This window comes from Durio zibethinus, chromosome 15, assembly GCF_047325235.1.
Source record: "Durio zibethinus cultivar Kanyao isolate XHJ-2024 chromosome 15, ASM4732523v1, whole genome shotgun sequence".
Classification (NCBI taxonomy): Eukaryota; Viridiplantae; Streptophyta; class Magnoliopsida; order Malvales; family Malvaceae; genus Durio; species Durio zibethinus.
In genome coordinates, this window is record NC_143176.1 from 3509598 (window position 1) to 3627541 (window position 117944).

The 117944-nt window shown below is 30.5% G+C and overlaps 10 protein-coding genes, 3 long non-coding RNA genes, 1 other non-coding gene and 4 pseudogenes across 38 annotated transcripts; 11 read left to right on the plus strand and 7 right to left on the minus strand.

Moving 5' to 3' along the window:
- The first annotated feature begins 4101 nt into the window (after positions 1–4101).
- On the plus strand, positions 4102–7257 carry LOC149514530 (uncharacterized). 2 transcript variants are annotated; one of them, XM_089744386.1, is made up of 3 exons: positions 4102–4458; positions 4593–5390; positions 5745–7257. In XM_089744386.1, the coding sequence occupies exons 2-3, from the start codon at positions 4635–4637 to the stop codon at positions 7131–7133; spliced, it is 2145 nt and encodes a 714-aa protein (XP_089600512.1). In that variant the 5' UTR covers positions 4102–4458; positions 4593–4634; the 3' UTR covers positions 7134–7257. The 2 variants fall into 2 exon arrangements, with proteins under 2 accessions (XP_089600512.1, XP_022753105.2); XM_022897370.2 differs by lacking the exon at positions 4102–4458 and having other exon boundaries at positions 4637–5390.
- Positions 7258–14139: 6882 nt separating this feature from the next.
- LOC111302255 (WRKY transcription factor 6-like) lies at positions 14140–17309 on the plus strand. The gene is made up of 6 exons (XM_022898185.2): positions 14140–14735; positions 14822–14920; positions 15025–15189; positions 15302–15718; positions 16287–16400; positions 16511–17309. The coding sequence occupies exons 1-6, from the start codon at positions 14199–14201 to the stop codon at positions 17114–17116; spliced, it is 1938 nt and encodes a 645-aa protein (XP_022753920.2). The 5' UTR covers positions 14140–14198; the 3' UTR covers positions 17117–17309.
- Positions 17310–20517: 3208 nt separating this feature from the next.
- Positions 20518–25604, plus strand: LOC111301588 (aspartic proteinase-like). The gene is made up of 14 exons (XM_022897373.2): positions 20518–20561; positions 21514–21901; positions 21997–22057; positions 22399–22493; positions 22605–22717; positions 22852–23020; positions 23108–23147; positions 23297–23361; positions 23997–24110; positions 24240–24304; positions 24469–24625; positions 24713–24832; positions 25072–25160; positions 25299–25604. The coding sequence occupies exons 2-14, from the start codon at positions 21530–21532 to the stop codon at positions 25381–25383; spliced, it is 1545 nt and encodes a 514-aa protein (XP_022753108.2). The 5' UTR covers positions 20518–20561; positions 21514–21529; the 3' UTR covers positions 25384–25604.
- A 3105-nt stretch (positions 25605–28709) lies between these two features.
- Positions 28710–30333, plus strand: LOC111301591 (mitogen-activated protein kinase kinase kinase 18 pseudogene; annotated as a pseudogene).
- Positions 30334–30886: 553 nt separating this feature from the next.
- Positions 30887–31417, minus strand: LOC149514531 (uncharacterized). Its single transcript, XR_016328043.1, has 2 exons — positions 31277–31417; positions 30887–31105 (listed from the first exon to the last, which is right to left on the minus strand). It is a non-coding gene; the product is annotated as an uncharacterized LOC149514531 (long non-coding RNA).
- On the minus strand, positions 31413–37053 carry LOC111301590 (dihydrolipoyllysine-residue succinyltransferase component of 2-oxoglutarate dehydrogenase complex 1, mitochondrial-like). Of its 2 annotated transcripts, XM_022897378.2 has the most exons (18): positions 36872–37053; positions 36638–36707; positions 36464–36538; positions 36007–36070; positions 35888–35915; positions 35536–35606; positions 34838–34912; positions 34681–34736; positions 34558–34602; positions 34158–34407; positions 34001–34056; positions 33877–33921; positions 33447–33722; positions 33250–33344; positions 32952–33042; positions 32732–32842; positions 31989–32183; positions 31413–31802 (listed from the first exon to the last, which is right to left on the minus strand). In XM_022897378.2, exons 2-18 carry the CDS (start codon positions 36686–36688, stop codon positions 31611–31613), a joined length of 1776 nt encoding a protein of 591 aa, XP_022753113.2. In that variant the 5' UTR covers positions 36689–36707; positions 36872–37053; the 3' UTR covers positions 31413–31610. The 2 variants fall into 2 exon arrangements, with proteins under 2 accessions (XP_022753113.2, XP_022753114.2); XM_022897379.2 differs by lacking the exons at positions 35888–35915; positions 36007–36070 and having other exon boundaries at positions 36872–36980.
- Positions 37054–39873: 2820 nt separating this feature from the next.
- Positions 39874–40717, minus strand: LOC111302256 (uncharacterized). The gene has a single exon (XM_022898186.2). The coding sequence runs from the start codon at positions 40579–40581 to the stop codon at positions 40018–40020; it is 564 nt and encodes a 187-aa protein (XP_022753921.1). The 5' UTR covers positions 40582–40717; the 3' UTR covers positions 39874–40017.
- Positions 40718–45182: 4465 nt separating this feature from the next.
- On the minus strand, positions 45183–49682 carry LOC111302257 (GDSL esterase/lipase At5g55050-like). Its single transcript, XM_022898187.2, has 5 exons — positions 49345–49682; positions 47036–47166; positions 46680–46913; positions 45658–45907; positions 45183–45570 (listed from the first exon to the last, which is right to left on the minus strand). The coding sequence occupies exons 1-5, from the start codon at positions 49610–49612 to the stop codon at positions 45350–45352; spliced, it is 1104 nt and encodes a 367-aa protein (XP_022753922.2). The 5' UTR covers positions 49613–49682; the 3' UTR covers positions 45183–45349.
- On the plus strand, positions 46928–47000 carry TRNAF-GAA (transfer RNA phenylalanine (anticodon GAA)). Its single transcript has one exon. It is a non-coding gene; the product is annotated as a tRNA-Phe (tRNA).
- A 5374-nt stretch (positions 49683–55056) lies between the features above and the next one.
- LOC111302260 (uncharacterized) lies at positions 55057–59377 on the minus strand. 8 transcript variants are annotated; one of them, XR_016328050.1, is made up of 4 exons: positions 58784–59377; positions 57648–58318; positions 56504–57452; positions 55057–55785 (listed from the first exon to the last, which is right to left on the minus strand). It is a non-coding gene; the product is annotated as an uncharacterized LOC111302260 (long non-coding RNA). The 8 variants fall into 8 exon arrangements; XR_016328049.1 differs by having other exon boundaries at positions 55059–55785; positions 56504–58318; positions 58784–58913; positions 59116–59377; XR_016328048.1 differs by having other exon boundaries at positions 55059–55785; positions 56504–58318; positions 58784–58930; positions 59116–59377.
- A 4430-nt stretch (positions 59378–63807) lies between these two features.
- LOC111302262 (heterodimeric geranylgeranyl pyrophosphate synthase small subunit 2, chloroplastic pseudogene) lies at positions 63808–65092 on the plus strand (annotated as a pseudogene). The gene has a single exon (XR_016328052.1). The product of XR_016328052.1 is annotated as a heterodimeric geranylgeranyl pyrophosphate synthase small subunit 2, chloroplastic pseudogene (transcript).
- Positions 65093–68850: 3758 nt separating this feature from the next.
- Positions 68851–70500, minus strand: LOC149514532 (uncharacterized). Of its 2 annotated transcripts, XM_089744388.1 has the most exons (3): positions 69962–70500; positions 69810–69852; positions 68851–69692 (listed from the first exon to the last, which is right to left on the minus strand). In XM_089744388.1, the coding sequence occupies exon 3, from the start codon at positions 69680–69682 to the stop codon at positions 69062–69064; it is 621 nt and encodes a 206-aa protein (XP_089600514.1). In that variant the 5' UTR covers positions 69683–69692; positions 69810–69852; positions 69962–70500; the 3' UTR covers positions 68851–69061. The 2 variants fall into 2 exon arrangements, with proteins under 2 accessions (XP_089600514.1, XP_089600513.1); XM_089744387.1 differs by lacking the exon at positions 69962–70500 and having other exon boundaries at positions 69810–69950.
- Positions 70501–81131: 10631 nt separating this feature from the next.
- LOC111301593 (uncharacterized) lies at positions 81132–85404 on the plus strand. 10 transcript variants are annotated; one of them, XR_016328053.1, is made up of 10 exons: positions 81132–81394; positions 82131–82187; positions 82339–82391; positions 82651–82702; positions 82789–82851; positions 82947–82994; positions 83104–83134; positions 83542–83625; positions 83770–84457; positions 84904–85404. XR_016328053.1 is itself a non-coding variant. In XM_089744389.1 (9 exons), exons 1-9 carry the CDS (start codon positions 81148–81150, stop codon positions 83786–83788), a joined length of 654 nt encoding a protein of 217 aa, XP_089600515.1. In that variant the 5' UTR covers positions 81132–81147; the 3' UTR covers positions 83789–85404. The 10 variants fall into 10 exon arrangements, 9 of the variants coding, with proteins under 9 accessions (XP_089600515.1, XP_022753117.2, XP_022753119.2 ...); XM_089744389.1 differs by having other exon boundaries at positions 83770–85404; XM_022897382.2 differs by having other exon boundaries at positions 83584–83625; positions 83753–85404.
- A 2403-nt stretch (positions 85405–87807) lies between these two features.
- LOC111301594 (AUGMIN subunit 4-like) lies at positions 87808–92368 on the plus strand (annotated as a pseudogene). Its single transcript, XR_016328054.1, has 13 exons — positions 87808–88013; positions 88095–88140; positions 88260–88387; positions 89313–89649; positions 89829–89925; positions 90229–90274; positions 90365–90458; positions 90638–90709; positions 90855–90913; positions 91118–91186; positions 91270–91321; positions 91562–91639; positions 91712–92368. The product of XR_016328054.1 is annotated as an AUGMIN subunit 4-like (transcript).
- A 770-nt stretch (positions 92369–93138) lies between these two features.
- LOC111301596 (protein translation factor SUI1 homolog pseudogene) lies at positions 93139–94171 on the plus strand (annotated as a pseudogene). The gene is made up of 2 exons (XR_016328055.1): positions 93139–93179; positions 93613–94171. The product of XR_016328055.1 is annotated as a protein translation factor SUI1 homolog pseudogene (transcript).
- A 456-nt stretch (positions 94172–94627) lies between these two features.
- CPK33 (calcium-dependent protein kinase 33) lies at positions 94628–98713 on the minus strand. The gene is made up of 8 exons (XM_089744397.1): positions 97693–98713; positions 96873–97016; positions 96588–96740; positions 96212–96327; positions 95829–95996; positions 95611–95738; positions 95131–95230; positions 94628–95052 (listed from the first exon to the last, which is right to left on the minus strand). The coding sequence occupies exons 1-8, from the start codon at positions 98420–98422 to the stop codon at positions 94981–94983; spliced, it is 1611 nt and encodes a 536-aa protein (XP_089600523.1). The 5' UTR covers positions 98423–98713; the 3' UTR covers positions 94628–94980.
- A 10858-nt stretch (positions 98714–109571) lies between these two features.
- LOC111301598 (NEP1-interacting protein-like 1) lies at positions 109572–111922 on the plus strand. 3 transcript variants are annotated; one of them, XM_089744399.1, is made up of 6 exons: positions 109572–109799; positions 109910–110028; positions 110708–110859; positions 111051–111098; positions 111245–111409; positions 111519–111922. In XM_089744399.1, exons 1-6 carry the CDS (start codon positions 109729–109731, stop codon positions 111669–111671), a joined length of 708 nt encoding a protein of 235 aa, XP_089600525.1. In that variant the 5' UTR covers positions 109572–109728; the 3' UTR covers positions 111672–111922. The 3 variants fall into 3 exon arrangements, with proteins under 3 accessions (XP_089600525.1, XP_089600524.1, XP_022753128.2); XM_089744398.1 differs by having other exon boundaries at positions 109584–109799; positions 111051–111134; XM_022897393.2 differs by having other exon boundaries at positions 109594–110028; positions 111051–111134.
- A 639-nt stretch (positions 111923–112561) lies between these two features.
- On the plus strand, positions 112562–113816 carry LOC149514533 (uncharacterized). The gene is made up of 2 exons (XR_016328058.1): positions 112562–113001; positions 113387–113816. It is a non-coding gene; the product is annotated as an uncharacterized LOC149514533 (long non-coding RNA).
- Positions 113817–117944: the final 4128 nt, after the last annotated feature.

The window sequence follows — 117944 nt, forward strand, 5'->3', positions numbered from 1 at the left end:
CCTTAGACACTGGACAAGATTTTTTACTTAGATGAAAATGGTTGACAAGTGAACTACTAACTGATTTAGCATATTGCATGTTGAATCTACCAAGCACTCGTTCAACATACTTTTCCTGTGACAACCACAACTTTTCAGCTCTCCTTAGACATTGGACAAGATTTCTTACTTAGATAAAAATGGTTGGCAAGTGAACTGCTAACTGATTTAGCATGTTGCATGTTGAATCTACCAAGCACTCATTCAACATACTTTTTCTGTGACAACCACAGCTTTTCAGCTCTCCTATCTCGGATAATGTCCATACCAAGAATCTGCTTTGCTGGACCTAAATCTTTCATATCAAAGGACTTAGACAATTGTTTTTTCAACCTACAAATCATACTAACATCTTGTCCTACAATCAACATATCATCAACATATAATAATAGGATAATGAAATTACCATTAGAAAATTGTTTAACATACACACAAGAATCCGCTGTTATTTTTTTATAGCTATGACTCACCATAAAAGAATCAAACTTCTTGTACCACTGTCGCGGAGCTTGTTTCAAGCCATACAAGCTTTTTTTCAATTTGTAAACTAAGTGCTCTTTCCCTTTCACTTCAAAACCCTCAGGCTGATTCATATAAATGTCCTCTTGCAAATCACCATGCAAAAATGTAGTTTTAACATCAAGTTGCTCAAGTTTAAGATTCAAACTAGCTGCCAATCCCAGTACCACTCGAATAGAACTCACTTTTACAACTGGAGCAAAAATCTCATCAAAGTCGATGCCTGGTTTCTGAGAAAAACCTTTTACTACCAATCGAGCTTTGTACCTCACTAGTTTGTCATCATCTTTTTTCAACTTGAACACCCATTTATTCTTTAATGGCCTCTTCTCTGTTGAAAGTTTAACAAGATCATAAGTACCATTTTTTCGTAATGACTCCATCTCTTCTTTCATTACTTTTAATCAGTGCTCTCTATCCGGAGTAGCCTGTACATCTTGAAAGCTTTCTGGCTCCCCTTCACTGGTAACTAAAATAAAATCTAAACTTGGATACCTGGTAGATGGCTTGCGCTCTCTAGTAGATCTCTTGAGTTGAGACTCTACATCACTTGATGTCGAAGGTAGCTCCCCCTGCTCAACACTCTCAGGTAGAGAGAATTGCTCCCCCTGTTCAAAACTAATAGCATCTGGCTCATCACCAACTGTAGCTGGCTCATTTATATCCCTAAGTTCTGTTTCTTGCTCATTTTCACCATCTGTGACTTTTTCCTATGAAATCTCTGTCGGTGTTGAAACATCACACTCGATAGTAACCTGTGTAGTCTTCTCATTTTTCTCAATGTCTGCTATGATTTTTTTTTCATGAAAGACCACATCCCTGTTTCTGACTGTCTTTTTCTTTATTGGATCTCATACCCTGTAGCCAAATTCATCATCATAATATCCTATAAACACACACTGTGTAGCTTTACTGTCAAGCTTTGATCTCTGCTCTTTCGACACATGTATGAATGCTTTACACTCAAAAACTTTCAAGTAAGAGTATGAAGTATCTTTCCCTGTCCACACTCTTTCTGAAATGTCAAAGCCCAAATGAACTGATGGTGACCTGTTAAGTAAATAACAAGCTGTGTTGACTGCTTCACCCCAGAATGGCTTTGATAATTTTGCCATCCTCAACATACATCTAACTTTTTTCACAATGGTGCGATTTATTCTTTCAGCTATACCATTATGCTGCGGTGTTCCAGGTTCTGTCCTCTCATGCTTGATCCCATGCTTTCAGCAATACTCTTCAAAATTTATAGATGTGTATTCCCCACCATTATCAGTTCGAATACACTTCAAGGGTAACCTTGTCATCCTTTCAACCATGGCATGAAATTTTTGAAAATACTGTAGTACCTGACTTTTGTATTTCAACATATACACCCAAGTCTTACGTGAAGCATCATCAATAAAAGTAACAAAATATCTGCTACCACCTAATGACTCAACCTCAATGGGACCACATACGTCAGAATAAATTAATTCCAATCTATTTTCTTTTCTCTGAGAACTTTTACGAAAAGAAACTCTATGATGCTTACCAAATAAATAATAATCACATGAATCGAGAGATATACCTTTGGTCAAGGGAATGAGAGACTGCCTTGCCAAAACTTGTAACCCTTTTTCACTCATGTGTGTCAGCCTCCTGTGCCACAAGTTTACTGAAGCATCATTTTCAACGGTATTTACCTGATTACCGTTCAATTGCATCCATGTCTTATACATTGTGCAGTATAGTTTTCCCCTTGCAACTACCATAGATCCTTTGAGAAGCTTTCATTGTCCTTTCTTTTGTCGACTTTCATATCCCTCCTTATCAAGGACATTAATAGCAAGCAAGTTTATTCTCATATCTGGAATGTGTCTGACATCCCTTAAAGTTAACATGCAGCTTGTACTAGTTTGTACAACAATATCACCAATCCCAACAATCTGCGACACACTCTTGTTTCCCATCTTGATACAACCAAAGTCTCCTGCTTTGTAAGTTGTAAACAACTCTCTCTTAGGAACACAATGATATGCCACTCCTGTGTCAACTATCCACTCAATACCGGGATCACTAACATGATTACAATCACCATGTGTACAAATCAAAGTAACTGAATCACTATCTGAATTCACTGCTGTAGCATTACTATCATCTGAACTCTTACCTTTCTCATATTTTCGCTCTTGCTTCAAGATTTTACAGTTTCATTTTATATGACCCGCCTTACCACAATGAAAACACTTCACTTTACCTCTAGACTTGGATCTATGTTTAGACTTACAAGTTACAATCTTTTTAACAAGCATAACTTTATTCATACCTATTTTTCTCTCATACAATGCTGCCATTTTTTCTCAAATAATGTGAGCATTTGACTCCTGCGCTACATGATGGAACACGCTGATATCAACCATTTTCTGATTGTAGCCAGCATCTTTCTACCTAGCTTCTTTCAGCTTTCATCTTTCATATCTGCTGGTTTAGCCGAATCACCTAATACTGGCTCATACAAATCTTTGCAGTATAGATGATCCTCCATCATAGGCTTTCAAATTGAATAATTCGATGCTGTCAATTTTATCATGAAACCTGTATCACCCTCCATGATCTCAAACAAAATTTATTTCTATCCTGGGTTGCTTCTGTATCGATGTCTCAAAATAACCCTCGCTCTGATATCACTTGTTGCGCCTGAAGCAATAATCACAACAATACAGAAGCAATAGACAACAATCAATAATCAAATACGTAGGAAAAATAAAGCACACCAAGATTTACGTGAAAAACCTTCCAGTGTAGAGGAAAAAAATCACAGGCCACCAGAACAATCTTTACTATCAAATAATAGTTATACAAAGTTTTTCTCTAGCTAAAACTAGAGCTAATCAACAACTAGAGAAACAATTGGAGAAATCTCACCAAATAAGTGACTCAACAAATACACCCTGGATTTGTTCCTAGAGAGCTTCAAACCCGATCTTCACCGTCCAGAATGTAGAACTTTGAATCATAAACCTCCTGACAAGGTTCTAACTCAATCGGATCACAGATCGACTTCCGTTCAACCAACTCTCCCTTCTCCTTTTTCTCTCTCTGCTTTTCCTGGCTTTTCTTCTTTCTTTACTTGGTTTTCGACACACACCTAAAACAACCCTACCTTTTTTTATTAAGTAGCTAGGGCTCTATGTAAAATAAAAGATCAAAGCCCATGGCCTTTACTTAGTCCAAAACCACTTACATGAGACTGGACCCCATTTTTCTAACAATATGATCATGGTGAAGTACTCAAAGTCATATAAGATCCTCATAATGATTTATAATATATAATAATAATTTTGAAGTAGTTGTCCTATCACATTTATCATGAATTAATTAATATATTTCTTAATTTTATATTTCCCAAACAAAGCAGAAGTAATTACCATACTCTACTTGGACTTTTGCTTCCCTTTAGTTTTTCAACTTATCATTATTTGCTACAAATTATTAACTTTCGTGTATCAATGGCCTATGACTTCATTTTCCTTTTTCTATACTTTAAGGAGAGCATTCAGCATTAATGAAAACTCCAAAAAATCCTACAAACAATGACGCCCTAAGGCTTGCATGTTTCCATGGCATCCATGATTAGTCCTAATACCTAAAATATGTTTATATGATACTTATCCAACGTGGCTGTCTGATAGTTGAGTAAGGTGCATGTGTTTTTCTAAGGCTTACAATGTCTAAGTTTCAGATGCTCGGAGCACAGATGCAGTTCTTGTTCTATGTCATGACAATGGGGCATCCAGGTGGGATTAGGATGATAGAAATTCGTTACTTTTCAGGAATCTTATTCACTTGAGAGCAAATGGGATGTGATACATATCTTCCTAGGAGTTCTGTTTCTTGATCTTTGTGCTTATCTGAATATATGTGAGATTCTGTGGTTTTCTTTTTTTCATTTTTAATTCTTTGGGAATGTTAGTAAGTTTTTAATCACTTTTGGGACTTTGCAGTTGTTAAATTCTCATCATTGACTGGAAAACCTTTTTCTTTTTCTTCTTCAGCCTCCTACAGAGAAAGTACATCAGATCATTGCAAGAACAGCTATGTTTGCAAGCAGACATGGCGGACAATCAGAGATTGTTTTGCGGGTCAAACAAGGAGACAACCCTACGTTTGGCTTCTTGATGCCCGATCATCCACTTCACCCATACTTTAGATTTCTTGTTGATCACCAAGAACCTTTGAGCAGCAACTCCGTAGATGAAGAGAGCAAAACTGACAGTACACTTGATCAGGCAGGTAGTGTTAAAGGAGGAGGTGCATTATCTTTGCTTGGTACTGTATACGGTTCTGGAGAAGATGAGGAAGGTGCAATGGGGAATGCTACTGAGCTTAAGGGAAAGGAATCTGTTGGAGCTGATGTTGCTATTAATAAAACATCAACAGATGGATCGGAGCAGAAAGCATCTTCTTTAGGTGTCAATGGGAAAGATGAGACAGTTGCAAAGCATTCAGCTTCTTTAAAGGAAAAGGCTTCTCTGATAAAAAGAAATCTTTCGATAACAACAGTTAAGACTGGAACAACAACAGGGGTGAAGAAAGAAAGTGATACCTCTGCTACTGAGAAGTCACGAGCCTCTTCTTCGTCGACCACATCAAAGGTTGACTTGCCTGTTGTGGAGCCTTCATCTGATTTAAAGAGAGTGGTTGATAAGATTGTTGAGTTCATTCTGAAAAATGGTAGACAGTTTGAAGCAATTCTGGTTGAACAAGATGTTAAGCATGGGAGGTTTCCATTCCTGTTGCCATCCAATCTTTATCATCCTTATTATTTAAAAGTTCTTCAAAAAGCTGAAAAGGTATGATCCCCACGTTCCAATTTTCTGTATAACGTCTTTGTTTCTTATTAGACTCTTTTCAGTAAGACACATTTATTTAATTCTGGCTTGGCATTGGATAAAACAGGTAGAATGTGATATGGAACACTTTATTTTTTCATATGTTTCCTTTTGTGCCAAAATGTTGCTTCATATATCTATGTATTGAGTTTTCCCTTTGATTTTATATCTTTTTTTTTTCATTTTTTGTGGGTGGTTTGATATTTTGCATATTCATTCACTTTAGATGTTATAATTGACTGCTGATTAAATCATAAAAGCAAATTTTTTGGCTCTTATCTCTTCTGATGATGTTAGATTTCCTTTTCTCTGCAGTCAAAGTTACATGGTAAAGGATTCATTTCTGAGAAGCATGGTTCATCTGGCCTTGGGGTGGAAAAGAAAGCTTCTCCATCTCAAGAAAGTGATAGTGTGTCTGTTGGATCTGACATACCGTATGAATCTGAGAGGAAAGAGAAGTTTAAAATGGTAATCAGCAAATCAAAGAAGGATGGACAAGATCCACCTTCCAAAGCTACCCAGCCGCAAATTGGAGTTAGTGTGGATGCAGCTGCTGCTGCTGCTATTCTTCAGGCTGCCACAAGAGGCATTAAGAATCCAAATTTAGAAATTCTTTCAAAGACATCATTAAATGTTAGCAGCCAGGCCTCTAGTGGTGAGGGTGGGCATGTCCCAAGTTTCGGTAGAAATTCTGGTCCTGTTGCCAATGTTATTGCAAAGACGGCAGCTATTGCAGCTGCAAGTGAGGCTGATTCGTCTGAGGCATGCTTGACAAAAGAAGAGAAGTTGAAAGCTGAGAGATTGAAACGGGCAAAGATGTTTGCAGCCATGATAAAAAGTGGTGCTGCACCACTTAAAACTGAAACATTGCGAGGCTTATCTGCTGAACCACCAGAGTCAGGGGTTTCTGGTTCAGGTATGGAGGGTGGAAATGTTTCCAGAAAAGAAAGGGAAGGCAGCTCAGTTGCATTGGATGTTAATACTTATGATAAAAATGAAAAGCATGAAAAGATATATTCTGGTATTGAACATAATGAACGGCGATCAAAGAAGAAGTACCGTTCCAGATCAAAAAGACATGAAGAGGATAGCAGACAGGAGGAGGAGGAAGAAGAAGAAGAAAAGAAAGGAATGGACGAGCACTCGGGTAAAAAGCAGCGACCACATCACTCTTCACACCGTAGCAGGGATAGGCATAAGCATAGAAAAAGGCATTCCTCTTCAAAGGATAGAGATTCTCGACGTAGGCATAAGCATGATAGTAGCTCAGATGATGAACGAGGTCATAATTCAGATTACTCTGAGAGTGATCATCATCATTCTCGACACAGACGGAAGCAAGATATCTCTTCAGATAATGAACATCGGAGGTCAAGATTTGGAAATGAGCATGGTGGCTCCTCTGATGATGAGGATCAACGCACTCGGCATCAGCATAAGCACCATAGCTCCTCTGATGACGAGTGCCGTCAGCAAAGGAAGAGGTCTTACTCAAGAAGAGAGGTGGAATTGGAGGAAGGAGAGATTTATGCAAAATCAGATCAATCTAAAGTTAGTGAGGGCAATGGTGCAAGTAGGGAAGCATCTCTGGATATATCAAAACCAGATACTGAGAGAAGGGCTCCATCTCTGCCTTCTGAAACCACCACGGTTTCCGATGATTTAAGAGCCAAAATTCGAGCCATGCTGATGGCCACCTTGTAATTATCAACTTGACCCTGTTTTTCAGTTTGTACTTTATAGTTGCCATGTTTGTTTTCCTGACTGCAACCATCTAACTTATTATTTCTCCCAGTTTTAATTGATGAATTCCTTTTCTAACCATAAATTTCTTCACTTTCCGGTTCATTAATCAAATTTCGAATTTATGGATGTCAATGGAAAGAGGCTGGTTAGGGAAGAGTATTTTCCATCTTTATATTCGAATTTTTATATTATATTTATCTTTGTATATGTATCGGATAAATATTTTATATTTATTTTTATCTCCATTCTCATGGTTATTCAATGGGTATGAAAATTTTTCATACTCACAGCATTTAAAAAAAAGAAAAAGAAAAATTTATATTTATATTTTATATATTTAAATAATTTTTTTATAAATATGTATTAATATATATATTTTAATAAAAATATATTAATTTTAATTAATTTAAAATAATAATTTATATTATTTAATAAAAAAATTATTTATTAAATACATATATATAAATATATATGGAGTACGGGACATATTATATTATCTGTCTTCATTTTTGTACTCAATAAAAATTTAAAATTATATTAATTTTTATCTTGAGATTAATAATATAATACTTATCTTCATTTTTATTTAGATAAAAAATTAATTTTTTATTAGATATAAATAAAATTGATATCTCTATTCCAATTACTTGCAAATTTCATGTTATTATATCAATGAGCATTTTTTTATTTGAAATATTTAACATAAATAAATTATTTAATTTTTAAATCAGAATAAAATATATTATATAAAATAGTTTATCATAATTATTGCTCGTAAATTTGAAATAATCTCAACAAAAAATCATTAACTGAATTCGAAGTCAAGATTTTTACGTTAAAAAAAAATAATTCTTGCTAATTGAGTTAATCTCTCTTGATTATGAGTTTTTATTTATTTATTTATTTATTTTAATTTTTTTATAATAAAATAGAGCTGCCCCCGTGCCGACTCAACTTAAAATATTAAAAATTAGTAGCGAGGAAAATGAGAAACTAACTTCTCAAGTAAGATCATGAAGATAGAAGAAAAGAGTGATTTCGGCTAAAATTTTCTATTAACTTGTGATAACCAATAATTGTTGTCATGTTTTAGCACAAGGAAAGCTTAAAAAAAAAAAACAACTTTTGCTTTGAATTTGAGCTTGGAATTTTTTTTTTCAAACCGCAGGTGTCATGGGAAGACAGAAAGTAGTACATCACATCCAGCATATCTAGTTTGACTGTTACAATTTTCTTAGATATATAAATATTTATAAAATTTTTTTTTAAATATAAATTTCTGATAAATGTTTTTTTTAATTAAAATATTATATTTTAAATGATTAGATTTAAATAAGTACATAAAACAGTAGTGATATTTAGATCAAGCGGCTGAGAATAACCAATTATTAAATGGATTTTGACGTGTCAAATGATTAAAAGCCAGTACTTAGTCGCGTGGCAGTCTAAGGCAGCTAAGTATTGCTCAAATTTCAAATCAAAGCCGCCACTTACAACTACTTTACACTAAAAGAATAAACGTGTGCAGACTACGTTCTTGGTCTATTTTTTTATATAAAAATATAATTTTTATGATTATTATATTTATATATAAAAATTTAGTTAAAGGTATAAAAATATTATTTTATAATATATATCAATTATCAAATTTTTACATAAAAAATATTATTAATATGAAAATATTTATTTTATTATTGTTTTAATAAATTTATGGCATTTTATATATAAAAAAAGATAATATATTTCTAAAATAAAAAATAAAAATTAAATTTATTCACTAAATTTGTTTTATTAAAAAAATTATTGTTATTATAAGTAATATTTTACAATCATATTCAGTGCGAAGTATCTAATTTTATTTTATGATTAAGATTATATTTTTATCAAATCAAATGGTTAAGAATGTCAATTATTTTTGTCAAAATAAATATGTAATTAAATTGATTTTTAAAGATAAAATAAATTAAAAAAATTAATATCTATGATTCAAATACGAAAATCATATTTCAAAAATTAAAATCTCAAGAGAATATTTAAATTTGATCGAATTTAATACCCTCTAAAAAGTTATTAAAACTTTAAGAGACCCATTTAATATTTGGGGTCAAAGGCAAATATCCAATTTGACCATCAAAGATGGATAGTCGAATCCATCTTCCCAATCAAACCGATTGGTTTTTGGCTTTTCCTTCTTTCCCCATTTCTTTCTCTTGCCAATATTGGAATTTACCCAAAATTTCAACCTGGCCATTTCCTCCCCTCCCCCCCCCCCCCCCCCCTTCCTTTTGTTTTTCAAAATCTGCTACATTTCTTCTTTAAACCCAAAGTTTTCCACGTCGAAAGATTGCCACGTTGAAAAAAAATACTTTCATTTATATCATCAAATTTGTAATTTTTTTTAAAATTTCGAAATAGATAAATTATTCAATTTTTCAAGTTACGACACATTAATATGAGATAGATAAATTGTTTAATTTTTTAAGTCAAGATACAATATGTTATATCTGACAATTTAAAACATGTGGCTATAATACTTCTTCAAGATAAATAAATTGTTTAATCTTCTAAGTTACAGCACATCAATTCAGAGCAAATAGATTACTTAATCTTTTAAGTCAATATAAGATATATTATATACGACAATTTAAAATATGTGGCTACAGTTTTTTCATTTGATATGATTTTAACAAATAATTATTGATGACACTCAAATCCAAAAATTTTTTGATTGAAAAATATGGATTTTAATTAATTAAATCAACCACTTATTAGTAACAAATTTACAATATTGTTTATCGAATTACAACTATATATTTATTTTAAAAAATTAAAACAAAAATATGCTAAACTTGATTGATTATGTATGAAAACAACATATATATATGATCATGGTGAAGTAGTCAAAGTCATATAAGATCCCCAGAATGATTTATAATATATAATAATAATAATTTTGAAGTAGTTGTTCTATCGCATTTATCATGAATTAATTAATATTTTTTTTAATTTTATATTTCCCAAACAAAGTAGAAGTAATTACCATACTCTACTTGGACTTTTGCTTCCCTTTAGTTTTTCAACTTATCATTATTTGCTACAAATTATTAACTTTCGTGTATCAATGGCCTATGACTTCATTTTCCTTTTTCTATACTTTAAGGAGAGCATACAACATTAATGAAAACTCCAAAAAATCCTACAAACAATGACGCCCTAAGGCTTGCATGTTTCCATGGCATCCATGATTAGTCCTAATATCTAAAATCTGTTTATAGGATTTAAAAGTTTAGTAATAATTATATATAAATTTAATAAAATAAATTTTTTTTATATTTTCATATTAACACGAATTATAACATTTAATTTTTATATAATATAAATATATGAATCGTCAAATTTACTAATGATCCATCTTATTTTTATAAACACATGTACCATAAAAATCTAGTATTAAAAAAAAGTTTATGCCTACATTGAAACCGATTAAAGCTAAAAATTCTATTTTGATGACATATTTGAAACCACCCACACGCTTGACACTTTTGAATTTTTTTTTTTTTTTTTTTTGGTTTTTAAGACTTGAAGCAAATGAAAGATGAATAATTTTTTGGTTAAGGAAAGTGGTGAATGCTTTTGTCATCATAAATAGTAAAATGAAGTCCAAATTCAAGCTCACATGTTGTGTTAACTTCTCATACACAAAATGAAGGAAAAAATTTCTCTGTTTGTCACTTACTTTTACGTGATATTTGAACATTAGTTAATTCGGACAAAGCAAAAGATTATGAATCATTATGATAAAAAATAATAATAAAAAACATATCAAATAATGTGAGTAAAAATAACCCCGTCAAAATCCATTTTCATTGAGTTCGTATTTTAATTTAATTAATTTATATAATTATTTTTAAAAAAAGGACATTTCTTAAATTTGACGTTTAAACTTTAATACTTATAAACTTTTTTTTATTGCCAAATTGTGATCTTTTTTTTTTTAATTATTTAGTTTTACTTTAATCGACGTTTATGCAACTATTTATATAAAAAAAAAATGTATGCAACTACTCTAAATCACTAATTAAGAAAAAATAATATTTTTTTTCATTTTATTTTCTTTGTTCATCTTTTTTTTAGATATTCCAAAATTATATATTTTTGTTCTTTTTTAAATATCTAAAATTTTTTCTATCTTATATTTTAAAATTATTTTTGATTTTTTGATATTAAAAATCATGAAACTTTAATTTTATAAAAGAATTTTAAATTTTAATATTAAATACATTAAAATCAAAATATTTTTCTTAAACTTCATAAAAGTTAATAACAATAAAATAACTTCGAGATGAAGGACGTGACAAACAAGACTATATATGAGAATAGATCCAATAATTTTTTTAATACAAGTTGTACAAGATGTGTTTGATGTATACAATTATAATAAGATAGAAAAAAATGATATTGCGATTAGTAGTAAATTAAATAATTTCATATTATTTATGTTTGATGCATATAAGGATTATGATATGATAATTTATTTATTAGTTAAAATTATCTTTTTTTAAATTTATACAATTTAAATAATTTATATAATTTTAAAAGGTATAATTGAACATGTAAATTTAATTTTATGAATAAAAAATAATTTTTTTCACTTTGTAAAGATTGAATCATCGTATGTCAAGAGATTAATTAATTATTCTTATAATTTTATCATTTTTTTTTAGATACAAATCAAATATAAAATAAAATAATTATTATTTAATCTTATTTATTATCTTATGCATCAAACATAACCGTATCCTAATGAGAAGGTTAAACCATCTAATTATCTGTCGTCAATTTTTTTTATATGAAAAAAAAGTGTTTGTAATTTTTTTTGTACAAAAAAATCATAGTTCGAGAATAAAGAAAAAAAATTATAGGTTTTAAGATTTGAGTATCAAACTTACTGAATTTCACTTTTTAGTAACAATTTTATCAATTAACTAAATTAAGTTTTAATTCAAAATTGTTCTTAATTTCTAACATAAACAGGAAAAAAAAAACCAAATTCACCGTTTTATTATAAAAAATTAAGTTTGCCCCATTTTAAGTTTTGGTAATATTATATAGTGTAGAAAAAATTCTTTTGGAATTTTTAATTTTTATGAGTTACGTTTTGGACTTAACTTGTAGAAAAAAAAGACATAAGAAGGAATAATATTTAGTTTCGTGTGGGACTAATATTTCTGTTCGTGGAAAATTTTTAACCTTTCATTTTCACAAGAAAAAAAAAATTAATTAATTACGCAAGCAAAATTCATAAAAATTAATTATAAATATGAATCTGGTGTCATCAAATCGTACACACTTGTAACTTAGTTATTTTCTATTCAGTGAATTTCAAAGAAATGGTGTTAAAAAATTTTAATTCAATTAATTTATATAATTATTTTTAAAAATAATATTTAATAAAATTTAAAATTTAAAATTTTTTTTATATTTTGGTAATTATTAATTTCCTTTTCCTATAGGAAAAATCTTTAATTTTAATCTGAATTTTTTAAATAAAACATTTACCATTTTTTTTTGGTAAATAAAGAATAAGTTTTATTGATATGGAATAATATCCAAAATTTTTAATACGTATAAATACGTACAAAAATATATGTATTTTGAAAATTTAGATATTTTTGCCAATATTATTAATATTACAATTTTTTCTTATAAATAAAAATATTTTCATTAAGGATAAAAAATATTATAATATTTTAATAGAGTGGAAATTTATAAAAAATATGTATAAAAAAAGAAATTAGCCGTCTTGGAAACTGATGTTCACACGATCTAAATTGTGACTGGTCAAACAAAATGTGGGGTCCACTTTATTATTAAAGAATATTGTCCGTCGATATCGTTGACTCTGTTGCTTGTACTCACACGTGGAATCAAAATGCGGCCAATCAAGAGAGAACCAGTCAAAGCGAAACCACTGTTTTTTTCTTTTATATTTCATTTTATAATAACTTTCCTATTTGATTGGACTTTTGCAACTGTTTTATTTTTTAAAATAAAAAATATTTAGGGTTGTCATAAATAAATAATTATTTCATAGTTTTTTAAAAAATATATCACAAGTGAGTGTATTTATATGTCAAACTTCTAATTTAATACATAATAATTTTTTTATTCATTCGTAAAGTTTAAAAATTTTATTGACATATATAAAATAATAATATTTAAACAAATTTAAAATTAGAATCACATAAAGATGTATAACTTTTTTAGTTTGTAACTAAAATGTAATTCTCAAAGAAAAAAAATAAAAGTTAATAGAATTATTAGTAAAATATTAAATTTTTAATTTTAATGATTTGGGTTCAATTTTTTATTGTCTCAAATATAAATATTAAAAGAATCCCTGAAATTTATTATTTTATTTAAATAAAATCTTATATTTTTATTTAAATAATACTAAATACTTTATGTACGCAACTAAGATAATACCAAAATAGTTCTCATATTTTATTACTTTATTTAGGAATTATTCTTTGATTTATATTTGAATATGTCTTTATTTTAAATAAAAAATTGATTTGAGTACAAATTAAAAGATAAAAATTTATTTAGTTATAAATTAAAATTAAAGAATTTATTTGATTAAAAATAAAAGTTAAAAACTTATTTAAGCATGATAAAAATATAAAAATTTATATAAATAAAATGGTAAAATTTATAATTTTTTATTATTTTAACTAAAATGAAATAATATATAAATCATTTAATCTTAAAAGGTAGTTATGTGGCGTTGTGGGCAAATGTTGCATGATTCTTAAACAAGGGAAAAGGGCTATCTGCCCAAGACCTTTTATGCAAGACTTGGCCCCAATTTCACTTTCTCTCTCTCTCTCTCTCTCTCTCTCTCTCTCTCTCTCTCTCTCTCTCTCTCTCTATTATTTACAACTTCATGAAGACTCTTTCTCTTAAGTTTCTCTCTCAAATTAAGAAGAGAGGATAGCTAGCCAATGGCCATCAAGTTGAGCCATGTGTCCACTTGACGCACCATCTTACCTCACACTTCTCTCTCGCGCCCTTGATGATCATTTTTTTTTTTACACATTGGATTTCATGCTTTCAGAAAGATCACTTTCACATTCTGGTCTTAGTCCAAATCCCTTTTTAAATGCCGAGTCCATTGCCAATTGCCACACTTCAAAACTTAATTCTACTACTGCCCCCATTTCTTTCTCTCATTTTATGGACAAAGGAGCAAGACTCTCCTTTGATGCTGCTGATGCAACTGCTACTGCTTGCTTCCATCTCAAGCAATCCCTTTTCGGTATCGAACCTTTTGGAAAATCCTATAAAACCTTTGCCTGGAAACGAGCTTTCATGGACCCTGTTGATAATCAACATGTTTCTGATCTGGTTCAAGATGGGAAACGAGTAGTCAATGAGATGGACTTCTTCGCCAGGGATCATCGATCTTCAAAAGAACAAGTTGAGGCTGATGATGTGAAGATAGAAAGTGAACATCATGGATTGGTGCAAGGGAATAATGAACCAGCAGCTGATGTAAATGTAAGAGATAAATTATGTAATATATATCATACCAAACTCATTTACTTCTTTGGTTATTTGCCTAAAACTTTTATTTGGTTTTTTAGACTGGTTTAAATCTTTTGACAACTAGTACTGCAAGTGAGAAACCAGTTTCTGATGATAGAACATCACAGAATCTGAAAGAGAAACAAAGAGCAAATCAGGTGGGTGACTTTAACATCATATTTTACGAGGGTTCTAAATCATATATATAGCTTAAATTGTGAAGTTTTGGGATGTTCATATTAGAAAACTTTTCATGGTGCAGTTAGCAGATATTCGAGCTGAATTGGAACGAATAAACGCAGAAAATCAACGTCTGAGAGTTACTCTTAATCAGGTGAATAGTAACTACTGTGCTTTACAGATGCATCTTGTTTCACTGATGCAACGACAACAAAATCAAAGTGCTGAAAGTTCAGAAGCTACTAAGGTAAAACTGCAAGAGAATTACACAATAAACAACTTGAGTTTCTATCTAGTTTCTGTAGTAATCATTAGTAACTAATATATTGTATGTATTCTAATTCGATCTGTTTTATTAGTTGAATAGACCAATGGAAGAGAAAAGGCATGGAGAAACTATTGTTGCAAGGCAATTTATGGATCTGGGTCAAGCTGCAAAGGCTAAAAAAGATGAGCTTTCAGAATCTTCTTCAGAGGGTAGATTCCAGGAGTTGTCAGGATCGCCGGGGAACACCATTGTTGAGTCTATGGAAAGAAGACAAAAGAACAGTACTAGTAGAAATGAAACAGTCCCAAGTGATTCAAGCAGGAAAGATTTAATGGACCCAGGAAGAAATCAGAGAGAAGATACCCCTGAAGGCCGACCTCATCCAGGATGGTTCTCTAACAAAGTTCCCAAGTTCAATAGCTCAAGGGATGTTGAACAAGCACAAGAGACAATGGCCATGATTAGAAAAGCTCGTGTCTCGGTTCGAGCTCGATCTGAGGCGTCAATGGTAATTAAGCTTTTAGATTAATCAAGAATTTTGTTTGAATCAAGCAAATCATTACAAACTAACAGTATCGTGTTTGGTAATTACTTCTAACAAGTAAAATAGCCAAAGAAAGAAAAAAATCAGGCTGCTTTATTAAACTCCCCACGTGCAAGAAAACATGCCGGCGAGCACACAATTTTAGGATGGCACCCCCCGCCTACTATTGTTGAAGTAGATTTTAGGAAAGTCCATAGGAAAAGTTGTAAATTTGTACTACTTCAAGAACTTTATTTCAGGCTGAATCACGAACTCTACTGACCTTTAATGAGTCATAAAGAACAGCCTTTTCAGTTAATAATCTGAATTGGTTTGTATCTATATGTTGGTTTAGGTTGCCAGCTAGGTCTTTTTTATTGTAGAAAGTCACTAAATGAAATCAGGTTTCTAGGGATTATCAATTCTGGTTTTCAACTAACCTATAATAACTCCCTTCATTTATAATTATATTGTAAAGTGATCATCAGGCTTTTTGGTTAATAAAACCAGACTGATTCAAAGATATATATGCATACTTATTCAATGGCTGCAGATTTCTGATGGTTGTCAATGGAGAAAATATGGGCAGAAGATAGCAAAAGGAAACCCTTGCCCTCGAGCCTACTACCGTTGCACCATGGCTACTGGCTGTCCAGTTCGCAAACAAGTATAAATATACTAATCCCTCTTTATAATTCAGATTTTTATTCCATGAATTAGAATGATCTTGAGATTGTTTTTGACCAGAGGAACCTTTTGTATTAATGAATTCAACAGGTGCAAAGGTGTGCAGATGATCGAACTATCCTTATCACAACTTATGAAGGAAACCATAACCATCCACTCCCACCAGCTGCCATGGCAATGGCATCAACAACTTCAGCAGCAGCATCGATGCTACTTTCTGGATCAATGAATAGCGCAGATGGGATAATGAACTCGAATATCCTCCCAAAAGGAATGTTCCCAGCTTGCTCACCAAATTTGGTCACCCTTTCAGCTTCAGCTCCATTTCCAACTGTTACATTGGACCTCACTTACACCCCCAATCAAAGGCCATTGAACCAGGTTCATCCAAATTGGCCTCATAACATTTCAAGTTTGCCTCATCTGCTTGGCCACCCCATTTACAACCAACCAAAACTTTTAGGCCTTCTTAGCTCTCAGGGAATTGAACATAACCATTTAGCTCAAAACCAAACGCGGGCACATTCCATGGCTGATACTGCCGCCACAGCTGCCGCCATCACAGCTGATCCCAACTTCACTGCAGCTCTAATGGCAGCCATTACTTCCATCATCAGCAATTCACATCGAGACAACAGTGGTAATAATAATAACGACAGCACAACTTCAAGGGACACTGAAGACAACAATACTTAAGAAAAAAAAACATTGTGTAAGAAAACTAATGCCTTAAATTTGCAGTTTGTAACTTTTTTTTCCTTAGAAAATTAAGTGGTCGGGTTTTTTCATATCTTCTAGGGTTTTATGTTACTACATGTATCTTGGTTCATGCTAAGGCTGTCAAGATTTAATATCTTCTGCATGAAATATATATATGTTTCATAAGTGATATTGCCTTTTCTTTTTCTATTTGTTTTTTTCCTTTCTTTTTTTCTTTCTTTGTGTTGTGTAGGATTTGAGTATTTCCATGCTAATAATTTTGTTGGCTAAGAAAGGATAACAATAGTTTTCAGGTATTAATGACTCAAAATTTATGTTCAATGAACTAACAAATAGATTTCTTAATTATTATATGGTTAAAACTCATTATCCTTAATGTGAAAAATCATATATATAAAATATCATATATATATATATATATATAAAAGAGAAGTGATCAAATATACTGACAATAAAATATTTCGACACCACAAGTGGTATTAAGATGTTGACACATATTCCTTAATGTATATAAAAAAATAAAAAAAAAACTTATTTAAAAAAATGGAATATGTATTACCATCTTAACCTTATTTATAAAATTAAAAAAATTCAATTGTCAATGTATCAAATAATTTCTCTATATATAATATCCAAAATCTTCTATGAATATATGTGATATAAATTTTTTTGATTCTTGAGGTTGTCCATGATTAATCCCTAAAATTAAAAATTAATCACTCTATCGAGAAACTAAACGATTGTTGAAATATGTGATATAAATTGTTGTTCATAATTAAAATTTCTTTTGGTAAATACCTAACATTCTAAATTGTGTGAAATGGAGCAGTGCTTAATTTCTTCCCCACTGATTTAGAATTCAGGCGTTAGAGTTCTTGTATAATTAAATTAATTTAATTACCAATTAATATCTAATGCAAGCTAGCTAGGTCTATATATGTGATTGTGATATATGGACGTAGGTTAGAAATTAAAACCCAATTTGTTAATGCTCTCCAAAGACTTATATTTGAAATATGGACCAATTTTTGTTGTCAAATTTGTATCAAAATTTCCCTTTTATTTTGCTTTTTTCTCTACAATTCAACCTGAAACTTGACTTCTATTCTGATAATAATTGAATTGTCATGAATTTGCCTGCCCAATCCAATCTTTTCTTGAACTTACAATTAATATATAGTTTAACCCTTTGTGTTAGGGTTTGTTTTTAGGTATCCACCATCCAGTAATGACCTTTATTTATTTATTTTTTCTCTTCTTTCAAAGTGAAGTTAAACATTTAGATAAGACCAAAAGAAAGTTGAAAACCAAAACCTAAAAATGACCTTTCTTTTGAAATTGATGAATTATTGCTCGTTTTCCTAGTTCTTTGAAACATGTTTGTTAACCATCAATCCTTGTTGAGTTGGAATATTTGAGTAATGTTAACACATAGAATTTGTTGAAGCTGAGAGAAGAGTAAATGCAAGGTGCACAATCAACTTCCCAGACATTGGATTATCACAGAATGGCATGCCCTAAGGAAGAGTACACACACTCATCTTTAGGTCAGATAATTAATAAGTAGTAGAGGCCAAGCCTTGCTGGTATCTAGCTGTATCTAGCTCATATGTTGGTTTCTAAAAGGGGGACCAAAGAAATTGAGGTATCAAGTCACACTCTTCATCAGGTATATTAGGACTTGAGATTGAGAGATACAATCAGCTAAATAAATAAATATATATATATATATATATATTGATGTACATGTCCTATTTCCTAGCTAAGTTAGAGTTTGGGTAGATATTTCATAATATATATTATGACAATGGTTCTTATATATCTATGATTCAAATGATTCGATATTTCTTTTAAGGTTTATTTGGAGTCTAATCATAAAATACAGTTTTGATGCAACAAAAGTCTTGAGATTGAGAGATATAATCAGCTATATATATATATATATATTGATGTACATGTCTTATCTCCTAGCTAAGTTAAGAGTTTGGGTAGATATTTCATACTGTATATTATGATAATGGTTATATATATATTTTAAGAACACTATGATTCAAAAGTTTTGGTATTTCTTTTAAGGTTTATTTGGAGTCTAATCATAAAATGCGGTTTCGATGTGGTAAAAATCTCTCATATCATGCTGTCATATGAATTGATAATTTAAAGTTAATATTAAAAGTCATCTCTTAAGACAATATGTATCCCAAATATTGGCCACTCATTAGTTAGATAGGTTGACTATTGTTCATAAATGTTAAGCAAAATAGTGCATATGTTTTCAACATTATCTGTTGAAAACTTTAGACTAATAGTAGTACATATGTTTGTTGGAAACTTTAGAACTAATGAAATGCATACATAACCAAAGTTGTTGTACATAAATAAGCTTTCATATCATACAAAATTTATTGTACATATGTTTGTTCAATGACTTCATTTTAGATCCTTGTTTTGATGGCAAGTAGCTTTTTTCCACGCTAAAAGCTATGGGTGAGAAAAAAAATTAAGAAAATTAAAAATTAATTTAAAATTGTAGTATTTAGTTTGATTTTGATTTTTTTTATTCGGTTTGCACATTAAATATATATATATATTAAGTTCAGATTGAATTTTAAATTAAAAAATAAAAAATCAAATCAAATTATATATTTTTATTAATTTTTATATATATCTCAATTTTTGTAAAAGAAAAATAATTATTTTATACCTAAATCTATTTAAATTTATAGATACTATATTAAAATAATATATAAAAATAAAAAAAAATTAAATTTAAAAAATTGATAAACTGAATCAAACCGAACTGATAAAATTTGATTCATTTCAAATTATATGAAAATTCAATTTAAATTCGAATTAAATTTTAAAAATTTATAATTTTATATATTTATTTAAAAAAATCAAACTGATCCGACTTATTATCATCTACACAATTTTGAGTTCGGCCACATAGCAAGCATCTTGGATTTGGCCCATTTATCATGTACGGCCCCAAGTTTACAACCAGTAGTCATTATTAAGAAACAACCAACCCAAAAGCAATTAAATACAGTGTTACTCGATCTATCATCTTAAACTACCCTCCAAACCTTTCTTACTTCATCTAAACCACTCAACGGAACATGAACGGTGTGTTATCGCTCCCCATACCAATATCCTCACACATTCACCCGCATTCAATTACACTCTCAATTTCTTACTCGATAAGCAAAATGCAAACAGCTTATCACGTCTCGCGTACACGTGTACGGATACGATTATCCTAGAAGCGCGCTAATTCAACACTCCCACACTTTAAAAAAAGAGTCTCGCGTGCTGTGAAGACTGGAGAGTGGGGACCACAAAAGGACTATAAACATATCTTCTTCATTCTTTTTCGCAGTTCATTTTGTCTTTGCTTTTCCTTGAAATCATCGCCAAAATTGTAAGAAATTTTACTGACAAATTTATTTTGCTTTTCTCTAATCTTTGTTATTATATCTGCTTTTGATTACTTCTTTTTGTGATTTTTATTTTTTTTTGGTAATTTTGCTTTTGGTTTTTGGTAGATATATTGTGTTATGTTTAGTGTTTGGGATCTTAGAAACTGAAATTTCCTGGAAAAATTAATTAATTGAAGATTCTATTGTTTGACTTTGATTACTACTGGTTTTGAGTTGACCGTGTGAATCTTGAAGTTCAGGTTATGTATTTAAGTGTGTAGTAATTTTTGTAGTGTTTTCTGTTTGGTTGATGAGAAACTAGGATTTTTATTGTTTGGAACCTGAGAAAAGTGAAGGTTATCTAGTTGACTTTAGTTGAGATCTCTTTTGTCTTCAATGTTCAGTTTAATAAAGATGACGATGTCGTTTTGAAGTTTTGATTAGATAGATATTTATTTCCACCCTTTTCTCAGCAACCAAACATGAATTTGTGGGATCTTTTCAGTGTTTGGCAACTGGTAAAGAATTGTTACTACTAATTTTCAATTAATTTAAGCGTAGAATAACTATTTGACCTCAAATAAGATTCCTTAATCGAATTATTTTGACCTTAATAATAATAACGACTATTTAAGTTTTAGACTGTTTATGTATACGTGTGCTGTGTTTTCTCAACGACTGAACATGTGACGAAACACTCAAATCATAAAAAGCACGGAATGGACGTGACTTTTTCACAGAAATTGAGTGTATCTATTTACACTTTGGGAATAGAACTTTACATGGCAGCTTTATTTCAATAGATGTTTTAGGCATAGGTGAACTAGAGATGGTTTTGATACCTGTGTAGGCAAAAAGTGGTTGGTGTGCTTGCTTTTATGTGAAAGTAGCTTGCCATTTGAAGTTCTAATCATGTCTGACTAAAACCTTTGTTGTTTTGGCTTTCAATTGCAGACTTGCAGTTATCAGAATGGACATAATGGTCAAAACTACTACTGTCACTCTTTTTCTTTGTCTTCTTCTGTTTCCTATTGTCTTTTCCACACCCAATGACAGATTGGTCAGAATTGGACTCAAAAAGAGAAAGTTTGACCGAAACAATCGGTTGGCTGCCCACCATGATTCCAAGGAGGGAGAGGCATTGAGAGCTTCTCTTAGAGAGTATCATCTTCATGGGAACTTACGGGAATCAGAGGACATTGATATAGTGTCACTAAAGAACTACATGGATGCTCAGTACTTTGGTGAGATTGGTATTGGCACTCCTCCACAGAACTTCACTGTGATTTTTGACACTGGTAGTTCTAATTTGTGGGTGCCTTCATCTAAGTGTTATTTCTCGGTGAGTTTTATTCCTTAAATTGATATTGAAGTGTTTAAGAATTGGACATATGTGATTTGGAATATTTCTTACATGTTACTGGTGTCTGGCTGCAGATAGCTTGCTATCTCCATTCAAGATATAAATCGAGCCATTCAAGTACTTACAAGGCTAATGGTTTGTTTCTGCTTCTTGGTTCATTGTAGCTTTCCTGAAATCTACTTATAAAATGGTTATTATCTTTTGATCAATCTGTAAATTCCACCGAGAACAAATGCAATAGTTGGATTTAGGTGTTATTTACTCTTCCTTTTGCAATTTTTTAGCTGCTATTTTTGTTAAATATTAAAGTCACGTGTGTTCATTGTTATGCATAATTAGTTCTATTGTGCTTTTGACTGGAGAAACTTGGAAAGGATGACGGGAAGGATATTACATTTAATCCTTGTTTATTTCAGTTAAATTGAGGATAATGAAGTAGATGCCTATATACTTTCATTTAATGAGTCTTCTTGCAGGTAAACCAGCAGATATCCAATATGGCACTGGAGCTATTTCTGGATTCTTTAGTGAGGACCATGTAACAGTTGGTGATCTTGTAGTTAAAAGTCAGGTAATTCAGTAGATTGTTTATTATATATTTTTGAGCTGTAATTCGTTGGCATAGCTGTTGTTGGTGGTCTGTGTTTATGTAAAAGTTATTTTTTCTTCTTTATGTGTTTAGGAATTTATTGAGGCAACAAGGGAGCCTAGCCTAACATTTTTGGTTGCCAAGTTTGATGGTATACTTGGACTTGGATTTCAAGAGATTTCAGTTGGAAATGCTGTGCCTCTGTGGTATGCAATAGCACCTTCTGTCTTTATGTCTTGTGGTTTATTGGTGTCAGTTTGTTGGCATAAGATGTTTATAGTGTAAGAATTAAACTATGCAACTGCCATTGCATAGGGTATTGATTCTGTAAGTGCTCCAGGTACAATATGGTCAATCAAGGTCTTGTTAAGGAACCGGTTTTTTCATTTTGGTTTAACCGCAATCCTGAGGATGATATAGGTGGAGAAGTGGTTTTTGGTGGGATGGATCCAAAACATTACAAGGGGGATCACACTTATGTTCCTGTAACACGGAAAGGATACTGGCAGGTTAGGATTATAAACTTTCCTTGTGATTTATATACCGTTTGACAATTTATTCATTTTAGTAATGCTACCGTTTCTTTGGGTGTACAGTTTGATATGGGTGATGTCCTGATTGGTGACCAAACAACTGGTGAGAAATTGTCCTCAAAGTTGTCTTATAAAGATATTTGTACACCTGTTTCGGATGTTATGATTAACAGGATAAAGATAATTGATAAGGGACATGTACATATTTTATAGTCTTTTATTGGTTTCCTTACTTTCTTATCCCCGTTTCAGGACTTTGTGCCGGTGGCTGCAGTGCTATCGCTGATTCCGGGACTTCCTTGTTGACTGGTCCCACGGTTTGTATAAATTGTGTCTGTTTATGTGTGCAGGCATGCTTGTGTAGCTGTGCTTGTGTAGAATGATTGTTGTAAACTATGTTTTGTCCTTTCTATGATAGTTTCTCATGGAAACATTGAATTTATAATTACGCACATGATAGAATCTCTCCTTTAACTAACACTTCTAAGCATGTAGTTGCACTCCTTTCCGTTCTCCAAACAATTCTATGGATGTACTTGTACTATTCTTAATGACCAATGACAATATTTGTTGTCTTCCTTATAAGGATGTTCTATTTTTCATTAGATGCTTAAACTTCACTCTAGAATCCCCAAGATTGTTTTCTGTCTTATGACATGCCAATTCCAGCTTATATCTCTCATGATATGGACATAGTAAGAGCAAATTTTCAGGGCCAGAGGTATCTTACCTTGATATTTGGTAGGATAATCTGATTATGGATGTTTATGTTTATGACCATTTGACTGAGAATCTGATTATGGATGTCTATGTTTATAACCATTTGACTGAGTGCTAATGGTATTCATTGCATTGAAACTGTGCATGCATAGACTATTTGCTGCCAAAAATAGTTTGTTAGTCCTAGCCTTTTGTAGGTGATTTTGTTTCTTATACTATGTTATGTTTTCAGGCTATTATTGCTCAAGTCAATCATGCTATTGGAGCAACAGGGGTTGTAAGTCAAGAATGTAAGGCTGTAGTTTCAGAATATGGAGAAACGATAATTGATATGCTATTAGCAAAGGTATACGATTGGTTTTAACATGCGTATATTGTGATGCAGCTACATGATATCTTAAGATGGTTAGAATAAGATACTGAGAGTTTCTTGCTGGACTCCGTAATTAAAATATTTATTATTTTTCATTGACAGGACCAACCACTGAAAATTTGCTCACAAATAGGTTTGTGCACATTTGATGGAACTCGAGGTGTAAGGTTGGACACATATATCTCTGTTTTCTTTTCTCTCTGTTTCTTATCTTGATTGAAATTGTCACTTTGACTCAAATCTGTTTATTAGCTTAGAAGTATTTGTATATATGTGTTTGAATGAATGTGTTCTGTTGCTTTATTAATTTTGCAAATTGTATCATGTTCAGTATGGGGATTGAAAGCGTTGTGAATGAGAATGCTGGAAAAGCGTCTGGCAATTTTCGTGATGCAATGTGTTCCACCTGTGAGATGGCTGTTATTTGGATGCAAAACCAGATTAAGCAGAACCAGACACAGGAGCGTATACTTGAATATGTCAATCAGGTGAATAAGCATCCCCTTTTTCAACCGTTTAGTATATTTCGGTAAGTTTGACTAGGGGCTTACCTTTTCCCAAATTGATAATTGCAGCTCTGTGATCGGTTGCCTAGTCCGATGGGAGAATCAGCTGTGGATTGTAACAGTCTATCTTCTTTGCCTAATGTCTCCTTCACAATTGGTGGAAAGATATTTGAGCTTACCCCTGAGCAGGTATGATGTATTATGCTGGCCTTTTCCCTTGATATGAATCATGATCATTTTGTTTTTCATATCATTTTAGCTCCAGTAACATGTACTATAATGGATATCAATAATTATCTATCTATTGGTTTGGATAGGTCTAAGTAATGAGTTTTAAATCTGTTGATTTGGCTGCAATGGCATGTTAGTGTTCACCGATTCTCTCTTTGTTCCTGACCTCTCCATTTTTTTTGGTGGCTGGAAATCAGTATGTCCTGAAAGTGGGCGAGGGAGATGTAGCCCAATGCATTAGTGGATTCACTGCTCTGGATGTACCACCTCCTCGCGGACCTCTCTGGTATTTCCTTGTACTTGACCACATATATATATATCCAAGGATAACAATATTGTCTACGATTAACTCATAATTTGTATTAGATGTTTACTTCTAGGCTGTCAAATATTTGAAATCATTCTGATATTCGTTGATATACAGGATCCTGGGCGACGTGTTCATGGGCCAGTTCCATACAGTTTTTGACTATGGGAACATGCGAGTTGGATTTGCCGAGGCTGCATAAGTGAAACTTTTCTACGTTTAAACACCTTAGTTTAATGCAGTTGTTAATATTACTCTTAAAAAGTGTGGGATTAAGTATCAAATGATAATTGCATGTAAATACCTATGCAACATGATCTCTGATTTTCACCAGATTGTTGCTTGTGGTGGCTACTTGAACGAGGAATGTTGAACTTTGTGTTTCTTCTTGTTAAATATCAAGTTTGTTCGATCGTTCATGTACTTTAAAATCAAGATGAAAACTCAATGTTGAATGATTTGAGGCATGCAAGTTGATCACGTAGTAGTTCTTTCATGTATAGAAGAAATGATTAATCATTGAAGTTATTGCAGCGAGGGATTTTGTCTGATATATTTGCCAGCTAAGTGTATTAAAACGGGTGGCTGGCATGATAATAGCATGAATCCATGTGCGATTTTGATGTTCACTTAATGAATGCATATGATTTCTGGGCAGTTATGTTGGGTTCTGTAGTGGGAAAATGTGAGATGTAGAGCTTGCATTTCTAGTAAGTGGGGGTATGGATTCTGTCTGGTGTAAATTGAGTCGGAGCGTATCATTAGTTAAATTTGAATGTTAATTTAAGTAAAGTTTATTCAATATAAATTTTTTTATGAAATTTTTATTTAATTGTTGTTATAGTAATTTGTTTTAATCATAGTTACAATAATTTTTATTATTATTTTTTTAATTTTATTGGAGTTATTTGATCATTTATTCAAATGGATCTTAATTTGATTTGAGATAAAGATTTAGGTTTAAATCATTTCGGGTGTGTGTTCGGTTTAGATAGGGTTATTTTTCTGTCCGGTTATTTCCATATTTTTTGTTTTTGTATGTCAAATTGTTTGGATATGTTTCTTAAGTCCAGAGAAATTGAGTTAAAACTGAGATTGTGGGGAAGGCATAGATTTTTTATTTCAATAATGTAGCATAAAGGAATAAGATTTGCTCAAATAATTGAGTAGAAGAGAATTATGATCAATCAAAAACAAAGATTACTTCGATTGGAACAATCATTGGATAAAGTTTGGATGTCAAGCTGTCATCTTGATTTGTAAGCCTAGTCCCGAGAGTCAAAAAACAACTGTAATGGAAGCGGAATTAATATAGCCAGCGAGTCCAAAACAGAAGAATAACTGGAAAAGTGGGTCACTATTAAACACAAATTATTTGTATAAAAATTGTGGATAACGTATTGATTATTGATAGTAGTTTTGATTGTCAATGGATGGCGCCATTGTTAGTAGCCTTTTTTTGGGGTTTTTGCTTCAAATTGGGTTAATACAACTATATTTAATAACTACTATTTGATTCGGTGATTGGTAAAAGATAAATTGTAGGCGAAGTTAGGTATAAGGAGAAGGGGATCAGATAATAAATTCAATGAGAAAAGAGAAATTCAATAAGAAAAGAGGGTCAAGTACTAAGTTTCATAAGAAAGAATCTTATACACGTAAGGGTATTAAAATTTTTTGGGGGCCATAGCCTCTGCCTGCCTTCAGTTATGCCCCTTGGTAAGTATATTTTAACATTTGATTCAATATCAAAATTACTCTTAGTTGAGGTTAACTTTTCGCAAGTTCATTTTATTATGAATAATTTAATATCGATTTTTAAAATCACATATTCGTGAGTTTTTTTTTTTTTTTTGCTCTAATCCCGCAGGATCTTACCACATTTTCAAACTCGTGGAGAGAAACTCAACTTTCATCGAATCAATCAGCCCATAAGTCTCAAGGTGGCCAGAGCATCCATCCATTCCCGTATGTACCAAGCTCTTGAGTACCTACACTCCTTGAATTCACATAGGAGCGTGTAGCTCTAGTTCTCTTGATGGTATCTTCATCTAGTATGATAAGAATCCAACGCTATGTCCGAACGGATCATTCGCAAGCTCTCGTGTTTGGAACCTAAAGGCACAATACAAATACTAGTCAACTGCCAGCTTGAAGCCACTTTAGGCTCATCTTGTTCCCACAAAATTCATGTATTAGAGCATCGCCTTTTAACCTTACTTTAAGTCGCTCACACGTACGATAAACACTCAACATTATGCCTGTGTAACATATCAAATTATTCGGGTGTACTGCCCTAACAGCATCATACCTCTACTGAATGACCATAAAGATCTAGCAGCGTATAAAAAATAAATCTAACATAAAAACATAATTGATAATTGTTAATATGTTAAAAGATCTTTTCAAATAAAAAAATTGAGGTTAAGAGATAAAAAAGTGACAAAAAAAAAAAGAGAGATTGGAATGGAGGTGGGATTGTTGGCCTCAGCCAAATTCAGATCAAAGTAGATGGATCTTAAATTCATGTTTCACCTAGTGGATGTAGCTGTAAAGGGTAAGCTTTAAAGGTCTAGCAACATTGAGTAAAAGAAAATGAGCGCTGACAAGCTGAAAGAGCCTAAAACAAGATGCCAATAAATGATCCTCCCCACTATTTCAATCAAAAGGAGGCAAATATTAGAACTTTTAAGGGAATTTGGGTTAAATCAGAAAGGGATTTGAAGAAAAAGTTGGCTTTCACAGTTTGGAATTGCTTGAACTTCACTCAAATGTTTCATCCAAATCCTAAATATTCCAACACCTCATTTACAGTCATCAAGCTCTGACTCAAGCCAGCTTTCCTGACTATGAACAAACAGTTTGTGAACTTTTCAACTTTAATTTTTTGATGTTGGTTGCAACGTCTTTTGCTGCCTTATTTACTTTTGCTTTGATTCCTTCAATCAATAGGCCAACTCTACATTTTCATGCCCATTGGAACAACAATATATAATTTTTTTACTTATGTTCATAAATGATTGAACTTTATTCATTGAAACAATAAAAGTTTTTGTTGATTTCGTATTTAAAGAGATTATAAATATTAAAATTTGAATTCAAAATATATTATACATCTTTTCTTAAAAATGATCGTAGAAACAAATTATGGATTCATAAAAAATTATCTTTTACATCATTTGAACAATTTTCTTCAATTCAAAACAATTAAAAGTTACTTAACAAACAAAAATAAAGCAGACATTTATGATTCATACATGCATTCACATTCAGGCCTGTCCAACTAAGCCAAAAGCATAGTAAAATCCCTTTATCCTTTGGCATCAAACTTAGGCAAATCCCATATACTTACAGCTTTCAAACTAAGCTAAACAAAAATCCTAAACAAATTCAAACTCAGTTCACGCTGTCAACTTTTGATTAATCCCGGCTTGTGTTCCTGTGTCGTCACATGAATGGCTTTATTACAAGCTTAAAGCAAACGTGGCATTCACATCATGCCACGTGCTCCATTCTTGCTTTATGAACAAAAAGAAAAAAAAAAAAAACCCTAAGTCTAACTATGTAAGAAAGAGATTTTTGTCATTAAGAATCTTTCAAAGTTGTTGGATATGCTTTGGATTAAGTCACCAAAAGCAAAGGTACCCCTCAAAGTTTCTATATATACACATTTTCTTACATGTACCATAACATTAATATTAGCCCCTACAAACTTTTTTTTCTTGGTGCCTCCTCTAATGGAGTGGATTAGAGGACCTGTCATAGGCCATGGCGCCACAGCCACCGTATCGATAGCCACCGCCATCCCTTCCGGCGAGCTTTTCGCCGTTAAGTCCACCGAGTTATGCCACTCAATGTTCTTACAAAGAGAGAATTATTTCTTGTCCAAATTAAGCTGTCCTCATATTGTTAAGTACATAGGCTATGATGTTACAAATGAAACAAATAACAAGCGTATGTACAGTCTTTGCATGGAGTATGTCCCCGGCGGCACGCTTTTCGAGGAAATTCAGAGGGTTGGAGGAAGATTGGATGAAGAGAGAGTTAGAATGTATAGTCAACAGATTTTACAAGGTTTGAATTATCTTCATGTTAATGGAATGGTACATTGTGACATCAAGAGCCAAAATATTTTGATAGGTGAAGAAGGTGCAAAGATTGCTGATCTTGGTTATGCTAAATTGATGGGAAAAGATGGTCTTAATGAAGGTTATGGCACGTCGGCATTTTCCGGTACACCGGTTTTCATGGCACCGGAGGTGGCACGTGGGGAGGAGCAGGGTTTTGAAGCTGATATATGGGCTCTTGGATGTACAATTATAGAGATGAGTACTGGGAATTCTCCATGGCCAGAGCTGAATGATCCAGTGTCAGCTCTTTATAAGATTGGATTTTCAGGTGATGTACCTGAGATTCCAAAGTGGTTATCGGAGAAAGGTAAGGATTTTCTGGGAAAGTGTTTAAGGAGGGATGCAAAAGAGCGATGGGCAGCTAAAGAATTGCTTCAACATCCATTTTTGGAAGAATTAAACACCCATTTGAAGGAAGTAAAGGAGTCTGCCATGAATTCTCCAAGTTGTGTGTTGGATCAAGGTTTATGGGATTCATTCGATGCGGTGGAAAGTCCTAAGATATTGATTCCTGAAGGGATTCCCTTGAAATCTCCGACTGACAGGATCAAGAAATTGCTCCACGGTTCTCTGTCACCAACTTCCAATGCTTCCTATTGGACTTGGAGTGAAGATTGGATCACAGTTAGAAGCAGTGGCATTGAAGAAAACAAGGACTGTTCTGATGAAAGCAATGTCACACTAGCAGATGATTTTTCATTTCCGACTATATCTTTCTTTGATTCTTTTGAAGAAGAACTTGAAATTGAAAGCTCAATCTTAGACGAGGATTTCTTCTCAGAAAATTCTATAGAAAATATTACTGATTTTAGCAGTATTTCAGCATTTGACAGTGTAACAGATGATATTTCTGCATTAGACAATCTCAATTTTGAGACAGTTAATGAAAATTCTTGTTCTATTCCAATCCCATCTTTCATAATTGAATCATATTCCTAATTTACGTGTTAATTTCTCCAAAATTTTCTTACTTCCAAGGGTGAGGCAGAGATGACCGGCCTCTACTGAATCATCAGCCTCTATTCTTTGTGTGAAAAGAGGAGACTTGAAGGCTTTGGTTAGATAGATATAAGAAGGCTTTAGGTACCTACCGAATCATCAGTTGAATGAAGTTTGTCTTGTTTTAATAGTTCAAAACATTGGACCGAGTTTTCCCTGATATTGATTAGTTACATCAGTTTCTTCTAGAAAAGCTGATGATAGTGAAGCATTGGGTGCTTGAGGAAGACTGGAAGAAGGGGTTGACTCCAATTTTTTTAATCTATATCGGGCAATGACTTTTAACAAAGCCAAGTAATGTCTGGACTTTTAACAAAGTCAACTACTCAGTCTTGTGTTGTGAAACTTCCCATGTGGAAAAAACAAAGGAAGTGGCTTTTAGGTGCAACAAGTCGGAGAAACCGACAACGTTTCTGTTTGCCAACTCTTGTTTGAGTCAACTGAAGGAGAAATGAAAACTCAGCATTAGCCTTTTACAGTGTCATCTTTTATAGCTTTGGTAGGTGAACTGCTTATAACTAAGACCAAGTATTTACCCTTTCATTTTAAGAAAACATTTGACAATTATACGAGTAATGGAACAATGAAAAAGCCTGGTTATTCATAATCCAGGCTATGAAATTCAAAATTCTCATCTTTGAAAACCTCAGCTGCAGGTTAATCACTCTTCCATATTTTTTCATGACTTGATTCACTGTATATCCCAGGCTTGAGTCCATTGCATGCCAGTTTTCCGGTCTCAGGTTAAAATTCATCCAAATTCTGAGAAAGATTTGGTGTTATTCTCTCATGAATCTGAAAAGAAAAAGAAATTTTGATTCATGATATGTTAGGCAGACCGAAGTTAGCAGGAACATTGGAAAAACATTTAAAACTGTTTACAGCCATATGATTTGAGCAGTTTGGTGTTATCCATCCAAGAGTGAAAAAAGCTAACAGGAAACATGAATCTAAGAAGAAACCAACCTGTCCATGTCTGATTTTCACGTTTAAAGTGTCACCAATGTTGATTTATGGATGATACATTCAACCCGCATTGGTAATGTGGGTACCTTCACACCAGAATTTAAAGAACTTGGAGAAAAATAGAAAGAAAAACATATTTGCACAACAGAAACTAGAAATATGTATTTCGATGCTTGATATAGTTCAACAATAGCCAGCCGCAATTTTGGAACTCGATAAAGGGTGAATCAACAAATGAAACCCTACAAAACTTCAGGCATTTATTCTTGTTCATTTAAACAAGAGGTATGCATCTAATGCTAATGAAATATAACAGCAGTTGCTATTAGGGCCTTCATACATCAAGTAGCAGCCTGCGAGGGTCTTCCACAACATCCTTGATACGACGCAAGAAGAAGACCGCTTCTCTTCCATCAATCAGCCTATGGTCATAAGTAAGGGCAATATACATCATAGGTCTTGGGACTACGTTACCTCCAACAACCATTGGTCGGGACACTATTGAATGCATACCCAAGATAGCCGACTGCCAAAAAATTGTTTAATTATGTAAGATTCTCTTATCAGTCACAAGCAAAAGCTAAAAATGAGTAACTCAGAAGAGTGACCAAACACCTCTATGAATACGGATAAGTCACAAGTGTATGGAACCATCGTTCATACACATACAAGCATGTGTAGGTGCATACATATTCAGTTTGTAACCACTAACCTGAGGAGGGTTGATAATGGGGGTACTCAACAGACTTCCATAAACACCACCGTTGGATATTGTAAACGAGCCTCCAGCCATTTCATCAATTGATATGGTCCCATCAGTTGCCTTCTTTGCAAGGCTGTTAATTGTCTTCTCTATCTCAGCAAAATTCATCTTATCCGCATCACGGACAACTGGAACGACAAGCCCCTGCAGGAAAGAAGGAACAAAAAGCTTAACATAGAACATGAGTCACATTCTTCCTTTTCTTTATTCTAACTTTCAATGGTTGCACAGGGATGAGGTCCATGCACATATTTATCAATACTTGCCTACACAATTGGCAGAGCAACAAAATAAAATGAGAAAAGACTTATATAATCTTCAAGATACCGCATTTTCTCATTTGTCATAAAATAAAAAAAGCAACTTCAGTAATAAAGAAAACAAGCAAAAAAAAAAAAAAAGCCTTCAACAAAAAATATATAATGTTCTATAATTGTTAAAGGACAAAGTTTTGAACCTATTAATTACTCATTTCAACTTCACAAACTACCCTAACTTCACAGGAAATTTTTAATTTCAATACATTTTTACATGCATAAAACCCAGAGATTGAAATTTTTCTTTGAAAACTAGCCAAGAAAGAATGCTGAGAGAAACACTAACAATCCAAATTTCAGCAAGTCATTAAATGGCTAAATTGTAATTTGGCAAATCAAAGAATGTTAAAGGAAGACAATCGCAAAAAAGATTACCTTCGGAGTACCAACAGCAATGCTGATATCTATATAATCTCTATAAATAATATCATCCCCGTCAATTACAGCATTTACAATAGGCTGATGCTGAAGTGCACTAACAGCAGCCTGAAACAATAAAATAGAAGCAATGGTAAGGGAAAAAAGAGAAAGCAAAACTAGTGACGGCAGACCATGAATGCATATGCGAGCATTTCAATAACAAATCATTGCATACTTTAACAAATCCGGACATAAATCCCAACTTGACACCATGTTTCTCAACAAAAGCATCCTTATAATCAGAGCGGAGCTTCATCAAATTAGTCCTGCAATGAGAAGCAAATCAATAAGAAAAGAAAACAAATCAACAGAATCAGCTTTATCATGAATACACCATAGCCTTTAAAAAGTAAACTGATCTGATCAACTTCACAAAAAAATTTTATCAGGAAAGGGAAGCAAATAACAGGCAGTCAGCAGGATGCCTAACACCTGATACAAAGAACTAAAATATGAGGGAAAATTGAACTCACATGTCGACTTCATTGAATGTTGTCAACATTGCAAAAGTATTCTGGGAATCTTTCAATCGTGTAGCAACCCGTTTCCTAAGCCTTGTCATAGGAACCTGTAATCATGAATACATATGCTCAGGATTATTTTCTAAGAATGCTAACATCATTCTTCACTAAAGGTACCATTGGATGTAAACAAAAATGAAAAGACTTACTCTTCTTTCCCTTTCCTTGGGTGGAAGTATAGGTTCAGTAGCAGTTCGTTTTGGAGGTGGTGGAGATAGGGCTCTAGGCTTCTCGACAGAAGGAGAAGTTTCAACTTTAGCTTTTGGCTTATCCTCCTTTACAGTTTCAGTTGGGGGAGATGGCTTGGAAGCAGCTTTTTCTGATTTCTTTTCAGCAGAAGCAGCAGGTGCTACACCCTCAGCAGACTTTGAAATGACAGCAATCCTGTTACCTGGTTCCACGGTATCTCCTTCCTTGGCTACATACTGCCAAGAATTATAACACTAAAGTTCAGGATCCAATCCACTTCCCTTGTTCCCAGAAATGAGAAGGTAGAAGTCTAGGAATGACCAACAAGCTAGACATGTGCGTGCGTGAGTGCATGTGAGACCCAAAGATCCAGAATTGTTGATATATTACCTCTTGTAGCACACCATCTTGGGGACTAGTAACATCAATTGTTACCTGATGAAAATAAACACTGAAGGTATTAGGGGTATAAACAAATATCACTTCTCAATAAAGAAAAGGTCAAGAATGGTACCTTATCAGTTTCTATTTGAGCAATGGGTTCGTCAGCTGCTACTCTATCACCAGGTTCTGCTCCCAAAAATTCAGATACATCCACAATAAAGCACTTACAACCATGAAAATGAATATGTCCAGAGAATTGATAGAAATCACATCAGTGGAAAACATACTTTTCAAGAATGTAGCCAAAGTGCCATCAGATATTGATTCTCCCATGAAAGGGACAACAGCATCAACCAGATCCCCTTCATCATATGATGGGGCTTTAGGCTTCTCCACAGTTTCAGCTGGAGATGGCTCGGAAGCAGCTTTTTCTGATTTCTTTTCAGCAGGGGCAGCAGGTGCTACACCCTCAGCAGACTTTGAAATGACAGCAATCCTGTCACCTGGTTCCACTGTATCTCCTTCCTTGGCCACATACTGGCAAGAATTATAACACTAAAGTTCAGGATCCAATCCACTTCTCTTGTTCCCAGAAATGGAAAGGTAGGAGTCTAGGAATGACCAACAAGCTAGACATGTGCATGCATGCATGTGTGACCCAAAGATTCAGATTTGTTGACATATTACCTCTTGTAGCACACCATCTTGGGGACTGCTAACATCAATTGTTACCTGATGAAAATAAATGCTGAGGGTATTAGGAGTATAACAAATATCAATTCTCAATGAAGAAAAGGTCAGGAATAGTACCTTATCAGTTTCTATTTGAGCAATTGGTTCGTCAGCTGCTACTCTATCACCAGGTTCTGCTCTCAAAAATTCAGATATATCCACAATCAAGCACTTACAACCATGAAAACGAATATGTCTAGAGAATGGATGAAAATCACATTAGTGGAAAACATACTTTTCAAGAATGTTGCCAAAGTGCCATCAGATATTGATTCTCCCATGAAAGGGACAACAGCATCAACCAGATCTCCTTCATCACAATTAAATTGGGAAAGTCAAAAAATTTTAAATTTAACATAATAATGACATAAAAAGGAATGCATGGTTGTTTTCAAGCAGACACCTGTTCCTTATCAATATTTACTTTTTGCAAGTTAAAAAAGCACTAAAAATGCCAAAAAAGTGGAGGTGCAAGTCTAGTACCACCTCATCAATATGTACTTTTTGCAAGTTAAAAATGCCAAAAAGCTGGAGGTGCAAATCTAGTACCACGGAAATTCTACTCCAAATCATTATACAACTAACTTACAGGTAAAATTTTCATACTATTGCCCTTACACTTTTCCAGAGAAAGATTTTAAAAGAAATTCTGAACTAAAACCATTTTTCTTATTTTGACATATTGCATGACCTAGTAACTCTTGGACAGTCAACTGCTAACTGCAAAACGGGATTGGCAACAGTTAGATGTTAATGGTCTATACCAGATAAAGTGGTGATCAAATGAACAATTATGATGCACAGGAATTTAATTCTTGCAAATCCAACAAGGCACACCCATGTATTAATAACCATTTAAAAGAAAACAACAAGACAAGAAATGCATGCCTTTGGCAAACTAAATTTCATTAAGGAAATTAGTCAATGTCATACCATCTCCAGAAGAGAAAGCTCTGCATGACTTTTGCATGATAGTCTCTGACTGAATGCTAGAAATGACATTCCTGCACATAAGAAAAGCTGTCGGGAAAGAAGTGCTAAGAAGCAGCAAACTGATTTAAAGAATTAAAAAAAGTCATGAGCATTGAATTTCCCTAACAGAAATGAGATGCAATACTTTGCACTGAAATGGACCTTCTATTAAAGATAGATATGGTAATCACACATGCAAACATCAGATTAATCCAGTAGTCAACCGATACCCTCACTGTGTCAAGTAATGACAAATAGGTGACAGTATAATTCCTAACATTGACGTACATTAGAAAGTTCAGAACCAACTAACCTTGTCTTTGTTAAACCAACAGAACAGCCTGTAATAATCATGAAATAATTTTCATTCAATAACATAAACAATCAACAAAATTATGCCAACATGAGAAGAAAACCACCCAAAAGATTTACCCGGCAGAACAAGAGGAGAGAAGTTCCGGACATGGGTAATTCCTCTTGGCTGAAGTAATAGTATCTGTTCAAACACTTAAAATTTAAATCTCACGACAATATTTACCAATGGATGATAAAAATCCAAAATGATTAATAAAACAAAAGCTTCCATTTGGTTATTGCTTTTACTACTTAACAATACTTTTTAATAAATTATTGACAAAATGCATATTTTTTACTTTAAATCGCAGGACTAAATTTGAATTGGCATTTCAATTTCACCACTTGTTCTTTCAAAAACAAAACAAAACAAAAAATGATCTTGCAACATTTTACAATAGCAAAGCCTAAATAAATGAAGCATCTTCGACATCATTAATAAATTTAAAAGCATCAAAAATCAATCAAAATTCAAAGAAACTGAACTACAAGCATGATTAACAAATCAAATTAATTTTCAACTGAATTACTTTACCTCTTTTCCAGCATCCGATGAAACTCCGGACGCTGAAACACCCGGCCGAATCGCATGCAATGACTTCCTTAACGCCTGAAAAATTAAAAAAAAATGGAAAATTTTTTTTTTAATAAATCCAAGTGTTTTAGCTAAACAAAATAAAATTTTTAAAAAAAATTAAAAAGTTCTAACCGAAGCTGATGAGCCTCTGCTCGCAACGTTTCTCCTTAATGCGCCCAACATCACCGTTATTCAATCCCTTCTGTTTTCAATATCAGAACCAAAAAAAAAATCAATATTTTCTTAAATTTTTTTTCCAAAAATCAAAATAGTCATCAGATTTCTGTTTATAATCACATTTAGCTCAATAAAAAAAAATTAAATGAGAAATGAAGCAATTAGCTAGAACAGAGAGAGAGGCTTGACCTGATTGTAGGCTTAGCAGACGAATCTGAGAGTCGGCGAATACAGTATAATTTACAAAAAAAAAAGGTTTTGAAGATTGATTTCGCTGTTCTTTCCTATTTTGTTCTTTGAGAGAGAGAGTGCTAGAGAGACCGCGAAGATGCGCGTTTTGCAGGGGCTGCTGTTTCCAATATGGCAAGCACAGTTGAGCTTGCCTACGTGGCATCGTTTTATTGGTAGGTGGAAGAAAAGTTGGGATTCTTTTCTTCCCTTGACCGAGAATGGAAAGAAAAGTAACGGCGGAGATTTTGGGCTTTGTTTGGGTCAGAAATTAAAGTTTCGGCTTATTTTAATTTTCAAAATTCTAGAAAAATATTTTCTCCATAACCTTGGGCTTAAGAAAACAGCCCAGAAATAGAGGAGATGAGACCATAGAAATGCTTTAGACTCCGCAATTGGGCCTCAAGATGCAAAAGCAAGAGATAAAACAGTTTACGGCGGGTTTACAATTAATTGGGTTAAATTGGCCGAAATTTGGATATAAAATTTTTAGACCTACAGAATTTCAGTTCGGATTAAATTAGATTCGATTTGATTTTTATGAATAATGTATAAAATTATAAAATTATAAAATTTTAAAATTTGAATCAAACTTTCATAGAATTTGATCCATTTCTCAAATTCTATTGGTTCGGTTTGATTTATTAATTTTTAAATTTATTTTGATTTGTTTTTTTATATATTATTTTAATATGATTTTTAATTATTTAAATAGATTTAGGTATACAATAATTATTTTTATTTTATAAAAATTTAAAAAATATATAAAAATTAATAAAATTATATAATTTAGTTCGATTCTATTTTTTTTTTTTTAGTTTTTAACTTCTCAATTTGAAATTCAATTCTTACTCAATATATACATTTAATATCCGAAATTATTTCAAATCAAATAAAAAAATCGATTAAAATCAAATCAAAAACTATGATTTCAAATCAATTTTTTTATTTTTTCCAATTTTTTTTCATCTCTAATATTAGGTTGTCTTAGGTTCCCACTTCTTATGTCATGTACGTGAGTTTTTAATAAATTATTATAAATTTATATTTAATACATTATTAGTATATAAATATAAATTTTATATATTATCAATAAATCAGATGATATCATTTTATTAATAAGTAAATATTAATTCTTAAAATAAATATACAAAAAATTAATAGTTTTAAAAAACTTAATTATTTATTAATAAAATAATATCATCTGATTTATTTCATTAATAAGATAATATTAATCAATTATTAATAATATATAAAATTTATATACCGATAATGCATAAAACATAAACCCAATAATTATATAAAAATTTTAGTATGATTAAAAATCAATTAACTTTTAATTGTTGATGTGTTCAATTGGCTACAAAAACAAACTGAATGATGAATTTCGCCAGTCATATAATGGATCTTCTTCCTTTTAATCTCATATCGATTACGTGCGTGAGTTTTTAGTTGATTTTCTCCTTCTTTTTTTTTTTCGTAAGCATCCTATGAAAAAGAAAAAAAAAGAAAAAAAAAACTAAAGAGAAGGATGTCGGTGGGTGTAGCTTGGTGTGAAGAATTAATAATATTGTACCATGCTGCCATGCATGTAGCTGCTGGCAAAAGTAGATAATCACGTATACGGTATTTTGTATATTTATATAATATAAAATATTAAAATTTATATATTTATATCGTATTTTATATAAAAATTATATATTATAATTCGTATCGATATAAAAATATAAAAATATATTTTATATTTGATTAAATATATAAATAATAATTATTAAAATTTTAAATTATATTATTTTTATATTTTATTTTTATTATATTATTATATTATATTATATTTTAAATTATTAAATTTAACGTACAGTTAGCTAGAGTAAGTGGTCGAGTAGAATCAAGGACGAAGGCGAAATTAATAAATAGAAAATGAAAGAAAGATTGCATTGGCTAAGGATTCATTTGACAGCACTCGTACGTTGTTGGCAAATGAACCTTAAAATTGCCAATTCAAATCTAAACCCGCGAGGGATGAAAGATGGAAAAATTATTTGTAATTAATTTTCCTATGAGCTAAAAGGAAAAGAATGTCATTTGATCTAATAGCCTACCTTTCATAGATGATTTTATACGTAAAAGTAATCATCTGTCATTTTGCCTTTTTCATTCTTATCGACTCAAACGATAAAATTTTATTCTTTTTAATAAAAAAATTTTAGGATCGAGTTTAATCGATATTTATTTATTAAAATTATCTTAAATATATAATTTTTAATAAATGTGATAAAAATTTAATTTAAATTAAATTAAATTTAATTTTTTTAGATATTATATAATATTATAAAAATTTAAAATCAAACTTTTATTTGATTTAAATCAAATTTTATCAATCCAAATTGGTTTGATTTATCGATTTTTAATTTTTAATATTTATATATTATTTTAATATAAAATTTTAATATATTTAAATAAATTTTGATATAAATTTATTATTTATTTTATAAAATTTTAAAATATATATAAAAATAAAAAATATATAATTTAGTTCAATTCAATTTTTTTATTTTTTACCTCTCGATTCAAAATCTAATCCATACTTAATATATACATTTAATATATAAACTTAATCCGAATAGAATAAAAAAAAATAAATCCAAACCAAATCAAATGCTATGATTTTAAATCGATTTTTAAATTTTTTAATTTTTTTTCACTCTTAACCTCTAATCTCCTTACTTAAACCATCGAATGCAATACATTTTATTTTGATTTGAAAATTTACGCAACTTATTTATCCTGAATTTATTTGTCTTTTTGAATTAAAGCAGCAAAAACCAGCTGCTTTAATTAAGCTCGGAATACAACTCTTTTCATGCATGGTTTACTTTGATTTGATGATGTTGCAGGTTCATCAAGCAACTATGCACCATATCAAAACCAAGGTACGTAAATCATTATATCAAAGAGCTTGCATATAGACGACGTTTATTTTCTTCATTAATGTACATTTGGAACGAACAAAAACATAAAACATGACTTCCTGATGATCATGAAGCGCATTGGAAAAAAAATAAATGCTACAATATAAATGTTTAGAAATGTGACATTCTATGTCTTCAAGGGAAACCTCCAAGCCCACCACCTGCACCAGCTCCACCGCCGAACCCACCACCAGCGCCAGCTCCACCACCGAGTCCACCTCCAGCTCCTCCGCCACCACCGAACCCTCCTCCACCTCCAGCTCCACCTCCAAAGCCAGCACCTCCTCCAAAACCAGAACCACCCCCTAGTCCACCACCACCTCCGAATCCTCCACCGCCTCCTCCACCAAGTCCACCACCTCCACCAAGCCCAGCACCAGCACCAGCACCTCCACCAAATCCAGCTCCACCACCTGCACCACCTCCTAACCCACCTCCACCACCAAACCCTCCACCACCACCTCCTCCTCCTCCTAAGCCACCACCAAATCTCGGTCGACGATGAAAGAGGTTTTTCTCATCTTCAATCCCACCGGTAAGCTTCCTAGCACTAGTGGCCCAAACAATAGCACCAAGAAAGAAAACAAGAAGAAGCTTAGAAGAAGACATATTTGCCAAGTCTATAACACTTGTAAAAATGACTTTGATGAGAAGTGGAAGCTCGAAGGAGTGGTTATATAGGAAAAAAAATGAAGCCATGAAGGCTTCGAGAGAGAGTACGGTTGAGGTCTTAATTAAATTTTGCTCATCTTCCTATCTAAAAGCCGTGTCGGAAGAGTTAATGCACCCAACTGTCACTTGCCCCATCCCTGATTGCAATGACTGGATCTTAACCTTGCTTTCTAACAATGAAAGCCATTGTTTGTATGATTCAGAATCCAAAAACCATGGATTTTTCACTCATGTTTTGCAATTTGCATGGATTATTTGTGTTCTGTCTTTAGGGTTTTAAAAAGTCTTCATCCATATCCACGCCTTTCTTAAGTTGACTTTTTAAACGTACCATCAATGCCACAGCTGGTTTGCTTTTGTATTTCTTAGATCCATTTCTTTCAATTAATTCTAAACAACAAGATCTTCTGCTCTGTCAATGATTCAACTACTCAGTTGACATGCAATTTTGCATTTTTTTTTTGTTTTTTTTTTATGATTTATATTTGAATCTCTATCAAGTGTATAAATGCTATATACTATTAATATATCACAAGTTGTCACCTTATTAATTTATTAATTTTAATATATTTAAATATTATATTTATATTTGATATACTATCAATATATAATATTATATACTATCATAACAATAGTAAATTTAAATATATTTTTAGGATTAAGTATATTTATTTTTAGGATTTTAAAAATGTTAAAATTAATTTTTTAATAAATTATTATTATATAATTTATTGATAGTGTATAATATTTATAAACTAAAATTATATCGAATATAAATTCTTAAATATTTAAAATTTAAAAATATTTATTTTTAAAAATTTAAAAATTTTAAATTTGATGATCAATGATATAACAATTTGTAATGCTTATTTGTATTTACTCCTGATTTATCCAATTATCTTTGAATGACTTTGACCTTAGCAAGATATATCTATATAGATGACGAAGACCTCCAAGCATAGTCATTAGTCTTCAAGTCAAAATCAGCTGCTTCCCTCATTAAATTTGTACTGCATGTTTTAATATACAACAAGATTAGGCCATATGCCTTTGAATTGGGGTAAGATTTTGACTTGATAACATTAAATATCAACCTGACCCGAACCAAACAAGTGTTTATTTTCAATCTATTTTAGTCCAAACATTATCCATTGCCCCTAAGGAATCCAATTAGCCAGTCTGCTGATTGCTGAAAGTGTTGTATTTGAACTGTGAATGTCCCGATGACGTGCCTCCATTGTCATTCTTCAGTTCTTCCAATACATTCTCAGCTCAAACACAAACAGAAACTTAAAGCTTTTGCTCTTCAGCATTGAAGCTACAAAGGCTGGTTGTTATCGAATTTTATGGCACCTTATTTCATCTCCTAGTATTTTGAATTCGAAGACCAGATGACCAAATGAAAAATGACATTGTTGAAAATAGACTTGATAATTTGTATATTTATGCTTTATAAAGTATTAAAATTTGTCTATTTATTTTATATTTTATATAAAAATTACATATCACAATTTGTATTAATACAAAAACATAAAATATATATTTTTAATTTTGTTAAACTTATGTATAGTTATTATTAAAATTTTAAGTTAAATTATTTTTGTGTCTTATTTTCGTATTGTATATCATATTTATATCTTATCACCATATCGTATTTTAAATTATTAGATCTATAAGAATAAGAATACGAGGGTGCAGATAACAAAATCAAGCTCAATAATGGAAGACAGCTTTCCTGAAGACAAGACAAACCATTGCCAAATCCGACCCAACAAAACTCTTGCTATAGTATATGCTTCCTTGTTATTTTGTAGTCATTCATTTTCTCCAATTTATGAAACATGATCGGGCAGGCGATTGCTATCAAAAATAAATTCATTCTTTTTTGAATCAATCTTCAAATTACTTCTGGTGAGGCATCAGCTTATTTCACAATAATTTACAATTATCTGCAAAACTATGCCGCTTAACCTAACTGAAAAACAGGGGACAAAAAAAATGGTATGATCAAACCAATGTCCAATCACTTTCATCGAAGGACGGAGGTTTATCAATCAGTGAGAGAGGCTTCTTCGAAAATAAAGATGAATTACTATAAGAAAAAAAAAAAAAGCTCGCAAATGGACGAGAGAGGTTCTCATCTGAATTCCTCTGGTCTTTTGTAGGTGGTTTTCTGTGCTGTTTATCCTTGCCACCACAGTTGAGACCAAGCTTCTTAAACGGACGTTTTAGCTCACCAGCAGGGCTTCCATTTTCCATTGTCAGTGACTCTTCTGCCTGCTTTGTTCTCTTTATGACTTCTTCATCAGGAGGCAGTAACATTGTTTCCACTGTTCATACACCTACAAATAGAATTCGTATTGAACATCATCAGATGTGAAAGATTCAGACAACCACAAGGTATCATAGGACATGGCAAATCCCGCTAAACAGACACTTGCATGCATGAGAAGAAACCAAACACCATTTTCTTGCATGCGAAGAAACCAATGTGCCAGAAACATGCACTCCATCATCGTTTTAATTAGTTAGTAGCATTTGATGAAACCATCTAGTTTATCATAAGCATATGGCATCAGTCCGATAAGTTTAAAAATACTTGCTTTTTCGATTGGTAGAAACATCCAGGCAGCTGTATACAATAGAACCTATCTGGCAAAGATCGTCTATTCTATCATTCCACAAACTTCTTGGCAAGTTGCAACAACGTAGTCTTTGCACTCATAAAACAGCTTCGACAAGTTATCATTAGCAGAGAGCTCGTCGTCAGCAAATAAAAATCCCAAACCAAGCTGAAGAATACAAAACTGAGATATTAGCATTATGAGGAATAAATGGTTGACTTAAAAATAAGAACATAATAGCCAATTATTGATATTCATGTGATCATGTCATACCATGTTTTAGAAACCAAGTAGAAAAATAGAAGACCCCTTTTTCCATTTAATTTTCTTGGATAGCTGGTGAGAGGAGATTGTTAGTATACATGCAACAGCTTTCTTTCCTTAGATAAAACCTTAAAATTTCCCTAATTAAATACAAAGAAAAAATTGAATTGAAATAAGAATTTAGTAACGAAGTAAAAAGCAATTTGAGATTCTGAAGTTTGATTTAAGAGAAATTGTCAACAAATTGGAAACATTTTTTTCCATCTTTTATCTTTTTTTTTTTTAATCACCATGGGAATCGGTGAACTTCTTTGATTTCTAATTGTTTTCCATTTCCTTCTTATTCTTAATTAAATAAATTAAGGAGAAAATAAAAAAAGGAAAATTTGAACAAGAAAAAAGGCAAAGAAGTAGTAAGTCAAACCACAAACGTTAGTATGAAAGTGGCTAGTGTAAATGTCGTTAAAAGATTCTGCTTATGGTGTATGATTTAATATTAAATATTACTGTCCATATTAATTTATAAAATATTATTCGGTTAATTGAATCTCTTAATTTTATTTTATAAAATATATCTCATAAATTTAAAATGATACGAACATTTATATTTTTAAACAGATTTTAGTTCACATGAAATTTATGATACCTCGTGACCATTAGGAGTGTAAATGATACATTAGTATTCGCAAGCTATTCGGGTTTGATTCGAAAAAAACTCGAATTTAGTTTATTATCGAGTCGAGCTCGAGCTCGAGTAGCTTGATTTATCGATCGAATAGAATTTGAGTACTCTTATATCCAGTTCGAGTAGCTCGCGAGCCTAATCAAACTTTTATATTTAAATATATTTTTATTATTTTAATTAATAAAATATTTCAAGTCCGAATTCGAGTTCGAACATAAATAATCGAACTCTTGTCGAGTATACGAATCGAACGTATTTTTATATATTAATCGAACTTAATCGAGCGAGCTTGAGTAGCTTGAATTCGATCACGAATCAAGCTCGAACTTGAAAAATAAAATCCGATCGAGTTCGAACCGAGTATCAAGCTTTAAGTTGTGAGTCAAATTCAAACTCAAACTTCTCATTATATCAACTCAATTCGATTTGATTACACCTCTAGTGATCATGTCGCCAAGCCTGTGATCATATACACAAGTACTAAAACTGAAAATTTGTGTCTGTCAGCTTTACAACAAATTGGTAAGCTATCTTTGTTTGGTTGTTATATAAAATTATTAGCTTGTGGACCATTTTTACTTCTAAAGTGATGCAGATGGATAAAAGTTCTATATTCACTGACGAGCAAGCATGCAGGCACAGCTATCAAAACGATAGTAAATTATATTTTGACACCATTTTGTTCATTTCTCCATGATTAATATACATATAAATGAACTGATGATAAGTTGACTATAAATTTGTAAATACAAGCATTTAATTTACTGTTAAATTTGTTCAGGTGTTGAACTATTCATTTAAACTCAAACATAAATTTTAAGTCTGTTTAAATTTTAAATCGGATTTTAGATAAAAAAATTAAAGCCCGTGCTTTGTTCGATCCAGTTTGAATAAACTATATATTATTAAAATATTAAAATTATATAAATATATATGTGAATTTTTATTTTATATATATATTTTAAAAAAAACTTTTTTAATTTTTTATTGCATAAATTAAGTTTAATAAATTGATTTGAGATTTATTTTTTCAATTTAAATTTGATTTGAGAAAATTTTGAGACCCAAAATATTAATATTAGATCAAGCTAGGCCTGAATAAATACATAAAATATTAATACTAAGTATGACTTCGACTCGAACCCAATTTGGACCGGCCATGCACAACTCTTTTTACTATATATGGCTTCTTTCCAATGTAACTCTTTGCTTTATTCATTGCTTAAACAGAAACTAGCTGCCTAACATTCATTGGAACACTGTATTGTGAAGTACCATCAAAAAGAGTATCCGCAAAAATTCGAGCTGTTGCCTCTGTTGGATGATACAGATCCCAGAAAACATGATCGTTCCTGTTGGAGCAATATGTTGAAATGGGCACACAAGGGACTTTGGCTTTCAGATCACCCAGGCCGCAACAGGCAGCTTTTATCTCATTGAACCCTGCAACATAATTGAAAATGTCACCTGTTTTTATCAAAATTTGAGACAATAAGGAGAAAAAATGCATAAAAACGACATGTTATATACCGTATGCCGATGGTTTTTGGATCAAATTTTGCATGATACTGTAAGTATCAAAATAGGAGTAGTTTACGCCTTGAAGCTCTGATTTCAAGCTGTTCAACATTGCCTTCAACAATTCATTGTACTTAACAGACCAAAAGTTGCGTTCTTCATTGCATTCTTGCGTTTTGTTTTTAGCTCTTTCCGCTGGAATACAACCTATCGCCCCAATCCCAGCAAGAAAAAATTTACGTGCACCGAATGCGTATAGTCTCTGCCAAAATGGTAAAACTTAGGGTTAAATATAAAAAAAACCTCTACTATATATTTTTTGTGCGTTTGATGCCTAAAAAATAAAATTTTTAATTTGATACTCAAATTTTATTCTGTCATCTACTTAGATATTTTGGATTAATATTATTAATCAATTTGATGACATGGCATAAATAACCAATAAAATACTGACATATGGTAAAAAAAATTCAATCAACACCATGCCATTAATTGTTATATCAGCATTAATAAGAAATTTCAAAAAAAAATTTTTAAAGATTTGAAAAAAAAACTCTAAAAATTTATAAAAAAAAAATCTGAAATATTTTTAAAAATTATAAAAATATGAAATGCTTTAGAAATTATAAAAATTAAAAAAAAAAAACTTAAAACTTAAAATTTCAAATTTCAAATTTTCAAAATTTAAAAAACTCCCAAAATTTTAATAAAAAATCCAAAAAATTCAAAAAAAAATGAAAATTTTAATAAAAATAAAATTTTCTTAAAATTCAAAGAAAGATTCACAAAAATTTTAAAAATTGAAAATGAAAGTAGGTTTTGGTCAGAAAAAGCTTTGAGGTGGAAAGATTTCACTATCTGGCTTGGCATGTCCCATGTACAATTCTAAACAAAAGTTGCAGATAGAGGCAAAGGGTTCATGAGTTTTACATAATACATTCTTTTTTGTATCAATTTAAACAGATTTATCTATGTTCGGACTAACGAATTCATGAAAAATTTGCTCTGAGAAAATACTGATGTTACTTGGTTACCTTGAGTTGTCCCTTTAGGGTGTTAGTCATCAACTCCACAAATTGTTGTGGGCTGTTCTTCTTTCTGAGATTGGAAGATCCAAAGTAATCGAAGAGGTCATTGCTACCGATTATAATGGCGAAAATCGACTTAGAAAAGTGATTTTCTGCAGCAGAGGATCCCATCTGCTGGACCAAAATTTTATGCACTGCCATGTAGTTTTCCACTTGTTTTGTCAAAGGAATGGCGTGACCCTGTACGCAAACAAGCGGGGATAGCTCAGTTGGGAGAGCGTCAGACTGAAGATCTGAAGGTCGCGTGTTCGATCCACGCTCACCGCATTTAACAGTAACAAAAATTTTACGTTTTCACTTACAAAAAATTGATCTGTGCCGTTGAAGATTCCGGCACCGCCGGAGGCAAAGCTGACACCGTTTACGTACGATGCATTGTTCTTCTTCCACAAAGAAAGATAAGGTGGTGAACTTGGTAACCCTACTTTTTCAGCTGCCCATAAATATCAAATGTTAATAATATATGAACCAAAATAAATGCAAAATTGAATTCAGGATTTAAAACATTATATAAATAATTTAAAATTTAAAATTTAATACAATTTTATTTTTTAAATGCAAAATAGTACTCACATGTGAAGTAACTAAAGGTGTCAGAAGAAAGCAGGTTTCATATGTTTTTCAAAGTGTGTCTTCAATGAAAGTAGGTTATGGTCATAAAAAGCTTTTTAAGTGGAGGATTGAAATTAAATACGGTGATTAATGAATTTATATCATATAAAATATTAAAATGTATATATTTATATTATATTTTATATAAAAATTACATATCATAATTTATATTAATATAAAAATATTAATTTTAAGTTTTTTATTTTATTAAATTTATATATAATAATTATTATAATTTTAAGTTATATTATTTTTATGTTTTATTTTTTTATCTTATTTGTAATGTGTTATCGTATCATATTTTTCGTACTCACATACAATTTCTATCTCTATCATTTTTGTATTTGACTAGATATAGCTATAGTATACAGAAAAAGATATTCTAAAAAATATTCATGGTTCCTTTAAATATGTTTTTATTTTTTATATTTATTTATTAAAAAAAAACAAAGCTACATTTTCTTAACTTATGAGTCAATAAAATGAGAATAAACAAATTATAAATATTAAAATTTAAATTTATTTATTAGTTATTAATTTTTAAAGATAATTAAATATGAATCGACTGAATTAAATTTTGATTTTAAAATAAAGCTATATTTAAGTGTTGATGAAAAATATTTTATATTATGCACCAAAAAAAGGAAAATATTTTATATCATATGATATATCATTTATTAATTTAAGAAATTTATTAAATTGTGTATGGAATTAGCCCACATGAGCATCACTACTCTTAACTTTTAAGTGCTTCAGTCTTTTTTGCTTTTGGGACATTTGTCAATGACTACTATATATTATGTAACATCTCATTAATCACAAGCATATCATATGAATTTTGAGATAAGCTATACTTTTTATATTATATTTATAAGAAATATATATCTTGTAAATTCTCCATAGCTTCACTCTAAAAAAAAAAAAAGAAAAAAAAAACACAACCAACCAAAACCTTGGCATTAATTAATTTGTACAATTAAAAATAGAAATAAAAATGCAAGAAAAATGGTAAAGAAAGAAGAATTAATATTCTTCATGTAAAAAAAAATAAGAGAAAAAAAAAAAAAGGTGGCTATCATAAATTATCAACAGAAGGTAGTTGAATTGATGTCACGAGTTAAGTTACATCAACTTAGTTAAAAAATTAATTTACATATTAAAATAAAATTAAACAATAAATTAAAATTGAAAGTATTTATGTTTATCTATTTTTTATTTATTTTTATAAAAGAACAAGGTTTTTTAAGAAACTATTACTCTTAAAAAACAATAAATTATTTATGTTTATCTATTTTTATGTTTATGTTTACATATTAAAATAAAATTAAACAATAAATTAAAATTGAACGTATTTATGTTTTATCTATTTTTTTTTTTTTTTTTTTATAAAAGAACAAGGGTTTTTAAGAAACTATCACTCTTAAAAAACTACAATTACACTTTTATTTTTTAACTTTCTCATGTCCTTTACAATAATTTTTTAAAAACATTCCCATGGTAATCATGACCAAATTATAGTAATTTATAAGAAAAAAAGTGAGAATTAACTGTTTCAAAAAAAAAAAAAAGAAAGAGTGTAAGTGATTAATTTACATGGTTTTATGTTATTTTTAGATCTGATAATTTAAAATATAATATAATGATATAATATGAATACGATATAAAAATAAAACACGAATGTGATACAATTTAAAATTTTAACAATAATTATATATAAATTTAATAATACTAAAAAAAATATATTTCATATTTTTATATAAACATGAATTTGACATTTAATTTTTATATAAAATACGATATGAATACACGAATTTTAATATTTTACACAACATAGATATATGAATCACCAAATTAATCTAGTTATTTTCAAGCTTTACAACATGGATCAAACTTTTCTACCCAAAACAGCTCTTCTCGTTCATCAATGTGTGTAAATTCATATCATTTTAGAATTATATAAGTCTGTAATATAATATCTATTAATCATTTATATGCTTACCAATAAAATCTGCAGCATTCTTGCCATTACAAAACCTCCCAGTTGGTTTTTTAGTCGGAAAATCGATCCCGTTGTGTGGAAAATTTGCCTTGGCGACAGAAACAGCAAGGTGGTTGTTGTTCCCAACATCAACTAGGGAGTCCCCGAAAACAAACACCGCCGGCACCATTTGAGCTTCCGAAAGCTCCAACCTCAAACTAAATAGGGAGAGGAAGAATAAGAAGGAGAACAGCATGTAGTACTTCACCAGAACAAGTCTGGCCTCCATTTTTAGTAGCTAAAAAAGGAAGAAGAAAAAAAAAAAACTCCTTTTTATAAAAGGTTTGGTTTGAGGTTTATATGCAAGGGAAATGGAAGAGTTTATGTGCTTTTATAGAGCCGTCGGTGGGGATGTTAATTTTACTTATACTTAACAGAGAGTTTGATTTTTTATCTGAATGCGATAAAGATAGATATTATATTATAGATATGAAAAAAAAGATAGATATAATTTTTAATTTTTATTAGATATAAAAATGAAGGAGGATAACATAATATTCATCTTATATCCATATCATATATATATATATATATTTCATAAATAGATTTTTTAAAATAATATAAATTATTATTTTAAATTAAATAGAATTAATATATTTTTATGAAAAAATATCTATTTATAAAAAATTACCTAAGTAAAAATTAAAAAATAAAATTTGGTTTTCAATTTTTTTAAAAAAATTAGATATAAAAAATTATCCATATTTATTAAATATCTGCATTGACATAAATATATTTAAGATATTTTGTTTTATATGAGTACAAAAATTAATAATTTTTAATAATTCTATATGAGTGCTTCACCCGAAAAAGTCTGGCCTCCATTTTTTGTAGTTGAAAAAGGAAGAAAAAAAAAATAACTCTCTTGATAAAAGGTTTGGTTTAAGGTTTATATGCAAGGGAAATGGAAGAATTTATGTGCTTTTATAGAGCGGTTGTAGTTGTTAGGGATGTTAATTTTATTTATGTTTAATAAAGAGTTTGACTTTTTATCTTAATGCAATAAATATAGGTATTATATTATAGATAAAATTTAAAATTTTTATTAGATACGAAAATAAAGATGGATAATATAATATGTACTCATCTTGTATCCGTATTTTATATATATATATATATATTTATATATTTAATAGATAGATTTTTTAAAATAATATAAATTATTATTTTAAATTAAATAAAATTAATATATTTTTATGAAAAAATATATATTTATAAAAAATTACCTAAGATAAAAATTAAAAAATAAATTTTGGTTTTCAATTTTTTTTAAAAAAAAATTAGGGATAGAAGATTATCTATATTCATTAAATATTTACAGAAATATATTTAAGATATTTTGTTTTATATGAGTACAAAAATTAATAATTCTTAATAAAATTTATTATAATCAGATGTTGTTTGAGGTTAAAAATTATTTTTAATAGTAATAATTAGTAATTCTTAATATAATTTAAGTTCCAATTATCATGTCAATTCTAGCCACTAGAATGTATCATTGTATATATTTTTTTTTTCAAAGCAAATTATTTTTTCAAATCATTGTATATATGATTTGAATTTCAAAACTCAAAATGTTATTTTTTAAATATAATTTATAAATTAATTAAATTAAACCTTAAATTTTTAATATAATTTGGTCAGCTCAGTTGAATGTTGTAGATCAATGGAGGCTTGGGTTTTTTTTTTTTTAGTTTTATTTTTGGACCAGCTGGTTTTCTTGAGATGGATCCGAACAAAAAGATGCTACTGTTGTTAGATCAGACGGACCGATCGAGCGGTCAGACAGCAGCCTAAGTTTTGAGTGTGGGTCCCATTTTCCATGTTCTGAAAACTGGAGAAAGTCTTCCATTTCCAGCTTTTTTTCGAAGTCTGGCCTAACCATATGCAATCTGGTAATTTAAGGGCACCGACCGGGAAAAAAAATAGAAAAAATTAAAATTAATTTCAAATTATAGTATTTATTTTAATTTAGATTAATTTTTTTGTTTGATTTGTATTAAATTTGAATATTAAATATATATATTAAATTAGATCAAATTCTGAATCAAAATTCAAAAAATTGAAAAAAACTGAATTGAATTAAATAATATAATTTTATTAATTTTTATATATTTTTTTAAATTTTTATAAAATAAAAATAATTATATTATATGAAAATATATTTAAAATTTTATTAAAATAATATATGAAAAATTAAATTTTAAAAATTGATAATTAAACTAATTTTGATTCGGATTGAATTTATTTTAAAAATAAATAAATTTAAATTCGAATTAAATTTTAAAATTTTATAATATTATATATTATTTTTAAAAATCAAATGAAATCCGATCAAACTGTTATCGCTCTAACTCCAACCCACTTCCTGTGTACTATACCAGGAATGAGGAGCCAGCTAGCTAGAGGAAGAACATGACCAAACAACAGCTAAAATTGTAGAAAACGACTATGGTGGAGCTGGCACAACCCTCACTATCCATTGACCCACAAGGGTGGCTAGCCGGTGGAGACATTTGGATGCAGCCCAGTCGACAATTGATGGGACCATGGCTTATCTAATTCGGCATAATGTAAAAACGAGTGGTTCAAAACCCTAATGAGCACCAATTGCTAGACCCCTTGCAATATGAATAGGCCGAATGGTCAGGCCACCACTCTTTCACTTGTTTGATTCTTGTTTTCAAGCTCGTTTTGTTCCTGTTAAGCATGGAAAAATCAATAAAATTGGATATGTCGACAACAAATTCAACAAGAGTTAGTGTGAATAGGCACAAGAAAAATGGTGTTTGCTTGCTTGAAGGAAGAATGAGGGATTAGAGTAGACTAAAGCTTTGTTTGGAATATGGGTTCAGCCAAAACGACATTCACACGGTGAAAAGGGCTTTTCACCAGACGTGTTTATAAGTCAGCTCTATATTTAATATTAATAATTTATATATTTATTTATATTTAATCTAGCTCGATAATTTAAGTCTTAAATTTTTTTTAAATTCTATCTAAATTTAAAAATAAATTTCAAACACATTCATTAAATATAATTTATATAATAAAATTTTTTTTAAAAAAATAAAATATATATATATACTTATATAATTATAATATTTTAATTATATATAATTTATTCGAATTAGACTAAGCCACGCTTGAATTTTAATTCTTTTATCTAAAGTCTTGAAACTTAAACAAACCTAAATATTGTATCAAAATCTATTTAATTAATTATTAATTTTTTGTTTAAAATCTTTTAAAATTTGAACGCACCTTTAAATCTGGACGAATAATTCAACTCGTGAACAGATTTCATTCCCACCTCCCTTTCAAACAACCTATAACTAAAATCTCTATTTCAATGTGTGAAAGAATCATGCTTGATTTGGTCACACTTTCAATTTTGTTATTCCATCCTTTTTATCCTATTTTCATTGAAGCCAATGGAGTATATTTGTTTTGTCTTATTTGTGGATTTTTTTTTTGTGTGCTTAAGAATTCAACAAAATGGGCACCACTTTTATTACAACCATGGAAAAAAAAAATTCAAAATTCATGATATTTCTAAAATCATACTTAAATTGATTTCCAACATTCATACTAATAGTAGCCAACATATGCATGAACATGTCAACACAAACCAAATATCAATCAATAAAAAATAATTATTAATTTATAATTATATAGCGTATAAAAAAAGTATTAGTGCTAAGTTCGATCTAAAAGATAAAAACTTAAAATCACAAAAATAAGATCGGTTAAAAGCAAATGTTGAAGTTATTTTCGATGTTTATACTGTGACTTTTAAACCAATGATATAAATAAAAATGAAAAAAGTTTAGAAATAAAAATGAGAAAGTTAAAAGAAGAATTTGTCTCTTTTTATCAAGAGGGAGCGAGGGGTATTTATACCAGAAGGATTGGTGACTTGTTAGGCTTGCATGAGTGAAGTATGTTCGAGTCTTTCTGCCACATTAGTTCGACTCATCACGTCAGCTTGGATCAAATAATCAAAATAATCCTGATTCAATTGTGAATCACTGAAAGATAATTATACCATTTTAACTCAAAAATATCCTTAACAAAAGAAGTGTTGCTTTTGCATCTATTTTGTAGAGATCAAGTAGTTAATATAAATACTCGGTTCCATTGGCAATTTTCATGAGTTTTAACACTCTTACTTATATGCAAGGATCTAATACATATGAAGTGCAAAACATACACAAATAGTAACCAAGATAAGTTCAATAAATCCTAAAGAACAAAATTAATTTTTCATATGCATATGAGAAGAGGAATTCAAACATTAAACCAGTTTAACGAGTTATATAAATATATATATATATATATAATTTGGAGATATTGCACCAGAAACTCCAAAATTTTCTTGCCAAATCCTGCCAGCAATCAAATATACAACCGGGAAAGAAGCAATTAATCCACAAAATCCATATATAGAATAGAAAAGATGAGCTTTGATCCAAGCCATGATTCATAGCTGATCATGAGGTTGTTGAAGCTCTTGACATTGAAAGAATGGCAAAGAAATTCCAGTTGCTTAGCTTTGGCATGTTCTTAGACATGATCATCTTCCTCCCACTCCCACATTTCTTCTGATTTCGAAACACACAAATGCCTCCTTCGCAGATATATCGTTTGGTTTTGGAGGATTCTGTGAAACAGCCTAAGATGTTTGGGATCAAAGCCATGGAAGGAAACAATATTTGCTCTTTGTGTAAAGCTTCATTCCATGTTTTTCTTTACAATTTTACAAAAGGCTAGATGGCTTTTTTTTCTTAGGCAATGGGTCAATGTTGGTTGACAATAACCATTTTAATTTCAGCTTAATAAAGGCATGCAAATTTTATACATGAAGTTCGTGAAATTCTTTATTAAAAGTGAATGATTAAAAATTTTAATAAAAAATCCAAATTGATATATTGATAGGATTTAATGTGAAAATCAATAATATATGAAAAAAATTATTAAAAAAATTATTTATAATTCAAATTTGATCAATAATGTTCAACGGTAAAAATTCTATCAATATTTTTACTAAAAATATATATTTAATAAATATATTAAAAATTTTTTAAATTTTTTCAAATTTTACATACTTGATCTATACGATGAAATCTTTCAATTTATCAATTTTAATTTTTTATATTTATTTTAATTTACTCATTTCTAATAAAATATTCATGAACTTTACATATTAAACTTCATGTAAATTTTTTTTCACGTTTTTATGGTCTATAAACCATATATTTTTCTAAGCACAAAACAAAAGCAAGTTAGACCAAGTGTTTTTCTAGCATTTAAATTTTTTTCCTATGATTTTGCTCAATTCTTTAGAAACTTCCTTTTGGTTGTTGATCTTAACTAGAGTTTGTTTAATTGAAGGGTTTAGAATTACAATAAGCCCTTTTTAAATATATCATATATTTTTTGGTAAAAAAAAAATCACAACTAGAAAATAAAGAAAGTAATTACATGTGTTGAAATTTGAATTCTAAATCTGTTAATTAGTTAAATGTTACTTTTTAAAAATAACTGTATGAACTAACTGAATTAAGTTTTAGATTTTAAATACGTCTTATTTTATCTATAATAAAATTGAACATAAATCTTTTATATTGATTGAGAAAATAAGGTAAATTGTCTTTTTTCTAAGAAGCTCCAAAGAAGGAAAAAAAAAAGTTTATGTTGACAATTTTCCATTTCATGTATACCATAAATATCTTAATATATTATTGGACATTATCCAAAAACAAAAAAACAAAAAAAAAGGTATCACACATGTTAATGTCACGGATCTAAAGAAGAGTCTTAAATCTCACATCGAACATAATAGAAGGGTCACTGGGGTATAAAAGGGTTCACACCACCTCTGCCTTGTGAGACGCCTTTTATAAGATAAAACCGTAAGGTCAGGAAAGCCAGAACGGACAATACCTCACAAGGGTGTGAACCGTGACAGGAAGGCTGATCCAGGACGTCAGAAGGATAAATGCCCGGGTCCCGGAGCCGCGCAAGTTCGAAGCTTGAGTCTCGACCCGTGACAAGTGATATCAAAATCAGCCCTAAACCGTTCGATCCACGCCGTGACAAAAACGTCACGAGATTGAATGCAAAAGAATGTCATAGACCTAAAGAAGAGTCCTGAATCCCACATCGAATATAATAAGAAGGTCACTGGGATATAAAAGAGTTCATACTACTTCTGTCTTGTGAGACGCCTTTTATAAGACAAAATCGTAAGACCAAAAAGATCGAAGCGGACAATACCTCACAAAGATGTGAACCGTGATAGATAGACTGATCAGAGAGGTCAGAAGAATAAATGCTTGGATCCTGGAGCCGCACGGATTCAAAACTTGAATCTCGACCCGTGACACCAGAACATGAAATCTATTTTTGAAACACAAGAAGGCATAGGCTATTATTTGAATCGATTATAAAAGAGGAAACGATTAAAAAAGAAAGAAAGAAGAAAACAAATGAATTTCTCTATTTTTTTAATGCCAATTGTATTTAGTTTTTTTTTTAATGAAAAATCCATAAAATGATATTGCTTGCTAGTTTTCTTCTTCTATTTATTGATATCAATCCAATAAATAAGGTACTATTATATGATATTAAATCCACGTAAAGCTTATGCAATATAAAATTTTAAGACTATCTATCATATGAAAAAAATATATACATAGATAGCTTTGTTAAAATAGGATTAAAATTCTTCATTAATTTGTCAAAATTTACTATTTAAAAAAAAAAAAAAAACAAAAAATTTCCCTTTGGTTTTGACCAATGATTAAGAATTAGCTTAGGCTCAATCCACCTAAAAAGTTAGAAATAAATTATTAAAGATAAAAGGGCAAAAAAAAAAAACTTTGAACTAAAATTTAATAATCATTCAAATTTTTATTATTTTTTTTGTAATCAATTAAACCTTTAAATATTTATTTTTATCAATCGGGTCTTTATTAGAGAAAAAATAATTAATTGATTTCCGTCTAATCAAAGATTTAATAGAATAAAAATAAATATCCAAAAGTTAAACTGATTCAAAATAAAAAAATAAATTTTCCTGAAATGCAAACCAGGAAAGAAAATGTAGCGTCTTTACCTATATTTACATGCACATCATCATCAACTTTGACATAGAAATCGGCATCCCACAAAGCAGCAGCAGTGGCAAAGAATGTCTTTGTCTTGGCTGATAATTCGAGGTAACCCTCAACATGCTCCCGATCAAATCAAATTTTTACAAAAATAAGGCGGCATGTAGTTGTTTTCTAGAAATCAAAACAAAATAAAAAAGTTGTAGAAAAGTTTTGTAAGTATGCTGTAGCTTCCACATATCAAAAGCAAAAGCAAAACAGTAATGTTGAAGAAAAAAAAAATCTCTTGTATGTATGTTCTTCTCAAATAGAACATGTATACATAAAGTTGACAATGAGCAAGATTGAGGGTGGTACCAGCCTCAGAGAGTCACCATGCTTTCTGTCTTCTGCTTCAATGGTCCTATCAAGGATCCCCCCCGAGGTAGCACTGTTAATTGGATGGATAAAAAGTTTAAGAGGATTCCACTCCAATTTGAGATGACCATATATGGAGCAATAAGATTACAGACAATGAAAGATGTATCCGGCGAATGTAAGTGCAAAAAACAAAAGGCTTCATCAAGTTGCTTGCACCTCAACAATTTGCTGAAGCCAAGACCACAGGATTGAGTGAACTTCCACTTAAACTAGCTTTGAACTCAAACTAAGTACCCACCTGTGACCGATTACAAATCGTATTATGATTCCCTTCTCTTCTTCAAGCTTCTTTCTTTCTTCCCCTGGTTTCCAACAGATGCATAAACAGTAATGATTCATCTCAAAAAACAATCTCTTTGTTTTCTGCTGCTAAAAGCAGTATTGATGCCTACAACCATTAAATATTTTCGCTTCCCATTTGATTCAGGGATTTTCAGGTCATCTGAAATGGGAGAACCATTAATTATAGATTCCTGCATGGCCCTTGCAGCGGCTAACTCCATCTCCAAATTTGATATTGTTTTATCGAGTGTTCTGCATTTTATTTATATTCAGTAAAATATAAGCCTTCTGCTAAATTTGACAATATTTAAAGGAACAAAGCACAAATATCAACTTGCTGTATAGCATGATGCGTCTTCGAAACTTCCCCTAGTAAAGGCATCATATGAGCTAACATGAACATGGAAAAAGGTGACCAGATTTTCTAGTATTTGAATAAACACTCACTTGTATTGGATCACAACCCTCTGAGATTAACTTTAGCCTATCACCTTTAACCCCCGTTTCTCGTGATACACCTTTAACCTCAGCCTCAGGCACTGTCCACATTCTAATGCCAAAAGATCGTATTACTTTGGCATTCACATTGGTTAAATAGAGGTGATTCTCAATGGGAGCAAGAGTAGCCCATAATTCTCGAAGCAATTCACACTAACAATCACAACAAAAGCCTCCAATAACAATTTTCAGAGGAGCAAATAAAGTGTTTGAACACTAAAATGCCATGTCAAATGAACATTTGGTGCTTCTGGACATCTACTGGGTTCTTATCGATTATTGTAGCGCAGTCAAAATCTTTTAGTTCCATCATTAACTTCCATTTACACAGGTTCTTACATCAGAGAAGAGGAGAGAGCCGATACAAGAATCTACAACATAGCTGACACTAAACACCATTCTAAGAGCAGGCAAATGAGGAAGGAACATCAGGACAAAATCAACACGATAGATTTCAAACTTTCATCAACCCTAACCTCAAATTTGAATACCTTAATTCGATCTCCAGGACAGCAACAATCAACAAAGTAAATTTCAAATGGCTGAAACTTTAAATCCACTCTCACATAAGCATAAAACAAGGACAGGAAAACCTCCATGATACTCTACAAGGTGCATATCTTTGAATTACACCATCAAACAAAGTGGACTCATTAATTACAAAGCCTGACTCAGTCTAAATTAAATAATAATAATAATAATAATGACTATTTATCAAAAAATTTTCATAATCACAGCCACTCATATAATATCCATAAATAAGCAAACCCCCCACCCTCCCCCCCCCCCCCACAAACATATATAACAAAACCTACTAAAAAAATGTTTCAAGCATGGTCCATGGAACTAATTAAAAAAAAAAAAACAACTGCATTCACTAAATTGCATATATACATATATATATATATATATATAAATCTTTCTAAATCAGGAAATTTATAAAATCAAAAGCAATTTAAAAAATCAGAAACAAAAGCCGTAAAACTGATAACTTTACAAGCACCTACTTCACCAAACTGCAAATAAAAGCTAGAACCAAATCAAGACATGAAATTTAAATAAGCTAAAAGCTGAGAAAAATTTACCTATCAGAAAAGAGCATCCCAGCACAAAAACAGCGAATGCAAAGCAAAAGAGCCCATTCTTTTTGTCACCACCGACTTTGAATTTGGCTCCAATCCTTTACTCTTCCAGCTTATTTTTCTTAAACTCTACCTGTTCTTCCTCCAAAACTAATTAAAATCTAAATCAAACCAAAACCCATTTCTTATCTCAAGTCAACATAGTCAAAATGACCAAAATTTCAGATCCAAAAATCCCAACTTTCCCTTCAAACCCAACACCAAAAACACAGAAAAAGAACAAAACCAACAATCTTTTTATACAAGAAGTGCATTTCAGCACCTAGAATTTGTACCTTCAAAATAGGTTTTGAGAACGCTTTCAGCTGGCAAATTGTAGAGAAAGAACACTCAAAACTGATGCTCTTTTAGAAAAGTTCATGGAGATGATACGACAACTTGCACTGTTGAGTTTTTTAATATAAATATATACATGAAAAGATATAATTAATATATTTAAATCATATAACTGACATTCAAAAAGCTTCATTTTTCATTGTTTTCTTTGTTTGGTTTGATCTAAATAAGGTTGGGTATCAAATTCTATGTGCCCTAGTTGTACGTTTACCGGCATTTTAACTAGTCCCATAGTTGCACGTTTCTTCAATGATTCAACCTTTGATTGAGTTAATACGATTGGTAAGTTATTGGTTAACTCAGCTAACTCGGAAGTGCTAAGTGATGACAGAAACAATAGTTTCAAACAGAACCGCACGTTTAATGTTTGTTGTCCTATTTGCCCAAAGACAAAAATCACGTGTCCTAAGAAAGAAAGTACCTTAGGCTGTCAAAAATCGTCCTGACATAGTTTCAAAGAAACTTGATAAATCCAAAAAGCTATAAACTTAGCTTAGCTTTTCTGTTTAGAGTTGCTTTTCTCATACAAAGCAGGGAACCATCATTGATCATTCCAACCGTCCTAAAGCCCCAACACATCCAAACATCCATTAATGGATGGTTGGACACATGGGGCACCTGCAAAGAAAATGAGTCCAATAATGGAGTTTAACAAGTAGGTTTTCAAGGTTTATGAAACTAGCTAGGCTTTAATTAAAGTTACATCAAGGGGTTGGGGACTGAGAACCTCAGAGAGATTCAGACCAGAAACAGGCCATGCAAACTTACAAATGCTGGAAAATAGATGGCTAATATTGATGCTAGTCAGGAGCCAGTTCCAGCACAATTATTTTGGATCCATGCATGTGCATATGAAGTCCAAGAACACCATGGTACATATTCCATTGTTGATGCACAGTGCCATTTTTTGTTTTCTTGTTAGCAAACAATTTTACTACAAATAACCCACTAAGATAAAATGTCATCATATCAGCTTGGAAAGAGAAGGTGTTTAAACCAAGTTCATGTGATTAATCATCATTTCTTCCATAAAAAAAGTGACCCCAAACATGACTTAAAGCATAAAAACCCTTTGGTCACATGAATGTGGGTCTGAATCACATGAGGGGATATTGGAAGATTAATGCTGGCTTGATGGGGAAAAACAAAACTTCAATATTCAAATACAACTGGGATATTGAGCATTAAAGCCTAGACTGCTTAATTATGGGTTCCATGTCAAATTTAATTTGAAGCTGTAACTTGAAATGAATACCAAACAAAACTTAACGTTACTAAAATCCTCTAACATGTAGAGACTTTCACACTTGGGGAAAAAAATCTTCACGTCCCAAAAAAGAAATGACCAAATATTACTCATCAACTGTCCTTGTGAACATTTTTTTAATATTGGTTTTATATTAATCAGATGTGCTAGTTGCTAATTAAATTGAAAGTTTATAATAAATGACTGACTAACATTAGTTATAATATCTAAACATAATTAGGCAGTAATTAATCCAATTTTTTTCTAAGAAAGTAATAAAAAAAATAATTGCAAGTATTAAAATTTAAATATCAAATCTATTACATATCATTTTTTAAAATGATAATATGAACTAATTAAATTAAATCGTTAATAGAATCAATTTTCACAGTGGGGCTAGAATCACTTCCCATGTTGAGATAGATTATTAGGGTCATGGGATGATGGCCTATTTGATTCAAATCATGCACATGTTATCACATGTTCACTTTTATATACTGCTCATGGCGCATTGACTTGGCTGCAATAAAAATGAAATTTCATCCATTCTTAAAAGATTAAAGTTAATGCATATATCTTGAAATTTTTATAGTATGTCTTAGCAATGGATTGTTAATTGTTAACATAAATTATAGCTAAAAATTATTATTATTTGAAACTTGAAAAAATATATAAAAATGTGACACCCTAATCTCTATCAAAAGATATTTGGAAACTGTTACTATATATAAATAGAGACTTAAACACAAATTTGTGAGACATCTTTTGTGAAATAAAATCGTGAGATATTCTAGTTAAAATGATTAATATCTTGTAAATTAGATGTGAATCTTCACAAATTATATAAAAGTGATTATTAGTCTAACGATAGCTAAATGCTACACTATGAGTCACTTTTAGAATCTTGTATGAGCTAAATGCTATACGGTAAAGGTCACCTCTAAAATTTTAACGTCTGATATGATTTTAATTTTATGATTCTATGTGTATGATTCTGTGGTTCTATTTGTACTTTTTATTGGATTCGACAAAATGTTAAGTTTTAATAAAAGAGCTTGCAATATTTTAATACCACATCGAGAAATTTTGAAAATTTATTATGAAATATAAATAAAGATTTAAATTTAAACTTGTAAAATATTATTTACGAGATAAAATCATAAAACTTTTGAATTAAAGTGAATAACACTTCCTAAATTAATTATGGGTTTAAAAAAAAAAAAGAAAAACAAAAACCGACCAAAAGAAAGAGACATGGCAAGAGCGCTTAAATCATTAGGTCAATCGTCGGCCAACCGGTTATGCATGAGATGCACGCTAAGTCTAGCCTTATACACCACATTAAAAAAACCGACCAAAAGAAAGAGACATGGCAAGAGCGCTGAAATCTTTAGGTCAATTATCGGCCAACCGGTTATGCATGAGATGCACGCTAAGTCTAGCCTTATACACCACATTCTCCACGGATTTTTTTATACTTCATATCAGAGTGGTTTGGGTCATACTTCAAATCATCCAAAACATTAGCCTCTTTATTTAAGCTCAAAATCACTTCGATAACTTTACTCAACAAGAAAGACGGAAAGGAATCATTTGATACATTATCATCCACCCTACTCGTGTTTTATATGCGACACTTGCTTCTCCTTCTGCGCCAAAGACGACAAACCATGTGGAGGTTGCTCAAAATTTTTTATACGAGAATGAAGGATGATGTTGGATATATCTGACAAGTTACGTATTTTTATCGTGTAAAATATCGATAATTTTAGTATTTTTTATTTTTTATATAAAAATTATATATTATAATTTATATAAATATAAAAAAATAAAATATATTCTTTTTAGTTTTATTAAATTTATATATAATTTTTATTAAATTTTAAATTGTATCACTTTTTTATATTTATTTTATATTATTTTTATATCATATTATTATATTATATTTTAAATTATTTATGATAATAAAAAATAATAAATAAATATCCAACTCTAATACAATTCTTTAATTAGATACGAATCAATTCCGTGAGATAATCTAAAGATGATCTAAGATGACCGTTGCCAATGCTATCCTTGAAAAATATACTAAAATTTGAGTCCAATTTTGGCTTATGTGAAATTCCGACCACCTTTAACTTTTTTTAATCAAAAGATTTTTACTTTTTGGTAAATGTGATTACTATTTTGACTAAAAATAAATTGGTGGGTACCGATTGCTACCATTTTAGTTGAAATTAGGTTGTAATTATATAATGATTGATATGATTGATGAATACGAATATAATATGATATAATTTAAAATTTTAATAATAATTATATATTAAAATAATGAAATAAAATTTTAACAAAATAATTATAAATATTTAAAAAAATTTTATACTTTGTCACCCAAAACATTAGCCTCTTTATTTAAGCTCAAAATCACTTCGATGACTATGCCTGATAAGAAAGTTGAAAAAGAATCATTGTTACATTATCATCTACCCTACTCGTGTTTTGTATGCTACACTTGCTTCTCTTCCTGTGCCAAAGACGACAAGCCAGAGGTTGTTCAAAATTTTTGATACGACAACGACGGATGATGATGGATAGATATGACAATTATCATATTTTTATTATATAAATTATTAATAATTTAAGTATTGTTTTGTATTTTACATAAAATTTGTATGTTGTTGATGTAAAAAAATAAAATATATATTTTTAATTTTATAAAATTCATATTATTAAATTTTTAAATTTTATTTTATATCATTTTTTTAATCGTGTCATCAGTGATATTTTAGATTGTCAATGATAATAATAAATAATAAATAATAAATAAATAGATATTCAATAGTATCTAATCCAATTATTTAATTAGATACAAATCAACTCCATGAGATAATCTAAAGATGACCGTTGCCAATGCTATCCTTGAAAAATCCACTAAAATTTGAGTCCAATTTTGGCTTTCGTGAAATTTCAACCTTGTTTATAGACAAATTGGTACATGTGATTAATCTAAAGATTAAATATTTTTAATATAAAGATTTTTACTTTTTGGCACATGTGATTAATATTTTGACTAAAAACAAATTGGTGGGTACCGAGTGCTATCATTTTAGTGGAAATTAGGTTTTGATTATATAATAATTACTATCATTAGTGGATACGAATTTGATATAAAAATAATATAATTTAAATTTTTAATAATAATTATATATGTATAATAAAAATATATATAATTTATATTTTTATATTGATACGAATTATAATATATATAAATAATAAAATAATTTTTTTAAAAAAAATAAATTATTTTTAAGGTTAATTTTCATCGTGAAACACGTGTCTCAAGTGTTGTCGGCCACAAACTAATATGCACTTCATAAGCTAATAATAATTCCAAAATTTACCTTATAAAAATCTAACTCGGAAAATATATAGTATTCATTAAATGATTTGCGTTTCCCACAATTCCTCATATACCAAAAGGCAAAAGCTCCTTTCTTTTTTAAAGCTTGAAGCTTCCTCACATTTCATCCATGGCAAGAGCTCTCTCCTACATCAATGGCAACGCAACGTTACCTGTTCCTTGCAGACCAAATCCCAGCCGTCCATGTGCTTTACTGTTGCCTTATAGGCCTTTGAAGGTTACCGTGTCATGCAACCGGTCTTATTGGGCCTCCATAAACTCGGACATCGAAGCTCATCTTAAGAAGGCCATCCAGGCACGAGAACCTCCCTGTGTTTTTGATCCCATGCACCATTTGACGTTCGCCGCCCCACGGAACACCGCGCCAGCGTTATGCGTGGCTGCATGTGAACTCGTTGGCGGCCACCGGGACCAAGCTTTGCCAGCGGCATCCGCACTTCACCTCATTTATGCAGCTTCATTCACTCATGAGCATCTTCCATTGACAGAAAGCTCCAGGCCCAAGTCAGCGATTCAACATGTCTACCGACCAAACATCGAGTTACTGATCGGGGATGCAACGCTACCATTTGGGCTTGAGCTATTGGCTAAATCCGATGATCCAAACCAAAATAAGTCAGATCGAGTTTTACAGGTAATGGTTGAGATCACACGTGCTGCAGGTTCGCAAGAAATGATTTATGGGCAGTACTGTGAAGTAGAAACTTGCCAATCGGACAACAAAGAGTCATGCCATTCCCACATCGGAGAGATCGAACGTATCTGTGAGAAATACGATGGAGCAATGCATGCTTGCGGAGCTGCATGTGGGGCAATATTAGGAGGTGGAAGTGAAGAGGAAATAGAGAAAATGAGAAGCTATGGTCTATACATCGGAAAAATACAAGGAATGATAAACAGAATTGGAAGCCATGACAAGGATTTGAACAAATTGGTGGATGGGCTAAGAGATTTGGCTATCAAAGAATTGAGAGGTTTTAATGAGGCAAAGGCTAAAGCAATATCTAGTTTTTTTTGAGTAACTCTTTGGTGGTTTTTTATAATATGATGTGTAATATAAAATATTAAAATTTATGTTTTTATATTATATGTTATATAAAAATTATATATTATAATTTATATTATCATAAAAATATGAAATATATATTTTATTTTATTAAAATTATACATAATTATTATTATAATTTTAAACCGTGTAATTTTTATATTTTATTTTTATAATATATTCATATCGTATTATTATATCATATTTTAAATTTTTATATACTAATAAACATAGATGATATAGAACTACAGACCATGACACATTGGCTTTTTTGGTCTTCTTGTAACAGCTTTGTCTCTATGTGATCAATGATTATTTTTGTAGGATTTGAACAATGAAGAAAAATGGGTGTGGTCCAAACAATGTGGTTAATAAATCTGTCAAAATTTGTACATGATGTTTTCTGGTTCACAAGAACAATGATTTTATGTGGTGTGAGTTCTTCAAAGTCGACCATACGTTCCTTTCCTGCCAACCGACAAAAGCACCAAGTTTGACGGCCTTCTCTGAATCCAAATGCACCAAAATGCGCTTAAATTTACTGTACTGTACTTCCAGGCAGTTTAACATATAGACGATGAAATTAATTTTAATGACATTAAATATAATAATAACGGTGATATTATTTATGATAATAATAAATTTGAGTATTATAATAATGAGATATATGTTTAAATGTGAAAGTAATTATTATTATGAAATAAAAATAAAAATAACTATTGGAGATATTAATTTAAAAATAAAGCAAAAAAATATTAAATTTATTTAATATTAAAAATATTAAAAAATTAATTTTTTAAAAACAGAAAATAATGTGAGTAGAAATAAAATATCATTTTTTAAATTGACTAAAATTACTTTAATTTTAATAATTTAATTCTAGGGATAAAATTAGATTAAAAATGTTAAAAGGACAAAATGTAAAAATTTAGGTGCAGTAAGTCTTCTCAAAGTGCAAAATTTACTGATACAAAACTTACATAAAGTTTTTTAAATAAAATTTATGAATTTTTTTGAAAAATTATTTAATAAAAATTTTAATAAAAAATTGAAATAAATAAAGTAATAAAATTTTATGTAAAAATTAATAATATTTAAAATATTATTTATAATTAAAATTTAATCGATATTTATTCAACGATAAAAATTATATTAATATTTTTATTTAAAATATTTATTTAAAAAATATAAAAAAATTTATTAAATTTTATACACTTAATTTATATAATAAAATCTTTCATTTATCCATTTTAATTTTAATTTTAATTTTTAATTAATTATTTTTAATAAAAAATTTGACAAACTTTATCCAAAAAATTTCATTGAAATCTTTCCAAATTTGCTGCCCCACCAATGCCATATCAGTCCACTTCAGATGTACTACTGTTACTCAAATAAATAATTGGGGTGTAATTGCAGCAAAAAGAGAAATTTTCACCGGAGGGGAGGGGTGTGGTGGTTCACTGCACCCCAAATTGGACAATTATGGCCTCATGTTTTCATTTTTAGTTTAATTATACCCTTGATTTTTATTTCGTAAATACCTCCAAATTTTGTGTTAATGTTTTTTATTGAATAATTTTTCATACATTAAAACTATCAAATAAATATAAATATAGAAAAAATCATTTATTAATACAGTAACTTTTAGATTAACACCTTTAACTGTAAATCAAATATTATTGATTTTTAATAAAATTATTATTTGATGTAAAAATAATTACAATAATTTTAATTAATTATTAACTCATAATTTTAATTTATAATTTTAATAATCATTTTTATCCGTAATACACTTCACCTCATCATTACTATTTTTAATAACTACAATAAATTTTAATTAATAATAATCCAAATGGATAAAAAATGTGCTTAAGTTCATTGTATAATTTTTTCAGTTGAATCTAAATATGATTTAAAATTCTATTTGATGGATGATGAGATTGATTCGAATGATATTAAAAATAATATTTATTTAATATTTAAGATATTAAAAAAATTAATTTTTTAAAGACAAAAAATAATGTGAGGAGAAATAGAATATTGGTTTTTAAGTTCACTAAAATTATTTTAATTTTAATAATTTAAATATAAGGATAAAATTGGATTAAAAATATTAAAAGGACAAAAATGTCAAAATGAGGTGTAGTGAGACTTGCTCATCAGTGGAAATTTGCTCTCCCAACAATGTCACACCTGCCTAATTAAAATGTGCTATTGTTACTCAAATAAATAATTGTGGTGTAATTGCAGCAAAGGTCTCGATAAAATTAATTTTAATGAGATTAAAAATAAAATTAATTATTATTATAGTAAATTAAAATTAATGATAAAATGTATTTAAATGTAAAAAGAGCGATTATGTGACGAATTGTAATGAAAAAAAATAATTATTTAAAAATTAGATTAAAAATGATATATAATAAAAACTTTAAATAATTTAATATTTATAAATAGGTAAAATTATACTAAAATTTTCTCAACGGAAGAGAAATTTTCACTGGAGGAGGGGTGTGGTGGTTCATCGCATCCCAAATTAGACAATTATGGCCTCATGTTTTCATTTTTAGTTCAATTATACCCTTGGTTTTTGTCTGTAAAAACCTCCAAATTTTGTGTTAATGTTTTTTATTGAATAATTTTTCATACATTAAAACTATCAAATAAATATAATATATGTAAAAAACCATTTATTAATATAATAACTTTTAGATTAATACCTTTAATTGTAAATCAATTATTATTGATTTTTAACAAAATTATTATTTGATATAAAAATAATTACAATTAATTTCAATTAATTATTAACTCATAGCTTTAATTTAATACTTTTAATAATTATTTTTTATTCTTATTACATTTCATCTCATCATCACCGTTATATTTATATTTAAATATATATTTTATTATTAATTTTAATTATTATTATAATATTTAATTTTATCGTTACATTAATTAATCTCATTTTCACCGTTCATCTAAATTGATTGATCCGAAATCTCAGGTCTCGCTGAAGAGGAAATCTCAAGTGAAAAACCAGCTTGAAATCATATGAAAAAAAAAAAAAAGAAAACTAAAATAAGGAGAAGGGAGTCTAGCTCATACACAGTAAGAACAATTCAGTTCGTGGGAAGTCCTTTTCACCTTGGACTTGGCTTCAAGTCACAGTGATGAAATGTGGGCATTGTCAATGCTGTCCATGCAGGCTTTAACAGAGCAGAAGCAGCCCAGGTCCACTTCTGTTAAGGCTAAATTATTGGTGGCATCTTTTCAGTATCAATCAGGATTCAGACTTATTGAAAACGTGCCTTTTTATGGCTAAATCATTAGATTTCTTTCAATTTCAACCACAACTCTTCCAGAATCCCTATTCAACTTACAATTACAATTTCCTATTACATTCTTTTGTTTCCTGTTTGATTTCGTTCCTTTGTTCTTAATCACAAAACCGTGGTTGGAATTCAGGATATGGAATTCGACATTTTTATTAATATTAAATTTAATAATTTATGTATCCATATTTTATAAAAATATTTACAATTTATACCATATTTTAAATTTTTTTAATCGTATTTTTAAATTATCAAATTTGATATGAACATAACATACACTCGTTTGAATTGATTGAGCAGGTGGTTGAATCCTGACTTATTTTAGCTTCATTACATTAGGTATGCACTCTGCAGAATTGATTGCAATTGGCCCCCTTTAATGACATAATGCTGCACGTGCTGAATCATAGGACCTTGAAGCCATGTATTTTATCTGATGGATATTGTGCTTTGATATGGGTGTTCTTGTAAATAAATACTGCCATCAAGACATTGTTTATCTTCTTTCTCAAAGGTTCATTTCATGATATTCGCAACTTTTCATTATCAATTCCATGGCTCTAAATTGTTTCAAGATTCCTAAGCTTTCTAGCTGGATGAAACAAGTTTTCAACTCGACTCAGACTCGACTTAAAATCAAAACATATATGGAAACTATCATTGATTCATTCAATTTTTTGGCAGAAGAATGGATCTTGTAATGCCCTAAAAAAGCAATAGACAACTTCCAGACTAAGCAACCACTCAAAACCCCCATTCACAATATTAGACTGACAAAAACTAAAAGAGAAATGCTTTCTACATTACCATTTATGATCACAATGATGGGGACTTGATAACATTATTCAAGGAAACCTGTTTTTGTTAAAACAGCATTTCTCACTTTCCTCAAATCCCTCCCTTTGAGTTTTCTGCCAACACCTTCAAAAACTGAGAAAGAAGATATCTGACTCCTTGCAAGCCTCCTGGCAAGAAATTCATGTGGTGGAACCTTGGAATCGTATTCATCATAATGATCTTCTTCATCATCACTATGTCCAAAACCATTCATTACCCCATCACCATCATCACCACCACCACCACCACCGCCATCATCATCATGCCATGAACCATTCCTACAAGAAACCTTCTTTGACTTGTTGCTAGAAATCTTTGACCAATCAGGAATGTTAACAGGAGCTGATTGCTGCTTAACTCCATTAGCCTCATGACCGGAACTTGAAGCAGAGCTGCCAATATTACTGCTGTTATTAGCAACAGAGAAAGTTTTTGGGATCATTCTTGCAGCACTAGGGAGGTCTCTTCTGACAGGAACATAAGATTCAATGGACTGGCCAACCTTGGATGTAGAATCTTGTCTTTCCTTGAGAACTGCCCAAACATCTTCTTCCTCAAAATCCCCATTCCTCAAGGATCTCCATACACCACTGCCCTGCCTGGCAAAAGAATATCTGTCTTCCATTGCTGAATTCCTACAGAAACATCGTCGACTTCACTTTCACATTCAAGTTTTATCCAAATTCAACAAATTTTATAGAAAGAGACAAAGGGTATAAAAAACAAAAGAATTATTGAGGTAAAAATAGAACCTCCAAAAGCAAAAGCTTTCCCAAGATTCTAAAGAGGTTATATCTGCATCATGAGAAAGAAATTTCAATTAAAAAAATCAGTTAAAGAAAAAAGCTGCCTGATTCATCAGAATCACTGTGGCTTCTAAATTCAGATATTTTAAGAATCTTACCTACAGAAAATTGATACAAAACTTCTGAGATGACAGGCTTTGCAAGGGACACAAACAGGCAAAAGGAAGACGAAGGGCCGTAAAAAAAGAACAAGGTGCAAGACAGACCTTACTTTTTGTCTTTACAAGCCTGTTTTCTTTCTCTCCTATGTAATGGTTGCCTATTGCCTCAAGTATTTTCAGTTAGTCCTTGAAGAACCCAACTTTGACAGAGAAAGACAACAGAAAATAAAAAAAATTCAGGGAAATAGAGTCAGATTTGTTCTGGTTTTTTTGGTGTATTTTACTGACTTTCCTTGTAATCTTACATCACCCGGATTCTTCCAGGCTGAATCAGATATATCTGAATCTCTAAATCCATATGACTAATGCTGTAGTACCCCCCAAAAACTTTTCATTTAAAAACAAAAAGTTGGGTCTTGACAGAATTGTAGAAATTAGTGAGCAGTTGATCCTCAGAACTGGATTGGTTATTGGTTTTCTGATAACTGCTCTGATTAATCTATCGCTCCCACTCGAATGTAGGAAAAAAAAAACCTATGGGGCTGATATCATTATCTCATTTTATAATCTCTTGGCAAGCGTGGGGTATCATAATAAAGACAAAATTGAAAATAATTTTAAATAAAAAGAATGATTTTCTTTGTTTTTGCTTCTTTTTCCATCCTAGAACTTGATTTTGGCCATGCTATTTTGTTTGCCCACAGATTTTACACCAACCTCTATACACTATTCCTGGTAAAGATCCACATCATATCCAATTGTTTTTCTTTTTATTTATTTTGTTGACATTTAAAATTATTCCTTGGCTGCAGAGATAAATTAAAATAAACGAGCAAATTGGTGAATTTCCACTAGGATCAGTATTTTAATCTCGTTTATAAAATTAAATTAAAATATATAAAAACAAAAAAAAAACATATTATAATATAAAAAATTAACAGATTCTTGTACAAACATATTAAAATAATCAGATTCTTAAAGTCAAAAGGCCAAACTGAAAAGGCAGAAATAAACAGATTTTTATGTAAAGAATTTCAATAGATTTAGAAATAAATGTGGAGAGTTTGAAGATGGAAAAAAAAATTTTTTCTTGCAAAATATGCAAAGATTGATGTTTTTCTTTGGGATTGTTTTACTTTATATTGACTCTTTGATGATTAATATGGTAGCTTGCAGTCACCTTGGAGCTATTCTTAGTTGGATTCTATTTCATAAATATATCTTTTTATTTATTTATTTATTTTAATTACTAATTAATGCTGCCCCTTTTTTGTATGTGTCTACCACGTTTTAAATAAAGTTTGTAATTTTTTTTTAATTTTAATAAAAATTTAAATTAATAAATTGATAGAGTTCAATATAAAAATCAATAATATGTAAAACAATTATTAAAAATATTATTTATAATTTAAATTTAATAAATACTTATTTGATAGTAAAAATTATATATATTTTTTACTAAAAATATTTATCTAAAAGATATATCAAAATTTATTAATTTTTTTTTTCAAATTTTACACATCTAATATATATATTATATTACAACATACAAGATTACATAATCAAATTTGCTTATGTGGAAGCTTATGTGGAAGCCTAAGTGGATAATCTCTTTTTATGACACATAAGATAATATTTATATTATTTTATTTATAAAATAAAATTTTTTAATAAATTATTTAAATTGAATATTTTAGATAATTATTTAAATTGAAATCAAAATCTATCTAAGATTAAAATTTTTGCATAAAATTGAATTCAAATATATTAAATCATAATTTATCTTTTTTTTTTTAATTTAGTGTCAGTTCCAAATATATAAACTTAATAAAATTTTATTTTTTGACAAATAATTCTATTTAATAAATTATTTAAATTTAATATTTTTAGATAAGTCAATGAATTATTGACTAAAAAATATGTATTTTTAAAGTAATAAAAGTTTACGTCTTCATATGAAAAAATGAGACATTTGAATGTTGATAAAAAAATTAGATAAAAATATATTTTTGCTTTGAAAACAAATATAATGTTTTATTTATGTTCTAATTAAAATATTTTAATATTATATATTTGGTTGTTTCTCTTTAGTTCATAACTTTTTTTAATTTTACTTAGATTGATTATAATTAAATATTTATATTATATTTTTTTTGTTTTATTTATTTCTTTAATGCTTTTATTCTCTGTTAATTTATTAAATATTTTCTTTTATTATTGTATATATTTAATCTTGATAAATTAATATATAAATTTATATTCTCTATTTTTTTTGCTACACTTTTTATTATTGAATTTTTTTTGTCTATAATGGATGATATAAGAAAAATGATAATCACTATCATATCTAACTCGCAAAAAATACTATCAATTACGTTAAAAATTATTTTAAAAAATATTAAAAAAAAGTTTTTAAGCATAACATAAAGAATTATTGTTTCCCTTTTATCTAAAAAATAACTTTATTTTGTTAACATATATAGAAAAATTTATTGGCCCAATATATTTGTGTAATAATTACTTGAAGTATGTAAAAAATAAGAACAAATAAAAAGCAAATGATTATAGCAAAATTAATAATTCTAATATGATGTTCAATCAAATATATATAAATATATATACACCACCCAATCAACATTATGATAAAAACAATTATTAATCTTAACTATTTAAATATTGATTCTTGATTTTTTTTATCAAACAAGAAAAAAGAGGTAGCAAAATTTTTAGTATTTAGCAAATAAATTGAAGAAAATATTTTTAATGAAAAAAAGGATTTTTATAATTCTTGAAAATTTACAAAAGTTTATACTTCTTTTAGATGAATAATATCATTTATAATATATTATGTATAAATTATCATTTAATTGTATCTTGACATTTATAAATATATAATTATATATTATATAAATAATTTAAAATAAATTTAAATTTATAAAAATTTTTAATAAAAAAATCTTGTACATTGTACAGGTAAAAAAACTAGTTTAATCTATATATCAATATATTTCATTATATCGTTTTTATTTTTAATTTTAATTTTAATTTAATTATTTTTAATTAAAAATTTTACTTAAAAAACTTCATTTAAACCCTTTTTAATGTGTCTTTGCCTTATCCAAATTGGACTTGTAAAAGAAAGATGTGTGAAAATTGTTGGTGCAAGGATCAACATTTAGCTCAGTCTTATGCCATTATTTTTTAAGAGATAATATTAAGGTTTAGTTTAGTTTAGTATTAAAAGTAGTTTTTACTTTCAAAAATTGATTTTGACTCGGTTCTCATTTGGATTCTAACGTATTTTAGTATAATATAATTAAACTTATCGCATCATTAATTGAATTTAAATATCAATTAATGAGATTAAATCAGCATAAAATTTTTATTAAAATTTATTTTCAATCACAGTTACATAATTTTTTTTTCAATCACAATTATAATAATTTTTATTATTTTTAATCTCATCATAACTAATTTCATCGTCTATTCAGATAGAATTTCAATCTTAATACTAAAAAAAAAAATATGACGTTTTAATTTAAAAGCTTAGTTTTACAATCCAAATAAAAAAATTACTCAAAAGATACCTTACAATAAAAAAAATGTTTTCAGAATAGAAAATCACTATATTACGTTATATTTTTAATATTTTATTATTTTATACATATTTTTAAATATTTTAATAATTTATAATATTTTTTCACAATAATGTTAAATATTTAAAAATTTTAATCTCATTTTTTTAACTACAATAATAATATTAAATTAATTTAAATACATTTAAAGTTCAAAATCTAGCACTTATAACTTTTTTTTTTAATCTCTAAATTACGATTTTCATTGTATAAAAAAAGTTGGTAGTGCAAAAACAACCTGCTTTATACTAAAAAATAGTGGGTAGCGAAAAGAAATTCAATGAACCCCTCATTTTATTTTAATCAATAACAAGTAAACCACTTGATGCTTCAGCCAATTGTTGATCTATATATGTTTCCCCGTACCTAAAAAAGTAGAGCTCGATTCTCTTCCTTCAAATATTAAAATTAATTAAAAACACAATTATTATTACCATATATATAAAATTAAATTATATTTGATAATTCATATATTCGTATTATATAAAATAATAAAATTTATGTATCTATAAAATACTTTATATAAAAATTACGTATCATAAATCATATTAACACGAAAATATAAAATATAATTTTAATTATTTTTATAATTTTGAATCGTATTATTTTTATATTATATTTATATTATATCATCATATTATATTTTAAATTATTAAATTTAAATAAAATTATAAAATATAATTTTCATTATTTATATATATCTTATATCTTATACATTTTGTTTTAAATTCTTGCTTGGGTTTGGTGCTTTAATTATTTAAGTTGTGTTACTTGCCGGAAAGGTAGCTGTAGCAGCCATGCGCACGTGCAAAATTGGTTTTTATATATTCTTCAACAAAGTCACGGTGTTCCAACTTCAACTTCGCTTTGAAAACTACCCGGTGATTGCTGAGTTCCACTAGTTTTTTTTGTTCTCTGACGTTCACTAAACTTTTATAAATATAATAGTTTATATATTTTGTATCATATAAAATATTAAAATTTATATATTTGTATCGTATTTTATATAAAAATTATATATTATATTTTTTTATTAATATAAAAATATAAAATATATTTTTTAAATTTTATTAAATTTATATATAATTATTATTAAAATTTTAAATCATATTATTTTTATATTATGTTTATTTTGTATTATTTTTAGATAACTCCTAAAGCAGTAGGGTAATTTCAGGGAAATAGCTGAAAAGGTTTTACCACTTTTAGAACACTGAAACTTATGGCAACTAAAGAGATTTTTTGGGGTTTCATTAAAGTAATGTGGAAAAAGTTACTTAAATTTCTTGTTAAAATATTATTAGCCAAAAGCTTGAGTAAGTCAATAATGGTGTCAAATCCACCTGGTTTGCACAGCACATAGATAGTTTAAGCCAAACAAAGACAAGGGAAAATTGCCACGAAATGAAAGAAACAATCATATAAAGATGAGAGAAGATAATGTAATACATTGCATGTAAAAGTAGAGGAGATAATGTAAAGAATGGTGACATTTGTTTAATTATTAAATTTTATTAAAAATTTTCATTATATTTTTAATTTTATTAATTTTTAAATAAAACATAATAAAATTAAAATTATAAATTTTATTATTATACTCTCCATTTCAAAGAATATTTTGTATAATTGCTAATTTTCATAAATTTTTTATTTTATATTAAAAAATCAACAAAATTAAAAATGCAATACTAAATTTAACTTTAATCTCTAAGGTGCTTCATGAAAAATCTTATAAGTTAATCTCTAAATGCATCATCAACAAAGGTTGATTGAAGTGGTAAGAGTCGAATATTGGATATTTTAGCATTTAAATTTAAATTTTTTCATAATTTTTTATCGATAAACGATATGTAAATTTAAAAATTTTATAAATAAAAATTTAATAAATTCGTAAATCTCATTTAAATTGATGGATTTATCTTGACTTTTAAATTTTAATTAATTGACGACTTATCTTAATTTTAAAAATAAAATGAAATTTTCCACTCTTCAACTTTTATTTGCCAAAAAAAAAAAAATCTCCCTATGAATCATCATAATAGAAGTAAAATTGGATCCTCCAGTCAACAAATGATAAGACACGAGACAAATTTGTCAAATTGAAAGGGAAATTTTTATGGGCAAATGCTAGCCACAGGAAAAAAATGTGACCCACATGCAGCAATTGGGTAGCCGTCATTCAACGAATTTGGCAGAACCAAATGCTGAAAGGAGAGACAAATTGAATTTAATATAGAAATCTAAACTAACCAATGAATGTCTTTCATGCTCTTTCACCATTGCATCTTTTCTTCATTTTCTTCAAAAATAAAAAAAATAATTTTTTTTTTTGTAAAAGATGTAACATTTCAGAGATAAAAAAATACATTAAGATTTAAAATTTAAATTTATTTAATATTATTTTTAAAAATAATGACATAAATTAATTAAATTAAATTTTAAGTTCAAAAGATAATAATAACGTTTTAATGATCAATATTGTCAAATTTACTTAAAGAATATTAAAATTAAATAATCATTTTTTTATTTTTAGTTCAATAATATTGAAATTGATTTCCAAATTGAGAGTATTAAGTTTTTAAGCTTCGTTTATAATTCATAAGACAAAAAAAAAAATTTACAATTGTCACACATTGCAAAGTGCATGTTTTTATCATTATAAATTTGAAAATAATTATGTCTCAAAGAATGCATGCATGTTTGATTAAAAGAAATTAAGATTAGACGGTCGTGATTATTTTTAATTATGAATTATTAAAAAATTACGAGTGATTTTATGAAAAAATTAAATTATTATCGAGAAAAAAATAATATTTATCAAAATTTTCATATAAATTTAATCATGATCATAACAATTTCGGATTTTTAGGATTTCGACAACTTTAGAGGAATAATTATCTTATAATGATTGCCATGAAAGTGAGAATAAAGTGAATGAGAAATGGCTAAATCATAGATTTGTCTCTAAAAGAATTCTTGCTTTGTAAAGGAAAACAACTGCAAATCCCTGCTGCAATATTAGAATGTCAACTGTCAATTGAATTGATACTTATGCCTTCTACTGTAACCAAATAATAGATCGAATTCAACGAACGAGTATTAGTTTCAATGATTAATACATGTAGAGCTCAAATAAAAGAGAAAATTCAAATCTTGCTGTGACTTTTAAAGAAAAAACAATAGTGCCTATTGAAAATCCAGGGAAAAGCACCATCAATATCTTATCATACTCATAACCACATCAGGTTTTTAAGGTGAATCAGGCTCAATCAACGGAACAGTATGGACAAGGGGAAGTCGGCAAAATTGAAAGCCAATAGCATGCAAGGAAAATATTTTCCCTGTTATGAATATTCATCACATTGACCTCCCATCAATTTCAAAGGAAGAAAACCCCATGTGAGCCAAAACTTAACCTGTTAACCAGGACTGTTTTAGCCAAGACATTAGCTTACGTGGCTAAGAGGAAGAGAATGAGCAATCATGAGTGAAATGTGAAAGATTTTAGGATAAGAACAACCTTTCATCTACCATTCTTAAATGCAGCAGAATGATCATTGCATCAATCTGATCAACTCAACCTATGATTTTATTCTTTGTTGATATGCTTGATTTCCTGCAATCTGGAACACTGCTATCTTTAGGATTTAGTCGATATCATATTTGTTCTAGAGGGCATTTTCTCCTTCCAACATCAGAATACTTGACAGAATAGTCAGGTTTGACTCAGCTGATCAAACTTACTAAGAACAACAGATGCATAAAATGAACTTGTTATGTTTCAGACAGGATCAGCACAAAGGTTTGAAGAACTAGAAACTCAGTACAAACAATGAAACAAACTAACCCTGTCAAATGGTTCGTTACAAAGCTACTAGGGTCCTCAATTAAGACCAGAAATCTCAAATTAAAAACATTTAAGACCTACTGAAAGCACATGTTTGCCAGGAATCTCATCGCTTTTTGTTACTTGCTGCCAGAGAGTGCATGGGGCATTTCAATTTATAACTTGATATTCTGGAGATATAGATGCATGATAGCTAGCTGTAAGCTCAGAAAACTAAAGTGACGTTCAATAAATGATAGATCATTAGATCTCAGTTACTGATAAACAATTAGCAAACACAGGCCAATGACAAGTTTTGTTCATAAGAGGTAAGGAAGGACATCGTTTTGGATGCAAACTACCGGGTTAACAAGATCTGAGACAGTGATAGAAACATTGAGACTTAATTGTTTATTTGGGAGGAAAAGCAAATGCATTTGCGTTCTCCAATAACAATTACAGGATTCTCCAAATGGTGATAATAAGGGTAGCATTTACGCTTCATGCAATTAATTTTTAATATATCTGGTGATAAACCTCCTTCAATCAGCATGGCACACTCCATAACTTCTTATTTGAATCCTATAGGCCATAAGTAACAGTTTGCTCCAGCAGAGCAGAACAGATGCTCACTTGAATTGCATAAATATCAAAGAAATAAAACATATCTATTAAAGTCCAAAAACTTAAACCTGGTTCAAAATGAAAGAAAGAGCCATTTCAAATCTTTTAACAAATTCATACCAGCAAATTCTTCCATATGTTTTTCCATATAAATGGATGAAATTAGAGTTCAGAATCTTCAGAAGGGTAATGCTATGGTGTCATATAAAAAGAATGAATAAATCTGGAACAGAATATATTTTTTACGATCTTGACTATTCGTCATGAACTTTCACCCTGTTGTACGCCACCTTCAGCACAATAATTCCCTTTCAAACATGATTCACTACTTAAGGAGAAAATGAATTAATGTTGAGTTAATCGATGAATCGCCGTTAATTTCCTTTCTAGGCTTGACAGAAACACTTTCTACTGTTGCCACATTCAAACAACTACCAAGCAATATGTAATTATCATCGCCTAAACCTTCATGTCAAAGCTAAAATTATAAAAGAAGCAATTTAGATTAGTTAGATCATCGTTGTTCATGATTGGTCTCATTAATTAGCTATGAAAGATAAGAAGCAAGAATAAAATAGATGCAAACGACTGGTCTGAGTTACCAAAACAATTTACTAGTAAACCAAGAGCCATGTGAAGGTCTGGACCAGACAGGTTATGAAACAACAATTAGCATCTCAACCTTCAACTGAAGGGATCAGAAGACAAGAACATGATCCAAGATAATGATATAAATATAAAGGCCTCTCTAATCATTCAATTGAGGAAAATTATAGAGATTGTGAACTCCATTCATTGTCTAGTTTCAGCAAAGCTGTATATAAATTTTGGCAGTACGAAATGCAGAATTCTTCATACTCACATTCAGTGAATCAGGCTACATTCAGCGAAGATTAAGCTAAATTTCAACTAAAAAGCTTCGGTTGTAGATCCCCCTTAAATCAATATGTAGTTAGTTCTAATTCCCAAATTTCTCTTCATTCACCATGCAATTTTATTAGATCATCTTGTAATTGATGCTAAACAAGAGAAATATTGCTAGATAGTAACTTCTCAACTATGAATCATAAAGCAGCATAGGCAGACCTGATAAGACAAATTGGATTACTGGAGATTTTAATCTCAAAAATATAAAACAGAACTTTCCACAACATTCAATTGCTATAGAGAATCAAGTTTCACAAAACGGAAGCAACTTTACAAGAGAAAGCAAAGAAAACCCATCTCTTTTTATTGATCACTTGATTCAATGAGCAACAACAACATCAGTATCTAACAAATTTATCAACAAATTTTCACCATTTCTATTACTTCTACCGTCCCTATTATTATTCTCCCTAGACTCTAAACTTTGACCGGAATTCTCCAAATTGACCAGCAAAACAGATTTGGAAGCCAAAAGCTTCTTCCTTTGAAGACAACATGGACCTCCATAAATCTTGTTGAGGAACATTGGGATTTGATCAAAATCTGAAATTTGGATCTGGGTTTGGCTTGGAATCTGAGTTGGAACTGAATCAAGTCGGCCTGCGTTGATTTTGTTGGATCTGGCATTGATTTTGAAGTCTCTTAATTGGGCTAAAGCTCCCGGCTTTAGATACTTATGGAATGCTTCAGTTTTGGAGGATCTTGAAATGGGTTTCATCTGGAGTTTTTGGGAATTTTTAGATGCATAAATGGAATTTCTTTTGGAAATGAAAGATTGGGTTCATATAAAAAAGAGATGTGTTTGAGAGGCGGGAAAATAAGGGAGGGAAATTGGAGCAAATTAGGGCTGAGCAAGAAAGAGAGAGAAAGTTTAGGGCAGGGCGGGAAATTCATGGACCGCTGTTGGACTGAGCCACGTGATTTCAGTTGTTTATTAGAGTAAGAGACGAAAAAACTGTTGAAACTACCACAAGGACCATCATCACCAGCTATAAAAACTATAGCTACTTCCTTTACAGGCCTAATAACAATTAAAGGACAATCAATATCTTCAGTTCACGTTGTAGATTTCCATTCATGGTGTCAAAGAACTCAGCTAAAGGCTCAGTAAAAGGCCTACCATTGATGACAGCTTCCTGAGCTCTCCTGGCCATTGCAGCTGCCACCAGCTTCATTGCTTCAGTGATTTTTTTGAGTGTTTTTGAGTGTTTCTTCATTGCTTGAATTGGAATGGTGAAGGAGATTGAGAGAGGCTTCTTGGGGGTTATATTTGAGGGATTTGGAGAAATGGGTTTTGGATAAATTGATAAAAGAGTAGATTTTTGTTGGAATTTGAAGGTTTTGATGAGATCCAAGTTGGTAGAATTGAAGAATAAATTGGTTTAAAAGAGGGTTTTTTGCAGGGTTTTGATTTTAAACTTACTTGGTAATTAAGATGATCACTTAGAAAAGCTACTTCACTTTCGAGTTCTTTACTTCACAGTTTGTACGGTCAGACCAAAGTGAGTTCCAAAGTGATGGGATATAGAATGGAACGACAATGATGTGGGGAACAATCTAGACATTGTTCTGTTTTTGTTAGGCTCTGTTTGGATCATTGCAATCTCTTAGTGATTAGATTAATTGAAATTTTGGCCCAACCCCAACTATTTTTTTTATTTACTATTAATGAAAATTGATGTGTTCCAAATTTTCTAATTTAAGCAATTTTAATACTCCATTTTACTTAAAAATTAATAAATTGTACTTTCTTTGCTAAATTAATTAATAGTTATATCTAATGAAAAAACCATATTTTTGTACACAAAATGTCATTTTAGAATTTTTTTTCATGTTATTATTTTTTATAAAAAAGTTTTAGTTTGAAAATAAAAAAATTATAAATATTAAAATTTTAATTTTAATTTTATTGAATATAATTTTTTAAATATAGTATATTAATTAATTAAATTAAAATTTAGGTCATTCGTGTTATTATTTTTTTATTATAAAGTATATTATGTGTGCTTGTAAAATAAAGATATTTAAATAAAAACGCACCAAAAGAAGCCAAAATTAAGTAAACCAAGATTACAAAATTTTACTTTGTATTTTTTTCTTTTGGACTTATTAACTATAAAGTTGTAACAAACGCAGCCCAAAACAAAAGAGACAGTACACGCGACTTGCACATGTATAAGAACCTAAGACGCAAAACGACATGTCGTTTTGAGCTGCTCTGCGCCTCTGCCACCTTCAATCTCCAATGTCGCACGTCCTTAATTGAACTTACCAAAAGCCAAAAGAGCGCAGCGTTAGAACCAGAGATGTCAAAGCTGTTTGCAAGAATTGCTGGGTTCTTCAGCGACAGAACATTCATAGGTGTAGACAAAGCTGGGAACCGTTACTTCACTAGAAAAGAAGAGATTGATGGTATTCGTAAGTGCGTCTCTTTTCCTTTTCTTTTTCAAGTTTTTCATTTTTAATGGATACGGGTATTTGTTAGTGATCCTCTTTTTTGCATTTTCTATGTGGGTTTTGCAGAGACATTAGTTCTTTGAATTTTATTTTTTCCTTCGTGTTAAAGTTTTGTTCTTTAAAACCTTTTGCTTTGGTTTCATGGAGATTTCTATCTGAATTTATGGATTTTCCATCTGGGATTTTCAAGAATTGTATAAACATGTAAGTTTTGGATTGCATATTGTGTTCTTAGTGGTTGCCAATAATTATAATCGGATATTTGAAATCTCCTGTTATCAACTCTTGTGGGTGCGATTTGATTTGTTTGGAGATTAGCTCTTCGTTTATGAAATAATATAGGAGAATACTTGAAGACCTAAATTCATGGACGTAATAGGACGGTAAATAGCTCTAATTGTATTTGGTGCTAGAGAAAACTTTGCTCTTTATTTTGTGTGGTCGAAATGGAGTTTCGGTCTGGTTTTTATGGAAGTTAAAAAGCTATGATGCCATTTTGATCCAAGGTACTGTTCTGAGTATGAAGTAAATAATGGGGTATGTTTATCCCGATTATGAGGTTTCAACTTTTGAATAGGGAGAAAGAGGAATGAAAGAGAAAGAAGGGGGCAAGAACGCGTTATTTGTAAATAATGCAGAATTTTGTATGCCATTACTATGAAGTTTCTCTGACATTATAGTTTCATTGATGTACTAGTAAAGGAGAAAAGATGGGTGGAATTCAAAGGAGAGCAAGATCCAACCTTCATCCCTGGTAAGCTTTTTACACTTTTTAAGCATACTAGCATAAAGTAGACTGAAATACACAAAAGTAACTAACAAGCTGCACATTAAAAACTACCAATAGCATAAACTGCATTGTTTGTTTCCAATAATTATTATTGCTTGCAATTTGATTGCTGTAGTTGAATGGATATGTTGGCTGAATGGGCAGCGAAAGATAGCTCCTACTCTAGAGGTAACTAAAAACACATTGCATTGTATGATAGTGCCTTTCTCCCTCTGCATTTCAAAGCAGCAAAACTTTCCTTCATCAAAAGATAAAAGTGAAGCAGGATTATACATTCAAATGCATAAATATCTCCTAAATAGACAACGTACTTGATACAAACATTTTGGTACCATAGACTTTTACTTTGGTTACAAGTATTTCTGGTAAGGTATCCTGGTGGAATGATTTCAACTCTGATTTGATGGTTTATTATTTCTATCTTCAGGAAATAATGGAGCTAGAAGCAAGACGTGAACATGTTAGGCTTAATGTTGCTCGTATGTATTATTAGTAGTATCGCTTTACATGTTCTGCTGCTCTATTTTCTGATAGAGATTTGTCTTGCCTATCTTTTTTTGAAAAGTTTTGAAAAGGGAAGAAGAGGAAAGGAAAGTCAGAGAAGGCAGTAAGAAGGCTATGAGCTTTGGTTAACTGCTGCTCTTGTGTCCTTTCATCTACATTTCCTATTTTTGCTTGTCCAATTGTTGATAACTGTACTGTAACTTATATGTAAAATTGAAGGTCCAGACTTGAAAAGCTTCTTTCGACAATTTCCATCTTCTTTAGAAGGTATTATATTCTTTTACTGAACTGTGAATCTGTTGTAAAATTTGATCATTTTAATTTATTGAAGCTCTGATGCTGATGATGTTTTCATTCCGAGTGTTTTTACTCTCAGGTGACAAAGTTGAACAAGCAAGAGATGGAAGGTGGGTTACTCAAACCGTTCTCTAACATGAACAAAACATTGCTGAGAGTTGAAGCAATTAAATTACAGCTTGTTGAATTGTTTGTCACAGTGGCTTATCTTTCTCCTAATCTGATTCCCATGCTGGATTTCCTTTCTTTTTAACTCTCACTGCACTAATGAGTAGTGTTCCAGACCCACTTGATGTTCTTTTATTTCCTACTTGGTTCTGCCTTACTGTTTCTTTTTCACTTTAGGCCTCTATTTTGTTCCTCCCAGTTTTTATTTTTCTAGCTGATGAAGGAATCTTTCGCCTTTTCGATTACCTTTTATAGAAATGATGTGTGGCAGAAAAGGTATAGGCATAGCATAATTTGTAGTTGACTGATTTGATTTTCTTTTTGTCATGTCATGAAAATTGCTCGATAGTCGATACTCTCTGTGCTTTAACATCACAGCTCATATCTGTAGGACCAAGGAGACACGGGAAGAGAAAGGAAAACCAGTTCCAGAGTAAGCGTCAGATCCTTTTGGAAAATATTATATGCAAAACAACCAAGCCAACTTTATAGATATGTTCTCTTACTATTTTTGCTGCGACGAATTATGGTTACTTTTATCCTCCTAACTTTTTTTTGAGGTCTTCTGAGCCAACAGGATCCGGTGCATCCTATAAGCCAGGAACATGGCAACCTTCAACATGATAATCAATGCATGTCAATGGATATTGTCCTTGCCATGATACCTATTGTTCTGCACTTTGATCCATGCCACAGAATATTCTCTGAGATAAAATGCAATGTTGTTCAGCCGAAGCCTCAATTTTGGTACCCTAGATGAACACATTCTTTAGCTGATAACATATGAATTCTTTTTAGTTTTGAGTTTTGGTAGATGACAGTTGATGTTTGAATTTCCTCCATGGATGCACAATGGCAGGTTTAATCTTTAGCCCTTTTCTGCATCATGTTGCATAAGTTTTAGCCAGAAATGTAGGATGCTAAAGTTTTGGTCCTGAACATTTGGATATGAACAATATTAATCTATCTTCCTTTATAAGTGGATTATGAGCATGGTAAGTTAAATTTTAAAAGGATAACTTTTTTTATCAAAATTTTTAACTTTCATAAATGAATGTGAAAATTTTCGATTCTTTTATACAAAAAAAAAAAAAAAAATTCCCGTGGATTCATGTGAGGATGCAACTTAAATTGTAACCCAACCTGGTGTGTGTTTCTTTTTTTTTTTTTTTTGTTGTCCATTTTCCAGTTGACAACGGGAAGATTGCTTGGATGCCAAACATTTATTTTCTCTCAAAGGGAACATGTTTTGACCTTTATTTTATGTAAGAAACATGTGCTATGAATCTATATGACTAAAATCCCATATATTTTTATTATTTTCCAAACACGTTTACTTAATTCTCACTCCTAATTCCCAACTCTTAACATGGAAATTGAAACAATTTTTGCTTTTTTTTTTTTTTTTTTTACATTTTCACACATTCTTATAACTTAAGTAATATAAGAAAAAATAATTCTGTTTTCATTAACGTGAAAAAATATAATATAGAAGTGTTTTATTTATTATTAATTTTTTTTAAAAATCACTTATGATATCGTAATCTGAACATAATTTTAGATATAATAATAATTACACAAATAGAACTTCACCTGTAAGCAGATACGAAACTGGATGATATACTCTTTGTTAGCTGTTGGAACCATTCATCTTTGTTTTGTTGTGTTAATACTGTTTTTTATTGCTTGTTCAATTCTTCTGCATTTACAGTCTTTAAAGAAGAAAGCAGACCAATTGAAAGTCAATCTCTTGAAGGCTGAGGCAGTCACTAAGGCTGCTAAGAAAAAATATCACGATGAAACATAAAGTTAAAACAAATTGTTGTCCCAGTTCAAAGCTGCAGATAACATTCGCCAAGAAGCTTATGCGCAGTTGCAGAGTTTGAAGAAACAATCATATGAGAAGGTACTTTTAAACCTTGTAAGCCTTTCTTATCATGTATAGGAAGATCGTTATCACTTTATATCTCTTATATACATGCTGACACCGAGTCACCTTTGCATATCCACTGAGAGATGTTTATTGTGGGAGCATTTAATGGTCAAAAGGGTATTGTAATCTTTTCTCTTATTAGAGGTTGTCAACACATAATTAGGGATATTTCAAACTCATGTCAGATCGGCCTGATATGTTTAGTGCTACATCACTGTTGTCTTCTACGAGTTTCTCGTCTTTTACTTATAAATACAAACATTCAGATATTATCATCTCAGGTTTCATCTTATTCTATTTCTTTATTTTTTTTTCTTTTTAACCTCCCTGATATCGATCTTTAACTTATGCATCTGAATGCAAACACAAAAAACATTTCTTATTTTTGCATCTAATCGTTCTCTTATCTTTCTTGTCTTTTCAAGAATACTCTCATATGGAAGTTTAACACAAACACTTATAATTCGACAAAGACAATTTGGCATGCATATATGTAGTGAAATTTATTCAAATAGTAAAAGCATAGTGTTAAAGCGATGAGACGTGGAAGTTATTATACTTAGTATATGAGACAAAACTTAGACGAAGTTTTTAAAATAAAATTTGTGAATTTTTTTTAAATAATTTAATAAAAATTTTAATAATATGTAAAGGCCAATAATATGTTAAAAAAAATTAAAAATATTAAGTGAGCCCGTGCGTTCCTTTTATTTCTTTAATATTAAATTTTTTTATAATATTTATATCTAAACAGTGAATGGTTCAAATGCAGAAATTTATAGACTTATGAAACAACGATAATGAATTCCATAAAGAATATATGAGGATATTAGATGGCCGTACACTTGATCCTGATTAAAACCCACCTGTAATTACACAAATAGTAAATGGAAGAGTGGCCAAAGATCATAGTGTGCCTAGCTCAACTTTGGAAAACAAACACAAAAGAAACTGCTGCTTGCAAAAGCTGAGAAGGCAAACGGTAAACCTGTGGCAGAGGCTGTGGCGCAGAAGAATCCGACAAGTAAATCAGAAAAGTCAGTGAAATCTGTTCCTCGAGCATGTGGCTCAACAGCTGCTTCTAGCAGAGATAAAACTGAGTAGGCAGGAGAAGAAAAACCAAGAAAAACCAAGAAAAACCAAAGAGAACAAAGGAGGAAGAGGAAGTGGCTAGGAAGGCAGAGGATTTGAAAAAGGAAGAGGAAGCTGCTAAATCAAGAAAGCAAAGGGGGCAAAGAAAAGGAAAGAAGAAAGGTTGGGGCAGCAGCAGCAGCAGTGGATGCAAGTGTTGCAGATAAAATGAGATCTGAAACTCCAAAAGAATCCCACAAAAAAGAGAAACCTGCAACAGTCGCAAAAAGGCCTCAAAAGCCACATCACAATTCACAAAGCAGACCAAGGCAAAATCCATTCCCCCGCCTCTTCGCAACAGGGTTAAGAGAAAGATGCAGCCATTGATGTGGATCATTCTTGCCAGTCTGCTTGTTCTTGCTAGATTTGATAATCTCAAATAACATAATTTAAAATTTTAATAAAAATTATAAATAAATTTAATAAGATTAAAAAATATATTATATATTTTTATATCAATATAAATTATAATATATAATTTTTATATAAAATATAATATAAATATATAAATTATCTATATTTTACACTATACAAATACTTAAATACCTTGTTTTTCGTGGGAAACTTTAACTTCTCCCTCAACTATAGGCTGCAAAGGTTTAACTTTTAGATATATAACATATATATTGGCTTAATAAGGAGGTAAGTAAAGCAACCAACAGAGACTTGGTGGATATCTCCATAGATAGGCAATTCTCTTGTGATCTTCTCAGGGTGGTGTTTTTCCTTTTTCCTTTTTCTTTTTTTTTTTTAATTTTTCCTTTATTTTTTCAATTACTATAGTGCCAATTCACATCATTCATTAGATTGGTTAATGTCAAATGCTAATATGAAGAGAATTTACCCTGGTATTGCTTCAAATTGGCATGGCATGATGATGATATATGATAATGATAAGTACTACTTTGATTTCACCATCCTCCTTACTCTCTCTCACAAGAGTTATTATTATTTGTTCTTTTTGGAATGAATTTGATAATTTACGTATTTTTATTATGTTTAATTCATATCACATATATATAAAATATAAAAATTATTATATTATAATTTATATTCATAAGTTTAATATGACATATATATTTTTATTTTTATTAAATTATATATAATTTTTATTAAAAATTTAAATTTTGTTATTTTTATTTTGTATCGTTTTAATATTATATTTTTTTTTACATTTAAAATTATCAAAATTAAAATTATTCGAATTTATTATTATAAAAAATAGATGCTTTTCAACAATGTCAATAAAAATAATAAATTTACATTAACAATTCTTGTTGTTCCTTCAGTTCCAAATTACAAATAGAAATTAAAAAAAAAAATTTGCAATGCCTAAATATCATGAAAATTAAAAATTTTCCTTCTTTCCATCAAAATCTTTTCGTATTTTTTTATTTTTACAATTTCACGGAGAAAGAGAAGAAATTACTGGAAAATGACCTTTTTTTTTCCCTTCCATAAAAATGGAGGGTTAATTTTGTACTTTCATTCCTCCGACAACAACCTTCCCTTCCATTTCAAGTTTAAAAAGGTCCAAAGGCGCCTTTTTCCCTTTCAGTTTCTTTTTCTTTTTTTTTTGCCGGTAAACAAGCAAAGGAAAACTACATCGTTTCGAAGCCAAACAAAAGCCATTCATGGTGAAAGGGGGGCAAAGCTTGCCGGCTGACGTCATCCAAGTAATCGATCAGCTAGAGCGCCATCGCTTAGCCCCCGATGGATCTCTCGTCTCCAAATCCGCCTACTACGATCTCCAACTCGTATTCCCTATTGATTTTTTTAATGATTTGATGAGCTTTTATTTTCTTTTTTAAAATCATGTAATGAATTTCGATTGCCAGGCGAGAGAGGAAATGTTGAAAGAAAAATTTCGCTACTTAGAAGCAATGGTAATTACCTAATTTAATTTATTATTTTTTTTTGTAAGAATTAATTTTCCCTTTTGCATATGATATTATGTTTAAAAAAGAAAAACAAAAATGTCAAAATTGGTGTTAATATTTTGCTGGCAATTTACTGTGAAGCAATAGCTATGGTGGAAGAGTATCAGCAAGCGCTTTCTGTGGCGAATCTGGGAGGGATTCGAGATCTTCAAGGTCTTTATCCGCAGCTTGGATTGAATAACTCTCCTCAGGTTTGACATTATGCTTATCAAGTTTTCGTTTTTTTTTTTTTTTTTGTGTGAAATGAGAAAGTTATTGGATAATTAGATTTATGTGAATTTCTTTTGGAAGCATCAAGCAAGTGCAAATGATATTTTTGAAGATTTATGTTGGTGATATTTTTGAAGATTTATGTTAGTTGGAGGAAGTTGGTGAGAGATTGAAGGTGAGATGGCCTGAACTTGCAGCCAGAAAGCATGGTCAGGGGCGCCGGAGTTGGTTCTCCGGGATGTATTCCGATGCTTAAATCAGTAAGGTATTTAGGGTTTGAGGAGAAAGAAGGTAAGGTGTGTGTAAGAAGCTAAGATGGAGGGAAAGATGCTTGAGTCTTACATACCTAGATCTCTTCTTCACCTTATATGTAAGACGAAAGGGGGTGACTTGACTGAGATAGTTGATAGTTGATGGCGAGTTTATGTGAAGCTTGAGAAGGGTTTATGTGGGTCTCATTTAATGATCCAGGCAAGTTAAAAGTCAAGTGTTTAGTTCTAAAGTGATACTTTGATGGGACGTCAATGGAAATGTTGGGCGAGCCCTTCTTGGGAGGGCTTAAAGTGAGTTGACGTAACAGTTGGACGTGTGTTAGCTAGGCAACCCAAAGGGTTGACTTCGTTAACAGAGTAAATGGGCATAACAAGTTGGCATAACAAGTTAGATAGTAAAAATAGCAACATGTATGATTTACTTTTATATAGAATACTTGAGTTAAACCTAGTGTTATATTTTAATCATTTGAACGATTTTAATCCGTTGCTATTTTTCATTTTAAGAGTATTTACTACTCCCATATAACTATTTTTTAAAAAGGAAAAAGCAAATTGTGAAAAATAAGTAGCAAAAGCGATAACAAAACAGTGTCTTAATGGTTGGGAATATGCTGTGTTTTATGAACTTCAGGTTTATGAGACTCTAGAGCACCGGTTGGTTATTGCAGAAGCGGCTTAAAGATTGAGACTTCCACTTGGATCTAAAGATGGGGAAATTCATGAGGAAGAAATTGAGAAATGGAGTATAATGTGACGGAGTTCACTCGATAGTTCTAGCACCAGTCTCACTATCAGCTTGAGTTTGAATTCATTGACTTATGCAAATAGTGCAGCAACCAGTGGTGGAGTAGCAAATAATGGTGGTGATTTCGGGAGAACCTGGGGTTGGTGATGTGCCTAATCGCTTTCTTGGAATAACTCCTGCTTATTTGTGGCAAACTCAGCTCCAACGGGTACCATTGTCATTGGTATGACAACTTTATTTCATGATGGCAGATGGAAGTCTGAAAGTTTTTGTTCTAAAAATCTTCTCTGAATCTTATTTAGAAATGAGGTCCTTTCTTCTGCTGTTATAAGATATCATGTACAATGGAGGAACCTTCTTACAAAAACATGGTACATTTCTAAAATTTTTTTTGCGATTTAGGATATGGCTGACTATCAGTTAGCTCTTTCAAGGGAGATTAATGCTCGCTTGAAATCTAAATGTGACAAGTTATCAGATGCCTTTGTTGATGATATTGGTAATTTCATGTATCCTTTGCCTTTCATATGTACTTGCGTTGTAGTTTATATATGCCTGTGTGTTTTACTGTTTTAGCATGTTGTCTGGAAACAACTCAAACTTCCTTCATAATGTTCTGTTCCTAAATTCATTATGGTTTGTCACACCAGTCCATAGATCTTGTTGTCCACATGTTATTGCAAAGTCAAAAGGCCTAGATTAACTAACTGCGACGAAGTTAGAATGTGGTCACAAATACATTAGGCATATTTTCTTTATGGAATATTTATGTGTCTAAAATACTATTCTTGTTGTTCTGCAGATTCATCTTCTGGAAGTCAAAGTTTAAGTTCTCGGCTTCCAGAAAGGTTTTAGTTACCTTCTCTACTTCTTTTGATGTGGTTGGTATAACTATATGCTTGACGTTGGTCATGTCTTATTAATATTTCATTTACCAGGGTTAAGTTGATAATTGAGGAGATTGAAAAGGAAGAAGCAGCTTTGCGTGAGGATCTCTATTCAGCAGATAGGAAATTTACAGAATACTATAATGTAGGTGAATTAGGCAATTAATAGGAGATTGAGACAGTTTGTTTTATCAGATTTTATCCTCATCTGACCAATGAAATAGTTTTCTTCTCACCAGAAGTTTTTTTGTGAATGATATCATGTTTCGAAATGGGATTTGTTTTGTTTGCATGACATGTGACGTAAAAAAATTCTCTTGACAGGTCCTAGAACAAATACCTGGAGTGCTCATTAAGCTTGTCAAAGATTTGAAGTTGCAACATCAACATAAATATGTAAGCATTATACTCATGGAGTTCTTTTAATGTTTTCAGTAGTAAAAGTAAATGATAATATTGGTATCTGTGGGGGGTTTCATTATGTTTTTCATTTTTCTTCCTTGGACTTATATCTGAACTTGTCTTTTTACAAATTTTATAGGATGAATTACAGCAAAAATGGCTCTGTAAAAAATGTGAGACCATGAACGCAAAATTAATGTTCTATGCGCTCATTTTACTTGCTATATTTGGATTGTTTCCTCTGCCATCATGTTGTTTAGTATTTCTTTTATTTATTTGTCTTAAAGAATATGGAAATAGCATAAGAGTACGCATTTATTTTTGTTGTGATATATTCTCCTGCACGGCATACTCTTGCTGATCCTTTACTATTGCCTGTCTTATGTGCATTTATTATTTCAGGGTATTGGAGTATGTTCTCTTGCTTGAAACTTATACACAGGAATCGATACCAGCATTACATAAAATAAGGTACTTTAAAGGGTGATGCACATAATTATTGGTGCAAATTATGTTTTAATATTGGCTATAACCTTGTCTCACTTTGTTACCAGGAAATATCTTCTTGAGGCTACAGAAGAAGCTTCTGCTGTATATAATAAAGCAGTATGTTCCATCATTATTCTAGTTTGACTGTCAATTATTAGATTAGAATATACATCATTTTGCATTACAAATTATGCATAATTTCGAAACTATGATCCTAAGTCCACCTTGAAGGAGAAAATTTTGCGAAGCCAACTCCTGGCTATTGCTGTTTTGATGTTCGTTGCCATTGTGTTTGTTCAAGCTCTGCTACTTTCTTGTATTTCTCAATATCAACTCATATTACAACTTTTAAAACAGGTGATGCGCCTGCTTGAGTATCAAGGTGTTGATCCTCACTTTGATACAATTGTGAGGCAGTACCATGTTATTGTGAAGGTAACATCAACTAACAAAATAGTTGCCACTAAAGTTCGTTTGACAAAAATTAATATCACCATTTATTTACAGAAACTGGAAAACATGCAATGGACAATTCAGCAAGTCGAGATGGACCTCAAGCGCTTACCAGATGAGGCAAGCTCATAACTTTCAGATCCCATGTGGTTTTTTACCTGTTAAAAATTTTTGGTATTGTCATTTTTGTAGCATAATAATAGGTGCCCGAGTACTTAAAGATTTCAATCCCCAGTCAATTTGCTTGTTGTGTGTCATAGCTAAATTTTAGTGAAGAGGATTATCTGTGTGTTGTTTCCTCTTAAGAAGGTCACTCTTTTGATCTGCTTTGAAAGCTTTTGTACAGCTATTAAGTGTTATTAAAAGTGGTGCTTTTGTTATAAACAGCTGTGGGAGTTTCCCCTAAAGTACCAAATGGTCAAATCTTGTCATTAATTTTCCTAAACTAATTTTTTTAATATTAAAAACAAAAACTAGTAGAAGCTGAAATTATTAAAACTATATGTTGGTAGCAACTTTTTACTGTTGATAATGAATACAAAATATTTTCTGAGCTGAAGCATATAATAAGCCATAATGCTCTATTTGAAAGAAAAAACAAAGTAATAAGTGTTGTTTTAAAGGTTTTTCATCTAAAAGGGAAAAAAAGGGAAAGTTAATTAAGACATGATGATATTAGGTTTATATGCAGATGTTGTCCGTCCTAAATGATAGATCTATCCAAAAATCAAAAGCAATTATAAGTATTAAAATTTAAATTTTGAAACACATTTTGATGATTAAGTGATAAAATAAAAAAAATAAGAGGTAAATTGAAATATATATTGTTAATATCTAAATATGTAATATAAAATTTTATAATTTTATATCGTATTGTTATTAATGATGTAAATATTATTATTAGATTTTACGAGCTTAATTTTATTTTGGACCTTAGATATCACTATTTTATGACTTTTGGTAATTGGTAATTATAAAATGTAATTTTTCAAATTATCTTTTTTATGTGTTAAAAACTGCCCATTATATAAATAAATTTCTTGAATATTCCCATGACATCACCTACCAACAACTACTTAATCAAAAAGCACAAGCAAGCAAGGGTAACAAGAGTCCAACTTGCCAAGCATCTGATTGGGTAGCCACTATTTTGATTTGATAATAGGTTCAAAAACATTCCCATTGGATTTGGATGAACTTTGGACCATATTTTTTTTTCCCTTCATTTTCCAGATTCTTCCCCTTTGTTCTTTTTCCATCAGACTCCAAGCTGGGGGCTCTCTTGTTACGCGTGAAGGCCACGCTTTTATTATTCCAACTAAAAATTCTAAAACAATCTTGACCTTCCACGTATCAAGATTCTAATCACATCATCCATGTGGACCAATCCACACACATCCTTAACCACGGTTCCTATTCCGCGCGGGACTGAACCGCCCTTCAGCTTCCTATATAAAGAGCCCCTTGTCAACTTTATTTTCACATCGTATTGAATAGAACAAGTTTCCTGATTTCAGGCGAGGTTCGGTTTCTGACACAAACCCTGTTTGTCTTTCTCCTTGTTTTCCTAGTTTGTCGTGTTTGATTATCGTATTGTTGTTTCTTGAAGTTGTTTTAGCATGTCTTTTTTGTTATGTTATGAGTGATCTTTTCTGGGGTCTCTTCTGTTTTTCTTCTTTGTTTGAGGCTTCATGGGTCTGATTCTTGTTCCTTCTTTTGGAAACATGTTTAGTTTTTTTGAATTTGGTGATTTTCTTTTAGCTCTGAAGAAAAGTTGGATTGTTCATGTAATTGGTTTAATTTAGTATCTATATATGATTTATACTAACTGGAAATGATATTTTGATTCAAATTTTGGTGAATATATGGATTTCAAGGTCTTGGTATTCTTCTGTTTGAAAGATGAACTGGTTTTGTTGATTTGTAACAATTCAAAGATTTGTTTATTCTTACAGTACTAGTGCTCAAGAAAACAAACAAGCATCCGTAGATTGTTCCAAGTTTCTACTTAGCCAAGTTCATGGTTGATATAGACATCCAGATCCCTACTAGTTTCGATCCATTTGCTGAGGCTGGGGAATTTGGTGGGACTGGAACCAAAGATTATGTGCACATACGAATTCAACAGAGGAATGGAAAGAAAAGCTTGACAACAGTTCAAGGACTGAAACAAGATTTGAGCTACGAGAAGATCCTCAAGAGTCTCAAAAAGGAGTTCTGTTGTAATGGGAATGTTGTGAATGACAAAGAGCTTGGCAAAATCATTCAACTCCAAGGTGATCAGCGCAAAAACGTTTCACAATTCCTTGTTAATGCTGGCATCGTGAAGAAGGATCAAATCAAGATTCATGGCTTTTAAGGAAGTGAAGTTATTGCTGTCTTGTTATGAATTATAACCTTTCTGAAATAAATTTCTAGGCTGTCTCTTTTATTCCTGTTTATTCACCTCCTGGATAATGGAATGTAATGCTGGAGTTTCATCAATAATGCTGGATTTTATTCGCTTAGTTTCAATCTTTGTCTTTTATTTCTGTCTCGCTGCCTTTCCCTTGTGTTCAAAGTTGGACAATTGGTTAAAACTGATGCCATACTTATGATTGTCTATTCGGCCTAATTACCCTTTTGCAACCATGGTTGTCTTTTAGGTTGGACTTTGACCCTGTCTAGGACAGAGCTTTGAGCCACTGATCCTCGAAAAGAAAATCCACGGTAGATGCTGGAACTTTTCGTGTGGTTTGCCTCAGCTTTTCATCTATGTTGGATATGGATGAAATTGAAGGCAACGAGGGTACTAGTGATCCCACTAACAGATATTCAATAGTTGATCCAAATTGGAAAATACTGCTGGATAGACTCTTATTAATGAATTGTATGAAAATTTTCCTTAAAACCCTTTCAAGCTTGAGCAACTGAAACACCGGATAAGGTTTTATGAAGTTTTTAAGAGGCCATTAATGGTGGCAACATTCATTTACTCTTGGGCCAACTTCTGGTATGCCCCACACTTTTATTCATAGTAAATATCAACATTGCTGTGAGCTCAAGGATTGAGTTTCACACTTTGGGAAACCAGAATTGAGGACAAGTAAAAACATAAGCAAGCTTCTAGCTTAAAAAATCTCTCCTCTCAAAATCCGTCATGTATCAGGCACAAGATTCACCAAAAAATGTAAGTAAAAAGCTACATGCAATATGTTATACTCGAAATGAAACACCAAACCAGACAAAGTTATGTAATGAAGACCTACAAGATCTCTTAAAGCCATTGTGCATTATGTTTGGGAAATTTCTACTGATTTTTGTGAGTGCAGTCATATATATTTCTAAAAGAGTTGCCCTTGTTGGGTTCCACTTCTCATCATGTCACGGAACTCCTCATAGTTGATTTTACCATCCTGTAAACAAGGCATAAGTAAGAACTGATATGTCATGCCGCAAAGAAAATGTGCTTCAAAAGGTAGAAAACGGCTTACATTGTCAGTGTCAACTTCAGATATTATTTCCTTGATCGTGTCATCATCACCCATTCCATATTCTTTCATGGCAGCTTCTAGCTCATCGCTTGTGATATACCTGCAATAAGTTTCAAACATGTCATTGACTCCTGCCATACTGATTTAATGGTTAATTCTGGCAGAAAAAGAAAAGATACGAACAGAATTATGGTTAATTAAGGGTCCTGTGTCATTGATATAATGTACCTCAAATGTGACTAATTCACAACAGCCAAATCTTATCTATTCACACGAAACTTGGAATTATGGAGTATGTCTACTAGCCTAAAATGCTATAGCACGTTTATACCTACCAAACTAAAGCAAAACTCAATATACCAAGAAAAGATCAAATATGGCATTGTGATCAAGTGTGATGTCTTGCCAGCGCCAGCAATGGAGAATTGCATGGAAAAAGAATGAGTATAATTATCTTCAGTGTTAAGACAGAAAACTTACCCGCTGTTGTCCTTATCAAAATGTTGAAAAGCTTTGTACAGATGTTCATCTCTTTCAAGCCTGTGTCTGTGCATTGTAGCAGTGATAAATTCAATGTAGTCAATAGTACCATTTCCATCCACATCAGCCTGCAACATAACCCAGGGTTAAACCAAGGTTAGTATGTATGATATAAATTAAAAAAGACCTAGATATTATAGATTTAAATAGTATCTTACAGCTTCCATCAGCTGCTGAACTTCAGCCTCTGTGAGCTTTGATCCGAGTCGAGCTAATCCAGTCTTAAGTTCATCATAGGTGATTGTGCCACTGTTGTCAGTGTCAATGTTTGCAAACATTTGCTTCAAACCTTGGATTTCTTCTTTAGAAAGATTTTCTGCGATGACCTATAATCCACCAGGCTTCTTGTTAGATGGCAAGTAAAGTTGCTCAAGTCGAATTACACACTAATGATGGAATAACTGGATATTGCAAAATGAATTGCTAATTTGCTCTCGTATATCAAATAACACATATCTCATGACTAATGAATCAAATGCCTATCTCTCTCTTACTACCAATCTCAGAAACAATGATACCATATAAATAAATTTAAACTTACCTTCAAGGCAAGTTGCTTTAGTTTGTTCATTCTTCTGAATTGTTTCATTCTAGAAAGGACCGCACTGTCTAGTGGCTTGTCTGATGCACTTCCACCTTCTCTTATCCATGGATGCTCTGCATAAACCACAACATTTCAACTCTGGATTGGGCTTGAAACAAATTACAGTAACTCGTATGCCAAGCATGATGTGGTAGAATAAAACACACACAGATATAGAACGTAATTTTGCATAGTTATAACTTATTTTCCTTTAACACATATACATGATGAAATGCCAGGATGCATGGCAGATGAATAAGACGTACAGGTTGAAATGCCAGAGATTAACTACTTCTACAATTTCCCAGCCAGAAGAAACTACTTTCATAAGTACCTAGGACTTGAGCAGAAGTAATCCGCTTTTTTGGGTCTTGTGTTAACATCCTGCGAACTAGGTCCTTGGCACTGTCTGAAATAGATGGCCACGGTTCACTTTCAAAGTCAAGTTCTCCTTCCAAAATAGCATCAAATATCCCCTTCTCCGTTTCTAACAAGAATAACATTCATTAAATTATTTACTAACATTAAAGTAGCACTTATGAAGGCAATTTAGTAAAGTGACAGCGTAGATTTAGGCAATTGATGATATTATTTTCTTTGAGCACGCTTTAAAATTTACCTGCCCAAAATGGAGGCACACCACTGAGTAAGATATACAATATAACTCCTGCACTCCAAATATCAATTTCCTTTCCATATCTACGACGTAATACTTCAGGAGCAACATAGTAAGCACTCCCGACTATATCCCGATACACCTTTCCTGCCAAAGGTACCAAGAACAATCAGAAAGAATGATAATGGTTATATCATTACACATGGATGCACCTGAGATATTATTTTTTTTCCTTTTCAGAAAGAATTCACTTTCAAAGACCAATTGTTGCCAAGCATAATACATTGCATTGTGAATGGTTATGTGGGTACATGTATCCCTTTTGTTGTACGGGTCTATTAGACCCATGCACATGCATGAAAGTTGATACTCAATTAAAATTTGTATAAAGACTATAAACAGCATGCCTCTTGCTTAAATTAAAGCTTAAAACTATGCAACTTCCACAGTTATAGAAGTCAAATTCCATCATCACATAAATGAATTCTTCCGAGTTAGTTTACAGGAAATCGAGAAAATAGAAGCTAAACCAGAATTTCTAAAAGCTGCCTTCCTTTATGGATAGTTGAAAGTTGAAACTTATTCAATGCTAAATATAGTATGAAGATTTGGACAAAAACATAGAGGAAACAACCATATAAAAGCTGGAAGCTAATACAATTTTGGTTAATCACTGCTGACCTATTCAGCTTCTAAGTACAAAGAATAAAGATCAACAAGAAGAACAAACTAAAACAATAAAAATATGCATAAATTTTCCAGCAAATTAGAAGCAATAATTGAATGTGCAAATGACCAAATATAAAGAGTGACAAGAATTTACCCTCTTCAATGAACATTGATAACCCAAAATCTGTGGCCTTCAGAAGAGCATTCTCATCCTTGGTGGACAACAAGAAATTCTCAGGCTTAAGGTCCCTATGCATCACACCCATAAAATGACAAGCATGGACAACATTTACAATTGCCCTGCATATGGAAGCAGCTGCCCTTTCACTATAATGTCCCTTAGCAATAATCCTATCAAACAACTCACCACCAGCACATAATTCCATTACAAGGTGAACAGATTGCTTATCCTCATACGCACCTTTAAACTCCACAATATTAGGCTGCCCACTCAAATGCTGCATAATTTGTATCTCCCTTTTCATATCCTCCTTATCATTCTTTGTAACTAATTTCCTCTTAGATATAGTCTTGCAAGCATATTGTTTTCCAGTTGAATTCTCAGTGCAAAGATAAGTAACACCAAACTGACCTTTTCCCAATTCTTTACCAATTGTATAGTGCATCCTTATTTCTTCATATGGTTTACCAAGAATTGTATCAATCATGGAGGCAGGCTTGGGGCTTGGTGCTGGAGCAACTGGTTTCCATGGTGTTTGAGCACCTGGCTTTTCAGGGATGTGGTGGAATTGGGGTTGAGCTGGTACAGGCCTAACAGGTTCCTGGTATCTTTGTTGATGCACAGCTGCTGTAGTTGTTGCTCCTGATCTGTAGCCGTTATGCTGTGGCTTTGATTCTTTACTTTTGGTCAGGCAACAACCCATCTGGTTTTACTTGTTACTGCCAAGTTATCAATACTAAAAAAAGACTGAATTTTGATTGAAAGAAAAAGACCCAACTGAAGAAACTGAAAGAAAATTAAGAAACTGGATCAGAACTCAGTGATTTAATAGAACTGAGATGGAAGAAAAATACCCAGATTCAGAAACTAAAAAAAAAAAAAAAAGGTGATGAATTGGAAATATGCTGAGGACTGTAATGAAAAAGAATCCAACTTTAAGCTTTGTGATTATAAAGGGGAGGTTTATGAGGGAAAAAAGTAGATCAAAGTTTCTGGCTTTAACAAGATGGGGGGCAGGCTATTTACAAACAAATGGGGAGGGCCTGTTGAGTTGTTGATTTGGTCAACTTTTGTGTTAGTGTTTGAAACATGTAATTTTGATAGGACCAAAGACAGAGAAACTTCTTGGCAAGAGGCATCACAGGGCAGCCAATATAAAATCCTATGATGAAAAAAAATTATAAAAAAGCTGTCAGCTGCCTTAGAATCTTTTTCTTATTATCATTGCATGTTTTGGGGAAAAACTAAGAAGGGTCTCATCTATTTTATTCCTCAACCATTATTTTAAGTAATTAATTCATTCTTCAGTTAAAATTTTTCCTATAATAATATTTTTATTACATGATTTAGAGACCTTATAGATACAATTATAAAACAAATCAAATACATTACTTTTTAATTTTGCAATTTTTCCTTTAATTTGCTTGCTTCATTCTTTAAAAAAAAAATCATATTAATTTATAGGAAGTGTTAAATGATATTTAAAGAAATTAATTTATAATTAATGAAAATATTTTTTAATTCATGAGCTTTCTTCTATTTTTGTTATTTTTTATTTTTTAAAATTAAATTTATTGGATAAACTTTTTTTTTTGTCTCCACTTACTGGTCATCCACAACTTCATACCTATCCTCAAAGAATTATATTTTATATTTTTTTATAAATAAATGTGATTTTAATCATTAAAACCGTACAAAAAATAAATTTGCAGAATTACCAATTTAATGATTTATTCCATGAAATTTGCACGGAACTACATTGAGATGTTGAAAAACAATCCATAATTTATTGTAAAAATTAATAAAATAATTCCCCTTTCCTTGGAGTCATAGCATTGAAAAACATGTAATATAAAATTGATGAAAAAAAAAATTCATAGGGCAGAATTCAAGATCATGAATATTTGTGAATTCTTGTGCGTTGATTATCAATAGGAACTTTCATAACGTGGGTTCCAAAATGAACAACTCATGACACAATGGGACACGTGTCAAAATGGGTATGCGTCAAAGTTTACTGCTGGAATTAATGTGGAAACGTGTAGATTGGCTCAATTTTGGATGACTAATTCTGAATTATGTTGGAATTAACACGGTTTGTAAAAATTAAATTTGATACATAGATATTGTAATATGATAATTTAATAGGAATATGATATAAAATATAAATATAAAAATAAATTAATTTTTTTTAATCTAATAATTAAGATATTGATTAAAAATTATATAGATATCAATTCGATTTCATCATGCCTCTCTTTTTATTGTAAAAGCATTAATCTTTTTTTGTAATAAAAAAATATAAAAATAAAATTATATAAAATTTTATTAATAATTATATATAAATTTAATAAAATTTAAAAATATATTTTATATTTTTATATTAATATAAATTATTTACGTAATTTTTATATAAAATATTATATAAATATATAAATATAATATTTTATATGAGACGAATATAAGAATCATTAAATCTAATAAAAATTATTTCAATTTCCAAAATCAAATCAAATGGAACAAAGAAAAAAATTGAAGGAACTGCAGAAGACACGTTTTTGTATTGAGTGTTTCGTTGAAGGCAAAAGATTGAAGCTTCTAATTTGGGCTAAAAAAATTTAAAAAAATTATTTGTGAAAGAAAATTTTGATTAGAATCTCCTAATTATGCAGAAAAAATCAAAGAAATTATGTGAAGTTAGCTATGTTGGTCAAGGAAGAAAACATAACTTAGCAAGTAAAATTCTCTAATTTAGAAGTTTTTCCTTTAAAAAAAAAAAAAAGGGTTCAGATAAGAAGATATTATTTTATTATAAGATTATGGTATATCGTAAATTTAAAAAAAATTTATATTAAATTTATAAATTATTTATAAAAAAAATTATTAAAAATAAAATTTTAACATAAATTTTATAAGTAAAATATTCAATTTTTATCGATTAATTAACTCGGGTTAGGAGAAATTTGTGCTTTTTAAATATTTTTTTTTCTCTTTGGATAATATTTATTTTATTTTCAAAAATTTAGGTTTTTTTCTACAACTTTTTTAAAATCAATGGGCTAAGCCCAAAGTGGTCCCAAGAGAGTTGCCTTTCAATTGTTTTGTATGGAGAAGTAGGCCCATTAAGTGATGGATCCATGTTGTTGATAATAAAACATTATTTCATGTCATATATTAGTATTTCCCCAACCAAAACCAGCAATTTATGCTAAGGATATCTAACATAGTTGTTAATTTCGTTCCGTATAATATATTTAAGGATAACTTTTTATATCAAATTTGATATCGAATAATGCCGATTATTTTTATTAGTTTCAATCTATTTCAATGAATTTCGGTGAAATAATATATTTCGATCAGTATGTAAATACAAAATATATTTTATAAATTTTAATTTGTTTTTTATTATTTAATTATTTTTAACTTAATAAAAATAAAATTAATGACAAAATAATCTTTAAAAATTGAGTTTTTTTATTTTTTATTTTTTCAAGCCTAAGTTTATAAGTATTTTAATTTTTTTCAAGAAAGTAATTATACTCATTTTATAAAGTTTAACAATTATAAAGCCTTGATTAATTTTTTTTTTCATCCTTTTGTTTTTATCTTAATATTTATATAAAAAAATATTTATGTGAATATCATATGTACAAGTTCATGAATGTTTATAAATATATTTGTACTAAATTAAAAATTTTAAAATAATATATTAAAACAACTGATACTTATATATATATATTTAAAATCAAAACGTTATCTGATACGATATTAACAAGCTTGATATTAAACTCAATTTTACAAATTGTAATGTATTTTTTTTTTTTTAGAGGCATTGGATTTGAAGGCTGTTTTTTAATAAAAAAATTATAAATTAATGATTGAACCAAATGTTGGGATATTATACTGAATTAATTTAAACAAATATATTATTGGTAAATCTTTTGTAGGTAATTTATGATTCTTGGCTGGTTTTACTTTAATTTAAAAAAAATTTCTCTTTATCTGCCTAGACTTTATGTTTCAAAGAAAGCTGCTACTGTTTCAAAAAAGGCAATCAATGCTTGAAACCCTTGTTCTCTGAGACACAAACTATTGAAACTGGAACTATTTAACGCAGTAAATTCCAACTTTTCTATGTAATAATTATGGGATCAAACTTCAATGATAACGACATGAGTTGACTACGAACATTCATGGTGGAGTAGGAACTGGACAGCACCTTCGCGCATCATCGAGACTTTCAAAGGTTTTAATTACAGTGTAAATTTGAATTTATATAATATTAAATTTGATTGAATTTTATTTTTAATTTAAATTTAATTTAATATAAAAATTAAATTATTTGAATTTGTTTCATTAGATTTGATTAATTTATAAAAATAAATTTAATTTTTATTTGATAAAAATTTGATTATTTATACTTAAATTTTAGATATTTTATTAATTAAAATATAAAAAATTAATTAGATTCATTAATTATTTAAATTGAATATAAAAATATTCAAATTTAATTTGATCAATAAATCAAATTATCTGAACTCGAATTTTACTCAAAAATAATCAAATTGAATTTAAATTTTATTTAAATAAAATTTAAATAATTTATGAATATTAATATATCATCTGCATCTCTAGCTTTAACGATGACATTAAATTACCATCGTTACTAACATCTCCAATTTCCCAACATCAGTTCTGGCTTCCTCATCATTTTCAACCAGCTTTCAACTATCCATTCGGAAGCCTATTCTGTTAATTTTGTTGCTTGATCCACTCAATTTCAACACATTTTCAGCAACAAATCATGACTCCAAAACTGTAAACATCTACCCTTTACGGTGACCGGGGGTGTTTTTGAACCACTCTGCTGCCACATATATGCCCTTTAGTCTAATAGCAGATCTAAGATTTTTTCGGATAAATTTATCAATTTTATCAATAAAAAAAATGTTAAAGGAAAAAATTTTTAATTGTCAAGAGAAAATTTTTCTTTCAAAATGCTTATGCCAATCAAAAATCAGATATTTAGGCTATTAGAGAATCATCCAAGAGTATATTTTGTGGCTTTATGTCGCAATGGATGATTTGTTTGCTGCATTCTTCATGTAAGTATGTGAGGCCTTTTGCAATTTCTAATGCAATTTGAATTTTCTGATGGGAGTTGGTTCCTCCCTATCAAGTTATAAATCTAATATTTATGATTCTTTTTTCTCTTTTTTTGTGGACTTACGATTTCTTTTATATAAAAAAGTCCTTCAAGTTTTATATACATTGTTAGGTTTGGTTTTCTTCACGTGGAAGTGGCTTAAAATCAAAGTACATTCATCAATAATCTTTTAATCCTTTTATGTTTGGTTATAAGGTTTTAATCCCTTGTATGAAAAAAAAGAAACAAGTGTGGTGTGGTGGCGACAGAAAAAAAAAAGTTTTGTGTAATTCTGATTAAATAGTTTGATCGAGGTCAATCTATTATTTAATTGAACTAAAATTTTATCAATGTATTCATAATTCATTGTTTTTCAATCTAAACAATGGAGATCGGGTTTCGAGTTATTTATCTATTGATTTCGTAAGTATTTATTAACCTTTAAATTTACTAAGTTTTTTTTCATTTTTTTCTTGCAAAATTATTTTTTATCAATATTGTTTAATCTTAAGATATTGTGATTGTATACCTCTAATTTTAGTTAGAGATAACTTTGTATTCTCATTATTTTGATAGTTGTGATTATTTATCATTGTTTGTAGTTTTTACTCCTCATTTTAAAGAAGTTTTTGATGTAAATTGTTTATGTCTTTATACTTTTGGTTTGATGATTTGTTTATTAACTTTATTTATTTGATTTCGACTAGATTCACACAAAAAAGGGGCAACTTAATTTTTTGTTACGTGATATATTTGATTTGAATATTATTTGAAGTTATTTTATTCACACAAAACAAGGGCAATTTGATTTTTCGTTACGTGATATATTTGATTTGAATATTATTTGAAGTTATTTTATCATATCATATGTATATATATAATTCAATAATCTATTATAAAGCACATATAAAAAAGGTTGAGGCAAGTTAAATTCCTGAAATGGCACATCTTCTGATAGCAAAACCAAGTGCAGATGTTTATACAAAAGATAGAGACAAAAAATACAGTTGGCTACTAAAGATAAATACTACAACCTGTAGTCTTCATCCATTTGGAGACTTCCCACATCAAATTTGGTCCCTGTACTACTGCTATATATTCATTTTCAAGAGTTCTAGACTGTTTGGCAATTGATAAAGAAATTGTTAATTTAGTTTAAGTGAGATTAAAAATAATTGTTAATGGGTAGTAAAATTAGTTTAAGTGAGATTAAAAATAATAATTATTATTATGAAAATTTTATTTATTATACTTTTAAACTTATTTACTTGATTTATAAATGTATTGTATATTTTATTTTATAGATTATTAATAATATTATAATGTACAAGTTCATGAATATTTATAAATATATTTGTACTAAATTAAAAATTTTAAAATAATATATTAAAACAACTGATACTTATATATATATATATATTTAAAATCAAAACGTTATCTGATACGATATTAACAAGCTTGATATTAAACTCAATTTTACAAATTGTAATGTGTTTTTTTTTTTTTAGAGGCATTGGATTTGAAGGCTGTTTTTCAATAAAAAAATTATAAATTAATGATTGAACCAAATGTTGGGATATTATACTGAATTAATTTAAACAAATATATTATTGGTAAATCTTTTGTAGGTAATTTATGATTCTTGGCTGGTTTTACTTTAATTAAAAAAAAAAATTCTCTTTATCTGCCTAGACTTTATGTTTCAAAGAAAGCTGCTACTGTTTCAAAAAAGGCAATCAATGCTTGAAACCCTTGTTCTCTGAGACACAAACTATTGAAAACTGGAACTATTTAACACAGTAAATTCCAACTTTTCTATGTAATAATTATCGGATCAAACTTCATTGATAACGACATGAGTTGACTACGAACCGGCATGGTGGAGTAGGAACTGGACAGCACCTTCGCGCATCATCGAGACTTTCAAAGGTTTTAATTACAGTGTAAATTTGAATTTATATAATATTAAATTTGATTGAATTTTATTTTTAATTTAAATTTAATTTAATATAAAAATTAAATTATTCGAATTTATTTCATTAGATTTGATTAATTTTAAAAAATAAATTTAATTCTTATTTGATAAAATTTTGATTATTTATACTTAAATTTTAGATGTTTTATTAATTAAAATAATTAAAATATAAAAATTTAATTAAATTCATTAATTATTTAAATTGAATATAAAAATATTCGAATTTAATTCGATCAATAAATTAAATTATCTGAACTCGAGTTCTATTTAATAATAATCAAATTGAATTCAAAATTTATTTAAATAAAATTTAAATAATTTACGAATATTAATATATCATCTTCATCTTTAACTTTAACGATAACACTAAATTACCACCGTTACTAACATCTCCAATTTCACAACATCAGTTCTGGCTTCCTCATCATTTTCAACCAGCTTTCAACTATCCATTCGGAAGCCTATTCTGTTAATTTTGTTGCTTGATCCACTCAATTTCAACACATTTTCAGCAACAGATCATGACTCCAAAACTGTAAACATCTACCCTTTACTGTGACCGGAGGTGTTTTTGAACCACTCTGGTGCCACACATATGCCCTTTAGTCTAATAGCAGATCTAAGAGTTTTTCGGATAAATTTATCAATTTTATCAATAAAAAAAATGTTAAAGAAAAATTTTTTTAAGTGTCAAGAGAAAATTTTTCTTTCAAAATGCTTATGCCAATCAAAAATCAGATATTTAGGCTATTAGAGAATCATCCAAGAGTATATTTTGTGGCTTTATGTCGCAATGGATGATTTGTTTGCTGCATTCTTCGTGTAAGTATGTGAGGCCTTTGGAAATTTCTAATGCAATTTGAATTTTCAAAGAAACATTTTGCGTAAACTCCTTTTTGTTTTACAAAACAAGTTGCTTTTCAAAACTATGTTTTACTTAATTGTTTCATCTTTCTACGCATTTAGATTTGAAACTAAGCAAGTGTCAAAAAACTTGCGATAAATTTGTTTAATATCCAATAAATTAAGAATTCAAATTCAAATTCTTTTTTTCTCTTTTTTTGTGGACTTACGATTTCTTTTATATAAAAAAGTCCTTCAAGTTTTATATATATTGTTAGGTTTGGTTTTCTTCACGTGGAAGTGGCTTAAAATCAAAGTACATTCATCAATGATCTTTTAATCCTTTTATGTTTGGTTATAAGGTTTTAATCCCTTGTACGAGAAAAAAGAAACAAGTGTGGTGTGGTGGCAACAGAGAAAAAAAAAATTTGTGTAGTTTTGATTAAATAGTTTGATCGAGGTTAATTTATTATTTAATTGAACTAAAATTTTATCAGTGTATTCATAATTCATTGTTTTCAATATAAACGATAGAGATTGGGTTTCGAGTTATTTATCTACTGATTTCGTAAGTATTTATTAACCTTTAAATTTACTAAGTTTTTTTCACTTTTTTTTTAACAAAATTATTTTTTATCAATATTGTTTAATCTTAGGATATTGTAATTGTATACCTCTAGTTTTAGTTAGAGATGACTTTGTATTTTCATTATTTTAATAGTTGTGATTATTTATTATTGTTTGTAGTTTTTGCTCCTCATTTTAAAGAAGTTTTTGATGTAAATTGTTTATGTTTTTATGCTTGTGGTTTGATGATTTATTTATTAATTTTATTTATTTGATTTCGACTAGATTCACACAAAAAAATGGCAACTTGTTTTTTCGTTATATGATATATTTGATTTGAATATTATTTGAAGTTATTTTATCATAGCATATCATATATATATATATAATTCAATCATCTATTATAAAGCACATATAAAAAAGGTTGAGGCAATTATAAAGCACATATAATTGAGTTTATCACACCACAAGTTGAATTCAAATTCTAATTTCATAAGATCCATTCAATATGAATTTTTTTTGTCAATTGCAACTATATTAATTTTTTTTTGCAATAGCAATTACAATAACTTTTTTCACTATTTACAATAACTTTATTCTATAGATTTTAGCATAACTAGTTATTATTATTATTTTTGTATTATAGTCAGATATCCCAAAATTTACCAAAATTAAATTAAGATCCATTTGAATGAGTTGTGAGATTGATTCTAGTGATATAATAAAAATTACTATAATTACGATTAAAAAAAATTCATTAAAAAATTTATATTGAATGGATTTCAATAAAATTGATATTTGGATATAATGAACTGTAATTAAACTCATCATACCATCAGTTGAATTCAAATAATTATTTTAATAAAATTCATTTAATATAAATTTTTCTATGAAAATTTTTTTTAATTGTAAATATAATTACTTTTTTTAATCATAATTACAATAATTTTTATTATTATTTTCAATCTTATTAATCGTATTAAAATCAATAGTCTTATTACTTTTTTTTTTTGCTTCCACCAAGGTTTAAAAAAACCATCAACTTTTGTTTTATTTACTGATTTACTTTAAAAGCCAAAGAAACTTTAAGAACAATTTCAATAATACATTGTGGTGCATATCAATTAAAGTGACTAAAAATATCAGGGGCTGAATCAATGAGGGAGACCCATCAAACAATCAATGCATTTACAGGACCACCTGCCCAATGCAGAAATATTGTCCATACTCCTTGCCCCTTGTCACGAGGTATTTTCAGCCCACAGAAGCTCTTAACCACTATCTTTGCTTCAGCACATGGTTTCTAAGAGATTTTTCCGTATTAATAATTCATATTTTTATATAATATAAAATAATATTAATTCATATATTTATATTATATTTTAAATAAAAATTATATTATAATTTATATTAATATAATAAATACAAAATATATTTTTTAATTTTTATTAAATTTATATATAATTTTTATTAAAATTTTAAATCATACCATATCTATAATTTTTTTTTTCGACCCCATTAGGCAATTGATAGGCTAAAGCAAGAAATCTAGTGATTTAACATTGGCAGAAAATTTGGGTATGGCCAACCAATGTCTCCAATGCCAATTGATTAGCTTTGGAGAGAGGATTCTTCCTTTAATGCCCCATTTGCATTTAATCCAAATTCATTCATCAGTCTTCAGCATTCAATATAGAATGTAGATAGACACCATCTTCCCCCCCTCCCTTTTTTTTTTTTTTGCAGTTTTCTCCTAATTTTTGTTTCAATCTTGTAACTTTAACCTCCCACTGACCTTTTCTTTCTTTCTAATTTTATTAATTTCATTTGATTATATTTCAGCACCTTTTTTTTTTAATTCTTAATTTATTTTTAATCTCTTTTAACTTATTATTTATCTGATTGAAAAAAAAATTATATAAATAAATTTTTTGAATTCATAACCATCACATATTAATTTCAATGATATATTAACTGATTCAAAAGATAATCGACTTCAGCAGCATCTCTTAATGATGGTTGGCTTGACATACTTTCCAAATTATGGATTGGCATTACCACACTTTTATTTTATTTTGTTTTTTCATTTTTTATTTGGGTCAATTTAATCAATTTGAATACATTAAACAAAAAAGAAGTAATGTGTAATCACATGATTGACAATGCCACTAAAAATATTATCAGTCATGTATATATCATGATACATGATAAAAAATACAATTAAATTGATTCGAAATAAAAAATGAGGAAAAAAATCCTTTTAACATAAGTTTTGTTGTACCTTATGGATTTTGATAGCTTTCCACAAACTAAATCTTGTCCTAATTAAAAGCAACTTTAGAGATCAAAGGTAGCTTTCTTTTCCTTTACCAAAATCATGAAAATGATGGAAACACTTCTTCAATACCACAAAAGCTATTGTGATTTTGAGGTCTTCTCACCTAATATCATTAATATTTATTTTGTTTTATAAGAGTTTGAGCTTCTAATCTCTTGTATTTTAGAGTGTTTTCATTACGTAATTATCATATAAAACTTGAAAAGAAATCGAATTAATGAAATTGTATCATGAAAATCATGCATATCATGGATATTTCACAATCATGATAATTTTAATTCCTTGCTAACTTATGATGTCTTTTATTAAAGGATTAATTTTATGAATGATTTTTGAATTATAATAAAATATTTAATGTGACATTTAAATTTTAAAAATCTTTAATGTGATATTTAAGTTATGAATTTGTTAATTAATATAATATTTATCCTTAACATAATTAATTTGAAATAATAATACACGATAAATAAATAATATTTTAAATACTATATTAATTAAAATTCAATTATATCAAAAGCAATTTTTAATATAGTAATCTTAAAAATATTCTAGCAAATTCAATAACTGATAGAGTGCTGCTCTCTGGGGTTTTTTTTTTTTTTTTTGTGTCATTAATATTTAATTTGTTTTGAAGGAGTTTGAGCTTCCAATCTCTTGTATGCTAGAGTGTTCATTACGTAATTATAGCATACAACTTGAAAAAAAATCAAATTAATGAAAATATTTCGTGAAAATCATGAATACCATGCATATTTCCACAATTATGTCAATTTTAGTATGTGTTACTGTTATAAATAATTTTTGATTTATAATAAAAATATTTAATAAAATATTTAAATTTAAAAAATTTTTAATACCATATTTGAATTATAAATTTATTAATTAATATAATATTCATCTTTAATATAATTAAATATAAAATAATGACACTTGATAATCAAATAGTTCTTTAAGTTAATTAAAATTCAAGAATATCAAAAGCAATTTTTAATAAAATAATCTTAAAAAATATTCTAACAAAATTCAAAAACTGATAGAGTGCTGCTCAAATCACTGGTTTTTTTTTTTATGAGAATCTTTAATGGCTTCCTTGCTAATTCGTGCGTGCATTAGTTTAGCTGTGGGGCTTAGCCCTCATAAATGCCTTCCTCCATTCCTGACTCTATAAATGCTTGTATTTACACCACGAACTGCCTTATCGTTAAAACCAGGCAAGCTCTTTCATTTTTCACACTTTTTTTTTCTCTTCTCTACACCCTTTTTTGAGATCGTTTCCAATGATAAAAAAGTGGTTTCCTGGCATAACTGAGGTGGCATTTAGGTGTGGAGAGGCTGTCTCTTTGTGGGTTTTTGCTGCAATGAGAGATCTTGGATTTGGGTTCTTAATTGAAGTGTTGAAGAGAACTGTCTTTGCTGCTTTCACCTGCATTTTTGCTTTAGGTAAGTCTTCTGTCATCAGAAAGTAACACATATTCAGTGCTACTGGTTGCTGCTTTCTTTAATGATATGATGATCCCAATTTTGTACAACAGTATATGTTTTCTTCAGCTTTTCGGTTACTTGGTTTGGTTCATCAATAATGTCACCAGCACTTCAGTTTTGTACAATTTTTGCTTACTCCGAAACAGAGCTAAGTACTTTCCAAGCATTAAAATTTAAAAAAAAAAACAGTTTCATTATTGAAATCTGTGTCTAAACCAGAAATCTTTTAGTATTCTTAGTTTCTTTGAGTCACCACATATAAGTAGATCTAGCAATTCATATATTTCATATCAAATACATGTAAAACACGAAAATTATTCTATCAAAATTCATATGAACACATGAATAGATAACTTTTTTTTTACCAAATCCATATAAGGTCTTTGTCAAAATTTTAAATTGTTTTTGCTTTTATATATTTTTGGTATCATTTTCTTGTTGTGGAGTGCCTAAAATTGCCAGTCTATTTACAAGCAATCTTCAGATATGATAAATTAATACATCAGCACTTTTAACAGCTTGAGCTTGTTAGTTACCTCTTGGAATACTCAATTACATCAAAATGTCTATGCAGACCAGTAGAATTTATCTTGGCCTATCATCTGTTTGAACCCAAGTTTTTATTTGGTTTTTGTAGGAGGGGCTATAGTAGGAACTTTTGTAGGAGCAATGAAAGGCCAAACAACAGAAACTGGATTTTTCCGGGGAGCTGGAATTGGTGCTGTTGCAGGTGCAATCACAGCTGTTCAATTGCTGGAATCATTGGCTGATGGGGAGTCATTGTCCAAGGTATATATAGTAGCATTTTGCTGATACAATCTTGAGATATAACTTCCAGGTTACCATATTTTAGCATTGCATTAATTTCATCCTTCACTTCTGACATCCATGTGGACAAATGCTTTTTTTAACTACCCTTTGGTGCAATGGACATCAAAGGAAAAAAATGGTAATTCCATCTTTAATTTGCTCTTTTACAGGGAGCCTTATTAGCTAGCTTAGTAAATGGGAAGGTCTTCATCGAATGGGTAAGTCCAGCAGTGCTAAAAGCTTATCAATGGCAAGTAAGTAAAATTTCTCGGTAGGCAAACATAATTATAGCTTCTTTTTTTTTTTAAAGCAATGGTGATTTTGGTTCACTTTTCATCTAATCTCGAACCTGATGAAATTTCAGATGAACTCACTTGAATCGACATACCGAGAAATCTCAGACATATACGATGTAAATGGAGCAAAGGGATTGTCTAGAAGTTGCATTGAAAAGCTTCCAGTGCATGAATTTCATTCCAGTGAGATGATCAAATCAAGGGAAGAACCTTCTTGTTCAATTTGCTTACAGGTAAGAACAATGACTTATGATTCAAGGTCTCAAGAAGAACAAAAACAATGAGAGAAACATGTTTTTATTTACCAGATAACAATCAAATGATATGTTTCTATACTTTTAGGGGCTAAAGGATGGAGAATTGACAAGAAATCTTCCTAGATGTGGGCACTTCTTCCACTTAAAGTGCATAGATGAATGGCTGAGCAGGCAAGGCACCTGTCCGATGTGTAGAGAACATGTTTTTAATGATGCTGAGGAATTGTTCAAATTTTGATTCACCAAAGAACAAAAATGGTGATTGGGTTTTGAATTGTGTCAATGTTAAACTTGGAAGGAGAATGAATGTTGATGGAATATGATGTTAAAAAGGAAGAAAAAAAAAAATCTGTTGTATATAGTCCATTGCAAGGTTTCCTAGCAAGTTTCATTTTAGCATATGGCAACTCCTTCCAAATAATATGTATATACTTTTTCTCTTAAAAATTAGTTTAAATGAATAATATATTTCTACTCATAATTCTTTAATTATTATTATCCAATTTAGTAAGGCATAATAGCTTTTAAATCATCACCATTTAGAATTGAGGTTAAAGAAATTAACCATGAAAAAAAGTTAATCTTTGAAGATGAGTTGCCTTCAATATGGATTCAAAAAGTTTTTTTTTTTTTTTCATAGGTCTTAAATTTACAAATTTTAACAATCAAATATAAAAAAAATTCAAAAGTAACTTTAAAAAAATCATTTTCAATGTTTCAAATATATATATATTTGAACTGAATTCATTAATTTTATATAAATAAAATTATTTGAATTCGCATAAAAATATATATATAGAGTAAAATTTAAAAATCTCTTAAATAAATGGGCTATATCTAAACCCAAATTATAACCAATATGGGCTAACATTATCAATTTGGGCTTCACCAATAAAGGGTAAACTCGTAAATATGTAATATTATTCCCCAAATTACAACTCCTTCATAAGAGTTAACACGGGTGAAAAAAAATTTAAAAAATAAAAAAATTTTGAAAATTGTAATATTTAATTTGATTTGAACCAATTTTTTTTATTTAATTTGAATTAAAATTAAATATTAAATATATATTAAATTTAAATTGATTTTTAGATTAAAAAATACAAAAAAAATTTGAATTGAATTAAATTATATATTTTTAAAATTTTTATAAAATAAAAATAATTATTTTATATATAAATTTATGTAAATATATTAAAATTTTTATTAAAATAATTTAAAATTTAAAAAATAATAAATTAAATTAAACTGATAAAATAAAATTAAAAAATTAATTTAAATTTAAATTTAAATTTAAAATTTTATAATATTATATATCATAAAACAAATTCGATTCAATCCAACCATATCCCCGAAGAGATAAGACCAAGGACAAGGAAAGAGACAGAGAAAGGGTGAAATGGCTTGGTGTAGTTTAAGGTCAATCCATGTTCCAACCATCTATGTGGGTGAACCACTCGCTGTCCATTGGTGGGGGCTGCAGGAGTTGTTGCTGGCTCTTACCTTTGGCTATCTTCACCCAGAAAACGCTCTCCTTTTGCTTGCTTATGCCTCTCCACTTCCCACTGGTAGAAAACAATGATTGTCAGTCAAATAACAGCTTTATCTTTTTCTTACCCTTTGATTTTGAGTTTTCTTTGATTGGTTGTTAATGGGTGATTTTTTTTTTTGGACTTGAATGTTAGTTTTAGTTGAATCTTGAAAGTGTTACTTTCAATTAAGTAAATGTGGATTTTTGGACTTGAATTTACAATAGTTAATTGATATTTTACATTGATTCATTTGTATTTTAGGAACTTTATTGTGCATGGAAGACGAATATTTGATAGCCAGAATGTTACTGTTTCCTGTTGTAAAATACAACCTTGAATTTTATTCAATGTTGTCATGTTTGGCTGTGTATATGACTAAATATCAAAGGTTTCTGAGTCATGACCATGTCTTGGAATTTAGGGATGAAGGAGGCTGTGGCAACTTAGAAAGCTCCAGCAGCATAGGGACCATATTCACAGGCCATCAAGGCCAATAATCTTCTCTTTGTCTCTGGTGTTCTTGGTCTTATTCCAGAGGTTTGTGATATGTTTATTGAAGATTCTTGACATACCAAGGTCATCGTCCTAGATTTCCCTTATACGCAAGGTACCGATTATGTCGATTTTTTCTATTCCAGACTAAAGTGGAATAGACTTAACCCTTGAATTATTATCTGGCATTACAATAAACCAGCGTGTTCTGCAGGCCAGATATTCAATGGATGCCAATGTCATTGCATTTTCAGCTAATCTGACTGAAAATTCTAGTTTCGCCTAAGAACTTTGGCTGCTGTTACATGTATTAATCTGAACATTGCATCGAAATAAAATCCGACAATTATATGTGGGGAGTTTTACTTGTTGATTGATGAAGCTCTCAACATCTGTAGAAACCAGACATGTTAATTCTGTCTCCCAACATGGTTTGTGTTGCAGACTTTCCTTCACCTGCTCCAGCTCGTTCAACATATCAGGTAGCAGCACTGCCATTGTGTCACGGGCCGCGCGTTTCTTAGTTTGAAATCATGCGTCCGTGTTGCACCAAGACTACTCATAGTCAAGGTCAGCCTTTCTCGAATCCATTTTTCCATGGATAGGTCGATGGATCCTTCAAGTTGCACATTAGTGAGCCTTTCCTGGCTCAGACCCTTTAGGGTCACACTTTCTCAAACTTGATAGGGAGGAACCCAACTGCCATCAACATATCAATCCATGATTCTCACGGTGGCTTCGAGCGTCCATCTCAACTCGTTGGGCTTAAGGTCTTGAGCACCGACCCTTGAATTCTCATAGGAGTGCACAACCCTAGTTTTCATGATATTATTACTTTTTGGCATGGTGAAAACCCAACACCATGCCTGCCTGCATCGTACACAAGCTTTCGTGTCAAGATCGTAGGCACAATACATATGCTGGTCAGCAACCAGTCCGGAGCCTTTAGGCTCATCTTATCCCATAAAACTCAGTTCTTATGGCCTAAGCTCTTACCTTCAATTTAGGTTGTCCGCACGCATGATTGACACCCAACATCATGCTAGTCCCGTATGGAGAATTTAAGTGTGCTGCCTGAGCTGCAGCATCCCTTTATTGATTAGTCACAAGGGTCTAGCAGCGTGTCTGCTTGATAGTCTGCTCATACTTCAGGCTTGATGGTGTATTTTACTATCCAAACACCATCTTATGAGCCTTTCGGTTCAAGAAAGAGAAATCAAGGGGCATAGCGAATGTTACCGCCTAACCTCATAACTCAACGCGAAAGCACAATACGAGGCCTATCAGCCTCAACCGTCTTCGGGTTTATCATGACTCAAGAAGACATTATGCCACACTTGTGACCTTACGATGTTCACCCACCTAGACACCATATGTGTATAGGAGTAGCTCATTTCAGACTAGTTAGGTCTTTGCTTGTTTGTTAGCCAAAGGATGATGGAGAGCTGATACTAGTCGTCTTCTTACAAAGAGTGTAAGATTTTTTTAGTCTCTTACTAGGAATCGTAAGACTGTTTGAAATGGGGATACTTTTCTCTCCAGTCATCTCAAGGCTTTTCTCCAATTAAATTAAGGCCTTGTAATGTTCCTCTTGGTCACCATAATTCTTTGATTCTGTTTGTTGCTCCACCAATTCACTCAAGAGTGCTTGTACACGATTTCGATCGATAACGCTCGATCGGTTAATTGGTTTTAGGGTTCTGCCCACTACTTCGTATTTGCTCGCATATATTGGGGCCTAAGGTTCACATTATCCACACATAATATCAATGACATGTTCTCATGCTCAAAATGTTCGTACACATCTTTAATCGATGGCATTTGATTAGTTACTCGACTCGAGAGTATTAACCCATTGGCTTGAACTTGCCTACGTATTTTGTAATCCAGGGCTCATATTGCCCATACATTATGTTAACAACCTATTCTCATGTTTAAAATGTCCGTACATATACTCTAAGATCATCATTCCATCAATTTGATCTCAACAACTACTTAGTTCAAGGTCAGTCATGACAGAATCGAGGCATACCAAGGCCTGATCATGATATTTTCCCCCACTTACTATGTCGATACTCATATCGATGCCAAGATCACACCCAATTCTCTCATTGCACACAATTGACATTTACTTATATGCCTTTCACTTGTGCCCTCATGGATTGGGTCGAGATCTCGTCACATAGGGCATCGTCCACAATACTCATCCATTATCGATGTAAATGGGTCTCATACTAGCTTTAATGTACCTCTGTTATGTTTTTATCTCGGATCATCAAATTTTATCTCGGTTACTCAATTTGTGCTATAACACAGCTTCACCCACGATCACATCATGTTGCGACCTCGAGGCACCCTTGTTGATTATAACCTTCAGTAGAATAAATGAACACCAATTTTGCCACACATTGGTGTGTTTCACTGGACGAGACCCCTCACACCAACCACACGTCTGCGACACCTACTCTTCGATGCGTCTCTTTGGATGTGGTGTTGAGGTCAATCGTACTTATACGGCACCACACATAATAGACCCTAACATGGTGGCTTTTAAACACTTTGATCATCTCACAACTTAGGTCCTTTCGACCCTTTCAAGGTTATTTTTTTAAATAAGACCCTTTGGCCAACCGTCCTCGTGACGGCACCTTAACATGCGCTATCTCGGTCACTATCTCAAACTCAAACATAGTGCTCAATAAATTCATGCTCCACTACCTTGGCTCAGTTTCATGGGGAATCACAAGTTTTCCTCACATTTACTTGAATTCAACTTGACTCTTTACGCAACCATGTCTCTTCAATGGTTTCACAACTCGTTTGTCTTAACTATGGCATAGCTCATAAGGCATCGCAAAGCCCATTCAATACTCAAGGATCCATTGATCCAAGCAATCACATTGTCCACTGACTTGCTTGACTCAAGGGTTCACTAATCCGTTCTATACTTAAGGTTTGTTGACCTACCTGAACTCAAGGCCATCCCTTAGGTTAGCATTTTGCTCAATCTCAATCGACTGATCTTTTCCCTTACTCAAACTCGTCCTGTCCATTGATCGGATGCATAACTCAAATGCCTATACCTTCGGCATACTCAACTCGATCGGTCTTTTGACCCATACATCTCAAGGCCTTGTCAACTGGCTAATTCCCTGTTGCTTGTTCCATTAAACTACACACTGTCATGGCTCGCTAACCACTACCATTCATAACGTCATTTCTCTCGGCCAACTCAAAGCATGGTCAATTGTCTAGCACACTCATGTGATCTTCTAACCACAAAAACTCGATCCATCGACCATCATAACTCACAGCTTCAATCTTTTACCAACTTCTTCAGCTTCTGTAAAATGGCTTCAAACTTGGACCCAAATGCTCAGTTCATACCCCCGCCAGGGTACCTGCATCATACAACAAGTGCACATATTAGTAACTAATCTTAATACGCATGACTTATGTTTTTTAAGACAAAACTCACTTTGGTCCACATAGCCTTATTCATACACCATTTCATGGTGTATGCCCTTTTTGCATCTCAGTCTCACTACAGTTTCACTACAGTTTCTTCCACCGTAAGGGCATTACATGCTTATACATACCAACATTTTTTTTAGGTGAGGCTAGACTCCTATGCCCTTTTGCTTGGCATTCAAGAGCTTACTCATGGTCAAGCCTTGGTGTGTCTCAGTTTTGTCATGATTGACCCTGAACTAAGCAGCGATTGAGGTCAAGTTGGTGGGATGGTGGTTTTGGAGCATATGTGCAGGCATTTTAAACATGATAATAGCTTGCTGACATAATGTGCAGGTAGTGAACCTTGGGCCGCAAGATGCGTAGGCAAGTTCAAGCTAGTGGACGGGTACCCTTGAGTTGAGTAGCCAGTCTGATGTCATCGGTTGAAGATGTGTATGAGCATTTTGAGCATGAAAACATGTCGCTGATATTATGTATGAACAATATGAGCCCTAGCCTCAAAATATGCTGGCAAGTACAAAGTAGTAGGCAGGTGTCTTGGAACCAGTTAACCAGTTGGGTGCTGTTGATCGAAATCATGTGCGGGTATCCTTGAGTAGGTTGGTGAAGCAACAAACAAAATTAGAGAATTATGGTGACCAAGAGAAACGTCACATGGGCCTAAGTTATGAAGAAAGGCCCTACGATGGCTAAGAAGAAAAGTGGCATCATTTCAGACAATTTTATGGTTCCTAGTAAAAGAATAAAATCTTTTACACTTTCTATAGGGGATGACTGGTGTCAACTTTTCATCACCCCTTTGGCTAGCGGGCAGGCAAGGGCCTGACTAGTCTGAAATGAGCTACTTTTAAGCATTTGTGGGGTGTAAGTGGGCGGGCATCTTAGGGTCACGAGTGTGGCATGGTGTCTCTTTGGCTTATAGTAAACTTGAGGGTGGTTAAGGCTGACAGATCTCGTATCGTGTTTTCGTGTTGAGCCATGAGGTTAGGTGGTAATATTTGTTATGCTTTTCG

Coding starts and splice junctions, on each gene's coding strand:
- LOC149514530 (XM_089744386.1), top strand. CDS start 4,635: ATGTTTGCAAGCAGACATGGCGGACAATCAGAGATTGTTTTGCGGGTC. Junction 5,391..5,744: donor TTCTTCAAAAAGCTGAAAAG/GTATGATCCCCA, acceptor TTTTCTCTGCAG/TCAAAGTTACATGGTAAAGG.
- LOC111302255 (XM_022898185.2), top strand. CDS start 14,199: ATGTGTCCACTTGACGCACCATCTTACCTCACACTTCTCTCTCGCGCC. Junction 15,190..15,301: donor AAAGTTCAGAAGCTACTAAG/GTAAAACTGCAA, acceptor CTGTTTTATTAG/TTGAATAGACCAATGGAAGA. Junction 15,719..16,286: donor CTCGATCTGAGGCGTCAATG/GTAATTAAGCTT, acceptor CAATGGCTGCAG/ATTTCTGATGGTTGTCAATG.
- LOC111301588 (XM_022897373.2), top strand. CDS start 21,530: ATGGACATAATGGTCAAAACTACTACTGTCACTCTTTTTCTTTGTCTT. Junction 21,902..21,996: donor CATCTAAGTGTTATTTCTCG/GTGAGTTTTATT, acceptor GTCTGGCTGCAG/ATAGCTTGCTATCTCCATTC. Junction 24,305..24,468: donor GATGGAACTCGAGGTGTAAG/GTTGGACACATA, acceptor TATCATGTTCAG/TATGGGGATTGAAAGCGTTG.
- LOC111301590 (XM_022897378.2), bottom strand. CDS start 36,688: ATGTTGGGCGCATTAAGGAGAAACGTTGCGAGCAGAGGCTCATCAGCT. Junction 36,071..36,463: donor CATCGGATGCTGGAAAAGAG/GTAAAGTAATTC, acceptor GTGTTTGAACAG/ATACTATTACTTCAGCCAAG. Junction 32,184..32,731: donor TTGCTGTTGGTACTCCGAAG/GTAATCTTTTTT, acceptor TCTTTCCTGCAG/GGGCTTGTCGTTCCAGTTGT.
- LOC111302256 (XM_022898186.2), bottom strand. CDS start 40,581: ATGGCTTCATTTTTTTTCCTATATAACCACTCCTTCGAGCTTCCACTT.
- LOC111302257 (XM_022898187.2), bottom strand. CDS start 49,612: ATGGAGGCCAGACTTGTTCTGGTGAAGTACTACATGCTGTTCTCCTTC. Junction 45,908..46,679: donor CCCTAAAGGGACAACTCAAG/GTAACCAAGTAA, acceptor CCATTTTGGCAG/AGACTATACGCATTCGGTGC. Junction 45,571..45,657: donor CCAAAAACCATCGGCATACG/GTATATAACATG, acceptor ATTATGTTGCAG/GGTTCAATGAGATAAAAGCT.
- LOC149514532 (XM_089744388.1), bottom strand. CDS start 69,682: ATGGAAGACAGATATTCTTTTGCCAGGCAGGGCAGTGGTGTATGGAGA.
- LOC111301593 (XM_022897382.2), top strand. CDS start 81,148: ATGTATAAGAACCTAAGACGCAAAACGACATGTCGTTTTGAGCTGCTC. Junction 82,188..82,338: donor AGATCCAACCTTCATCCCTG/GTAAGCTTTTTA, acceptor TGATTGCTGTAG/TTGAATGGATATGTTGGCTG. Junction 83,135..83,583: donor GAACAAGCAAGAGATGGAAG/GTGGGTTACTCA, acceptor TCATATCTGTAG/GACCAAGGAGACACGGGAAG.
- CPK33 (XM_089744397.1), bottom strand. CDS start 98,422: ATGGGTTGTTGCCTGACCAAAAGTAAAGAATCAAAGCCACAGCATAAC. Junction 96,741..96,872: donor TGTGCCTCCATTTTGGGCAG/GTAAATTTTAAA, acceptor TATTCTTGTTAG/AAACGGAGAAGGGGATATTT. Junction 96,328..96,587: donor TACTTCTGCTCAAGTCCTAG/GTACTTATGAAA, acceptor TGGTTTATGCAG/AGCATCCATGGATAAGAGAA.
- LOC111301598 (XM_089744398.1), top strand. CDS start 109,729: ATGCCTTCCTCCATTCCTGACTCTATAAATGCTTGTATTTACACCACG. Junction 109,800..109,909: donor TGCCTTATCGTTAAAACCAG/GCAAGCTCTTTC, acceptor GGTGGCATTTAG/GTGTGGAGAGGCTGTCTCTT. Junction 110,860..111,050: donor ATGGGGAGTCATTGTCCAAG/GTATATATAGTA, acceptor GCTCTTTTACAG/GGAGCCTTATTAGCTAGCTT.